The following is a 144,179-nucleotide window of genomic DNA, read 5'->3' on the forward strand; positions in this document are numbered from 1 at the left end:
CAGTCTTTTCTACTTTCATGCAAGATGCAACACAGTCGGTTTAATCGTGGATCCTTCCATGCACTTTCACTCTTGAGCCATACCTCGTCATTGCAATTCCATGCACGACTTTTGTTCATGATTTACATCACTGTTTATTGATTTAATCACACAGGTAACACTGGTTAATGAATTCTCGTTTTTGGTGCAAGACATAAATCATTTGTTTTATTTACACTGCTCCATATCATTCTACTTCCTTCTTCTTCTTCTTCACCTCTCCTCAAGCCACCTACTCGACCTCTATTCAGCTCGTTTACCTTCCAACTCATCCATTGCCATGTAGCTTCATCTTTTTGACCTTTCGTTGCTGCCATCCTTCTATCCACCAATCAACTCCGTGCACTCTCTCTCCATCTTATTCCTCTGCCCCTGAGCCATCACAAGTTCCATCTCCACCTTACCTATCCACCCAAGCCATTCCATCACATCACCATCACCCAAAACTTCCACTTACAACACATCCTGTAGAAGTTAGCAGACTTCCTGTAGAATTCCTTAGTTCCCTGTAGGATCCCCTGCAGACATCCTGTAGAAGCTTGCAAACTTGGTTGCCGAGCATCCGAACGTTGTAGACCTCTGTGGACTAATGCTAGGGACCCTCTGGGACCTCTCCCGACCATCCTGACCTTTCCCAAGCTTTCTCTCCCTTCGCACCACCTCTGCACAGCCAAACCCTAATAAGAAACAAATTCATAATCACTCCATCCACTTAAGCAAAAATACAAAAACAATGTTCTTTTTCATAGAAGTAGTTTGAGTTCATGCATTTCACATCATTAGAAGTAATGGCATCATTTGTAGACATTTGCACTCTCACTATTGCACCATAGAGGTTAAACTAGTTAGATTAGGGTTTACTAGGGTTTCCATGCTTTGGTTGGCTTTCAGTTCATTTTTGCAAAGTAGATCAATTTCCCTTGAGATAGCCTTCGTCCATCATTTAGAAAGCTTCTTCTGAGAGCATATAGAAGTTGGCTTGAGCCCTAGCAGACATGTGCCAGCTGCGACAAGAGCTAGTACTTGTGCATACAACACCGTCGCTTCCAAGTTTGTACGAACTACCGGGTTGATAAAATTAGAGATAGGAAGCCCCAGGAGTTGTAGCATTATTGCTACAATACTGGGGCCCACCATACTGCATGATATTTTAAAACATATCTCCACACACTTTTACTATTCCAAAATCATGGAAGTTCTTGTGTCATCCACACACTTCACATGTATCCACATATATGCAAGCAAGGCTCTCCATTCTATAGTGCTTGATCACCACAACTATAGTCGATATGTCAATGTTGGATTTGGTCAAAATTTATTTCAATAACTAACATAGAGTAACCAACATTCAATAGGTATGGCAATCGACTAAATTGACCAATTAACCAAGTCGAAGAGTTCTACTAATACAAGCACTTGCAAATCATAAACAACATGTCAACTAGATCAATTTGATGAAGTAGTCAACTTGTTCTTTGCAATGTTTACAATCACGATTAAAGTGAGCATGTCCAACCTAGTTATCCAAAAGACTAAACTAATATTAAGTCATCTTGCTCATTATCTTACCAGATCGCTACTTCTATAAAAGGTAAGGTACGTGCCACATCCTCATCCCTTTATCTTTGAATGAGATCTCATCCAAATATTATTTATTAACTCCACTTTACAAAAATTATCAGGAGCAACTTCCGAATTGATGTTGTTTGTCATGGTAAAAAATTTGTCGAGGTCATCCCAACTCCAAGTTGACTAGGTCAAAAGTTTAGCCTATACATTGGTAGAGTCTCAACATCGATAAAATTGATTCTTTATGCCATTGGTCAAATCGACTTCTCCAGTAAGTAAAAATAGAAAGTAAGATTCATGTCGACTTCCTCTTTGGTCGATCCACCAAATCGACTTGAGTTATTTCAATCCACAACACGAAATTCATCATAATTTATTGAGAACGTCAAGTTGTGCATGCACGAGATAGAAAGTGCCACATCGTCCATTGTGTGTTGAAGATATAAAATTAGTACAATAGAGAGGAAGTGGAAACCATTTTATATGTTTTTTTTTCTTAGGCATAACTTCTTTACATCCCGAGATTAACATTAATCCACTCTTTAAGTGCCATGACTAAAACAACCATTTTCAATACAATCTTGCCTTCAATGTCGATGAGAAATATTTTAAACTTATAGTTCTTCCATAAATATTTCTATCAAACTTAAAGCGTGATAAATCAAATTTTTACCATGCAGCAATAATATTCATCAATTCTTACAGGTCTACACACTCTTCATTTTAACAGTCTCAAACTCAATACCATTTTCCAAAAGCCTTAGCATGTTGGCATTAGGATACAAGTGTTATCCTTGCTGGCAACTCACTCACAGGTCAATTCAATTTTGGTAAAAGGAAACTCACAGTACAATAGGTATATTCAAAGGTAATAGGGCAGTGGTACAAAAGAACAGGAAGATGGAACTAAGGTCTACTAATCATAATAAAGAAGGTAAAAAAAAGGTTGATGAAAAGAAATTTAAGAAGTATACATAGGTCCACTTAGTCAAAACAGTGTATACACACTGGTCCACAGAACAAAAAGAGTGTATATGTATACACACACTCCCACCGGAAGAAAAGCACGTACATGTTGGAAAACCAATGTTTTCGTCCGAGGTATTTGGTTTGTGGTATTGACCCTAGGTATTTGGTCCATGGTATTGACCCTAGGTATTTGGTCCAAGGTATTGATCCTAAGTGGTTTTGGTCCAAGGTATTGAAAAAGGATCTAAGTATATAAGGAGGAGAAGATCAAGGGCTAAGTAGTGAAGTAATATCTTATGAAGTGTTATGTGCAAGTGCATGGGTTTCTAAGGAATACTTCTATCTGAAGTATATTTTATGTTGTAGGGGCCATGTTTGTGATTTGATCTGAAATGCTTTGTGCACCTTGAATTCAATATTGGATCAGGATCATGAGACCTGAAATGACCTGTTATTGAATGATATGATATTAGGCTAGATCTGATTATGTACTCCTGTTTTATTATTTAAATATCGTGATCTGGGTTTGTTTGAAGTCCGGAAGTGTAGTGAAGTTATGAAGTAAGTATTTGCATATCTGTACGCTGGTTCACTTTGGTGAAGGTGTGTATACATGCTGGTTCGACTCTTCCAAGTAGCGTATGCAAAAGAAAAGCTTGATGTTCAAGGATGGCTGATCTATTAGGTCAGTGCTGCTGTTTTACTGCTGTCTGTCAATGAAGTCTTCTTAGACCTGAATGTAAAAATGAATGAATAAGGAGTTTGATATTTGATTGATTGATTGTAGAAGTGATCTCTGTTGCTGCCTATGTAAATCTTTGTAAGTTGACAGTAGATGTTCAATATATTGCTGGTTGGTACAAACTTGATTAAAAGGTTTATGTTTGTAGTATTTTTGGAGGTATACGCAGGTTTGATTAATGGAAGTAGCGTATACAGTTTGATGCATGGTTTTTGAGGTTACAATTGGTTCTGAATGATGATGCAGGTTCTGGGTTCAACACAGTGTTCTAGTGTCAACGATATGATTGTTCAGATTAACTGAATGTTGGTTTATGCAGTTTAAGTTTAAAAATTGTTGATGGGTCCAGTATGAAAATGGGATGAAACATGGCCTTCAGATTGTGGTGTTGTGTTTGAGGAGTATCCAGTTTGAAAATTCATGAAATGTAGTCCCTAGAGGAAGAAAGAAGGTCGTAGCCTTCTGTATGTCAGTGCCTACGTACTAGTAAACAAATTGGCTAGTACAAGAGCTAGGGGGTTTCAGCTCCCTTCCAGTACAAGTTGGAAAACGAGAGAAGGTTGTAGCCTTTAATAGGTGGGTGTCTGCGTACTGGTATGAGTCTGCACTAGTAAAAGATTGTAAACATATTTTCTTACTATCAAAAGAAGACAGAGAGGACAACAACAGGTGGTTTTCACCCACATTGGGTTTCCACCTTAAATCTTGGTGTTCATGTGTGTTGCTTATGTGTGATGATTTATTCTATTTTTACTGCACTGTCTAATATGTTACTGATGCACTGGTTTAAGATCAACACATGATAAATTGTCTAAATCACAAGTTCTTTGGATATACGCTAGTTTCTCTAATCACAGTTGCATGTACACGCTAGTTCACTTCAATGAAGTAGCGCATATAAATCTATTTGGGAAATAAAATTATTGATTTGATAATACTGATTTGCCCCTCTCCCAGTATTATTTCCAACAATTGGTATCAGAGCATGTCCTTCAAAAGAAGCTTGATCACTTGAAGGTAGATATCTCAAGAGGAACAATCACAAAGGCATGAGATCCATCAGACCACCAATCTTCAATGGGAGCAACTTAGTATATTGGAAAATAAGAACCAAAGCCTATCTACAATCACTTGGAATCGATGTTTGGGAAATTGTGGAAGGAGGATATCAATTTCTAGCAACAATTCCTATAGATGCTGCAGGTAGGAAGTTATATGAAACTAATGCCAAAGATGTCAATACATTATTGGGAAGTCTGCTAGAATTAGAATTTGTCAAGGTCATGCAGCTCAAGACAACCAAAGAAATATGGGAAAAAATCATTCAGAGGTATGAAGGAGACTCTCAGGTAAAACGTGCTAAGATTCAAATTCTCAGAATTCAGTATGAAACTCTTAAAATTTTTAATGATGAGAGTGTAGCCAGCTACTTTTTACGTATAAATGAGATAGTTAATTGTATGAAGAATATGGGTGAGGAAATAAAGGAAGTTGCTTTAGTTGAGAAAATTTTGAGATCTTTGTCTTCTAGATTTGAGTCAAAGTTGTCTACCATAGAAGAAAAATAGGATCTTCAGACTATCACTGTGACTCAACTTCATGGAATCCTAACTGCCTTTGAAATGAGAAAAGGAGGTCCATCAAATATGAGAGAAGCCGCATTTAGAGCATCAACAAAGGGAAAAGAAAATCAAGAGAACAATGAATCAGGATATGTTTATGAAGAAGACAATGAGGTAAATTTTTTCAAGAAGCTTCAATGGGGTTCTGGAAGGTTCAGAGGTAAGTTACCTTTCAAATTCTTTGCTTGTGGTAGAGTCGGTCATTATGGTGCTAAATGTCCTCATAAAGATAAATATGAAAAAGGGAAGGAATATGCAAAAGGCAATAGGAAACATGTTTTGAATAGGAGTTACTATACGCATGAAGATAGTGATGGTTTATCTAATAGTGATGAAGATGAAATTGAACAAGATTATATACTTCTCATGGCTTATGAAAATGATGGTTTTTTGGATGAATTAGAAGAGGAAAACTTTCATGAAGAAATAACTAAACTCAAACTTTGTTTAGAAGAAAAGAATATGATCATAGATACTTTGACACACCAACTTGCTGAAAGAGAAAAACACAATGAAAGTCTTGAATGTAAAATTGTGGGTTTAAGAAAAGATCTTGAGAAGACAAAATCTCTCAATCTTAGATTTGCTAAAGTATTAGAAACTTTAAATGAAATTATCAAAGTTTGGCATTCTCCTCTGATAAAGATAGGTCTTGGATATACTGAAGAACCATCTCAATCACAGAAGCCGTCAACCTCCACTAGAAGCTATCTTGATGCAGCAAAGACCAGTGAATAGTATGTCAATCGTTAGAAAAGGCATAAAACTAATTATCAGGTAAATCATACTCAATTTACTCCAAGGATGAATATCAATAGAAGCCACAAATAACAGGTAAATAATGTCAAAAGATTCGATGGTCATAGAAACTTATTTAATGGGCAATGTTTTTCATGTCATAACTTTGGGCACAAGGCTACTCAATGCGTTGCTTATAAAACCATCATGGCTAGAGAAGAACGAAATCAAAGAAGTGTAACAAGAATCAAGAAAAGTTCCTATAATAACTTTTCTCCTCTTGAAAATGAAATAGAATGCTCGATTTATAACAACTTTGGTCATGAAGAATCTGAATGCAAGAGAAAATTTCGGCCAAAAGAGCAAATGCCATCAAGTCCCAAGCTATGGAGAAGGAAGGAATCTCAATCAGAAAGATGCGGTATAGCCTTCTATGCAGAAGGACAATAAAATCAGTGGTACATCGACAATGGATGCTCCAAACACATGATAGGTGATAAAGAGAAACTTCACTCATATAATGCTTTAGAAAAAGAAAAGAATGTCTCATTTGGAAATGACACTCCAGCTGTCATTAAAGGTAAAGGTTCTATTTTATTCAAATAAAAAGTTAAAGTTGGCAATGTTATGTATGTAGATGGTTTAAATCATAATCTGTTGAGTGTCATTCAAATGTGCGATCAAGGAAGTGAAGTGGTGTTTCGATCAAACAAATGTGTTGTTTATGATATTGATACAGGAAAGACCATGATCAAAGGTAAAAGAATTCCAAACAACTTATACATACTCAAAGGAGGACAACAACAATGTTATCTAAGCAAAACAGATGAAAAATGGACGTGGCATAGAAGATTGGGACATCTAATCTTTTCTCAAATAAGAAAAGCATGCAGGCTCAAGGCAGTTCGTGATCTTCCAGATATTAGCATCCTAGAAAATACCACATGAAACCATGTCAAATAGGTAAGAAAACTAGAGTTCACTTCATTGAAAAGGAAGGGTCATCAGGTACGCCTATTGAACTTATCCATACAGATTTATGTGGACCAACAAGGAAAAAGTCACCTCGTGGAGATTAATACTTTATTTTGTTTATTGCTGATTTTTCCAGAATGTGTTGGATAGGTCTTCTAAAGCATGAATATGAAGCATTTGAAAAGTTTAAAGCCTTCAAATCTTTGGTTGAAAATGAATCAGATCAAAAAATCAAATGTCTCAGATCTGATCGAGGGGGAGAATTCATATTGGATGAATTCTCTAACTTTTGTGAGAAACATGGAATAAAAAGGCAATTCTCCACCACAATAACTCCTTAGCAAAATGGTGTAGTATAATGGATGAACAAAATAGTTCAACAAATGGCTTGAGCTATGCTGGATGAATCTGAAACTCTTGCAACATTCTAGGGTGAAGCTGCATTTGCTTCCATGACTATTCTCAACAAAGCAAATGTTTGGGTAAATAACACTCAAACTCCACATGAACTTTGGTATGGTAAGCCTCCTAATGTAAAATACTTTAAAGTTTTTGGAAGCAAATGTTTTTATCAAAAGGACTGATGAAAAACTTGTTAAGTTTGAACCCAGAGCAGACGAAGGTATTCTTCTTGGTTATTCTTCCAGAAGTAAAGGATACAATTGTTATAATAAAAGGCTTAGGAAAATTATGAAAACATTGATGTTGTAGTTGATGAAGCATGCAGAAATCTAGAATAGATGAAATCAACAGAGGAATGTGACAATGAGGAAGATGGGGATTACTTTCCCACATCAAACCAAAATGATATTGAAAAAGAAACCAATGAAGCACCAGAAGAAGATACAACATATAGGGAAAAGGCTCCATCCAAGTATGTTCATAAAAATCATCCATAATCTCAAGTTTTAGGAGAAAAGGGGTTTGGAGTACACACAAGAAGAACTCTCATAGGAACCTCAAGTTATCTAGTATTACTATCCTCAACAGAACCTCAGAATGTAAATGAATCCTGCGAAGATGAATGTTGGGTCAAGGCCATGGATGAAGAATTATATCAAATTGAAAAGAATGATACTTGGGAGTTAGTTCCTAGACCTCATGATAAAAATATTATAGGAACAAAATGGATTTTTAAGAATAAGTTGAATGAAAATGGAGAAGTTATTAGAAACAAGGGTATGCCCAACAAGAAGGTATAGATTTTGAAGAAACTTTTGCACCTGTTGGTAGACTTGAAGCCATAAGGATGTTTCTTTCTCTTTATAGTTTTCAAAAATTCAAAGTATATCAAATAGATGTAAAATCAGCTTTCCTTAATGGAGATTTAGAAGAAGAAGTTTATATTGAACAACCAGAAGGATTCGTGCTTGGAAATGATGCAAAACTTGTATGTAGACTCAAAAAGGATCTCTATGGTCTGAAACAGGCTCCAAGGGCTTGGTATTACCACCTTGACAAATATCTACAACAACAAGGATTTACAAAAGGTTTTGCAGATAACATTTTATACACAAAGATTGAAAATGATAAATTGCTAATTATTGTTGTTTATGTTGATGATATCATTTTTGGTAGCAATGAAGAATCCATGAGTTATAATTTTGCTTTAGTAATGCAACAAGAATTTGAAATGTCCTTACTTGGTGAACTTAATTATTTTCTTGGTCTACAAGTTTAGCAAACAAAAGATGTTATCTTTATCTCACAAACCAAATATCTCAAGCAGATCATGAAAAAGTATGGAATGGAAGATTCTAAATGAGTATGTACTCCAATGGTAATAGGATGTAGTCTCAGCTCTAATGATGAATCACCATCAGTAAACCAACCAACTTACAGTTCTATGATTGGAAGTTTTCTTTATCTAACAGGTACCAGACCTGAAATCATGTATGAAGTAGGAATTTTTGGAAGGTTCCAAGCAAATCCAAAGGAATCACATCTCCAGGCAGTCAAAATAATTTTCAAATATCTTCAAGGAACTCAAGACTTTGGACTATGGTATCCTAAAGATACAGACCTTACTCTTCATGCATATACATATCCATATTAGGCATGAAGTGTCGATGATCAAAAGAGCACTAGTGGTGGTGCATTCTCTATAGGTTCCCGATTAGTATCTTGGTTCAAGAAGAAACAAAGTTCGATTTCTTTATCTACAGCTGAAGCAGAATATGTGGTTGCTGCATCTTGCTGCACAAAACTTCTTTGGATGATGCAAACTTTGCAAGACATTCAGATCACATATACTCCACCCATCTCCATTATATGTGATAATACAAGTGCCATAAGCATTTCAAAAAATCCAGTCATGCACTCCAAGACCAAGCACATACCCATCAAGTACCATTTTCTACGAGAACAAGTGCTTGAACAAAAGGTCAAATTGGAGTATGTTCCCTCCAAAGAACGTGTTGCTGATATATTCAATAAACCCCTACCTAGAGAAACATTTGAATATCTCAGAAAAAAGTTGGGATTATTTGTTGCATCATCCTGCTGTTAAATCCAGTTTTTCAGAGGAAGGTTACTATACATGGGTTTCATGAAGTATAGTCGCATATACACGTGGGTTTTTGTGGTTGAAGATGTGTACGTGTTTTTATGACAGGAAAAATAGTGGGTCAGACTCTGATATGGGTGTTCTATCTGATGTTGATGATTATAGTCTGACGATATGTTTTGTTCATTACTTTTTATCTAACTAACAAAGATGCCTTGATGAATGACTTGTTGATGGGGAGCATTAGCCTTCTCTTGCATTCTGCATTTTTGGAATTATGGTTGCTAAGTCCAACTATGGCTTCAGATATTTATACCATTTGTTGCTTAAGTCATGTACAAGTCTAGGGTGTGATATGATTTCTCATACATTTGAATGAGTCCTATTGGACAAGTGATGTAATTTATTGTATTTCTGTCATGTATAAACAATTGGTATATCCCCACTTGGTTGGGTGGATGAGTCAAATTTGGTATATCCCCATTTGATTGGGATATTGAAGTATGTATGAGTCATTGGTGACAAGAAGGTCAAAATAACATAGTTGAGTTATAGAGTCATGTTATTCTTTTGATTCATATCTTTGCAGACTCGTCATGTACTTAGGGGGAGCATGAACAACGTAATGTATATCAAAGCAGGAAAGTTACTTGGTTCGCCCTTTTCCCTTGATGTCAAAGGGGGAGAGTATTTTGGTGTTGAATGTTATATCTAATAGTTTCTATAGCTTGCAGTAATCAACACCATCATGGTTACCATCAAGTCCGAAGGGGGAGACTGTTGGCATTATGATACAGGTGTTGTCCTTGATGGAAACTCACTCACACATCAATTCAATTTTGGTAAAAGGAAACTCACAGTACAACAGGTATATTCAGAGGTAATAGGGAAGTGGTATAGAAGAACAGGAAGATGGAACTAAGGTCTACTGATCAGAATAAAGAAGGTAAAGGAAAAGGCTGATGAAAAGAAATTTAAGAAGTATACACAGGTCCATTTAGTCAAAACAACATATACATGCCAGTCCATAGAAAAAAAGAGCGTATACGTATACACGCACTCCCACGGGAAGAAAAGCACGTACATGTTGGAAAACCAAGGTTTTGGTCCAAGGTATTTGTTCCGTGGTATTGAACTTAGGTATTTGGTCATGGTATTGACTCTAGGTATTTGGTCTAAGGTATTAGTCCTAAGTGGTTTTGGTCCAAGGTATTGACAAAGGATCTAAGTATATAAGGAGGAGAAGATCAAGGGCTAAGTAGTGAAGTAATATCTTATGAAGTGTTATGTGCAAGTGTATGGGTTTCTAAGGAATACTTCTATCCGAAGTATATTTTATGTTGCAGGGGCCATGTTTGTGATTTGATCTAAAATACTTTGTGCACCTTGAATTCAATATTGGATCAGGATCATGAGACCAGAAATGACTTATTATTGAAATATCTGATATTAGGCTAGATCTTATTATGTACACCTATTTTATTCGTTAAATATCATGATCTGGGTTTGTCTAAAGTCCAGAAGTGTAGTGAAGTTATGAAGTAAGTATTTGCTGGTCTATACGTTGGTTCGCTTTGGTGAAGGTGCATATACACACTGGTTTGATCGATTGATTGTAGAAGTGATTTGTGTTGTTTCCTGTGTAATGCTCTGTAAGTTGATAGTATATGTTCAGTATATTGTTGGTTGGGACAAACTTGATTCAAAAGTTTATGTTTGCAGTAGTTTTGGAGGTATACTTAGGTTTGATTAACGAAAGTAGCATATATAGTCCGATGCATGGTTTTTGAGGTTATAGCTGGTTCTGAATGATGATGTAGGTTCTAGGTTCAACACAGTGTTCTGATGTCAGTGATATTATTGTTCAGATTAACTAAATGTTGGTTGATCCAGTTTAAGTTAAAAAGTTGTTGATGGGTCCAATATGAAAATTGGATGAAACGTGGCCTTCAAATTTTGGTGTTGTGTTCTAAGATTATCCAGTCTGAAAATTCATGAAACGTGGTCCCTAGAGGAAGAAAGAAGGTCGTAGCCTTCTGTAGGTCGGCATCTACATACTAGTAAACAAATTGGCTAGTACAAGAGCTAGGGGGTTGCAACTCCCTTCCAATAGAAGCTGAAAAACGAGAGAAGGTTGTAGCCTTTGCAGGTGGGTGCCTGCGTTATGGTATGAGTCTGCACCAGTACAAGATTGCAAACATATTTTCTTATTATTAAAAGAAGACATAGACGACATCAACAGGTGGTTTTCACCCACATTGGGTTTCCACCTTAAATCTTGGTGTTCATGTGTGTTGCTTATGTGTGATGCTTTATTTTGTTTTTACTACATTGTCTAATATGTTATTGATGCACTGGTTTAAGATCAACACATGATAAATTGTCTAAATCACAAGTTCTCTGGATATACACTAGTTTCTCTAATCACAGTTGCGTGTACATGCTAGTTCACTTCACTGAAGTAGCGTATATAAATATGTTTTGGAAATAAAATTATTGATCTAATAATACTGATTCACCCCCCTCTCAGTATTATTTCCAACATGTCATTCATGAGAAACTTTTTGAGAAAACTATTATCGAATAGGTCTTTAGTGCCAATGTAGCATCATCGACAAAAAATTCAACCATCAACTTGAATCTCTTAAAGAACTTGTCTTGTAGCTTTTTCATTTGATTCATTCTCTTCGCTTTTCTCGTATGCGGGTTTGAACCACCTCCATTCACTACTGTTTTCACCCAAGAAAATGGAGGAGGTCCGTGGATATGTTGAAGTAGTCTATTGACAATCTTGGAGTGAATGGAGGCCCGTGTTGCTTCCTTACTTGGTAAATGAACTTATTCTAGGTCATGAATCTTCGTCTACCATATTTGTACTTTCTATTTCCTCAATAGATACTAATTGCGGTAGGGGGGTACGATTATGAGATTGGAGAAGCATTTCTTCATTTTCTTTGATCTCGCTATTTGTTTCATTCTCAATAGGATTTTGATTTTTTGGCTGATTTTTTTGTTCATCCTCCTCGTTCCAAATAATAGGTATTCCTGAATAAATATGTGTCATTTGTTAAAGTAATTCTTTAATGATGGGACTCGATATTGATATAGTCGGTATTTGTGGTATTGCAGAACCATAGTCATCAATTTCAAATTTCCCTTTACTTGCCTTCTACGACTTATTTGTAGACCATTATTCTCTATCAGAATTGGCAGTGCTACACCTCTCAACTCATTTGAGTGCATCTTCTCTCTCATTCTCCCAAGTTTTCATTTTCTTCCTCTCATATTCTTCTCTTATTTCTTCACGTCATTTTTGTATTTTGTCTTGTGCTATATTTTGAATATCAATCAACTGCTTATATTAACAAATATTCTTCTATTGACCACTTTCTCCTTGTTGTTTCTTAGCAGTTGATCTCCTCCCTTCCATTTTTGTTATTTATAATTTTCTTTTATACTTCTCCAATTTTACTTATTTTTATTTTTATTTTCTTCCTTTATTTCTCACGAATTGTTACCCCTCTCGTGCCATCCCAACCTACTCTCGGTGGCAAGGGAATACCCAACAACAATGTCTATTTACTTAGGAAGTAGTCCCATGCTTCTTTCATATCCTTACATTGTGCGTTAAGGAACTTTTTTCGGTAGGTTTGACTTTGTTGGCAGTGGAAGTTTATCGGATTCTGCAACAGTGGTTAGTATTTGACGATGTGTCCATCACCTTTGTCAAGGAGGAACTTATGCAATAGGGTACGGACTGTATAGAAGAAAATATCTTCAAGGTCGTGAAAGAACCTAACTTTAATATGCTCAATGGCGGTTATTTCTTCTATTGCTCGTTCTTTGCAAAAGTCGTCTAGAATCATCTCAAGGCACTCATGAAAATTGGTTTGACAACCATTTGACAATTTCAGTAATAGTTGGGCATCAGTTTCTACTTTTCTCATGAGCAACTTGGTCAAGGAATTTTTTTATTTCCGTAATAACTCCAATAAAATGTTAGTGTGCTTCTAAAAAAAAGTTAGCCTTCACTTCTGATAATGACATTTTGTTTCTTCTCGCATAGTTCTTCATGTAGTTGTTAACTTTCGTCTCCCACCACTGTTGTATCTCTTCCAACTTTAACATTTATGCTTGCATATTATTTAAGACTGGAGTCCAAAACATCTGGCAACAGAACCCAATGTTATAAACATGCAATATGAAAGAATAAGCTAAATCTTGGGAACAACATGAGCACATATGAATATACGCAAAGAACAATAGATTTGGGAAGGAATTCCAGCTGTGTTTCTATTAGAGTTAGTGTATATTTATACATAAGAGATGTGGTTGGAGCAGTTGTCGCTGCTCTCAACCACCCATTTACTTTACCTTACACATTTACCGAGGATTACTAACATTTACATAATACATAATATATGATAACAAACATAGGTATAAGAGTACCCTCAACATCTGGAGATAGTTCTATGCTCAGGATGATGCCTCTAGGTGAATTGTTGAGTTCCTATGCACACAAATAAAATACCATGAGCATTTCCTCGATTATTTCCCCAAGGTTTTTGGTGGTTTATAGTTGACTTGAGTTGGACCACATTCTAGAAGGTGATCAAGTAAAAGAAAATGGTGATTAGTTCTTTGTATTGATTTCATCTTTCACCATTGATAAAATGTCAAAGTGTGCAATATAAGGGGTTACATAATGAGATAATGTGAGCTACAATATTGCAAATAGAGTGCAAAATAAAGATCAAATTTGAAGCAATATTGTAGACATGTTGAGAGTGCCTATGGAGAATAGATGATCATAATTTGTATGCAAATGCTAGTATTGAGTTGCTACTAATATGGAGAACAGAGTATTGCTATAGCTGTTGGAGTTGTAGATCAAAGATTAGATTACAAATAGTGTTTTGTAGGAATGATTAGTTAAGCATGTCATGTATTGTTGTAGAAATCATATGCTATATATTTGTGTTGACGTATTGTCATAGGGGGTTTTGATTTTATTGTTGTTGTTGGGTTGTATGAGTTTTTTGTTTTGTCAAGAGTATGAAGCCACTATTTGAGTTTGAGTTTGATGATAAAATTTGATTGTGTGAGCTGACATAATGTTTTGAGGTGTAGAGATGCCATGAAAAGGGTTTTTTTTTGTTATTTATGAGTATTGATTTGTAGTGGGACATAATTTGAAAATAGTTGAAATGAGGTCCATCAGATGAGCTTGAAGGTTAGGGCTTTCTGTGGGTGAGTGGTACCTTGTAAATTTAGGGTGTAGTCACATCCTTCAGGTAGAGGCTTGAGAACTTGGGAGTGGTGTCTTCCATCCAGTGGTGGCTAGATAGACTAATGGGTGTTAAGGAATCCAAAAGGTAGTGGTCTACAAAGTTGTGGGAGTGGTGAATTCCAAAAGGTGGTGTCCTACAAATTTTAGGAAGTGGTGGCTTTTGGTAGGTTATAACCTAAGGTGAGGGTTGCTCGCATGATGAGAAATTAGTGGCTTGCACATTGTCAGTGTCCATTGCATTGTAAAAGAAATATTTTGATAATAGAATAAGAGCGAAGGATAACATTGGATATTGGTTTTCTCCCTTTGGATTTCCACCTAACATTTGGTGTCTCTATGTGTGATGATATGCATGTTGTTTTGTTGATGTGTTGTTGCCCATGGTTACTTGAGGTTATGATGAACATTGCTTATGTTTATGATTATGTATGTGGTGTTTATATATTGTAGGTTTTAACCCCGTACAGAAATTACCTGCATACGAATTCTAAAACATAGAAAACAAACAATGCGAGAGCATAACACATAAAACACATATACACAGATATTTTCCCTTGGATCCCAAAACCAGGACTACCAGCTTGATTTTTCATTATATTCCTTTCAATGTTACAATACATATTTGTACATGCTGAAGCATCTAATACCATGGACCAAAAACCATCGTGTCCAATTTTTTTTCCCGAGGCAGGGCTACTCGCCCCCCTCAAACCCTCCAGACAAGGGGGGCTGCCGCCCCCCTTGTGACCACCTTGCTGCGCAATCGGTGTAATGAAGGGGCGGCTCCCCCCCCCCTCTAAGCCCCCGGTCCACTATGTAGGTTAGTCGTGGAAATAATATAACACAACCCAACATTCTCCCACTTGTTGTTTTCTTTCCACAGGGGGCCACATGAGAGCTTAGTTAGTTTTCCAGCCCTGAAACACCTATTTTTTCTCTACACCAGGAGAACTTCTCAAAGCTCACAGATTTTGTCAATGCATCTGCAGTATTCTTTAAAGTGTCCACCTTTACTAGCAACACCTTTTTGTCTTGTATCATATCCCTCACAAAGTGATACTAAACATCAATGTGCGTTGTCTTTGAATGATAAGCAGGGTTCTTTGCCAAGAAAATTTTACTTTGGCTGTCACAGTCTATCCTTATAGCTCCCTGTACTAACCCCATACTTGAACACAATTTTTGCAACCAAATTGCTTCCTTGCTTGCATGAGTGATTGCCATGTACTCTGCCTCTGTAGTTGATAGTTCCATTACAAATTGTTTCTTACTCATCCAACTGACTACACCACCAATTAGGTTAAACACATACCCACTTGTAGATCTTCTCTGATCCAAATCTCTGGCCCAGTCTGCATCAATAATGCCACAAATATCCAACACTTTGTCCAATCCTGGTCTTCCTTGGTAGCACAAACCATAATCACTAGTGCAATGCAAATACCTGAAAACCCGCTTCATTGTTGTCCAACGCTCCTTCCCTGGTTTTGACATAAATATACTAAATACTCCCACTACATGTGCAATGTCTAGTCTAGTACAGACCATCGCATACATCAGGCTACCGACTGCACTAGCATATGGAACATGAGACATGTCGTCTTCCTCTTCTTGTGTCTTGGGACACTGTTCAGAAGATAACTTTATACCTATAGGAATATGAACCTTCACTGTTTTACTATCCTGCATATTAAACCTCTGCAATATTGTCTCGACATACTTCCTCTGGTTTAACTAGAGTTTCCTCTTTGCCCAATCTCTTTTAATTTCCATGCCCAAAATATAGTTTGTAGCACCAAAATCTTTCATGTCGAATTTGGAGGACAAAGGGGTCTTCAAATTCTGGATAATTTCTTTGTCATTTCCAACCAACAATATATCATCCACATACAAGACCAGATAAATAACACGGTCACCAATTAATTTAAAATACACACAGTGATTTTTTTTCTTTTGGTGAAACCAAGTCCCCGTATAAATGTATCAAGTTTCTGATACCACCTCCTTGGTGACTCTTTTAACCCATACAAAGACTTCTTTAACTTGCATACTAGTTCTTTCTTACCCTTCACCGCAAAGCCTCAGGTTGCTTCATGTACATCTCCTCTTCCAGATCCCTGTGAAGAAATGTTGTCTTAACATCCATTTGTTCTACCTAAAAATAAAAAACAACAACAACAGATAAAAGTAATCTAATAGAAGTTACCTTGGTAATAGGAGAAAAATATCACCAAAATAAATTCTCGACACCTAGGAATAACCTTTTGCTACCAACTGAGCTTTGTATTTCTCCACCTTTCCTTCTGCATTTGTCTTCTTCTTGAACACCCATTTGCTGCCAATGGGTTTCCTTCCAGCTAACAACTCCACCAGATCCCAAGCCTCATTTTTGTGCAAAGATGCCATTTCATCAACCATGGCCTCTTTCCAGAGTTTTCCATCCTCTAAATCTACTGCTTCCTTCACAGTTTTGGGATCATCATCAATAATAGATAAAGAAAAATTTGAACAGAAAGCAGATGGACTATACCTTTCTGGCTGCTTTCTTTCTCAAACTGATCTTCTTACACCCAGAGTTTGTGGCTCTTCATCTTCTGATTCCTCCTCTGCTGTAGAGTCTGATTCTTCCTCCTTTAGCTCAAACTCTATCTTCTCAGGTTCCTTTGGTTGAAATTCATGTTTAATAACATCTTTTCGCTCTCTGAACACCACATCTTGACTGTACACAACCTTCCTTATTACTGGGTTTCAAAGCTTATAACCCTTTAAACCATCCTTATACCCAATAAAGATGCACTTTTCAGATTTACTATCCAACTTGGTTCGTTTCTCCTTTGGAACATGTACATATGCATCACATCCAAATACCTTCAGATGTGAAAGAGAGGGTTTCTTACCAGTCCATACCTCTTTTGGAGTCTTATCCTCCAATGCTGATGAAGGTGATCTGTTGACCAGGTAACATGATGTCTCCATCGCCTCTGCCAAAAATTCCTATCCTAACCTGACACCACTGAGCATGCTTTTTGCCCTTTCCATCAACATCTTGTTCATTCTTTCTGCAACTCCATTTTGCTGAGGTGTATATGGAGTAGTCTTCTGTCGTGCTATACCACACTTCTTATAGAATTCTTCAAATTCCTTACTGCAAAAATCTCCACCGTTATTTGTCCTCAACACCTTTATCTTCTTCTCTGTCTAGTTTCCCACAAAAGCCTTAAATTATTTAAACTTGTCAAAGACTTCATATTTCTTATTAAGGAAATATATCCATGTATTCCTTGAGAAGTCATCTATAAATGATACATAGTAGACAGACTTACCCAGTGATGGAACCTTCATAGGTCCAAACACATCGCTGTGCACAAGCTCTAATATATGCTTCGCCCTCTTACCACTAGAAGCGAAACTCACCCAATTCTGCTTCCCATATACACAATTTTCACAGAAATCAAAATCCAGAGAGCTACTCATACTTTCTACCATACCTTTACCATGAAGTATTCAAAGGCCCTTCTCTCCAATATGTCCAAGCCTTTGATGTCACAACATGGTCTTCTCTCCAGAGACCACTAGATTTTCTACTCCATTTTCAGGAACCACAGAACTGTTGCACCCATCAACAACAATGCTACCTTGTAGCTTGTACAGAGTTCCAGTCCGAACTCCCCGCATTAATACCAGTGTTCCCCAAACCATCTTGTAGGTATCCTTCTCGAACAATGTTTTTACACCTGTGTCATCCAAATTGCTTATAGAAATCAGATTTCTCGCTAATGCAGGAATATGAAAAACACCCGGAAGTGTTCTAACCCTTCCACCTTGCAACTTCAACTTTAGTTTTCCGCGACCAATGATTCTAGCCTTCCTATCATCCCCTAAGAAGACATCACCACCATCGTATTTCTCATACTCGCAGAACCACTCTCTATGGGGAGTGAAGTGAAAAGATACACCTGAGTCAATCAACCATGCCTCATGATCTACATGTGTACTTGAAGAAGCCAAGTACACATCCCCACGTTCATCTGAGGTGGTTTTTGCCTCTCCAGAAGGAGCATCATCAGATCCCTTTCCTTTGTCAGGAGCTTTAGATTTATAGTCCCTTTTGTAGTGCCCTTCCTTTCTGCATTTCCAGCACACCACCTTTACAGGTTTTCCTGGAGATTTAGATCTCCCTCTAGATTTAGATCTCCCACGCGATGATTTATTTTTGTTTCTGTCCTGGGACCGTCCTCATATAGACAAGGCATCACCATTCTAGCTCTCCATATTTTTCCGTCTCATCTCCTCCGTTAGCAAGGATGAGACTATTTCATTAAACTGCAAGGTAGTTGCATTTCTACCTATTACAATAACCAGACTATCCCTCGAAACTGGTAGAGAAAACAACAAACAAATGCACTTATCCTTATCTAAAATTTTGATATCAACAAACAATAACTAACTTACCACAGTATTAAATGCATTCAGATGCTCTATCACCGAGTCTCCATCTTTCATCTTCAGGTTATACAGCTTTTTCCACAGGAACAATTTATTCACCAGAGACTTATATTGGTACAGAGTCCCTAACTTGTCCCACAAATCCTTCGCCATAGCTTACCCTAATACATTCAGCAATACTGAATCTGAGACACACAATCGTATTATGCTCTTAGCCTTCCGATCCAACTTCTTCGATTCTTCATCGGATGCTCCCGTTGGTTTAGTATCTGGATCTACCACGATCCACTGATCTTTATCCACCAACAGATCCTCCATCTTGAGTTTCCACAACTCAAAATTCTAACCACTAAATTTCTTGGTCTCTATCTTTCCACTACTTGCCATCTTCTTTCACCACCAGAATTGATCCCGTAGATCTCTCACTGAACAGGGTCTACCACAAGCCCAAGCGAAACCCGTTAGCAACAAAGGCGTCCCCTTGAAGCCAAAACAACTTTGATACCAAATGTAGGTTTTAATCCCGTACATAAATTACCTGCATACGAATTCTAAAACACAGAAAATAAACAATGCGAGAGCATAACACATAAAACACATATACACAAAATTTTCCCTTGGATCCCAAAACTAGGACTACCAGCTTGATTTTTCATTATATTCCTTTCAATGTTACAATACATATTTATACATGCCGAAGTATCCAATACCATGGACTGAAAACCATTGTGTCCAAAACAAAAAAATTTCCCGGGGCGCTGCCCCGGACCTCGTAGAGGGGGGCTACCCACCCCCTCAAACCCCCCGGACAGCGGGGGCTACCACCACCCCTGTGACCCCCCAACTATGTAATCGGCGCAATGAAGGGACAACTCTACCCCCCCTCTAATCCCCAAGTTCACTACGTAGGTTAGTCGTGGAAAGAATATAACACAACCCAACATATATGTTGTTGGTTGACTAATGCATGATTTAGTAGTTGTGTAAATAAAATGGATTTTTTTTAATTAAGTGATTAATGACATAATATTGATTCATCCCCCACCCATTAAATGAAGAAAAAATGATAGGATAAGCAAATGGTAAGTAGAGAAAGGTTGCAAAAGTTTAATGGTTGATTGGACAAAATGTACATTTATCATGTTTCGATGTCTAGGAGGCAATTATAACAAGGCAAATAAATATCTACTCGATCAAGTAATTAACTTCCCATTCATCTCCATTCATTCATATATTTAATAATTTCTCCTTCATACATTCATAATCATTCATTTCTATAAAAAGCCCTTTTCCTATGGTAAAAACCCTTTTTACCTAGGAAAAGTAAAAACACCATGTAAAAACCCATAAAAATACCTTTACCCTAAGTATAAATGCTATACGAAAAGTCAAAACATTCATAAAAAGTATTATATTTAGTGTTATTCCTCTTTTCCGCTATATTTTATATTAACATTGACATAATGTATTAAATCCTTAATAAATTCCCTTTTCCCGTATAAATATTAACTCCTTTATAAATAGCCCGAAACCCTTAGTTTTATAATAAAACTATATATTTCATAAATATCGCATCAACGAGATCCACAACCCTTTAAACATCCATATACTATAGTTTTATTTTAAAACTAAGTATTTTATATAAATATCGCATCGCAACATCGGTGGGTTGAAAGTCCTTCATATAAATAACCCTCCCCACATACATCCTCTGCCTTTGCAATATCCGATCTCTGATCGCGACGAAAGCTTGGACCCGACCATAAATATATTCTAGTTAACCGTCATGTCATGTTCACCTATTGTTATATGTCTATGCGATGGGCCTACCCCCGCCTAACTTCGATTGCAATATCAAATTTAGACCCAAACTCGATGCCTTTATGTGCCCGATTCCATAAATTTTTAGATCCACTATATATTGTTTTATAAATAATTTCTTCGTTAAATCGTTTATATGATTTTAACGGAGAACCACTCCGATAGAGATATGCAATTAACCTCAGACTCGATTTTATTATCAGCTCGAGTTAATAAAATTTCAAATCCGATGTTATGAGTTTTGCAAGGTTTTCCGTGTTAAATCGATTTTCGATTTAAACACGGAAATCACCTGAAACCCCATTTAAAACTGCTAATCACTGTTTTAAACATGATTAAGCCATTCTTTCCTTTATTAATCCCTTCATACTATTTCCGCCACTGTTATTTTTTGCCCAATAGTTCAAAAGCAAGACTATTTTTCCCCATTTAAACAAAAAGCACCATTTGCTCTGTTTGCCTATTTTAACACAGCGCAGCCCCAATAATGCCTCTGTGGCAATTTAAGCCATCATTTAACCTCTGATATACCTCAGACTCCTTCTGATAGCCTCTCAATCTTAGCAGAGCCATTGAATACCTCCTCTTTCACCTCTGTTTTTCTTAACAAGTTCTATCTTTTGCAGGGAAGATTGCTATTTCAGGCTTACAAAGAAACAAGCCTATATAATAGTTTGAAGACAAAATGAGTGATTTACTGTGAAAAACACAGTAAAAACTGGAATGCGCATTCAAAATATACTCATCCAGAGTTACAAAGTTTAAAGAAGTCAAATAAAAAGGTTAAATGAAGCAAACAACCAATGTAGAGGATACAAACAACAAATCAACTAAAGGGGCAAAATATCAAACAAATAAAGCCAGAACAACTTGAATAAAGGGGGACAACAAGAATCATTTCAATAGCTGCCCCCATCTTCTTGCATGAAGATCTTCTCCTTTCCTATAATAAACCTTAAACAATTTTAGGATATTTCTTAGTTTTATTATTGTATAAATAACTCTTTTCTAGAGTTGTAAATGGTTCAGAGTTCAAGATTCATAGCTCACTGCTTGTAAAAGTCTTTGACTGTTTATACTGCTTTGAACCTGGAAGCCACCTTTGAAGGAAGCTTTTGCAAACACTTGATGTAATCGATCTTTCTAGAACCTTAATACAATGCAGAGGATTTTGAATACGGTTTTACACAATTTTGTGTTATCCTGTAAGTTTTTCCAGTTTTCAATCATTATGTGTTTTCTTCATATGCTTATGACTTGCAGAGATGTCTAGGTAGGAAAAATTAGAGTTTCAATTGATTCCTATAAGCTCCTGAAATGATCATCTATTAAGGGATTGGATTAATGCAACTGTTTTTGTAGCTAATCCCCTCTAATCAATAAATCATCAACATCCTATGTAAGCATTAAGTATACTGCCTTGAACCTTTAGAACATAGTTTAGAAGGTTTTCCAACCTATGATTGTTCTGTTTTACAGTATGGAAACTATGATAATCATATTTTTTCTGTTGTCTTCTACTCACCACTATTTTGATATATATCACTCTGTAAAGTCTTATAGTAGCCCTCTATTGAGATATTAATATACCCCAAAGGATTAATTACTTTAATTCTACATCTGTCTTCATTCATTGGTCTTCCAAAAACTTAAACCAAAAACCCCCAAAACAATTATTTTAGATGCTCTGACATTGGTCGCCTGACCTACTACTATCTCAAAGGTGCAACATTAGACTGGTGTTGTTGCTGGGGATTCGAATTTCATTCAGTTTCCCTTGGGAGAACGATATTCATTCACACTTTTCCTTTAAAGGTGATTAAAGGATTTAGAAAGGTTAAAATCATTCACCTAGGTGACTCCACACTCCCAAGCTGGCACCTTATAAACATACTAGATCTCGTTCAGAAGGTGACATAGTTAGTCCTTTGTTAGATCCTGAAAAGATCTTGAGAAAATCCAGATCTAAAAGGGGACACCAATCATCTTCTTCTTCCTCTTCAGTCCTACAATCTGAAGAATTAGAATCATTTGACCCCTATAGTAATATCCCATCTGATCCTAATTACTCCCATTTATCACCTAGGGTTGCTGAACTTCTAAATAAAGGAGTTGATTTCAAGTCAGCATACCTTATTCATTCATTAGAATCTCATCCAAGACCCACACTACCACCAGGATCACCTAAAACTAAATCTGATTTGGGTGTCAATCTACCTGAATATAAACCCATAGATTTCATATCCCCTACCACCTATCCATTTCCTTCCATTTTTGATCAACCTGAAGCTTCTTCTTCTAAACAACCTGAAGAGACCTTTTCTGTATATACCAGTCCTCTTTTTGAATCAAAATAAGGTATTCCTTTACATGTCCCAAAGTTAGTACTTAAGACTCCTTTGAAATCTTTTAGGAGATCTCCTCCTCCTTCACCTCTAACTAGTTCACCAACCCCTAAATCACCATCTTCTTCCTCTATTTCTTCTTCATCCTCTACATCCACATAAACACCTCATAGCCCACCCGGACAACCTCATACACCTCAAGCACCTCATATACCTCAAGCACCTCATACACCACATGCTGTCATGGCTTTCCGACCAATTGTACAGGCTAGATATGCTGCCTTAGTCTTACCTAATAACCTTGATGCATTCCCACCTGGATACTTAAAATACCTTCCCAAGTATAATGCAGTAACTAGTCCCTCAGCCGAGGACAATCTTCAAGCTTTCCTTGACTTTGTAGACAACATGAACATAGAAGCATAAAACATTTATATGAGATTGTTTGTATAGTCATTAGAAGGAAACATGAGGATTTGGTTTAGGCAGTTACAAGCAGCTTCCATTAGAAATTGGGAAGAGCTTACTACCATATTCAAAAATCAATGGGGTGTCAAAAAGGATCCTCTTTACTTCCTCACAAAATTTGAAGAGCTTAAAAGGAACTTCGGTGAACCAGTTGCAGATTTTATCAAAAGATTTAACAAACTCTATCACAAAATGCCTGTTGATTGTAAGCCCCCTGTAGCAGCAGCTAAGTCTAGGTTTTCTAAAGCTTTCGATGATGACTTTTCTGTTATGTTACATGAGAGAACTTCAAGAACTCTTGAAGACATGCAAACAAATGCCATAGAAGTAGAAGCAAATAGGGCAGCCTCAACTTCATTAAAACTTAAGGAAGAAAAGGCCCAAAGAAAACTTAAATCTGCTCAAGAAGCCTCTAGTTCCTCAAAGACTAAATCAGAAGACTCAAAAATAGATGAAATAACATCTCTTCTTAGAAACCTATCAAATAGGATTTCAAAGATTGAGACCCAACCTAGAACAATACAACAAACAATTACTAGACCTCAAAACCAAAACCAAGGTCAGTATAAAAGAAACCAACCACTACAAATTCTTCAGAGACCTAGAAATGATCAACAGGTTCCTACTCCTCTATTGATAGATGACCAACAACCTGATGATAATACTATGACAATTATTGAAGATATTAATAGTATGGATTCTTCTTCCAATCAAATAACCATCATTCCTCTCTCACAATAGAATCAGGCTCAAGAAGATCAGGAAGCTTCACAGGTATCTAAATATCATGCTTTTTCTAAATTTTTAATTGCAGAATTAAACAAAAGGTATGATCTTAGACCTAGACCTGGTCCTGGGAGACCTCCAAAGGAAACTCCAGTGATTGAACCATGTACCAAAACTGCTGAAGCTCAAACAACTCTTATTTAGCCATTAGATCAATCAAATGATACTAACCAAACTAGTAAAAATATTTTGACTACGTTTAATGTTGAAAAAGAATTAGAGAGGGTTAAGATCCCAATTCCATTGTCAGAACTTTCAAAAAACCCTAGTTACAAAAGCCAAGTTACAAAATGGATTCAAAATACTTTAGTTGATGCTGAAGGTGATGTAATAAGTTTGCAAGATGAAAAACCAACAGTAGTTTTTGGACCTAGTTCAGATATGATAGATGAGATAGTGCCTCCTTTCTATGTAACTCTTAAAACAAATGACTCCATGTTATACAATTGTATGCTTGATTTAGGAGCATCACACAACCTTATGCCGAAATCTATCATGGACCTTTTGAAATTAGATATCACTAAATCCTACCACGACCTGTACACCTTTGATTCTAAAAGGGTGCCCTGTTTGGGATTGATTAAGGATCTAGTGGTTACCCTAGCCCAAATTCCAGTGAAAAACGTAGTGCTTGATATTGTTGTCACAAATATCCCTCCCAAGTTTGGAATGCTCCTTTCTAGGTCTTCTTGTGCCAAACTAGGAGGAACTCTACAGATGGACATGTCATATGCTACTATTCCTGTTTATGGAGGAGAGCAGTTAAGATTATATAGAGAGGTAAGATTTTCACATACTGTTTGTAAGACTGACTAGCCAAGGAACCATCCAATTTATGCAATAGATCAAGACTTTAGTTGTTTTCAGCTCAGTTCAAGCCAACATAAAACTCAGGTTAAGATTGAAGAAGTGGTTGAAAGTTCTGAACCAAACCAAACTGATATTTGGAAACTGTTCTTTGATGGCTCATGCATGAAAGATGGGGCAGGAGCTGGTGTAGTTTTAATTTCCCCTGAAAAGGAAAATATAACACAATCATGTAAATTAGACTTCGAAGTCACTAATAATGTAGCTGAATACAAAGCTTTCCTTTTAGGATTGAATTTAGCCAAAAGTTTAAAAGTTTAGAACTTGAGTGTTTTTACTGATTCTGAGCTTATTGTTAAGCAAGTAAAGAATGTTTGCCAGACCAAGCACCCTAGACTTAGGTCCTATCGAAATGAAGTATGGGATTCAGTTGAAAACCTGTTTGATGCTTTTAATTTGACTCACATTCCCAGAGATCAAAACGTTCACACAGATGCCTTAGCTGTCTCTGCCAGCACTTTTAAAATCCCTGATCATACTGATGTACTCTATCAAATTCAAGTCAAATATAGGCCCTCTATCCTTGATAATCTGAAACATTGGCAAATATTCGAAGATGATGAACAATTGAAAATGTTTCTTCAGGTAATAGATGATTTTTCATTTCTACAAATTGATGATGATAGAACTGAAAATGCAGAAGGAAATAAAAACGCAGAAGGAAATAATACTACAGATTTTAAAGCCTAGATTGCTAATCACGATGTTATCCAACTATCTAATAATTTTATTCCAAAAGGACTTATTCCTTTAGAAAAATTATTCGATCAGAATGATGTTTTCCAAAACCCACAGTCCATTTCTTCAGAAGATGACATAGAGGAAATTAACGTTGGAACTGATAAAGATGTTAAAAACATCAAATTATGCGCATCTCTAGACCCAGAAATCAAAGCTCAGTATTTTAAGTTGCTGCAAAAGTATAAAGACGTGTTTGCCTGGACTTACGTTGATTTAAAGACATATGACACATCGTTAATACAACACAAAATTCCTTTGAAGCCAGAAGCAAAACCGTATCAGCAGAAGCTTAGAAGGATAAATCCAACCCTTTTACCAACTATAGAAAGGGAGATTAAGAAAATGTTAGATGCGCAGATCATCCTCCCTCTTAGATATTCTAATTGGGTTGCAAATCTGGTTCCTGTTAGAAAGAAAAATGGAGAAATAAGACTCTGCGTGGATTTTAGAAATCTGAATAAGGCATCATTAAAAGATAATTATCCTTTGCCCAAAATGGACCAGTTACTGCAAATGGTTTCAGGTGCACAAAGACTGTCTATGCTTGATGGTTTTTCAGGTTATAACCAGGTGAACGTTGATACAACAGACAGAGAGAAAACAACTTTTACTACACCCTGGGGTACATTCATGTACGCTAGGATGCCATTTGGCTTGACCAATGCTGGAGCAATGTTTCAGAGAGCTATGGACATCGCTTTCATGGGACAGGTAAATAAATTTGTAGTTATTTATCTTGATGACATAACTGTTTTTTCTAAATCTGATCAGAAACATTTAAAGCACTTGATGAAGGTTTTTGACAGGTGTAGAAAATTTGGAATATCACTGAACCCAAAGAAGTCCTTGTTTGCTGTTAAAGAAGGAAAATTGCTGGGCCATATTATTTCAAAGGAGGGCATAGTAATTGATCCCAAATGAGTATCTGCCATAGAATCATTGACCTTACCTAGAAATAGAAAGGAGATTCAAGCTTTTCTGGGCAAGATTAATTTTCTAAGGCGATTCATTCCCAATTATGCAGAGATAGTGAAAGATATAACAGACATGCTCCGAAAGGACCATGAAGTCAAATGGACTCCCTCTTCTAGGCATGCATTTGAATAAATAAAAAGGGCAATCTCTGAAGCTCCCACCTTAGCCAACCTCGATTATACCAAGCCATTTAGTATTTTCTCTTTTGCCTCTGAAACAACCCTTGCTACTGTTTTATTACAGAAAAATGAAGATTCCCATGACCAACCCATAGCCTTTTTCAACAAGGTTATGAGAGATGTTGAGCTAAAGTATGACATCATTGAGAAGCAAGCCTATGCCCTTATTCAAGCCCTGAAATAATTCAGGATGTATGTCTTACACTCACCTATTACTGCTTATGTCCCAAATAGTGTTGTAAAAATTGTCTTAACCCAACCAGACACTGATGGGAAAAGAGGTAGATGGATCACTCAAATTCTGGGATTTGATCTTACTATCAAGACCACCAAGCTAGTAAAAGGTCAAGGATTAGCTAAGCTTCTAGCTGAATCCAACTGCAAAGTTCTTGGAATCAATTCTATTTTAGAAATACAAGGGAAAAATCCACAAGAACCTTCCTTTCAGTCTCAAGAGAAGAATACACAAGAACCTTCTGTCCTTGTAGAAGGGGAGAATCCATGAGAACCTCCACTTTTAGAGTAGATCACTCATATACACATTGATGAAAAATATTTGTTGTCAAACTGGTATCAAGATATTGTTAATTTCTTGATAAATTTTGAGTGTCCAGCATCATTCTCCAAAACCCAGTGTAAAACTCTCAAGTTAAAATCAGTCAAGTACTGCATTATTAATGCAAATTTATACTAGAAAGATCCACTTAACATTTTGTTATTATGTTTAACAGAATTAGAAACTAAAGGCATCATTGATCAGTTTCATGTAGGATTTTGTGGGGGACACTATGCTTGGAGAGCTACAACATACAAGATTCTGAGGGGAGGATTTTATTGGCCCACATTGTTTTTACAAGTAGGGGCAAAGGTGAGAGGTTGTGTTCCTTGCCAAATGTTTGCTGGAAAACAGAAATTAGTTGCTCTTCCACTTGTTCCATCCATAGTTTCAACACCTTTTTCTCAATGGGGATTAGATTTTATTGGAGAGATTCATCCCACTTCAAGTAATCAACATAGATGGATCCTCACTGCAACATATTACTTTACTAAATGGGTGGAAGCAATTCCAGTCAGAAATGCTATTGATGCAGTAGTAATTAAGTTTATTGAGGAGAATATCTTAGCTAGATTTGGTTGCCCAACTCAAATTGTCACTGATAATGCAACATCTTTTTCTAGTGTTAAAATGATTGATTATTTCCAGAAATATCAGATTTTACTACATAATTCAACTCCATATTGGGATTCACATTTGATTTGTGTAGGATGGAAAAACAAGATCACTCCAAAGAGATCAACTGGAAAGTCTCCATTTCAATTAGTCTATGGTAAAGATGCAATCTTCCCTACCAATTTGGCTTTCCCTGTTTTAAAATTTTTGCAGGATGCAACAGATGAACCTGATGATTCTTCTAGAAGAATAAATCAGATTATTGAGCTTAATGTAGACATAGATGAAGTTCAATACAAATTGTAGAAATATCAGAATAAGATGAAGGTCTTGTTTGATAGAAGAGCCAGGGAAAGGGACTTTAAGGAAGGTGATCTAGTTCTAAGATGGGATGCCAAGAGAGAAGAGAAAGGAAAGCATGGCAAATTCGACAATCTATGGTTTGGAACTTTAGCAATTGCTGAAGTGAAGGGTAACAATGCTTTTGTGCTGCAGAATCTTGAGGGGCAATATTCCACATATCCTGTAAATGGAAGGTTTCTCAAACATTACATTTAGTACTAAGAAGTTGAAATAGTTTTCATTGTAAATACTTCGGTTTTCTTTCCCTTTCTAAGATGTCAGTGTGATTCTTTTATAGAAAGGACTCCATATCTCGAGGAGAAGGCACTTGGATCTACAGGTTCTCTACATTATACAGGAGAAAGCAGTCCCTAGATGGATCCATTGTTGTAGGATTTTTTGATTTTTATTAGATAGAATATTTCAAAAAATGTTAAGTTAGGATATGGACATAACAATAGTGAATAAAATGTTAGTTAAAAAAAAATATTTTGATGATGATGTCCATATCAAAGAAAATGTTAGGTTAGATGCTCTAAAAAATCAAGGCAAAAGAAAATGTTAGGTAGAAAGAAAACAAATAAACTCTGAAAGTGAGCAAGTCTAAATGCCACTACTCTGTTCCTGCAAAATAATGGTTGTGTGCAGCTTGTTTTTAAATGCCACAACCCATGACAATCAAACTATTTAATCTTGACTGATTCATGCTTTAAATTTGATGTTATAGTTAGAGAATAAAAATATGGCAATACTGTTTAACCTTGGCAGATCAGTAGTTAGGTAGAGAATAATAAGGTGCTCATTAGTTTAATCTAAGCCCTTGGAGGTTATAAGGCTAGATTTAGATAGTTTTTTTTTTGTTAAATAAGAAAAAAGTATGAGGGTTTGCTAGCTTAAATGCACCCATTAAATGAAGAAAAAATGATAGGATAAGCAAAGGGTAAGTAGATAAAGGGTATAGAAATTTAATGGTTGATTGGACAAAATGTACATTTATCATGTTTTGATATCCAGGAGGCAATTATAACAAGGCAAATAAAGGTCTACTCGATCAAGTAATTAACTTCCCATTCATCTCCATTCATTCATATATTTACTAATTTCCCCTTCATACATTCATAATCATTCATTTCTATAAAAAGCCCTTTTTCTATGGTAAAAACCCTTTTTACCTAGGAAAAGTAAAAACACCATGTAAAATCCCTTTTTACATGAAAAACCCATAAAAATACCTTTACCCTAAGTGTAAATGCCATACGAAAAGTCAAAACATTCATAAAAAGAATTATATTTAGTGTTATTCCTCTTTTCCACTATATTTTATATTAACATTGACATAATGTATTAAATCCTTAATAAATTCCCTTTTCTCGTATAAATATTAACTCCTTTATAAATAGCCCGAAACCCTTAGTTTTATAATAAAACTATATATTTCATAAATATCACATTAACGCGATCCACAACCCTTTAAACATCCATATACTATAGTTTTGTTTTAAAACTAAGTATTTCATATAAATATCGCATCGCAATATCGGCGGGTTGAAAGTCCATATAAATAACCCTCCCCGCATACATCCTCTGCCTTTGCAATATCCGATCTCCGATCGTGATGAAAGCCTAGACCCGACCCTACATATATTCCAGTTAACCATCATGTCGTGTTTGTTTATTGTTATATGTCTATGTGATGGGCCTACCCCACCTAACTCTGATTACGATATCCGCTTTAGACCCGGACCCGATGCCTTTATCTGCCCGATTCCATAAATGTTTAGATCCGCTATATATTATTTTATAAAGAATTTCTTCGTTAAATCATTTATATGATTTTAATGGAGAACCACTCCGATAGCGATATGCAATTAACCTCTGACCCGATGTTATTATCGGCCTGGGTTAATAAAATTTCAAATCTGATGTTATGTGTTTTGCAAGGTTTTCTGTGTTAAATTGATTTTTGATTTAAACATAGAAATCACCCGAAACTCCATTTAAAACTGCTAATCACTGTTTTAAACATGATTAAGCCATTCTCACCTTTATTAATCCCTTCGTACTCTTTTCGCCACTGTTGATTTTTCACCCAATAGTTCAAAATCAAGACTGTTTTTCTCCATTTAAACAAAAAGCACCATTTTCTCTATTTGCCTATTTTAACACAGCGCAACCCCAATAATGCCGCTGCGGCCATTTAAGCCATCATTTAGCCTCCAATATACCTCGGACGCCTTCTGATAGCCTCTCAAGCTTAGCAGATCCATTGAAGACCTCCTCTGTCACCTCTGTTCTTAACAAGTTCTGTTTTTTGCAGGGAAGATTGTTGTTTCAGGCTTACAAAGAAACAAGCCTGTATAATAGTTTGAAGACAAAATGAGCGATTTACTATGAAAAACACAGTAAAAACTGGAATGCGCAGTCAAAATCTACTCAGCCAGAGTTACAGAGTTTAAAGAAGTCAAATAAAAAGGTTAAATGAAGCAAACAACCAGCGTAGAGGATACAAACAACAAATCAGCTAAAGGGGAAAAATATCAAACAAATAAAGCCAGCACAGCCTGAATAAAGGGGGACAACAAGAAGCAGTTCAATAGCTACCCCTATCTTCTTGCATGAAGATTGTCTCCTTTCCTATAATAAATCTTAAAAAATTTTAGGATATTTCTTAGTTTTATTATTGTATAAATAACTCTTTTCTAGAGTTGTAAATGGTTCAGAGTTCAAGATTCATGGCTCACCGCTTGTAAAAGTCTTTGACTGTTTATACTACTTTGAACATGGAACCCACCTTTGAAGGAAGCTTTTGCAGACACTTGATGTAATTGATATTTCTGGAACCTTAATACAAAGCAGAGGATTTTGAATCTAGTTTTACACAATTTTGTGTTATCCTGTAAGTTTTTCCAGTTTTAATCATTATGTGTTTTCTTCATATGCTTATGACTTGCAAAGATATCTAGGTAGGAATAAATAGAGTTACAATTGATTCCTATAAGCTCCTGAAGTGACCATCTATTAAGAGATTGGATTAATCCATCTGTTTGTGTAGCTAATCCCCTCTAATCAATAAATCATGAGCATCTTGTGTAAGCATTAAGTATACTGCCTTGAACCTTTAGAACGTAGTTTAGAAGGTTTTCCAACCTATGATTGTTCTGTTTTACAGTCTGGAAACTGTGATAATGATATTTTTTTGTTGTTTTCTACTCACCACCATTTTGATCTATATCATTGTGTAAATTCTTATAGCAACCCTCTGTTGTGATATTAATATACCCCAAAGGATTAATTACTTTAATTCTACATCTGTCTTCATTCATTGGTCTTCCAAAAACTTAAACCAAAAACCCCCAAAACAATTACTTAAGATGCTTTGGCATTGGTAGCCTGACCTACTACTATCTCAGAGGTACAACAAAACCTGTTCTAGAAAATCCTCATCCCCCTAGTGCAAATGTTTCACATGACCATGAGAAGAAATAAAATAATCGAAAACTAGAGGTATTGCAACAGAATGGATCTAAAGTTATAAATGCAAATGATATATTTTTGAGTTATATATTAGATATATATGATGAAAATTATGTTAAGTTTCCTAGTGAAGATGAGAATGATGTTAGGCTTCTTAAAGTTGAATATGAGTCAGCCATGGATGTAATAGAAAAATTGTCTATTGAGTTAGCAAACTAACAATTGCATGTAGGGAGCATGATAAGTTTGTGTAGATTTTTGATGAAAAGGAAATGAGTTGAGAGAAGAGGTTCTTAGAGTGAAGATCCAACTTGAATAAGCCAAAAGGATTGAGGATGCTATGGCCAGTTAGTTGAGAGAAAAAGAGGATTGAATTGAAAATATTGAAGCTGAAGTTATCATGTTGTGGAAGCAACTAGAAGAGAAAGACAAGTAGTTGAATTTGGAGAAGAGCATTGTAGCCTTGGGAAACATGATAAAATTTCAAATATATCCATTGAATAGATATTATCGTCTTTATTTTCATAAGGGAGAATCTAGATTGCATGCAGGAAAGAACAACAATGAAAAACTCAAAAGGCATTTACCAAACGATAGTGGTAGCAAGGGCAGAAAACAAGGAAAGAAGTAATAGATCCAATAGTATCCTAGAAGAGACCCTCAAGGAGCATCTTCTATAAAATATATTTCACTCCTTCAGTTGATGTTGGAAAATTTAAGAGGGATCAAAATCCTCTTTCTCCATTGATGGATGGCATGGAGTGTTATGCATGCCACACTTTTTGACATGTGGCAGGTACTTGTAGGAGCATAATGTTCACATCTATGTAGCATTTTGGGGAACTAAGAAGAGGTACAACCATTAGGTATACTTGTGCTTTTAATGGTTATTGTTACTTATGCAACCTATTTAGCCACAAGGTAGTTTATTTCAGATCTAGCCCACAAAATAGAGGCAAATTTTATGTGAGGCATAGACCTAGCATGCGAAGCAAAAGATTTGACCCTCTAGACGTATCTGTTGTGGGGAAAAATGCCTATGCAGGACGATCATATTCACCTAAGGTGTGACAGTGCCTTAGCAACAAACGAGTACAGCTACACTGGTTTCTTCCTTTATGAAATGTGAAACAATAGAGATCAATAGACTTACCGGTGTCTTCCGTTTGTCCCTCGATCCAATCTCCCTTCTCTTTGGGTGTTAACAGCTACTTGCCTTCTTGCTTATCCAGCTACAACTTCCTGCAAGATCACAAGAGAACAGCTACTTGCGACAAGAGAAGAACACTACACAAAGACAGATGTTCACATTCATAACTAGTTTAGGATTAGAAATAAACCAAATACACTAATACATTTATACATCAAAATACATCAGCATATAGGAGAAACCAAGATAGCTTTATTGATGAATAACAAGGTTCAGGAAGAGATACAACCCAGAGGGCTCCAATCCAGCATCTCCTTCCCAGCAAATGGAATTCCTATCTTCAGCCCCTTCAAAGCATTAAGCACCCAATGATTCCAGTCTCAAACCAACAACAATTCTTTGCAATAATAAAATTCCCGCCTCTAGATCTCATGGAGGAGAGATCCATATATAGATGTTTGGAGAGAGGATGAGTTAGCTTGAGATCTGACTAGTGTCCTCTCCCTCTATCAGTTCTTGAGTCCACTTGGAGGTTCTTGCTTCCACTTGGAGATTTGGAACCTCTTACTCATCACCAGTCGAATTCCCTGAGGCAAGTGTCATTTTGGAAGCTTCCTAGGTTCTGACACCTTGAGGAATGAGTCTGTCACTTGTCCATTCTCGCTCAGCGCAGGTAGCCAGTGTTGGAGTTGACATTCAGTGCAAGTAGCCAGTGGAGCCATTGACATTCAGCGCAGATGGTCAGTGGAGCAATTGACATGATCCTGAATTGACTTGTTTTTGAGTAGTTTCAGGTGGAGAAATTTTGTGAATTGCTGTGGTTTGTTAGCCTTGTTCCTCTAGGGGTAGGAACAACATGTTTAGGGACTTTGGATCCCTTAGATTATGGACATTTCATGCTCAATGCGGTAAGGCACAAAAATGTCTATAACAGTTGCCCCCTAAAGTATGAGGCTGTTTATCGGGCGAAATGCTTTATCAGGGGGATCCGAAGTTCATCCAATGCTGGAGGGAGACCTGTAATACAATACAATACAATACATTATTTTCATACTACTTTCATGATCTAGCTGAGGCGTGCATTCCCATGCTCAGCTTTATAAATTCATTTTTCTATACATAGAACAGACAATCGTCTGATGATAGACTGATAATTTTGATGAAATTATCATCCTTTGAGTAGGATGATTATCTGCTGCAATGATGTACATGTCAATGTCTTTATCTTTCCTGAATATATATCGCAGCCCGGATGGATGAAATTAGATCCGGGGTCTTCAAACTCGTTCGATCTTCACTCTAAGTACAAGTCGATCCATGTGAGAATTGTTCTGAAGTCGAACATGGAAAGACATTGCTTGATTACCAGTCAATGATGTAAACCGTTAACAAGCGCGAGAGGAATCACCGATAATGATAATGACCCTCAAGGTACTGCAGTACAATTTACGTGGTGTGAATAAAGGACTTGACGTCGAACACCACGCAAAATCTTCTGGTCGAAGGTCATTGATGTATACCTGTCGCCAGAAGTGAGAAACTTGCCATTGTGGCATGCAAGCTTCAAAGTACTGAAGGGGTTGTTCCTAGATCAACTTCTTGGATAATGAGCTGACGTCGACAAGAAGTGATCCGTCACAGGAGGGCCATAATGAATCCCACATCAGTGACATGGAATGGAGCTAATGATTTTAATGGAGGTGAAAACTATCTGTGACATATGATTCAGGGTGGCGGTCATTGAATGGATGAAGGATAATGTATGGCAGTGGATGGGACACGGTTGACTTTTTCTGAATGACTTCTCTTGAACATATGGCGGCACTGATGCGATGGATCGGTAGCATTACCCCAAATATGGATGATATGGCAAGACCATGGATGTGACCGGTGAATGAAACAACCCAACCCGATTGTGGTACGGAGGAAAAGTTTCATGTTCAAGAGCGACTCGCTACCATCAAAGTTTTCTTTAGTTTCTCCCAATTTTTCCCCAGTCATTGCTGACCAGTACCTCTTTATTTTTGTCAAGCTTGAGGAGGATAACATATGCTTGTTCTATAACCTGCCCTTCGGGCAAGCCCATCGCTATGTTTTAACGAGCCTAGCGATAGTGAAACTCGTTCTCGTCTAAAGACAAGTTTGTCGCTATTTAATGATTTTAACGAGTCTAACAACAAGGATAACTCAGTCCTTTTCATTTTTAGAGAGTCTGAAAAGGTACATAAAGTTAACTCCAAAATTCCTTTTTCGTCATCTAATCCCTTAAGTCTGAAAAAGTATAAAACAATACAGAAGGGATGAGTTTTCGATAGTTTTAACGAGCCGAACAAAACAAGCGCTCGATCTTTTTGTGCAATAATCCCTCAGGTCCAAAAAGATTAAAATATAGAGGAGGGATAGCTCTTCCGGTCGCTTTAACAAGCTGGAAGGCCAAAACTCGGCAACCTTTTCATATTTTACGAGTCAGTTGAAAAGAGCTTAAAGAAGACTCGTCTTTTGAGGAACGAGTGATAAACATGGATAGCAGCTGATTCCAGGTACAGGTTGGAATTTTCCAATCATGGCAGTGTCACAAGGATGGCTAGGTGAAATCACTCTTCGCAACTGTTCCTCAAAATGGGTAAACAATCATATGGAGGTGAACGATCGGCCAAATGAAAAGTGGAGGTGACGGTGCAAACACGACCAAGGCTTTAATGGCTGATGATATTACATTCACTGTGGTTATTTACTGGGATAGTTCATTTTTTAACGAGCTTAAATGCGGGTGGAAACATTTGCTCGATCTTATGTTTATTTTTTAACGAGCATGAACTATGCGCTAAAACTGCTCAGATCTTGCGTTTATTTTTTAACGAGCATGAACTTTATGCTAAAACTGCTCGATGATAAGTTTGCATGCCCCCATCATAATAACGTAAATTGAGGTGCATGCCCCCCAAGCTTCATTGCATTCAACTCAGTGGTTGGAATGAAGGTTTACCTTTGAGATTTGAAAAGGGGATTCATTTCATTTTTTAATGAGGTTGACACAGTAAAAGAACTATCCTCATGACTCCTTGTTTCATTTTTTAACGAGGTTGACACGAGATAAGAACTGTCCTCGAAGTCCAAATCCATTAGATATAGAAGGTTTCATATTCCACTGTGGCCACTTCCGCCAGATTACTCGGAGGTGGTAGGGAAAAAGTACCCATTAAGGCGGGGTCTTTTAGGAGACCTACTCCGATATTTTGGAGCGAATGATTCCTTCCATGGAACATTGGAATACTTCCCGTAACTTGTGAACTGTCAGGGAGAAATGTTTGTTGGTCGACGATTGTAATTCCTCCTTGGAAGGGAAATGCAATATTCCTGAAGTAGGTCGACACAACTGCGGCCATGGCATATATCCAGGGTCTTCCCAATAGGATGTTGTAATCAAGGTTTCCGTCGATTACTTCAACATCAATTTCTACTGTTTTCCCTCCTAGTTCAACTTTCAAGTTATTTAGAATACCATATGGGGTATATGTCCATCCATCAAATGCTTTTAATGTCGTCGAAGATTGCAACAAGGTTGGAGATCCTAAAGTTTTCCAGCAACTCATCGACATAATGCATGTAGATTCCCCCTCATCAATAATTGTTCGATGAACAGTTTTGTTGAGGGCTTTCACTTGAATAAGGAAAGCTAGTTGAGCTGGTAACTGAGGGTCATATCCTCTATGATCAAAGGCCACAAGATTGGAATCCATTGGGCCAATCCCACCTATTGCTGATAATAAAGCTTGCTCTTGGGAGAAGCAATTTTGCGGTACCTCAAGTGTCGACATAGCGGACTGCGATTGGGCCAGGTCCTCTATCTGTGCTATTTTTGCACGAGGATTAAATGTCGACTTGTGTACTACTCCCTTTGGCGACTTCATCATTGGCTCAGGAACGATGGGTGGCACAACTTCGGTCAAAGTTGTTGTCGAACTACTAGGTTGTTCATTAGCCTTGTTGTTCGACAACTTTGGATTCCTGTAATCTTTATTCCTCGTCAAAGCATCATTTTGCTGCTTTGATACAGACAACATAAGCACTTGGGATCGGGAAGTATTTTGATTAGCAACCAGTTCGGTTCCCGGGCTTGGAAACGGATCAGTCAACACAGCTGAGGTTTTCGAACTCTTAAAGAATCTTCTAAGCTCAGCTTTGTATGGACAATCTGCTGTCCAATGATCCTCATCGCATATATGACACCCCGCAGGGGGTTTCCTTTTTCTCCCTTTCTTTTTCTTCTTGCCCCCTGGTTGCTTCAGTTGTTTGCCCTTGTCGTCCGACACGGCACTTACTCCCGAGGCAAGAAGTTCTTCATTTGCATTTTGATCGGAAATCTTACGGGCCTTTTTAGATATAGCCTTTGTCGATCTCATGTCTGTCACGCCAATCACGCCATCGCTGGCATGAGAGTCATTGTTTGATTTAGGAGGAGGAGGAATTGAGAATTTCGGTCTAGGGGCGTCAGGTATTTTGTCGTAGAGCGTGCCAGACTGAGTATAGACCAAGTCTAGATATTGTGCATGAGCGATGACTTGCTCTCCCATTATGACTCCCCCCTTTGCCACATCTTCCGTTATAGCAGGAAGTAACAACTTTATAAACCATTCAGCTAACAGCTAATCGGGAACGTATGTTTTCACCATCCTACGACGACGACGCCACTCATGTATATGATCAGATATGTGAGTGGCCATTGTCTGTTTGAAGTTGGTTAGGAGTTCCGTTCCCGTTTCATACCTTATCGGTAATTGAAAATGGGTTAAGAAAGTCGTGGCTAAGGTACTGAAATTGTTGAACGAAGCTCTAGGCAATTCAATATACCATTTTGCCGCTGGACCCGTTAACGTCCTCTGAAAAAGGCGAAGTCTTATCGAATCATCATTCAGGGTGTTTGATGAACACCACAGATGAAATGTCATCACATGATTCGACGGATCTTCACCCGGATTTCCATTAAATTTAGGAATATCTGACGGAAGTTTATGTGGAATTGCTGGCCACCAAGGGGCATAAGCAATTGGATCATTCGTCAGCCGGTTTAGATTTGGTAATTCTACAGTTTCTACAAAGGGCAACTGTTGATTCAGGTTAGGCGAAGCATACCCAGGATAAGATGGAATCGCCTGAGCAGTGGGTCTTTGCATACCAGCATAATGTATTTGATGCTGGCAACTTTGACAAGGTTGATGGGCATAACCATTATAATATGGTTGTTGATTACCGCTTTGGAAATGCGATTGCCCATTACTTACAAAGACTTGTTGCTCAGGTCCTTGATATGATTGCTGGAATGGGGGTTGTTGAGTTTGAACCAGCTCTGGTTGTTGAACCATTTGCTGTTGACCAATACTGGATGATTGACCAAGATGAGGAGTCATAGTACTTGTTTGAGCCTGAGTCGCTCCAGATAAGGAGTCACTAACCTGAGGTTGTGATTGAGTTGTCGAGACAAGAGGTTGTTGTATTGCAACCTGAGAAACTTGGGGTTGGCATACAACAGGTAGCGCTTGTACTTGCGACGCAATCACCATACCAGGTATAGTGGGAACATTCGACACAGGGTGGACTGGTTGCATTGAATATGCAACCCTTGGTTGCTGAGGCAGTATTGGTACCCAACCGCTGGATGTAATTCCAGTTTGACCTGAACTTTGTTGTAAACTCCCATATGGTTGTTCTCTGGGAGGGAACAATGAAAAGGCATACTGCCCTCCATATGGTGGCAATCTAGTACTTAAAGGGTAGATTGGCCTTTGAATACACACTGGATCAATTTTTTGAGTTTCAACATAAGAAATACCAGATGATAATCTGGATGAAGAAATAGGAACTAACCATGTCGTCGAAGCAGTCCTTGATGGGACTCCGGCTTGTTGTTGATAACTTGCCAGGACAGATGGTATACCATCGAACATCGTTGGGGTAGTAGTAGGAGGCTCTGCGCCGCCGTGTCGGATGACACAGTCCTGGATGTCGACGGTTGTTCAGTCATGTCTAGTCTATCCAAAAGATTTTCTAGCGATTCTACAAGAACTTACGATGAAAAGAGACTAACTTTGAAGATCAACGAGGGAATGGTGATGATTATTCCGTTTAAAATAAATTTTAACGACGCTTGGACACAACTTGCTTTTTCAATTTTAAAGAGTCGAGAAAAAGCTAAAGATGACTCTAGTCTCCTTCGATGTTTTAACGAGCCCGAAGTGACAAATGCTCAGATGGAATTTTCTGTTATAGAGTCTGAAAAAGGCCAAAAGAAACTGCTCTGGAGTTCTAGGCAGAGGGTGTGTCAAACTTTTCGCAAAACCGCAGAATACTTTTTAAGGTACGGGCGGTCGATCTTCGTGAATGTTGTGTTCACTGCATTGCGATCAGTAGGGCGGCCGACACGGCTTCCTAAGGATAAAGTATATATGCCTATAGGGGTCTCCCAATATATACGCGACGGTACGTGGGAGCACAATCCGTACTAGCGCTATTGCCCTCAGGAGGAATCACCCACCTTCCACGAGATCGACAGTCACTAGGCTTAACGACTCCGGAACACGTCTCTAGCCTAGACCTCTATGTTGTGCGTTATGTTACAAAGCGTTGTTAGGTTCATTCAGTTTATTTTAGGTTGATCTTTTTAAAGTTTGCCTTTCAAGGTTCACCACGAGATGTATGATACAAATTCCTAAATGCAGTCTAAAGATGATAAGCAAGCTTTATATCTTTTCAACTTTGAAAATCCTAGCTACTAAGGGAAAAGAAAGACACCATCTTTTCTCAAAGAGCAATCAGCACACTCTAATGCACTTTTCCTAAATCCAACATGCAAACTATCAAATGCAAAATGCACAATGCAGGTGTTTGTTTTCCGCTTTCTTAGTATTGATGCCTACAAAGAAAGCTTTTTGTACAACTTTGAATTTGATTTTAAATGATCAATACAAACAAGTTCACTTTTTCGAAATCAGAGAAGATAGAAGAGATTACAACACTTAACGATTTTCGAAATAAAGACTTGTTTTGACACTTAAAAGAGACAAATTCAAACCAATAAGCAAAAGTAAATGTATAATCAATCTGCAAACAACCAATGAACTCTCTTCTAAGATCACAATCAATCAGATCTGAATCAAAGGCTACAGGATGAATACTTTACTCATGCAAAGGAAAACTGTAAATGACGCCACAAACACATAAAAAACACTCACAATCTTTTTGTACACAAGGAGGCGGAATCTAAGCAAAGAAAAGGAGTTATCTGACTGGTACCCATGCTGGTTAAAGGCTGCAAAAAACAGAGATCAAAACAGGGCAACAGAGAGCAGAGAACCCCAGCTGCACAAGGCCAGACTGGTTCAGCGCAATCTCAACACTGAGGATTTGACATTCAGCATAGGTAGCCTTCATGGGACCTGCGTTGAAATGCAGACTGCCTTCACAGCAGTTGCGCTGAAGGAGAAACTCTCATTTCTCCTGGGTTCTGGGTCACAAATTGCTCAAAAATCAACAGTTTCAGGCCAAATCAGAAACACAAGCAAGGTATAATCAAAGGGATGCTTTGAGAGCTACTAAGATCTATCACAAGGATCATCAAATCATTTGTGAATCCGTTGTTCAGATCATAGACAAGTCCAGCAACTGGATCAAAGCAGCAACTTTCTACTTTGCATCCGGGAAAGATGCAGTTCGATTGTTGCTGTCAAGTCTATGAAGTAAACAAATGATAGAAACACAAATAAAATGACTAAACAAATTTTCCCCAGCGGAGTCGCCAATTTGTTGTGGGGAAAAATGCCTATGCAGGACGATCCTATCCACCTTAGGTGTGACAGTGCCTTAGCAACAAACGAGTACAACTACACTGGTTTCTTCCTTTATGAAATGTGAAAGAATAGAGATCAATAGACTTACCGGTGTCTTCTGTTTGTCCCTCGATCCAATCTCCCTTCTCTTTGGGTGTTCACAGCTACTTGCCTTCTTGCTTATCCAGCTACAACTTCCTGCAAGATCACAAGAGAACAGCTACTTGCGACAAGAGAAGAACACTACACAAAGACAGATGTTCACACTCATAACTAGTTTAGGATTAGAAATAAACCAAATACACTAATACATTTATACATCAAAATACATCAGCATATAGGAGAAACCAAGATAGCTTTATTGATGAATAACAAGGTTCAGGAAGAGATACAACCCAGAGGGCTCCAATCCAGCATCTCCTTCCCAGCAAATGGAATTCCTATCTGCAGCCCCTTCAAAGCATTAAGCACCCAATGATTCTAGTCTCAAACCAACAACAATTCTTTGCAATAATAAAATTCATGCCTCTAGATCTCATGGAGGAGAGATCCATATATAGATGTTTGGAGAGAGGATGAGTCAGCTTGAGATCTGACTAGTGTCCTCTCCCTCTGTCAGTTCTTGAGTCCACTTGGAGGTTCTTGCTTCCACTTGGAGATTTGGAACCTCTTACTCATCACCAGTCGAATTCCCTGAGGCAAGTGTCATTTTGGAAGCTTCCTGGGTTCTGACACCTTGAGGAATGAGTCTGCCACTTGTCCAATCTCGCTCAGCGCAGGTAGCCAGTGTTGGAGTTGACATTCAGCGCAGGTAGCCAGTGGAGCCATTAACATTCAGCGCAGATGGTCAGTGGAGCAGTTGACATGATCCTGAATTGACTTGTTTTTGAGTAGTTTCAGGTGGAGAACTTTTGTGAATTGCTGTGGTTTGTTAGCCTTGTTCCTCTAGGGGTAGGAACAACATGTTTAGGGACTTTGGATCCCTTAGATTATGGACATTTCATTCTCAATGCTGTAAGGCACAAAAATGTCTATAACAGTATCTTGGTCATGTGAGGTGTTATTCTTGTGACATATATGTTGACATGGTTAGATATTGCCATTTGTTCAGTTCCTCAAGGTAGACCTGGTAGAATGGGAAATTGAGGCAGAGTAGGTCATTAGAGAAATTTTGAGGTAAAAAATGGGCCTCAAAACAAAAATGTACAAAAAAAATCAACTTTATAAGAACCAATAGGATTCAATATGATTATGTCAACCATGGGGATGATTCACCATTTTTGGAGTAAAATGGTAAAATAAAATTAAAAAAAACTACTTTTTCAACTTGTATTTTCATCTTATCTCCCTACGATTTTACTCAAATTTTGAATGAGATAACTTATTGGATGTGAAATTTAAGTTTGCATCAAAGGAGTACTCATGTTTCATACTTTCGATGGACTACTACATGAAAAATGTGAAATACGTGAAAAAACATGATTGCAATAATGGTTTTTCATATATTTCACATTTTTCGTGTAGTATGGTCCATCAAAAGTATGCAACATGGGTACTCCTTGGATGAAAAAATAAATTTTACACACAACAAGTGCTCCCACTCGTTATTTAAGTAAAATCATAGGGAGATAAGTTGAAAATACGAGTTGAAAAGGTATTTTTTTCCTTTTTCCCTCCAAAACTTGATGAGTTAATCTAATCTTATTTTATTATTTCCACTATTATTTTATAATATTCCTTAGGAGGCCCATTTTAGACCCCAGAAATTATCTAATGCTACAAGGAAAAAAGAAGAGAATGCACATGTCGTGAAGTAGATTAGGACCTTGTGGAAGAAGGGGCAACAACTTATGAAGTAGAAATATCATCCCCCTGTGAACTCCATAGTTACTTGATGCTATTCATGATTGAATATAGAAGTACATGAGAGGTGCATAACCTTACGGGGAGCGCGTGGTAAAATGATGAATGAATGGAGATGAGTAACAGAAGCATGTTGTGTTCAAGGGCCTACATGCATGATTAGGTCCACAAGATTCATCAGGAGGTTGGACAACTAGAAGGTATAAGAAGCTAAGAGGGAGCTTTGCATGCATTAGGGTTTCAAGATTTATTTGTCATTTTCATCATATTTTTCTCTTTTATCTTGTATAAGCTCTTTATCTATTGTATACATGATAAAATAAGTATATGGGCCAACCACATGCATGTACTTAATTATCTTTGATATCATGGTTCTATAACTCTTGGTTCAAGACTGAGTCATGAGAATAACCTATTCATATTCATTTATCTTTCTTGATCCATTGGTTGATTTTACATGCATTGAAAGGAAGTCTTATATCAACCTTGTAAAGCACTCGTGTGTGATATGTAGCCCTGTATAGTCATTGATGTCATCATTGAGTCATGGCTGTGTAGTCATGGTCTTAGTCATGCATGAGGGTGAGGAGATTTATGAGAGTTGGTACAAACATATATGAATTGTTGGATGTCACTTGTTTAATTCATGAGTAGGTTTAAATATCACTAATATAGCCATGTACTTTGTTGTTTCATCTTTGGTCTTATTAGTTGAGATTCCATTGTATTAGTATTATGGTGGAGAGAGAATCATGAGTCTACCATGCATAGAAGAATATTTGAATCAACCATGTGTAAAATAGAGAGTCTTGTTTTGTGGAAGCCAATAATGGACTGTTAGAGTCATTGTCGCAACACTGAATATCATTGTTATAGCCATATATTGCAATTTTGGAGCCCTGTAATTATTGTCAAATGATTTGGCCATGTATGTGTTGAGTCCTTAGTCCATGAGGAGTAGCCCCTTGTATGTTACAAGGAGGCATTGACAATAATAGATGGCATGCAAAACAACATGAAGAATATGGTTGCAACCCCATTATATGTTTATGGGGAGCATGTTTAGCTTGGAGAAGGCATGGTGTTGGCATAAAAGCACGTGGATAGAAGAAGGTAACACTTTTTTTGGTTTTTTATGATTATTTGCAGGTGCTTGTAGCTAACCATATTTCATCAGCATATCACTTAGTACTAGTGGTGTTCAGATGGTGTTTTAGCTAGACTTTTCCACCCTTTTCCATTGATGTCAAATAAGGTGAATGATACAGCCACAAGAGGAGAATGAGATCAACTAGTTTTAGGATTCTATGGAGATAATCTTGGAGTTGTGGTTGTAGATCGACTTCAATGCCAAAGGGCAAGAATGTTGGCCGCATGGTGTTGGCATTAATTTCAACCTAGGATGTTTACCTAAGGAGTCAATTGTGGAGTCAATTGCGTCAACATTGATGTCAAAAAGCTTGGAGGATATGTCACGATGATCAGAGGTTTGATGATTATTACTGAGGTGTGCCTATTATTTGTAAAGGTTTTAGAGGTGTTGGAGAAGGAATGAAGGTAAATGGAAAAGTTATAGGCAAAGATATTGGTCTTTCATGAGTTAGGGAATCATCATTGGTATGATAAATAACACAGAGTGATGATTTCAGTAACCCTATTGGGATCCCACACTATCCACATGATGATCATCCTTGGTTGTTACTGGGTTTTATGAGTGTGTTTTTTTTGTCAAGAGTATGATGTCACTATTTGAGTTTGAGTTTGATGAGAATATTTGATTGTGTGAACTGATGTATTGTTTTGAAGTGAAAAGATGGCATGTAGAGGGTTTTTTTTATATATTATTGACGAGTATTGAGTTGTAGTGGGCCATAGTTTGAAAACAGATGAGATGAGGTCCAAGAGATGTGAGCTTGAATGTTGGGGCCTTCAGTGGGTGAGTGGTGACTTATGAATTTAGGGTGTAGTAGTATCCTTCAGGTAGAGGCTTGAGAACTTGCCAGTGGTGGCTAGATAGGCTATTAGGTGTTGGGGCATCCAACAGGTGTTGGTATGAAAAGTCATGGGAGTGGTGGCTACTAGTAGGTGGTGGCCTACAAATTTTAGGAAATTATAGCTTTCAACAGGTTGTAGCTTGAGTCGAGGGTTTTTATTGATTGGTTTTTTCTTATTAGTGCATGATTGCTCACTGCTAGGGTTTTGGTTTTAAGTAGGCTTTCTGCATGTCTCCTTTGGTTTTTTTTGCTATTTGTTTGAAACTATGATTTTTATCTGCATTGTGTGTCTAAGTGTTTAATGAGAGGGTGTGAGGATTATATTCATCATTTCATTTAAAGATCCTACCTCTCCTCAATTAGGTTCCATCGAAAGGAATAACTTGCATGAACATTCTATGCATTATTTTTCCTTGAAGCCAAGTCACAAACACCATGCATGTTTCATACCATGCACCTTTGAATTAATAAACAACGTTTAAAATTGATGCCTAATAAAATTAATTCAAAAATTTTCTTTTCTTTGGTAACACACCCATAGTAGCTTAGGCTAGGGCCTTGGAATAGGTTGTTGAGGTAAACTCTCTAAGGCCATGAAAGAAGACATATAATCTTGAGCTAGGGAGGGAAAATCCATTTGTGGTTTCAACAGTGCCTAGGAATCCCTTCTAACACAAGTTTCAATCATGAGGTCACATTGGGGCTTGCAAAGTGATCTACCCCAAATTGTTTCTCCATGGTCACATTGGTCTACATCTACTCAGGAGATATTCTTGGGGAGGCTTCGAGCTTGATACCTTGTATTTGTGTGTAGATTTAACCAATGATTGTTCCCGTAGGTCAAGTAGTTGTATGTGTTATCCTTAGTGGCCATAATATTATGGACCTTACACCAGTGATAACAAGGGGGAGGTCCTTGCTATACTTGGGGTAGACATTAGTCAGCACTCACTTGGTTCTCTTGGAGGGTGGCATGCATAATCAATGGTACTTTCACTAGGCATAATAGCCATTATGTAAGAGGATAATGTAAATATCCCAACCACATCTTCATAGTCCACCTAGGCATTGAATGATCAATCTCCAGCTGCAGAAAGATCCCTTTGATCACTAATTTTCTTGCTTTATCCTTAGATTAGATAGGTGCATGTTTTTTAGTCATGTCTAGTGGCCTTAGTATTTTTTTTACACATTGACGTACGTATTGTTTCACCATTTTGGAAGAGTTTCATTTGCATCATTCTCAACACCTCGAGGTCCTCTCTCCCTACAAAGAGGGTCTTCTTAATTGTAGATGTAGACTTAACCCTTCCAATACCATAGGCACACCTATGTCAAGGGCCACTTTGGGTGATACTTAAGGGGGCGAACCTTTGGTTCACCAAGTCGTTGAACATAGTCTTCCACCTCACCTTCATACCCCTATCACTCATACCTTGTCACCCACCTATTAATGTGGGGGTGTAGACTTGTCTAGATATTTACACAATCCTTCCCTAAATTATTTTTGACTAGTACCATATCCATGGTAGATCCTTGTATTTCAACAATTATTGTGACTAATGGTCTCCTAGAAGCTAGTTCCATACCTACCTCTATTCATATTTGGAAGAGGCTCTAGCTCAACTATGCGTAGCATACTTATGTCACAGGTCAAAGCTTCGAAATCCACATTCACATTTGGATCATGAGGGCCCATGATAGGTTTTGGTATATTAGTAGGGGGTATGTTCATACCCAATGGTGGGTTTCTGTATGGTTAGAATCCCTTTGTTCATTCCATGTAATTCCCTAGCTCAGTTAGGAGCACTTTCATTTTTGGTGGTTTCACATCTCCTTGGGGAAGTCAATCATTAGGGGGATCTATGCTTCAGGGGACCACACCTTCCCCATGGAATGTCTAAGGGGTGGGGAACACTTCCCATAAAATCATGTTTAATCCTTGGGGTGCCAATACTTTTGGTCAACCTTTTGACACACCCTTTGGCCCCAAATGTCAACAACCTTTTGGGAATGTTTTTGCCACTTCGGGCGTTCACTCTAGCGGCACTAACCTTCATTATTTTTACATGGGGATTGGGGTCAAAACCTATAGTTAAACCTATCTGTTGAGTCAAACCACCACTGACACCTAAGCTATGGTGGAGCACCTCCTCCACTTGGGTCATAGGGGGGACCTACCCACTAGGCATCATTCAAATCACTCTTCTTGATAACCCTTGCATTATAAGAGAATGTAGGATTTCACAACTATTCATATTGGGATAAGAAAAATATCCTAGAAAATTTTCTTTCAAAATCTTCTAATAACCCTTGCATTGCCTTATCTATCAAAGCTGATGAAAATTCTCATAAAGAACAATCCTGCATGGTCCCTGATCCCACATAAACTACCAGCACACATACCTTAGTTCAATGGTAAACTTGGAGAAGATCCTACAACCCACATTACTACTTACCCCTTATGGTGCTCTTCTAACTCTTTCATGGATGATAACATTAGGCTACATATTTTTTAGAGGACTCTTACCGGTGGTGATTCCAAATTGTACAATCATCTAGAGAGTGATGCTTATGTTATCGTCATGTCTTTAGCTTGAGCCTTTGTTAAGTATGAAACTAGAAATAACGTTATCACTAACTTCCATTAGGAAACCTCCAACCATATTTCTAATCATATCCATAAGTGGAGAAGAAGATGAAGTCTCTTAAGAATCAAGTTCCCTAATGATTTGTTGCATGAGTGATTTACCAAGTCCCTCTTATGATTACTAAAGATATGGCTAAGCTAGTAGAAAAAGCTTAGGAACAATCCATCATGCATTCTCATCAACTAAACATGATTTATTCTCAAGTGTCTACTCTATATGAGATCATTCCTAACACTCCTCAGTCATTGACCGATCCAATGAATCACAAGCCAGGAACCCATGCCGATGGTGTAGTGGGGTCTTATTGACTCATGAGCAGTGCATGAGTCACCTTTGGAAAAATGTGAAAACCATTGCATCACACCATGATGCCTCCTTTCAAAATATTAACAATAACACTATAAAACGAAATTTTTAATAAATCATTATAGGTTGGGTCCCCCCACTTTTGGAGCAATAAGAACATGAAATATAAAATCATTTCATAGCCTCATATTGTATTACGAGCATATGGAGTCACAAGGAGCATGAAACACTTATATGTGTTTGAATTTACATATGGATTGAAGATCTATTTACTCTTTAAGTAGTCTTTGATATGCACAATCATCATGTGAGAGTAAAAGATGAAGCTTGGCATATATCGTTACAAGAAAAATGTTGTCACATAATTGTTGAAAAGAAATATATTTCATGATCATTATTATGAATCCCATATAAACATGAGGTAAGAATAATGAGAAAAAAGAAAAAAATAAGTCTAAGTACTAAACCTTAGAGGGTATATTTGGTAACACCAAAGTTGAAGTGCACAAAGGTTTTGATAATTTTATGGGTGATCCATACACATCTTATTTAATGTTTGTATTAACATTTGTGATAAGAATCGCATTGTATATTCCAAAATATATTAAACGTTACTATGGTAGTCACATAACAAATGGGGTAGTAATATATCGTTTCCATAGTTATTAGCTTTTGGTCGTATTTTCTCCAAAGGATGATATTTGACAAACACTTGGATGTAACATAATATATGTGTTACATGATATGTGAAATATAATATCGTGTATAATTGTAAACATAAGGTGGTAGATTAGCATATTTATGAGATGTGACATCCACTGCATCTCGAGGCACTTCTTGAGGCTTCCAACTATTGAGGGTAGTTGGCAAGGACGTCGCCAACTGTCCTTAGTCTTGTTTCCAAATTTGGATCTATGTTGTGTGTTGTATCTTAGAATCGTTGTTGAAACCTTAACTTGACACATTAAGAGGATGGATAAACTATTTGTAATTGGAATCGAGTGTCTCCATAACCATTTAAGTTATTTGGGTTAGATTTATTTAGAAATTATGCATAATGTGTTTCTTTAGTGGAGGATCTCACTGAAACCAGAGAGGTTGTGGAAGAAAAAAAGAATGACCTAAAGGGAGGGAGAAAAAAAAATAAGAGGATCAAATTTTCGATACATTTTGATGCGAACTCCGAGGAGTTCAACCAACTTACAAAGACTAGCCTTCTCTATCTTGAAGGCCCTCTACCTCATCCTCCTACCTCACATGCCTCTCAAAGCATGCCCCTACCTCTTCCTAGCATTATAGAGATCCCAAAGGCTCAACTACCTCAACAACATCCTATGTAGCATGATGGTTGGGATCCCAATCCCTTCATAACAACATCTGGTTATGCCCAATGGCCTACTATATCTCATCATTCAATCCCTCTTCTGGTTTCTACTCATCTTGGACCTTCAACACTCTCGTAGGCTATGCCCTCTCTTCCCAATCAATCTATCTATTTACCTCTCCATTTCATAGTAGGAAAACTCTATTTGTCTGCGGTGCTTGCACACTCCCCATATATAGCCACATTTGCACATTTTCATCCCAGTGCATTAAAAATAGGTGGAAATGGGGAAACTCCTTCCAAGATATGCACCTGGAGGTATAAGGTGGAGAAAAGAGTGGTGGAAAATATTATGAGGTTGGTTCTAGTAGGCACCCTGAGTTGTCTTGATATTGCACTTTTATTTTTTGTTCAGTTTGACTACATGTAATCATTTTTTATTTAAAATATACATTATATTTTTGAGACAACTTATTTTTTTTGGTCATGCCATATATTTTGGATGATATTATGTTTTATGGGAGGCACAAGGTGATTTCATATGGAAATTTATGTGATTATGAATGATATGGTGTATTATATACATACTTTTATGATGATAAGGTTATATAATGATGCCATATTTACATATGTTTTATCCCATGGGAGTCACAAGGTTTGATGGCAATACTTTATGAAAACATAAAGGGGGGCCCCACCTACCAACATTAATTAAAATTAATTAAAGGAAAAAATCCTTCTTAAATTCCCTCTCCCTATTTCAAAAGAAGAGTTAACATAATGAGTAAACTAATCACAAGACAATTATATCCTCTAACTTATCAAGGATAATACAAATCTGATAGGGGGAATGGAAGGAGGGGATGGAAAAAATAGTGAGGAGATGTATGCATAAGATCTAAAAGTTGTCATTTCCCCTGATATATTTTACTCTTGAGTACAAGGGCTTACCTGTATTAGTGATAGCATAATCTTTCAAGGAATGATAAGGAGGAATCAAGCACATATTTTTCAAACTAATTTGATTGAGGATATCTTCATTTTCTTGCATCCTTTAATAATGTTAGAAGGTCTAATAGATCTTATATCAATGCTAACTAGTCCAATTTTTGCAAAAACTTTTGTTGATTCAATCATATAAGAGAGGTCCAAGTTAGCTTAGCCATATTGTTTTGCTTCGTTTTTGTCATTCAAATTTCTATGTATGAATAGGTGTCATCTTAGACATTTTAGAATATATTTCTAGTCTATATTCTCGCATGAATTAGCCAAGACAACCAACTATACTCTTTCATTTTTATAATAAAATCAACATTTGGTATCCTTATTATTTGGCATATTTCTCTAAAAATTTAATCATACCTTGGGAAATTTATGACTAGATTTGTTGGTGTTTATTGCTAAAATTTGTGTTAATTTATGCCAGTTTTATGGCATACTTGCATGATATTATGAATAATGGAGTATTATTATAAATATGTGGAAAAAATTATTTGTTGATTTATTTTCTTGTTCAATTTATAACCTATTATTGCTATATTTTTGTTATTTAATTATTTTTCATGCTATTTATAAATTCCTATTTTCTATTTACTTCCAGCATACTAGTTTACTGAACATAAATAGAGATAGTACCCTCAAGCTTTTAAACACTGGGTTATGTCCCATTATCTCACCTACCCTGTGAGATTCAAGGGAGTTGTCAGTGAAGCATAATTGTTTTTTCTCACCAATGTCTTTTGTGACTTCACTGGGGATCGATTCATCCTTCTCTTATTTTCTAATCTTTCCTTGCAGATGACCATACCATATTCTAATCATCCAAACCTAGGTAACTAGCTTAATGACCAGCTATATTTTTCTCATTCATTGTTCAAATTTATTCTTAGCAATTCTAATTCATTTTCTAAGCTCGAACGATACAAGGATGTTATAGTTTAGGATATTGATTTACAAGAACAGAGAGAATCCGTTAAAAGGCGTCTCCAAGATCATGCTGCTAGAAGGTAACTCGCTTATGACCAATGAACCTCGTTCATCTAGTAGAACCATGGTTTGCATCCCAAATTTAATTCGCTCAATCAAATCTAGAGACATAAGGCTTCCCTTCCTATCAAAGCTCATCTCCACTTCTATGAAGATCTTAATTTTACTTCTACAAAAGCTTCACCTTCACATCGAATCATGTCATGAACCTATTCCTCAACCCAATCTAATTCCTCTTCTACATCATCTTCATCAACTACATCATTATCCATTCAAATTGGAATACTATATTCATACTTTAATCTAGTGAAATCAACTATAAAAATTTCCAAGGTGATCAGGATGTACGATCTATTTCAATTTAAGGAGGATGAAAATGCCACTCATTAGCATGTACCCTCACCCTTGAACTTTACACTTGCTAATACTTTTTTATCTCAATTTAAGGATCATTTTCCAAAATTCTTGGTTGATGGTACTATTACTATGGATGAACACCTTATTGCCTTTTCAAAATCGTGCCATAATATTGGTGCTAAGGATAATGACACATGTATGTGCCTGTTAATTAACTCCTTAGAAGGAAAAGGAAACAACCAACTTTTTTGACCTACTACCCAAAGCTTTCTCTACCTGGGCTTAGCTTTGTTACTGGTTCAAATTGATTTATGGTTAACCTCAGAGCCCTGTTGATCTCCTTTGGGAATATAATAATGGTGCCTTTACGAAAGGTCAATCTCTCAAGTCATTCAATCTTTGGTTTACCAAATGTATAATCAGATTCATGATATCATCAAGCCACACAATCAAGAAGCTATGATGCATTATTACAATACCTTTCCTCTCACCTACTATCATAGGGTAGATGAAAAAATATGCATGCTTTACAAATATGTTTGGAATATGAAGAACAATTTGTTGAAGTAGTCTTCCTCTAGAAGACTCGACTAATCAATTTGATATATCTTTCGTCCTTCAACTCATGCAAGGCATGAGAAATTTAGTAATATCATTCAAAAATAAGGTGGCGGCACAACCCCACGTTGAGGCGTCTACTTTGTCCATTATTGGAAATCACTCATAAACATATTAACCGAATGGTCCCTTTTCTCGATGCAACTTCTATGAAGAGCACCATGATGAAAAAACCTGCGAAGTTAGAATGGTTACTCAAGAAATATATTTGGCATAAGTACTAAAATTAAAACCTTAGATTGGGTTAATGATGACAAAGTAATGATGGTTGAAACAAGGAGTGATTTTAGGGAAAGAAACACAAAAAAAAACCTTTTAAAGTGGATGATAATTGAAAATCCCCTGATTCTTCTTCCTCACATCAAAATGTAAATTAATCTTTATCTTCTTATTCCTTTTCAACAATGTCTTTATTTAACATCTTAAAACATATAGTTGACATAAAATATGATGCTACATTACTAGACCCCACCACCATCCCTGAACAACAACAAAATTTAAAGAACTTTCTAGATGGAAATACTCCCACCTCTGTTCATTTCATCAAGGTACATTCAAAAGAGGATTCCATCTAAAACTAAGTCTCCTTTGTAAATAATTTTTTAAATTATAGTAAAAACCCTCCCTTTTATGTTACCATGAAAATCTGTGACAAGATTACTCACTATCTGGTAGATGGCAAGTCAGAATCTCAGATCCTAATGTTATGCCTAAAATCATGATGGAGGAATTATGTTTATAATTTTTTGAAGAAAGACCCATGAAAATGACGGCCTATAATAATTCTCAACAAGAAACTATTGACGATATTAAGGATGCCACATTAAATCATACTCTTGAATTAACGACGATATTAAGGTTTTGGTTTTGTACCTTACTATGTTAGCAAATTAGGAATGCAAATATGTATTTTAACTAATGGTTTGAAGAATATAGGAGCAACAATACATGGAATCATGACCTAGGGTTTACTCCTTTTTGTTATTCTGACTCCTTGCACTAGAAAAATTCTAGGTATGATTTGGTTTTTTGTTACAATTTCCCACAAAATGACTTTCAAGCTAGATTTCCAATTCTCTTTTGACAAATTTTATAACATTTATAACCTAGGACCAGTGGCTAAGAGTTTGTTTCTTACAAAGGGCACATGAAACTCTTGAAAAAGAAACAAACAAGAGTATTTTTCTCAAAGGTGTTGTTGCTTATAACTCACATTATAACTTCCATTTTGATATCCAATGTTGTAATTTGGAGGACAATCATAAAGGTTTGGAATTTCCTTCCTTCCCTTCACTAAAGTTTGATAGACAATGGTATTTATTAATAGCTTGATGTTCAAGAGTCTAAAATGTCATTTTTTTGTTTCATATATCTAAAATGCAAACCTCAACAATCAAATATTCCATTAGAAACATTAAGACTGTTTGTTATATAATGATGTTAGACTCTCTTATTAAAAAAATGTAAACATTGAGAGATTATTTAGGTATTTATTGATACCTATGGGGCTTGGAATGATTTTCAAACTCCCTTGAAGTGGCAGTGAAGGAAGTGAAACCTCTTAAATCTTCTTTAAGGTGGTAGTGAAGCTTTTTTAGATTTTGAATTCCATCAAGGTAGTAGTCGTTAAAATATTTCTTCCTTCTTATCTTCTCATCAAGCTTGCTTCCCATATTTCATTAATAAAGAGAATACATATAGAGGTGATATAAAATTTCCCATCCCTCCCATATAAGGTCTATGCGTACTACTACTAGCATATTAACGATGGTGTTATCTGTTAGCATGCAGGAATAAGAAGAATCCATTAACATCCTAGCAATGTCAACAAACATCCCAAAAAGTAACAACATAGGAGCGATAGCCTAAGGAAATAATTCCATGTATGCATGAGAAAGGGTAAAAAAAATAGTTTAAGGGGGGAGTATGAACTGACAATGATACAAAAAGTCATGACACTAAAGAAGAAAGACTATAAAGGGATAGCTTTCCTTGTGTCATGAACACATTCCATGATTATGTTTTGTGTGTTCATGTAGAGATGCACTTAGATGTAAGTACATGTAAGAAAAAAAATATACAATAAACTTAAGCTAAATACTAGAAATGCATAGATTTGTCTTAACATGAAATTCTTATGAACTAATGCTAAGTCTGAGAGAGTATTAGTTCACTTTATTTTAATGTAAGATAAATAAATTATCCATTTCTTCAGTTTTTAATGAATGTTTTCTCCTTGTATCAATATAAGGTTAAACAAGACTTAAAAATTTATGATTAGCTAAAACAATGCACTGTAAGTGTTTAATATGCTACAAAAACAAATCTTTAATAAAATTTAAAATAGAACTTTAATTGAAAATCATCCAAAATAAAATTGATAACTATAATCCCTGCCCCTACCACCCTACGCCTACAACATTTAGGTAATGAATAATAAAATGAATTATGTATGTACAAATAATTAACTTAGTTTTAATATCTCACATTTATCAAAGAAACATTTCAAACACCTAAAGGGGTTGGATCCAGTGGTGAAAAGCAAGGAGTTTTTCACCATTGACAAAGGTTCAATTCCCATGAGGGCCTAACGTGTAGCCATGGGGACACCCTGAATTAGTGGTTGAACATGTTGCTGCACCTAGAGAGATTATATTAAATGCTCTCATGACTTGTGCACAATTAAGTTGATCAAATGCCACCCATACATTCTCCCTAATTTCATGAGGTAATGATATCAACGATATCATGGAATTTTAATACCATAGTATTTTGGTTTTATGTGCCCATTCTGGCCCTGTTAATTTTGGTGGGGTTGTATTATACATCATTCATATTTAGTTTTTAATTTTAGGTGTTGGTGTCATCTTCGTCTGACCTCCATTCCTAGATTCCTATTGTTCTAGTTTCATTCTTGTCTCACTCCATGGATTTGCATTTTCTTTTGAGGTATCCTTCTTGCGGTCTCCACTTAAACTCAGTGTCATTACCATCCCACTTAGAGTCACTCCTTCCCCTCTTTGTGTCACCCTACATCCTTCACTGTACGCCATTGTTTCCTACCTCAGGGTGGTATTTAGTTTTGGGTTTGTCTATATGGTTGCCTCTTTAAACCCCCCATTATGGAGGGAGGAGAGGTCACCTAGTTCCTTCCTTTGCCTCCAACTCCCCTCCCTCTATTGCGAATAAAACACGTGGACAGTTCGCTACCCATGCATGGTGGAGAGATATAGAATTATCATCCTAGAAGTAACACTAGAGCCATATCTGAAGTGGAGAACGAGTGAGACAAAGTAGAAGATTCATTCCCAACAGGCATGTGGAAAAAGAAACTAGAGTTTGGATTTCTGATGTGGGTAGCTTTACGAAATCTTGATCGTCATCCTATATGCAGACCATTAACTTATACATGCACATGAAAATATTGATGGTCAGAGTGCCCACTCATAGAGTTGACACAAAATAGGAGTTGATAATTTGTATGGCTTAAATAGTGGAAAAAGTAGGTAAGATGCACAAAAAAAATCAAAAGGATTGCAAAGGCAACAAGGAATTATGCTAGTCTCTCTTAAAACATGATTAAGAAAGCCTTTCATATGAAGAAAATAATAACTGAGAGAGTTGTTATGTTTAGATTTACTAATTTATATTTTTTGTTAGATTATAGTTTGAAGAATAATATGATTATCCACATCACTTTTAAGAGAAAAGTTTTGAACTTAGTCCAATTTAATAATACATACTTTACTTAATAATAATATAAAAAACCTTACTTTGCCCCCGAAAACAAACAAACAAACATTTCAAACCATACAAAATCACCCTACATTGTAATAATCCTAATATATACATTTCAAACGCTACACAATCACCCTACGTTGTAATAATCTTAATATATACCTAAAAAGTTTATACATAATACATTTAAAAAAAACATCTTCATAAAATCATCTTAATTTTTTTTGGTTATGCTTTTAAATAATGTTAATGAAGATATGAAGATGAAAAAAGCTCACTAAATAACTCGTTAATGTCACATTAAATACAAAACGTTGAATACATGGGCTCGAACGTCCAAATGGAGAAAGGTTTTAAAACTGTTTAAATAAGAATTGTGTAGGAAAAGGAGTATTGAAATGGATGCACATTCAAAAAAGCACCGCAGTTTTGGAAAACGTGCATCGAAGAAAGCACAACCGTTGCGTTCACGAGAAAAGCAATAAACATAGATGAAGGGAATTGCCATTGTTATCTTCGATTTTGAGGTCGGTATTTGATGGGGTGTGTAGAGTTCTTTGTGCTGAAAACAGAAGGGACGTGCAGCTCTCTGCATGGGGGAACAGAGTCGAAGTGGCAGGTGGCACTCAGCTTTTATGGATTTTTAACAGCTTGTATTTGGTTTCGTCTGGGAGATGAGATGATAGTTGGTTCGGCTGAGCCCTATAAGCATGGCTCTTATATGTGATGGGTGGATTTATGCACAACCACTTGTAGGGTTTATTTTGATTCCAGTTGTGTCTATGTGTTTATTTCAATTCAATCGTTAAATATATCGAGATATGTGCAGGTGTAGAAATATTGTGGTGGAGCGTTGGAATTTCTTGGTATTTCTTATCGAATCAACACTATCAAATAAACTTTGAAGGAATATCAAATAAACGGAAACCCTAAAATGCTTTCAAATTCAGAAGAATCTTCGCGAAACCCTAAAGTGCTTTCAAATTTTAAAGGACCTTACTGAAACCCTAAAGTGTTTCAAATTCTAAAGGAACTTCCCTAAGGTTTCCTGTTTTCTGCGCAGGTTGCTATTTGACCTGATTGTTGACTTGCGTCTGTGTGTTTTCGCAGGGTCTTTGCGCACAGCCCGATCCGAGTGTTGATGAAATCCTCTGTATGTGTTTATGCAGTGCCCCTATTTTCTTCAGTCTTCTGCAAACTCATACCAAAGAGAACGCGCTCCGAAACCAAAGAGAAAATCCATAAAAACCCAATCGCTTCTATCTCATTAAGAATAGCTTATATATCTTAGTAATTCAAGAGTTCAATACAAAAATGAACTTTCCTCCAGCTATAGGTTGACACTAACTTAGTTTTACGTCCTCTTGACAATCGCAACCCATGTCAAAGGTAACCAACGTTGAGTTGCGAATCATAATTTTTGATTTAGCGATGGTGACCTAAACATTAAAAATAAAACGAAATAATATGTACTATGCTGGTCATGTTCACTGTCGTAGACGAGTATATTGTCTATACGATTGCCTATTTTAATGTTCAAAATTCAACGGTAATTTATTTACGTATGGATTTTTTTATATTGCATGCATTTTTTCAAGTCCTCTATTTTCGGTTTGTGTGGATGACCAGAAAGTAGAGTGTTATTTGAGATAAAGATGATTTAGTAAGTTGGACGGTATAATTTTCAATTGGACGGTATAATTTTCAATTGATCTATATATATTTAATCTGCATTTTATTTTTAATTTGTTTTAAATTTTGATGGTTATATATATATTTTTCCTTTCGTGTACATTTATTTCCAATTTATCTTAATAAATTTTGATGGTTAATTTCATTAATGCTAAGGTGATTTAATGATATTTTTTCTTGAGGGAATAACATTTTCAAAGGATATACAAAAGATGTATAATTTTTTTTTGGAAATGACATTTCCAAAGGATAAAAAGATGTATATTTTTGAATGGGCATTTATAAAGATTTAATGATATTCTTTCTTGAGGAAATGGCATTTCCCAAGGATATAGAAATGACATTTCCAAAGTATATAGAAAAGATGTATATTTTTGCTCATATAAACCCTTAATATAGATGACTAAATATTTTTTGTTTTAAATTTTGATTGTCATATATTTTTCTCTTTAGTGTACATTTATTTCCACTTCGTCTTAATAAATTTTTACGGTTAATTTCATTAATGTTAAGGTCATTTAATGATATTCTTTCTTGAGGAAATGACATTTCCAAAGGATATACACAAGATGTATATTTTTGAATGGGCATTTCAGCTGATATACAACACTTTATATAGATTACTAAATATTTTTTTATTTCATATAGCATTCATTTTATAGTAGTTTTGAATATGTAAGTAAATATTTAATTTTGTAATTTAGTTTTTGTAATTATTGATTTTTTTTCCGAGGAAAAAAACGAACCTTTTTATAAGAAATAAAAAAGTTACAAGCACATGAATTAACATTCCAGCTGGGTCTGTGATCTTTAGACCACCATCAGTCCTCAAAGCGAAAGACATGCTCCCCTTTGAGTCACCATCCAAGCAAAAACCAAAAAACACATAAGCATTTCTCCGCCTACTTCCAGCACTGTACCGTTGCCTACTATGGGCAACTCTGTCAAGTGATTTTTCCAAGACAAAAAATAACGTGGGCCTCCTATTACCGCAGGAAAACAACCCACGGAGCTGTTTTTCATAAAAGAGTTTTTAAAGCAAATCCGATGAAACAAAGATAATAAAAAACCAGCACAGATTTTTGATCTGAAGCAGAAAAGAAGTGCTGTAGAAAGACTGTCAATACATCCTGTAGCAGCAAAAATTAAGTGTAAGGAGGTAGATCCGACACACGGATCTGATCGTTCATCTGTTCAGCTATCCTCCACGAGTCCACAGCGAGCTGCAAACCCTCTTTAGAAAGCCTATCTGCATCTTCGTTCCTGTCCCTGTAGATATGTTCAATGGAAAAAGTATTAAAATGAAGTTTTAAATTTTGAATCTCTTCCAGAAGTGGTCTCAACATATAATTTTGACACCTGTATTTTCCAATGACCCAGTTAATTACATTCAGGGAGTCACCAAAGATCTGAATAGTGAAAATGTTTCTGTTTATGAGCCAGCAGAGAAGGAGTTTTAGAGCCAGGAGTTCAGCAAAATTGTTGGTGCCTGGGCCCAACCCCACAGCAGCTTTGAGAGAGTGAGAGGGATTGATATGAATAACAATACCAGCACCCGCGGTATTGTTTTGAGCTGCCCCGTCAAAGTAGGCCCACGGAATACCTTCCTTGATCCGTTCTTCCTTTTTTTGGACTGAGATTTTTGGATCCTCGGGCTCCGGGATGCTAGTAAGGATGGCTGAACTTTGAATTGCAATCACCTCCGCTGGAGTAAGCTGCTCTCTGAAAATGCTTCTGTTTCTAGCAATCCAGATACCCCAACAGAGGATGGGGGGGAGATTCCTAAGGTTCCTTTCTGGGTAATGATTCCACCAATATTCCCAAGCAGAGAGAAAAGAATCCCCTTCCCAGCGAACATTTTTTCCCAAGAGCTTTTTCACTTCTTCCCAAACTTTCCTTGCAAACGGACAAGAGATGAACAAATGGCAGATGGATTCTGAATCTAAGAAACATAGGGGGCACCTACCTGGACCCTGTTTAAATCTGGATTGAAGAATGTCCCAGGTAGGGATTTTCTTTCTTAAGACACACCAGAAAAATAATCTCGCTTTCTTGGGACACTTCAATTTCAGGAGGGGCTTTGCCCACCATTCTGGGATTACCCACCCTTTCTTTTTCATCAAGAAAGCATACCCCGCCTTTGGGGAGTAGACTCCATTTTCTGCATGAGCCCACACCAATTGATCTGGCCTATCTTGAATTCTGACATTTGATCTCTTTAGCTCCTGAATGAAAACCCCCCACTCATTCCTCCACCTGGGATCAATTCCTAACTCATCTTCGGATTTCCATGCTTGACCCCAAATGGTTGACTGACCCATATTTGCGATCTGATTTAAACCAAAAATCCCCTTCGAATCCAGGTGACCAATCAGTTCAGGAGGAAGGGCGAAAGATTCATTGCATCCAACCCAAGGGTCTCTTCCAATTTTTACATTTTCACCATTTCCTACCTGCCAAGCCAGACCCTGTTCAATTACTTTGAAAGCATCTACTGTGGCTTTCCATATCACAGAGAAGTTCCTTCCTTTCTTGTTTGTGCTCCTTATCCAATCTTCTAGGGGCATGGGATCTATATATTTCCTTTTTACTACTTTGGTCCAAAGATTCTCAGCAGAGATTAGACGCCATCCAGACTTTGCTGCTAAGGAGGAGCTGAAGTCAATGAGATTTTTAATGCCCCAACCACCCCAGTCTTTTGGCCTTGCAATTTTATCCCATGACACCCAAGGAAGCACTGAGTCCTCCTTTGTCCCTGACCAAAGAAATCTGCTGCAAAGTTGTTTGATCTTGTGAAGTATACCTTTTGGGATCCATGTTAGAGCTGCCCAGAACACAGGCATGGCCTGGAGGACAGAATTCACCAGAGTCAACCTGCCTGCTCGGGACAGCCACTTGAAACTCCAATGGGATATTCTTTGTTCAATCTTAGCCACCAGCCAGCTCCAGTCCTGCTTTCTGTACAAAAGAGGTTTTAACCAAAAACCAAGATATTTGAAAGGATTCTCCAGTTTACAGGCCTCAAATGGAAGGTAAGATAAAACCAGAAGTTCCTCCTGTCTATTGAAACCCTCCAGAATAAGCTGGGATTTTCTAGAGTTTATTTGAAGGCCTGTCGCTTTCAAGAACAAGTCAAGAATGCTTTTAAGCTCTTTAATTTCATTTAAGCTTCCATTTGTAAATAATAAAATATCATCTACAAATAGGAGGTGGGTAATAAACAAATTTACAGCTACTTCCAAACCTTTTACCAAACCTGATCTTTTGGCAGATGATATCAATCTGCTGAGGCCTTCAGCAGCAAGAAGAAAAAGCAGAGGAGAAAGGGGACACCCTTGCCTCAATCCCCTTTGACTTCTGAAAAACTGGGATGCTGCCCCGTTTATTAATACTGCAAAACTTGCATTTGATATACATCCCATGATCCAGCTTATGAAATCCACCTTGAATCCCAGGTGAGTTAGCAGCATCCTTAAATAATTCCAGCTGATTCTGTCATATGCTTTGGACAGGTCAATTTTTAGCACAACCCCTTTTGCTTTTGAGACCCTGATGCTATGAATGGTCTCCTGAGCCACCCCTATAGCTTCATGTATTTGGCGACCGTCCAAAAAACCAAATTGTTCCGGAGAAATGCAGCTTGATAGGATCGGTTTCAGGCGAACTGCAATGGTTTTTGCAATGATTTTGTAAATGCAGTTGCACAGAGAGATCGGCCTGAAATCCTCAAAAGATTCCGGATCCTCCTTTTTAGGAATAAGGGCAATGAAAGTAGCATTGAAAGGGGCATAAATCTCACCTTTTCTCCTTGATTCCTCCACCACCTCCGTTAGTTCTTCCCCAATCAGATCGAAGAAATGAGTGAAGAGTTCAACAGTCCATCCATCCGGCCCCGGACTTTTGTCTTTTGCCATTGATTTTACAATACTTTCAACTTCCTCTTTTGTCACCTCTCTAAAAAGATCTTCTGCCTCTTCCCCCTCCACAAACCGAGGGAAAGCTTGAGCTGTTCTGATAATTTCAGCTAGAGAAACCCCTCCTGGATCTGAAAACAAGGATTTAAAGTGATTCTTCCCCAGGGTTGACAAGTCCTCAAAAGACGAGACCTCTCTGCCCTCATGGTCCTTTAGCTTCCAGATTGTATTTGCATTTCTCCGACCCTTTGCATAGTTGTGGAAAAATTTTGTATTCTCATCCCCTGCTTTTAACCAAATTGCCCTACTCTTTAGTCTCCATTCTTCCTCTTTGTCTAGTAAAATCTTAGCTCGCGCTTTCTCAAGAGCCACGATCCTATCCTTTGACTCCTGAGAAGCATAAGCGTCCGCCTCAGGATCTTCTAGAGTTCGGAGCTCTTCATCAATTTTAGTCAAGGCCTCATTTTGAGATTTCCTTCTTTCAGAAGCCCACTCTACAGTTGCTTTCTTAAGTCTTTTAAGATTTTCCATAAAGAGAGCCCCTTTGGATCCAGAAGAGTCCCTACCCGTGTGTCTCCAAGTATTCCTGAACAGCATATTAAAAGACTCTTCTTGCAGCCATGAAGCATTGAATTTAAAAGGAGCTGCAGGCTTTGGGGGAGGCTTGGAGAGTTCTAAGAGGATGGGGAAGTGATCAGAATTTCCCCCTTCACCCACCCATTGCCTGAACATCGGGACATTGGACGCCATCAAGTCATTTATAAGGAAACGATCAAGCCGTTTTGCTATCCTCTCTTCCCCAGTTCTCCTATTTCGCCAGGTGGGCTTTGCCTTAATAAAGTTTACATCTATCAGCTTGTGAGATAGGAGAAGTTGGGAAAAATAATCTGATAGAGGATCAGTTTTGGCCGAAGGTCCCCAAGCCTCCGCATTCCCCAAAGAGAAGTTTAAATCACCTCCAATTATCAGATTTTTTCCTTTTAGGAAATCTTTAGACATGAAAGCGTTCCAGAAAGCAACCCTTGCCTGGCAGGGCCCGTAGACATTTACTACCAGGAAAGAGAAATCGAAATCTGGGTAGATAACCTCCATACCCATCGCATTGTGCATACCCCAGAAGCTCAAAATTTTCAGTCTGCCATCCCTGCATCCCATGGCGAGACCCCCCGAATGACCTACTGCATCTAGGGCTACAAAGGTCCATCCCGGGAGGAGAGAATTGAGGACAGGTTCAATATCTACACCCCTTCCCAAAGTTTCTTGCAGAAAAACCAGATCCGGGTTGTAGCGAGAGATTAATTCCTTCAAAGCCAGTTTTTTGGGTTTACTGGTTAAACCCCTGCAGTTCCATGATAAACAGATCATTTTATAACTGCCTCAGGGGTTTTACCGCTCTAAGCGCCCCCGAAATCAATTTTTGTTTTCCGTCAGCCACATCCAGTTTTGCTTTAACTTGGGCTTTGGACAGATCAGACTTTCGCCCTCTACCCTTTTTCTGAGAGGGTTTAGACGAAGAAGGACCCAATCCACCCACAGGTGTTATAGACAATTTTGTGCCTTACAGCAACAAGCATGAATTGTCAATAATCCAAGGGATCCAAAGTTCCCTAAACATGATGTTCCTACCCCTAGAGGAACAAGGTCAGCAAACCAACAGCTCTCAGATCAGTTCTCCACCTGAAAACACTAAAAAACAAGCAATCCTGAAATCAAAGCAGGTGCTCCACTAGGTTTCTGCGCTGAAACTCAGTTGCTCCATGGTGTACCTGCGTTGCAAAGCAAGTGGGACAAAGGCCACCTGCGCTGAGCGAGATGGGACAAGTGGCACAATGAGTCATTGCTTTGGAATCTTCCAAAAATGACACTTGGATCAGGGATTTCGCCTTGTGATGAGTCAGAGGCTTTGTTTCTCCAAGTGGAAGCAAGGTTCACCAAGTGGACTCAAGAACTGAAGATCAACTAAAGATTAACTGAAGAGAGAGAGGACACAAGGCAGCTACACATCAGTTGCAAGCTGACTCATCCTTTCTCAATTCATCTATATATTGAGCTCTCTCCTATGAGCTCAGGAGGCTGGAATTTTGTGCAAAGTAATGATATGCTGTTCGTTTCACTATTGAGCTATTGGGTGATTGTTTGAGAGAGGTGAAGAAGAGCAATTCTTTCTGCTGGGAGGTGTTGCTGGGTTGGAGCCTTCAATGGTTGTAATACTCTCAGAACCTTTACTTATTCATTAATAAAAGCTATTGAGGTTCTTCTATGTGCTCTTGTTTCAATAATATATTGTGATGATTGCATGTTTGGTTTACACTAATCCATGAACCAGTTATGATTGCATGCCTCTTGTAGTTTCCTTCTTTGTTATTTTGCAGGATCTCATTGTAGCTGGGCAAGCAAAAGAATAAGGAGCTAGGAGAAAGCAGCCAAAGAGAAGAGTTTGGATTCGACATTAAGCGCAAGGCATCGGTTAGTGCATTTCTCCATTCTCTTTTGCTTTCATAAAGAAGTAAACCTTAAGTAGTTTGTTTTACAGTTGTTGCTAAGGAACTATCACCCTTAGAGTGGGATAGGGTCATCCGAGTCGGTTACTTTTCCCTACAACAAACTGGTGACTCAACTAGGGATCGTATCCATTTGATTGTGTTTGTAGTATTTTGCTATTCATTTCCTGAACAAAAGAGTACCAAATCGAAAAGCTTTTGACTATATCAAAAGCGAAGTAGAGGGCAGCTACTCTAGCTCATTTCTGAGCAAGTTCATGATTTGAACAGCTGATCTACAAAGATCCTTGTAAGCTCTTAGTGATAGCTTTTTACCTTCCTAATCATCCCTTTGAGTGTGCTTGACTGATTGCTTCTGATTTGAGCAAAAACCGTGCATTTTTGAGAAAATTATGACCCGGAAACTGTGAAAACGCAATTCTCGTTTTCCAAAGAAGGTAGTACACAGGCTACCTGCTTTGCAACGCAGGTCCCGAAGGGGCTACCTGCACTGAGAGCCAGTTTGTCTGTGCAGAGCCTGCGTTGGCCCAAATTTGCCTAGTGCATTTGGGGTTTCCTCCTTTCTCTTACCTGTTTTCACTTAGTTTTGCTGCTAGGTGTCAGTCTTGTGCCTGTTTTGAAACCAATATTACTTGCCATCATTCTTCCTCTGTTATATAACGAAATTGTACTTGTTCTTTGTATTTCTTACTCATTTACAATTTCCCATAACGAAGAGTAAACTAGTCTTGCTGTTGGCCTCTTAGATCTGAACCTGTGTTAGGCATTTTGCTGGTCTAAAGAGTTAGCTTGTTTGCTGTCCATAGCTGATTAGTCATTTTACTTTCGTTAGTATGGTTTGATTTCATGCATTTCCAGTGATTAAACAAGTAAATCTTAAGGTGTCTTTTGATTTTGGACAAACTTGTTTGTTTTCGCTCTAAATCGAAATCAAAGTTATATAACCACTTTCTTTTTGTAATCCATCCACATTAAGAAAGGGAAAAGAAAATACATGCATTGTGCATTTTGCATTTGACTGTGTGCTTGACGATTTAGGAAAAATTTGCATTTTAGTGTGTGCTCTATGATCTGTGTGAAAAGATTTGCCTTTCTTTTCCCTCAGTAGTTAAGGTTTTCAAAGTTGAAAGATTGAAAAGTTTGCTTCTCATCTTAGACTGCATTCAGGAATTTGTTATATACATCTCGTGGTGATCCTTAAAGGCAAACTGATAAGCAAGATCAACATTAAAATAAATCCAATTTACATAACAACGCTTTGTAACATAACGCAAACACATAGAGGTCTAGGTAGAGACGTGTTCCGGCGTCGTTAAACATAGTGACTGTCGATCTCTACGAAGGTGGGTGATTCCTCCTGAGAGTCGGTGGCACTAATACGGACTTGTGCTCCCACGTACCGTCGAGTATATATTGGGAGACCCCTATAGGCAATTATCCTTTATCCATAGGAAGCCGTGTCGGCCGCCCTACTGATCGCGATGCAGTGAACACAGCATTCACGAAGATCGACCACCCGTACCGTAAAACGTATTCTGTGGTTTCGCGAAAAGTTTGGCACACCCTCTGCCTAGAACTCTAGAGCAGTTTCTTTTGGCCTTTTTCAAACTCTATAACTGAAAAAGTCCATCCGAGCATTTGTCACTTCGGGCTCGTTAAAACATCGAAGGCGACTAGAGTCATCTTTAGCTTTTTCTCGACTCTTAAAACATGAAAAAGCAAGTTTGTGTCTAAAAGCGTCGTTAATAAAATTTATTTTAAGCGGAACATAATCACCTGTTATTCCCACGTTGATCTTTCAGTTGAAAAGTATGGAGCCCACCAACCAAGGAAATAACCTTGGTGGAAGTCCAAATCCCTTCTCCTCTTGGGGAGATGTTGGTGCGCCTCATATGGCAACATTGTCACTTCCAGGTTTGACAATTGGCCTACCTGTATGGCTCTTTTCAACTAATGTAGTCCAGATCGCCACTAATCCTGAGCAGTCGAATCAACAGTCAGACCAATCTAGAACTACCCACCAGCCTTCCACTTCTTACAATTCTTCCTCTGATCCTTCATCTTCACAAGGTAGAGCCGGCAAAAGTCAGCCTCCCATGGAGAAGAAGGAAAAGAAGAAGAGAGAAAAGAAGCAGAAGGGGCCTATGGCGAAGGCGACTGGGGGCAAGCAAAAGACAGCTGACAAAAACCCACACACTGCACCGACCGGGCCTAAATCGCCATGTGTCATTTGCAAAGGGGTCCACTTCCATCGTGATTGTCCTTGTATTCCTCGGATACTAAGGGACTGGTCCCCAAGGTTTTACAATCCGGTAGCATCAACCTCTGGTAGTCATGTTGATTGCAGTCCGTCAACTAGCGAGAGTGAAGGACGAAAAGGGAGACCAAGATCACCCTGTATATTGTGTGAAGGCGATCACGCCATCCACAAATGTCCATTCTTAGATGAGGCAAAGAGAGTTTTGGAAGATCGTCCGGTTTCACCGTTACGACTTCCTCCTGGATACCAAAAACTCGCGCCTAATCCCTCGATAGTTGAAAATCCAGCTGACCCGCTCAAGTGGTCAGCTGAAGTGTCGGTCATTGAGAATAAACCTACTGAATCCAGACCAGACGAAAGTCTAAAGGTCGAAACGGCAGTTGACCCGGTTCTTCCTTCAGAGGTTTCATCATCCAATGACTCCGTCATTGAAGACCCATCTTCAAATGACACCCTCACTGAAGAGGATAAAGATGACACCGTCCATATCCTTTTCATCAACACAGACTCTGATGAGCATCAGGGCAATGCGCCCATTCCTTTATCGCAGGAAGGAACATCATCAGGGTCGTATCCGGCCGTATATTCGGTCCCACCACCAAGCAACCTAGTTGTATCCATTGATTGGAATCAACTAGGCAGACCCCGGTTACCAGCTAGTATCCCATTCAGAATCATAGTCCAAATCTACAAAATGGTGATGGCTGGAACTATCATTGATGAAGGGGCATCTGTGAGTATCCTTTCCTCTGTTGCTTGGAAAGCACTGGGTTGCCCGGCGCTTTTACCTGAGATGAGAAATCTATCAGGTTTTGATAAAGGAACCAGTCACCCGTTAGGGATTCTCCCCAATGTTCCAATTACATTGAAAGGGAAAACAGTTCATATGAACATCATGGTCGTCCAGGGACCCTTGGTTTATAACTTACTCCTTGGACGAGACTATATATATTGCATGGAGGCGATAGTGTCCTCCCTCTTCAGAGTTATGTGTTTTCCACACGAAGGAAGAATGGTCAAGCTCGTAGACCAACTTTCATTTCCAGGATCACGCATTGCAAATAGTCAAATACCATCCCTTAACGGTTTATTCACTCAAGGAATGCCACCGCCCCCGGTTCTACTTCCCGATGAATGCGAGTAATTCGGAAAGAAAAGAACTGGGACCCAGGGGGCATGCACCCTGGCCTGCCTCGAGCAGAGAAAACCTTAGGTATAAAGGTAATTTCCGCAGAAGAATGGACTAGTCCGTACCCCGTCCGAAAAAGGAAGAGAGGGTTGTTCTAGAATAAAATTCTTTTGTTAAAGTTATGTTGAAGCGGAAGAATCGCTCCCTTTGTCTAAAGAAGTGGGCTCTCCTAAGGAGGGGATCTATTTGTGGCAGCAAGAAGGCACCATCTTTGAATGTCAAGCCTCACCCATTAAAACAATATGTTTTAAAAAGAGAAGTAGGGGCAGTCTTCAAAGAAAGAGAGGAAATTGCTGCAACAAGTAGTCACCATCCTTAGCAACCTAATGATAGACATCGCCGAAAAGAGAGTTTAGTTTGCGGCAGCAAACAAAAAACCATTTTTCGGATAATAAGTAAGAGGACAGAATCTCGAAATTATACTTTATACCTGGGGGCATGCAAACCTTTTGGAGTGCAAGCACGGGACGACTATTTATTTTTTAAATTTTTAGGTCCTCCCTTTAAACCTGTAGGTCTAACCCGTTAAACTCGTAGGATTAGCCGTTTCCAGCTTGCATAAAGAAAGGATGAAGGGCAAAAGTTAAAACCTGCCAATTGGAGTAATTAGTGAGGTATCGCTCCTTAAATAAGATTACCTCACCGAAGGCATTCCTTGTATTAAGACTGGTATAATCGAGCAGTTTTAGCAATGTTCATGCTCGTTAAAAAATAAACGCAAGAATCGAGCAGTTTTGTACAGAGTTCATGCTCGTTAAAAAATAAACACAAGTTGTGAGCAATCTTTCCCTACAGTTCAAGCTCATCCAGAAAAAATGAACCGGTAAATAACCTGGAGAAATGTAACCTTTGAAAGCCATATTAAAAGCCCTTGGTCGTGTTTATATGCCATCACCTCCATCCGTTCATTTGGCCAATCGTTCACCTCCATATGTGTGTTTACCCATTTTGAGGAACAGCTGCGAAGAGTGATTTCACTTAGCCATCCTTGTGACACTGCCGTGATTGGAGAATTCCAACCTGTACCTGGAATCTGCTGCTATCCCTGTTCATCACTCGTTCCTCAAAAGACGAGTCTTCTTTGAGCTCTTTTCACTGACTCGTAAAATATGAAAAGTTTGCCGAGTTTTGGCCTTCCAGCTCGTTAAAAGGACAAGAAGAGCTATCCCTCCTCTAGATTTTAATCTTTTTGGACCTGAGGGATTATTGCACAAAAAGATCGAGCGCTTGTTTTGTTCGGCTCGTTAAAGAAATCGAAAATTCATCCCTTCTGTATGGTTTTATACTTTTTTGGACTTAAGGGATTAGAAGACGAAAAAGGAATTTTGGAGTTAACTTTTCATACCTTTTCAGACTCTCTAAAAATGAAAAGAACCGAGTTTTCCTTGTCGTTAGACTCGTTAAAATGATTAAATAGCGACAAACTTGTCTTTAGACGAGAACGAGTTTCCCTATCGCTAGGCTCGTTAAAACATAGCGATGGGCTTGCCCGAAGGGCAGGTTATAGAACAAGAATATGTTATCCTCCTCAAGCTTGACAAAAATAAAGAGGTACTGGTCAGCAATGACTGGGGAAAAATTAGGAGAACCTCACAGCATTAATGGTAGCAAGTCGCTCTTGAACATGACACTTTGTCCTCCGTATCACATCGGGTTGGGTTGTTTCATTCACCGGTCTCATAACCATGGTCCTCACCACACCATCCACAATTGGGGTAATGCTACCAATCCATCACATCAGTGTCGTTATATGTTCAAGAGATGTGGTTCTGTAAAGAGTCAACCGTGTTCCATCCACTGCCATACATTATCCTTCATCCACTTCATGACCGCCACCCTGAATCATACATCACAGTTTGTTTTCACCTCATCACAATCACTAGCTCCGTTCCGTGTCACTGATGTGGGATTCATTAAGGCCCTCCTTTGACGGATCGCTCCTTGTCGACATCAGCTCATTATCCAAGGAGTTGATCTAGGAACACCCCCCTCAGTACTTTGAAGCTTGCATGCCTCAATGGCAAGTTTCTCACTTCCGGCGACAGGTATACATCAATGACCTTCGACCAGAAGATTTTGCATGGTGGTCGACGCCAAGTCCTTTATTCCCACCATGTGAATTGTACTGCCGTACCTTGAGGGTCATCATCCTTATCGGTGATTCCTCTCGCGCTTGTTAACGGTTTACATTATTGACCGGTAATCAAGCGATGTCTTTCCATGTTCGACTTCAAGAAATTCTCACATGGATCGACTTGTACATCGAGTGAAGATCGGAAGAGATTGAAGACCCCGGATCTAGTTTCATCCATCCGGGCTGCGATATATATTCAGGACATAAAGACATTTGATATGTACATCATTACAGCAGATGATCATCCTTCTCAAAGGATGATAATTTCAGCAGAGAATTATCAGTCTACAATCAGACGATCGTCTGTTCTATGTACCAAAATGTATTTATAAAGCTGAGCATGGGAATGCCCGCCTCAGCTAGATCATGAAAATGTATGAAAAATAATGTATTGTATTGTATCTTATTACAGGACACTTCTCAGCAGATTGAATGAACTTCGGATCCTCTCAATAAAGCATTTCACCCGATAAACGACCTCATACTTTAGGGGGCATCTGTTATAGACAATTTTGTGCCTTACAGCAACAAGCATGAATTGTCAATAATCCAAGGGATCCAAAGTTCCCTAAACATGATGTTCCTACCCCTAGAGGAATAAGGTCAGCAAACCAACAGCTCTCAGATCAGTTCTCCACCTGAAAACACTAAAAAACAAGCAATCCTGAAATCAAAGCAGGTGCTCCACTAGGTTTCTGCGCTGAAACTCAGTTGCTCCATGGTGTACCTGCGTTGCAAAGCAAGTGGGACAATGGCCACCTGCACTGAGCGAGATGGGACAAGTGGTACAATGAGTCATTGCTTTGGAATCTTCCAAAAATGACACTTGGATCAGGGATTTCGCCTTGTGATGAGTCAGAGGCTTTGTTTCTCCAAGTGGAAGCAAGGTTCACCAAGTGGACTCAAGAACTGAAGATCAACTAAAGATTAACTGAAGAGAGAGAGGACACAAGGCAGCTACACATCAGTTGCAAGCTGACTCATCCTTTCTCAATTCATCTATATATTGAGCTCTCTCCTATGAGCTCAGGAGGCTGGAATTTTGTGCAAAGTAATGATATGCTGTTGGTTTCACTATTGAGCTATTGGGTGATTGTTTGAGAGAGGTGAAGAAGAGCAATTCTTTCTGCTGGGAGGTGTTGCTGGGTTGGAGCCTTCAATGGTTGTAATACTCTCAGAACCTTTACTTATTCATTAATAAAAGCTATTGAGGTTCTTCTATGTGCTCTTGTTTCAATAATATATTGTGATGATTGCATGTTTGGTTTACACTAATCCATGAACCAGTTATGATTGCATGCCTCTTGTAGTTTCCTTCTTTGTTATTTTGCAGGATCTCATTGTAGCTGGGCAAGCAAAAGAATAAGGAGCTAGGAGCAAGCGGCCAAAGAGAAGAGTTTGGATTCGACATTAAGCGCAAGGCAACGGTTAGTGCATTTCTCCATTCTCTTTTGCTTTCATAAAGAAGTAAACCTTAAGTAGTTTGTTTTACAGTTGTTGCTAAGGAACTATCACCCTTAGAGTGGGATAGGGTCATCCGAGTCGGTTACTTTTCCCTACAACAACAGGATCCCCCAAATCAGGAAGAGGGTCAGACTTTTTGCTGAGAGATCTGAGATTATAAGTGCGGGCAGGTGTGGAAATTTCTATGGCCGGAATATTTAAAGATAACACTTCACTTTTCAGATCAATGGAAGGAATGTCTACGGTCAATTGATCAAAGTTTTTACAAATATCTTTGCAGTTTGAAATCAGAGGGGACTCCATAGAAGAGAGTACAGTATTTGACTCTGGAAAGCATACAGTGGATGGAGGGATTGATTGCTTACCGAGTAGATCATTTGCATCGGCCTCAGTTTCTCCGCCATGGGGCTCTTCAGCTCCGCTCAGAACCTCGGCCGCTGGAATCGGGGCTCCTTCTGTCTGAGCCTGAGTTTCATCCACCTGTAGATGCGCTCCTTCAGTGGGCTTGTCCTCTGAGTTAATCTTCCATGTCATATTTATATCGTCAACCTTGTTCCTCTCCCTCTGCTCGACGGGTTTTTGAACCCTCCTTCTGCGCCGCCCCATAGGACAATCCCTCGCCAGATGTCCGATCTCGTGACATCTGTGGCACCTAAACGGAAGTAATTCGTAGTCCAACATCTGTTCAAATACATACTCCCTGTATTGCAAATTTATCGAGTCTACAAGCCCTTCACTTGGATTCAGACGCACCAGTATCCTTGCCACCGCCCTTTCATGAGTGTCTAGAAAAGACATATCAGCTTCCAGAAACGTACCCAGCGAATTCCCAATAGAGGTGAAGATGGACTCCACCCAGAGGAACGGTGGAAGTCCAGGTGCCCTTACCCAGACGAGAAATTCCTCCACCTTTTCCTTGGACGCGTCGAAGAGTGGAGACCATCTTTTGAAGAAAACTGGGCGCTTCCCAAAAGCCCAATTCCTTCCTTCAGCCCACTCCATGGCTTCTTTGCTATCGAACCTGATCATGAACCAACCGTTTACCAGAGTGGCCGTTTTGAAGGACTTTGCCGGGGTTTCCATCCATAGACGCTCCGCCCATTGTTGTAGAGACTTGCCCGAGATCGGACGCCCCCTTACACGGCCCACAAGCGTGCATTCTGCCACCTCCAACGCGTCCTCTACTTGAACATCCATTCCAAGTAACAGGTTCCCGGCTAACCTTCTCGATTTTAGGGATTTAGCCTTCTTTCGCTTTTCCCCGACTCTGCCTCGTTCCAGATCCACCTCACTGACAGTGCCTGCAATGTCTGGTGCCCTTAGAACTCCATGCTCAATACCCGCGATAGGGTTTCCTTCCTGTCCTGGGGGGAAAAAGCTCGGACCTCCTGCAGCGCTTCCTTCCTTGCCATAATCCTTTTCCCCCTTCTCTTCCGACCTTCCTGAGACGGTGTTTTGGTCATTCTTCCCCGGAATAGAAAGTTCGGGAAAGATCCCCTTAGAAATCGGTGTTGGAAATAATACTGAGAGGGGGGGTGAATCAGTATTATCAGAGTAATCAAACTTTTTCTATGCCCATAAACATATACGCTACTTCAGTTAAGTGAACCAGCGTGTACACGCTACTGTGACGAAGTAAAACAGCGTATAAGAAGAAAACTCACAATTTAGTTAGCTTATTCTTCAATTAAGTGCATCAGGACATTATTCATCATATTAACAGTAAACATGTGCAGTATAACAGAACAGATAAAAGCCACACACATGAACACCAAGATATAAGGTGGAAACCCAATGTGGGTGAAAACCACCTGCTGCAAGTTGTCTCTATCTTTCTTTTATATGAAACTTCAGTTTACAATCTTTTGTACTGGTGCAGCCTTATACCAGTACGCAGGCTACAACCTGCAGAAGGCTTCAACCTTCTCTCGTTCTCCAAACTTCCTTGGAAGGGAGCTCCAACCCCCTTTGCTCTTGTACTAGCCAAGATACTAGTACGTAGGTGCTGACCTACAATCTTCCTTCTTCCAGGTATCACTTTTCATACATTTTCAGACTTGGATATTCCTGAAGCACAACATTACAATCTGAAGACCACAATTCATTCAATTTCCACAACAGATCATTGAAGCATAAGACAACCAAACTTTGAGTCACTGAACCACTGAACCCTGTCAAACACCAGTTACCAGAACACAGAGCAGACTACAGAACTCTGCAATAACAGTCAGACCCCACTGTAAACCCAAAATCAAGCTTCAAAAGATATACGCTACTTTAATGAGCAAAACCCGCGTGTACACGCTCTTTTACCGAAGCCAACCTGCGTACAGATCTAAAAATAAACTTTCTCAATTTGCAGCTGTACCAGATATTAGTTAGACCCAGAACGTAACATTGCGACAATATGCAGATCTAGAAATACGCATAATCAACCATATCATGATAGTGCATTTCAAACCATTAGATCCCGATCTATCCTTAGATCTAGTCTTCCATCAACCGATGTGATCTCTCCTTGACTTAGATCAAGCAACTCAGAACCTGCATATCAGATCTCTTTCTCTCTTAGATATTCAAGCCTTGTCGAAAGATGATCTTTGCCTAATGATCTTCTTCTCCTTATATAGCCTTAGGCCTTTCTCAATACCAAGAGCCAAAACCATAGTAACACAATACCATCAACTTTAAAACTAGGGATCGACACGCCCGTCGAGACATAATGGTCCGAAATCATAGGCACAACTTCCAAGGACTAACCACCATGAACCAAAGGAACCTTTCCACATACACGCGCTTTTTCTGAATCGAACTAGCGTGTACACGCGACTTGGGCTTAACGAAACGACGTGTATGAGCTTCCTTGGCATGCTGTACTGAGATCTGTCTTCTGATTGAGTTGCCATCACCTGTACCAACCTCATCCACTGAGTGAGTTGCCATCAAGGACAACACTTGAATCATAATGCCAACAATCTCCCCCTTTGGACTTGATGGCAACCACCACACCAAGTCACTCTCCCCCTTTGACATCAAGGGCAAAGGGCTATGCTCCCCCTGAGGACATGCTGATACCTCTGCTTGGCTGTGCTGACTCGTGCTCCCCCTGACAGTAGGCCAGATCTGCAAAAGATGTTCTTCAACAAGAACCAAGACTTATACACCATAAGGGACCTTTCTATCATCAAGGACTCAATACATACAACCATAACATATCAGAAACAACCACTTTATATTACAACATTCATCCCAGGCATAGTGGGGAAACCAACAAAGGCCGTTACATGACCTTGACACCATAAAAGAGACAAGAGAGATACATGACATAGAGACAACAGATCTAGACCAAGACTTAGGAAAGACACCAGCAGCATCTGATAAACATCTTGTTAGATCAGCAACTAGAATTTCTTTCTGAGCTCCTTCTCCTGAAACCAACAACCAAAACATCTGAATGCCAACAATGCTTTATGAGACTTTTGAGCTGCTCCCCCTGAACCTGTGCCTGTTGCACTCCCTGAAACTGTGCCTGAATAATTCTGACATTCCCATTGCTGTTCAGAACTTCAGAGTTTTCCCTTGCTGTTCAGAACTTCATATACGTGTTTTATCCTGTATAAAACAGCGTATGTACGCGGATATTCTTTCTGCAACAAGCGTCCAGAATACACGCGACTTACCCACCATGAATCCGCGTGTATACGCGCATATCCCTTCCGTAACCTGCGTATACCAACTTTTCTGTAGAACAAACAAATTTCAACAACAGGATGAAGCATCAACTACTCCCAGCTTTTGTCTGAGATATTCAAAAGTTTCCCTGGGCAGTGGTTTTGTGAGAATATCAGCAACTTGCTCCTTAGAAGGAACATACTCCAACTTGACCTTCTACTCAAGCACTTGTTCCCGAAGAAAATGGTACTTGATTGGTATGTGCTTGGTCTTTGAGTGCATGACTGGATTCTTTGAAATGCTGATTGCACTTGTATTATCACATAAGATAGAGACAGGTGGAGTGCAAGTGATTTGAAAGTCCTGCAAGGTCTGCATCATCCAAAGAAGTTGTGTGCAACAAGATGCTGCAGCCACATATTCTGCTTCAGCTGTAGATAAGGCAATCGAACTTTGTTTCTTGCTGAACCAAGATACTAATCTGGAACCCATGAAGAAAGCACCTCCACTTGTGCTTTTCCTATCATCCACACTTCCAGCCCAATCTGCATCTGTGTAAGCATGAAGAGTGAGATCTGTATTTCTAGGATACCATAAGCCATAGTTTTGGGTCCCTTGAAGATATTTGAAGATTCTTTTGACTGCCTGAAGATGAGTTTCCTTTGGGTTGGCTTGAAATCTTCCAACCATTCCTACTGCATGTGTAATATCTGGTCGAGTACCTGCCAAATAAAGCAAACTCCCAATCATGGATCTATAAGTGGGTTGGTGAACTGCTGCTGATTCATCATTTGCACTGAGGCTGCATCCTGTAACCATGGGTGTACATACTGGTTTTGACTCTTCCATGCCATACTTCTTCAAGATCTGCTTGAGGTATTTGGTTTGAGACAAGAAGATACCTCCTTCATTTTGTTGGATTTGCAATCCAAGAAAATATGTCAATTCTCCAAGAAGTGACATTTCGAATTCTTTCTGCATAACCAAGGCAAAGTTTTGACTCATAGTCTCTTCATTGCTGCCAAAAATAATATCATCTACATAAACAACAAGAATTAGCAATTTGTTATTTTCAACTTTTATATAGAGATTGCTATCTGCTGATCCTTTTGAAAAGCCTTGTTGGTGAAGATATTTGTCCAACCGATAGTACCAAGCCCTTGGAGCTTGTTTGAGCCCATAGAGAGCCTTTTTCAATCTGCATACAAGGTTTGGATCATTCCCAAGAATGAACCCATCTGGCTGCTCAATATATACTTCTTCTTCTAAGTCTCCATTCAGGAAGGCTGATTTCACGTCCATTTGAAATACCTTGAAGTTTTGAAAGCTTGAGAGAGCAAGGAACATTCGGATGGCTTCTAGTCTTGCCACAGGAGCAAAGGTCTCTTCAAAATCTATTCCTTCTTGCTGTGCATACCCTTTACAAACAAGTCTGGCCTTGTTTCTAATTACTTCTCCATTTTCATTTAACTTATTCTTGAAGACCCATTTTGTTCCTATTACATTCTTATCTTTTGGTCTAGGAACTAATTCCCAAGTGTTGTTCCTTTCGATTTGCTCAAGTTCTTCATCCATTGCTTTGACCCAACATTCATCTTTGCATGCTTCTTTCACATTTTGTGGTTCAATGGAGGAGAGTAGAGCCAAGTAGCTTGAAGCTTCTGCAAGTGTCCTTCTTGTTTGTACTCCTGCTTCTTTCTGCCCCACAATCTGAGATTCTGGATGATTCTTTTGGACATATCTGGATGGAGTCTTCTCTTCTATTCTTGTCTGCTCCTCTGGTTCTTCTTGAGATTCTTCTTCTTCTTGAGGTTCTTCTTCTTCATCATTTCGCCTTTGAGAGTAACCTTCATCTTCTTCATGATGAACTTGCCTAGGAATATATCCCTTCTCATCAACCACTATATCAATACTGTCAACAATTCTGCCAAGTCTTTTATTGTAGCACTTGTATGCTTTGCTATGTGGAGAATAACCAAGAAGAATGCCCTCATCTGCTCTAGGTTCAAGTTTGCCAAGTTGCTCATCAGTATTCTTAATATAACATTTGCTCCCAAAGATTTTGAAATGCTTCACGGAAGGAGTTTTACCACTCCAAAGCTCATGAGGTGTTTGAGTGCTGTTTACTCGGACATTTGTTTTGTTAAGAATGATAACAGCAGCATGTGCAGCTTCACCCCAGAAGGTTGCAGGAGTACCTGATTCATCGAGCATAGCACGAGCCATTTGTTGGATAGTTCTGTTCATTCTTTCCACAACCCCATTTTGCTGAGGAGTTCTAGCTGTAGAGAATTCTCTTCTTATCCCATGTTCATCGCAGAAATCGAAAAATTCATTTGATGTGAACTCCCCACCTCTGTCAGATCTGAGGCACTTGATTTTGTGTCCTGATTCATTTTCAGCCAATGCTTTGAAGGATTTGAATTTTTCGAATGCTTCATCTTTGTGCTTCATAAGCCCTAACCAAACAAACCTTGAGAAATCATCAATGAATAATATCAGATATTCTTCTCCTCGAGGTGTCCTTTTCCTAAATGGACCACATACATCTGTATGGACTAGCTCAAGAGGCAAGCTAGCTGATCCTTCCTTCTCTGGAAAGTTAGTTCTGGTTTGCTTTCCAAACTGACAAGATTTGCATATGGTGTTGTCTGGAATTTTGATATCTGGAAGATCGCGAACTGCCTGATATTTGCATGCTTTCCTTATTTGTGAGAAGCTTAGATGTCCCAACCTTCGATGCCATAACCAGTGCTCTTCATCCTTGCTAAGATAGCATTGTTGTTGTCCTTCTTCAAATATGTACAGATTATTTGGAGTTCTTTTGCCTTTGAGAACTGTTTTACCTGTATCAAGATCACGAACAAGACATCCATTCGATCTGAAAATAACCTCTGTTTTTTGATCACACATTGGCTGACACTTAGAAGATTATGCTTCAATCCATCAACATACAAAACATTTCCAGCCTTGACCTTTTCTTTCAAAGGAGCAATACCTTTTCCTTTTATAGTTGCAGGAGTATCATTTCCAAAAGAAACTTTCTTTCCTTTTTCTAAAGTAGAATAAGATTCAAGTTTTTCTTTATCACCTGTCATATGTTTCGAACATCCACTGTCAATGTACCATAGATTTTCCTGTCCTTCTGCATAAAATGCTATCCCACATCTTTCTGTTTGAGGTTCCTTTATTCTCCATGTTTTGGTGCTTGTGGCTTGTTCCTTTTTCTCCTGAAACCTGCTCCTGCATTCAGAGTCTTTATGACCAAAATTATTGCAAATAGAACATTCAACTTCATTTTCAAGCACCGAAAAGTTGTTATAGGTCCCTTTTGTAATCCCTGTCATACTTCTTTGTTTTTGAGCTTCCCTAGTCATGATTGTTTTATATGCAACACATTGAGCTGCTCTGTGACCAAAGTTGTGGCAAGAAAAGCATTGTCCATTGAAGAAGCTTTTGCGGTTATTGAATCTACCAGCCAACTGATTGTAATTTCTATTTTCATCTATTCTTGAGCCAAACTGAGAAGATTTTACCTGTGGTTGGTTGTAGCTTTTGTTCATCCTTAAGGAGGATTGTCCCTGATAGTTTCTGTTTGTAACTCGTCCCTGCTTTACCTGATTATCTTCATTGTTCTTCCGCTCATTTCCTCTTGCTGCATCAAGATAACTTTTTGAGGTGGATGCTTGAGAGGTTTCTCCATTATAGCCCAAACCTGTCTTGTTTAGAGGAGACCGCTGCACACTGATAATCTCATCCAAAGTTTCAGATCCTTTGACAAATTTAAGATTAATAGCTTTTGTTTTCTCAATTTCTTTTCTGAGACCAACAATTTCACCTTCTAGTTTTTCAAGATGTTTTTCCTTTTCATCAATCTGAAATTGCAAAGTATCAATGATCACATTCTTTTCTTCTATGCCTCTCTTGAGTCTAGTGATTTCATTATAGAGATTATCCACATCTATAGCATCCTCATAATCATCATCTTCAAATGCCATTAACAGCTTATATTTATTACCTTGTTCATCTTCATCACTGTTTGATAAGCCATCACTATCTTCATGGGTGTAGTAGCTTTTCTTATTTGCACTTTGTTTCTTGTTCCATCTAGCAGGTTCTTTTCCTTTATCCTTATAAGGACATTTTGCAGCATAATGACCTACTTTCCCACAAGCAAAGCATTTGAAAGGTAGCTTACCTCTGAACCTTCCAGAACCCCTTTGAAGATTTCTGACAAAATTTGATTCTTCTTCCTCTTCTTCTGGAACATGGCTTGCTTCATAGTATTCTTCTTTTCCTGATGCCTTAAAAGCAGCTTCCCTTCTGTCAGATGGACCTCCCTTTCTCATTTCATAAGCGGTTAGAATTCCATGTAGCTGAGACATAGTGAGAACACGGAGATTTTCTTTTTCTTCTATTGCAGATACTTTAGATTCAAACTTGGGGGATAATGATCTTAGAATCTTTTGAACTACTATAGTTTCTCTTATTTCTTCACCCAAATTTTTCATACAATTAACAATCTCATCTACCCGAAGAAAATAATTAGCCACACTTTCATCATTATACATCTTGAGAGTCTCATATTGAATCCTGAGTGTTTGAAGTTTAGCTTGCTTTACCTGTTCATCTCCTTCATAGCTAGTGATCATTTTGTCCCATATTTCTTTTGCTGATTTGAAGTGCATGACCTTCATGAATTCTGTTTGAGATATACTTCCTAATAGAGTACTGACTGCTTTTGCATTTGTTTCATATGCCTTTTTCTCAGCTGGATCTGTAGGAGTAGCTGAAGGAAAAGCATAGCCTGTTTCTACAATGTCCCAAACTTCTGTACCAAGAGATTGAAGATATGCAGTAACTCTTACCTTCCAATAATTGAAATTTGTTCCATCAAAAACCGGTGGCCTGATTGATGCTTCTTTCTCGTAGTTGCTCATGATGAATGATCTTCCTTCAAGCGATCAAGCTTCTCTGAAGGACCTGCTCTGATACCAATTGTTGGAAATAATACTGAGAGGGGGGGTGAATCAGTATTATCAGAGTAATCAAACTTTTTCTATGCCCATAAACATATACGCTACTTCAGTTAAGTGAACCAGCGTGTACACGCTACTGTGACGAAGTAAAACAGCGTATAAGAAGAAAACTCACAATTTAGTTAGCTTATTCTTCAATTAAGTGCATCAGGACATTATTCATCATATTAACAGTAAACATGTGCAGTATAACAGAACAGATAAAAGCCACACACATGAACACCAAGATATAAGGTGGAAACCCAATGTGGGTGAAAACCACCTGCTGCAAGTTGTCTCTATCTTTCTTTTATATGAAACTTCAGTTTACAATCTTTTGTACTGGTGCAGCCTTATACCAGTACGCAGGCTACAACCTGCAGAAGGCTTCAACCTTCTCTCGTTCTCCAAACTTCCTTGGAAGGGAGCTCCAACCCCCTTTGCTCTTGTACTAGCCAAGATACTAGTACGTAGGTGTTGACCTACAATCTTCCTTCTTCCAGGTATCACTTTTCATACATTTTCAGACTTGGATATTCCTGAAGCACAACATTACAATCTGAAGACCACAATTCATTCAATTTCCACAACAGATCATTGAAGCATAAGACAACCAAACTTTGAGTCACTGAACCACTGAACCCTGTCAAACACCAGTTACCAGAACACAGAGCAGACTACAGAACTCTGCAATAACAGTCAGACCCCACTGTAAACCCAAAATCAAGCTTCAAAAGATATACGCTACTTTAATGAGCAGAACCCGCGTGTACACGCTCTTTTACCGAAGCCAACCTGCGTACAGATCTAAAAATAAACTTTCTCAATTTGCAGCTGTACCAGATATTAGTTAGACCCAGAACGTAACATTGCGACAATATGCAGATCTAGAAATACGCATAATCAACCATATCATGATAGTGCATTTCAAACCATTAGATCCCGATCTATCCTTAGATCTAGTCTTCCATCAACCGATGTGATCTCTCCTTGACTTAGATCAAGCAACTCAGAACCTGCATATCAGATCTCTTTCTCTCTTAGATATTCAAGCCTTGTCGAAAGATGATCTTTGCCTAATGATCTTCTTCTCCTTATATAGCCTTAGGCCTTTCTCAATACCAAGAGCCAAAACCATAGTAACACAATACCATCAACTTTAAAACTAGGGATCGACACGCCCGTCGAGACATAATGGTCCGAAATCATAGGCACAACTTCCAAGGACTAACCACCATGAACCAAAGGAACCTTTCCACATACACGCGCTTTTTCTGAATCGAACTAGCGTGTACACGCGACTTGGGCTTAACGAAACGGCGTGTATGAGCTTCCTTGGCATGCTGTACTGAGATCTGTCTTTTGATTGAGTTGCCATCACCTGTACCAACCTCATCCACTGAGTGAGTTGCCATCAAGGACAACACTTGAATCATAATGCCAACAATCGGCCCGCCTGGAGCCCAACCTGCTGATGAAAGTGGTCGATTGACCGTCAAAGAGCCACATCTGTCCCGACCTTCTCTGTCAGATCCCTGAAAACCCCCTATAGTCCTCCATAACCCCTGTCTAGAATTAAAGTTTATAATATCTTCAAGACCTCTCGACGAACTGATAATCTTTGAGGGAGAGATAACCTTACCTTCAAGAAACCCTTTATCTTTCTGATTGCAGGCCTCCTGACGCGCACCAGAAACTTCTAAGCGATCACCAGTATTGCCAGGTTCCACGGCCGGTCCTAAATTCTCCTCCAAAGAAACCCTAGGCAGAGTGCTTCTCCACAGACCTCCTGCAGTAATTTTGTCAGGTGCGGTAAAACCCTCTTGTCCGAAAAACTTGTCCAGGTTTTGATCCGTGACCTCCTTACCCAGACCGAGAGGATATCTTCAGGAGCAGGTTCCAAATCCACCGCCTCGCTGTGGAAAACCATGTTTACTAAACCGCGTAAATAAATGACACCTCACTGAAACCCGTTACCACAAAGCACGCTCCTTGAAACGCCAGGGGACAAAAGCACCGGAATGATTTAGGTAAAACTGTTCAAAACCGTCACGGGCTAGGTTTAACAGAGGTAAAAACTCAGGGTACAGCGGTCAACACCTAAACCGGCAGCGCTAAACCTCCGAGGACCTAACCGTAGTCACCAAAAAGGGAAAACCGCCCATCTGTCAACAGCTAGTGTACCTCGAAACCGCGGATCCACGGAGGGTCTGCCATCAGCCCTGCCTGAGCCTGCTCGATGAAGAGTAGTCTGTCAGTGTCGCCTAGGCCCTCGGCCTAGGGTTTCAGGGTCGAACCCTGCGCCTTCCTCTGCATATCGTCTCTCCAGATATTATCATCAGCATATGCACCTATTTTTGCAATTATTGATATGAGATAATTGGAAAGTAAAATAAAGATATTGGTATTTTTTTGACATTGTCAATAATTTTTTATTTTATTTTTTAAATGAGGGACATAGTTTTTTCTCTAGGGCCTTTCTATTGGAAATTATATGTTATTAATTTTTTTCTCTTATTATTTTAGTTTTTTTTTCTATTTTATTTAATTGTTATACTTAAAATAGAATTAGAATTAATATTTCTAAAATTCACGGAGATAGTTTAAATGTGATGTTGTGTTATGAAGTATTATGTAAATTGGCTTATAACTTCTCTTGTGGCCTAGTTTTTTTGGTTTCTTTGTCTTTCCTTGAGACCACCCGGAAATCTTTTGTTTGTACAAAATCATGATTTTCTCTAAGTTGACTAATGTTTCACCATCCTCTTAGATCAATGGCTTATAATTTATCTCGTGGCTTGGATGAATCGCTTCTAATTTCTCTTGTGGCCTAGTTTTTTGGCTTCTTTGTCTTTCCTCGAGACCACCTTGAAATCCTTCATTTGTACAAAATCCTAGCATAATGATATGGTATGTCCATCATATCTCTTCCATGTCATTTTTCTGCAAGGGAAATCAGTCGTGGGTCATCCAAGTCCATATTTTCTAGTAGGGCTTCTGCTTCAACTTCTTCTGTAGAGGGGTTAACTATTTCCTATGGTGTTGTATTTTGTTGGTGCTCTTCAAGAGCCTTTTGCACTACCTCTGTAGGATTCAATAGAGGGTTATGGGATTTTCCTTTTGCTGATTTCATGCTTGATTAAATGTTGTCTTCTCTAAATTATCCTTCAAAGAGGAGAGAGACTCGTATTGATCACCAAATCTGAGGATTTGGTCAGGATTTGAGGTTCTTCAAGGAATCAAATATCTTATTCTTTGGAGGAATTTTCTCAAATTATCTTCTCTTTCTGAGAAGGATGTTCTTTAGGTGCTTTCCTAGTATTCATTGGACAATCCCTAATAAGGTGCCTATATTCATGACAACATCTACATTTACAGGGAACATGTTTATAATCTAGATATTGCTTCCAAACACTATTCTAATAATAAATATTTATGGAGGCTAGAAGAGGCTTAAAGATATTCATTTAAACATACATCTGAGGATATGATGTGTACATCCCTCTCTTTGTAACCTTTGATAAATTGACAAAGTTTCCAATGACATTGTCGATGCCTTTAAGGGTTTCCTCCTCCTAATATTGCTTGGGAAGAGAAAATAGAGTAACCCACATTGAGGAAGTAAGTAAATATTCCTTCTTCGAATTATACTGCTCCTTCTATAATCACATGAAGACCCATGCATTGTTGAAAAAATACAACTGTCCTTAAAAAATTATTCTTCTCTTGTCCAAGATGGAGAAAATAATGGTGAATAATCATTTTCCCCATAATTTCAATTCTATTTAACCTTAGTCTAGGTTCCATTTGTTTTGGATCCACCCAATCAACAACTTTTTAGAGGGTCATAATATAATGAATTTCTAGGTCTGAGCGTCATCCTACATATAATGGATATATTTTCTAGCCTTACTAGATTTAACCTTGTATTTTTTATTTTGGAAGGAAATGCCCTAGATTTATAGCTTACCATGATGCACTCAATGGAGTTTTTGATGCAAAACTATAAATCCCAATTCACCTAGTTTCTCTATGAAAATAATTTCGAAGATGAGGAAATTGAAGGGGAATAAAACTAGATAAAATCATTATGATCTGCTTAAATAATCCTTCTAAAGGAGGGGGAAGAACCTCATTTCATAGAGCAAAGCGTAGACTACTACACAGAAAATGCCATAGAATTCGTAAAGAAAAACCAAACCTTATTATAAACCATAAGAAAAGTAAAAAGTTTATTATTCCATTTCGACAAAATATACTTTTAAATTGTTTCATATAATTTATTTAACTTAAATATTATAATATCCATCCATCTTAAATTAGTTTTATCTTTCATCTTGTTCGAATAAAATTTTCAATTTTGTAATTAGTTTAAAGAGTTTAGATTTCATATTTTTAATTAATATATACGAAAAATATTTTTAAAATATAATAATTGTTTAGCTATTATTTTAGAGTATTTGTAATATTTTTTTTTATTTGCATATCTTTATTAATATTTATTAAATTTATTTAAAAAATATAAAAATTAGAAATTATTTATTAATAATATTTTAAAATTATATATATTTAATTCTTTATTAATAATATTAGTAATATTTAGTTGTATTTTTTTAACCCTTAAAGATGATTAAGACATTTTTACACGGAAGGTGTTCCCTCTGGGAAAAACTTCCCTCCCATGTCACTTTGGCATAATCTGCACTATAGGATCTATTGTTAGATGATTGAAATGTCTTCCACCCTTGGATCCATTGATTGAAATTTCAACTAACTCATTGGTTTAAGCAAATTAACAGTATATTCAACTGTTCATATGTGATGACCTGCCTCAGATGCGATTATTTTTTCATCTATAACAACCTGCCTCTCATGCGGTTACTTTTCCATCGTACTTGCTACAATGTTGCTCTGAACACTCTCTGCATGCACTCAAAACCGTCCAGTGGAAACATGGCGATATACCAATGGAGACTATATTAGCATGGCATTAGCTAGACATAAATTTCGATGAAGCCAATATTTTGAAGGATACTAGCAAATGTCACTGAGAGGCACTAGAATTGTTAGCCTTTCATCTTAGTGATAGGATTTAACAACTAGAAAAAAACATAAAGGTCCATCTCACATATGGTTGTGCTTGGAAAGTTGCTAACACAGCTTGGTAGTTTCTAGAGTTTGCGTGCTTAATCAATGAAATTATGATAATATTTCTAAGTCTGAATATATATAACTTTAGGGACATGGTTAGGGTTTAGACATTACTCTTTGCACGTAAAAGATTGGCATGAGAGAACACAACACATCCAAAAGCTCGTTCATATTCTTTCTCATGTTTCATTCCACATTTATATGTGTCATACGTTGTTGGCCATCTCCTTCCCCGTGATTGCTAGTTGCAGTTGCCAAGGCCTTGAGGCGCTTATGCTTTGGTTTGTCTAACCCCTGATCTGTTTCAGACTCTGAGAAATCTGATGGATGAATGCATGAATGCAATTGACAACTCTTAGATTTCTGCAAAATATATTTGCATGAGTCTGACTTAACCTGGTTTTTCACTGCATGATCTTCTACGCTTGTAAATTTACGCAAGTCTTTGATATCGGATGAAACTGAATCTAAATGGTTCAGTGAGGTTGAATTTATGCTTTGTTATATGTTCGTATACAAACAACCATGGTGACTAAGGTTTGATGAGAAAGAAAAATGTAGAATGTTGTGGTCAGTCTCCGGTTCTAGCTCGGATTCTTGCTCAAGTACAGGTAATTCATGAAGTTGTGACACTTTAGCAAAGTTATCGCCATTCTTGTTACATGTATTGGTTTATTCTTATATGAGAGTAATAAATTTGGATGCCTCTTGATGATTGTCAGTATCTAAGAAATCCAAAATGCCAAGCAAACCCTTTATTGGGGAATTAGAATCTAAACTCCCATGAGAGAACTCATGTGAATTGAATATATCACACGGTATATCTCCCATGGGGGTAGCTTCCCGATTCTCCCCAGATTATTCATGTTAATGTTTAGGGAAGGACTTAATAAGCTGGGATCAGATGCCACTGCTAGATCGCTACACCTCCCTTGCACTTGCATATTCAAATGCTTACTTTTTGAGAATTGTTAAACTATGTACTGATAATAATCGAAGCAGTAGCTTGAAGAAACTCAATCATAAATAAAATTGAATTGAATCTAACTAATGCACACAACTATTGTCTACAAGTCAGTTAAAGTCTTACAGAAATATTCAATGTTAAAGACTTACAAAAAGTGCTTCTGCCTCTCCAACCATCTTCCCTTTATTGTTTGACGAAATATTTTGGAAAAGTAATCACAAGGAATGCAAGAACAAGTGCACCTGCTTTTACATCGAAATAACCAGTTGTTATTGTAAGTTGCTAATGCCAAGAACAACTACACCTGCTTTTACATCAAAATAACTAGTTGTTATCATAAGTTGTTAATGAAAAATATCTCAGTTATCGAGAGGGAGTAATGAAGTTATTCGTGTACATATGATATTAGTGGAACGTATGAAAACAATCTACAAAGATTGTAAGAACTCAGCTTGAATTTGTTTATGCTGTCAGAAAACATGAAATCAAAACACACGGGACTGACCTTACACTACAAGAAAGTCAGTGCTAATTTCGATAATCATTTCTTTAAAACTTCTATTGTGTCTTTTAGAGTACAATTAGGGCACGAAAACCATGATTTCCTCCAATTTCAATGCAAGCTCATCCTTTCCTTCAAGTCCAATGGAGGATATGTATTTTGATACTAACTGTTTTGATAGAAAAATGCAACCTCAGGGAACCCAATAGGGATTCTGTGAATAGGGTATGCAAGGGAAAGTAGGTAAGGATAGTGCAAGGGCTTGAAGGTGTCCGTTGGAATTGCAGTGCAGAACTGAGGAGGAAGCAGAAGGGTGTCAGGAAAGAGTCGTGGAGGTAGAGGTGGAAGGGTGCTGAGCTGAGCTTCAGTCACAGGGAGTACAGAAAGGGGACAAAGGTAGCCTTTTCATTTTGCAAAGCATTGAAAATTTGATTTGTTTATGTCATATACATTGCGAGTGCTAGGGACCCCATATAGTTGGGAAATCCAAGGGAGAAGACAATGGTTGTACGTTTTCCTTGTGATTCACCAACATATTGGGCTCCGTGAATTTCCCATATGAAATTTATAGCATGTTGTTCCTGTTAGCCTTGGAGGAGTTTGGCCCAAAAATGGACCCAAAAGACTCCCAAAGTCTCCAAGGTTTGCTTAAAATCATGCTGAAGGATCCAAGTATGCCCCAAAAGTCTTCAAAATACTCTTAAGGATCATTCAAAGTCAAAACCATTCCAAGAGGAGAGCCCTTGGAAGGGCGGAAATACACTATTGGGAGGTAAAAAAATGCTTGAAAACCATGAAAAACCAAAATCACAGGATTAACAGTCCAAATGCACGAAAGTCGTCTGATCTGGCTAATCAACGGGCCAGATATAATCGGCGGATCACATCGGCTGATCTGATCGACACAGGCGGGCAGTGGAAATCGACGCAAGACACTGCCGATCAGCAATCGCTGATGATCAAATCGGGAGGTCACAATCAGCAGAGGCGAGTAGGCGATTATCAACACAGACTAGGGGGAATGAACGATTGCGATTGGCGATTAAATGTGGACCGTCGATCACGCAACCTACGTTACATCGTTGGATCATTATTAGAGAAACCTTAAGGGGCAGGACCTTTACATATATATGTGTGTGACTCGATCAGAAAACCTGACGACATTATAAGTATGACATACATAATATTTCAGGTCCGCGGAAAGCCAGTTTTCAATGCATTTGTCGCATATTTCGTTTTTTAATGGAATAAAGAGGGAAGATGGGTTTTGCGATATGTGATAAGACCCGAACCTAAAAGGGTTTGGGAAGAAAAATACATAATATTTGAGTTCCCCGCCAAAGCTATTTTCAATGCAATTTCAATATATTTTGTTATATAACGAAAATATAAAGGGAGCCTTGGGCAGCGCCAATGCGATAAAGCCCGGACCCGAAAGGGTTCGGGAATGAAATATATAATATTTGAAGTCCGGGAAAGCCATTTTCCATGTATTTTTAGTGTTTTACGTATTTCATAATACAAAGGAAATATGCAGGGAATGGGCCAAATGTGACTTGCGATAACCCTAAGGGCAGACCTGATAGGTGAATAAACCATTTTTTAGGACTTTTAAAGTCTAAAATACACTAAGAAGGTGGGATTTTTACAGTATTGCTGTAATTTCTGTTCATAACAGAAAGTAGTCACTGTTCGCATTTTAAATGGATTTCATAGGCCTGAAGAGCCATTCCACCACAGAGTAGAGGCTGAATCAACCCAAAGTAATCGTGGAGCCACAACACGCTGTAGCCCAAAACATAAAAATCATGGAGCGTAAACAGCGCAACTCATCCATAGTAATAGAATCAATTGTGGGGCATCTCTGGCATGAGAGAGCTCCCAGATAGTGCAACAAACCACACGAAAGCGGTTACTCTTCTGTCATAAGAAGAAACCTCTAAGCCCATGCTTTCCTAGAGGGCATCAAATTTGTTAAAAAGACAGAGGGATAGATTGAGACCTCTCGAGCCTCAGAAGGCTCGAGAGAATTGTAAAGAGCTATAAATAGCTGAAAGTAAGATGTAATACGGGTTCAACTTTTGGAGACTAATGAGACTTTGCTACTGAAGCTTCTCATCTTCATTCTTATGTAATACAAGCTTCTTTTGCTATTATATCTTCAATTTCCATTTTCTCTTTTTCTCTAAGCTTGCACTTGGATAGTTTATTCATGTTTCTTCTGTATCTAATGCCAGATAACTGTCATCTTATCTCTGCATTGATAAATTAGATTTGCAAGCTTTTATACTGCCTGTAGCTAGCCATTCATATATGGTCATATATGCATCTACCAGTACAGTTAGTATTCTTATTTGCTGCCTATAGCTAGCCATTCATTTATGTTTATGTATGCATCTGCCAGTATGGTCAGTATTCTCCATCCATTCATTGAATCTACAAATTATTGAGCATTAGTGGTCTAAAGCCTTGTAAGCTGAGGGTGTTCATGCATGTCTTGAGTAAAAACATATTTGAAATGGTTATCTAGCTTGATCAATCCATCATTTATTCCAATAGTTCAGAGAACAATATTGAAGATTATATGTTACTAGGCATCTCCAAGCTACAACCTTGGAGATTTTCTTGGAGTGATAACATAATTGGCGTCGTTGTCGGGGAGAGGAAATTGAAGCTCATTTTCCTTGGGAAATGACATAGATCTAGCTTTAATGATAGACAAAGTCTGGGCACTTTTTTTGGTTGTAATCATCTATCTGGCGACTCTACTGGAGTCCGAACCTCTTGGCATCTCCACTTCATAGTTCTGGCTCAGTTTGTGAGGCATACTCGGAGAAATCCTCAGAAGCTACAAGCTAATCCAGTACGTGACCCTGAAAAAATCATCAAAGAGAGAAAGGTATTGCAGAAAGGAGCATTAGGTTCAAGAAAACCTAAACAGTCTCCTATATCTCTCCAAGAAGGGCTTGTAATAGAACAAATACAAGTTGAGAGTATATCATCTAATACTAGCAGTGAAGAAAAAATTTCAGATATTCATAAAGCTCCTTATTCTTCAGGTTCTCCTTTTGTTGTAAGCCCAAAGGAAACCTCACCTCCTATCCATCATACTCCTTTAGTCTTATTAGTCACTCCTTAGCCCTCTATCATTCAGACTGCCAGTACTCTTTTAGCCACCACAGCTATGGCTGGTCCACAAGCACCTACCAAAATGGAAAGAATCATAGCTGCTAGGTATGGACCTCTAATTGGGTCTTGACATTACCAAGCCTTACCATGACCTCTTTTCTTTTGACTCTAGAAAAGTGGATTGCCTGGGATTAATCAAATATCTAGCCATCACTTTGTCTCAGCTACCCATGAAAATCATGATGATGGATATTGTGGTAGCAGATGTCCCCCCCCAAGTTTGGCATGTTAGTTTCCAGAGGCTAGATCAAGAGATTAGGTGGAACATTGCAAAATGATCTATCTTATGCTAATGTCCCAGTTTTTGGAGGTGAAAGTAGGAGGTTATACAGAGAAGCTCAGTTGGCTTATATAATCAGTGATGAAAGGAATCCCACCAATCTTCCCATATATGCTGTTGACACTAGTTTTGGAGCTTGTTTTCTTCAGATTGATGAATCTCAGTTGGCCTCCACGCAGTTTAAAAAACCAGTTTTCCAGATCACAGAGGAAGAAGGCCCACATATTTGGGACATGTTCTTTGAAGGAGCTTGCTCTAAAGAAGCTGCAGGGGCAGGTGTAGTCCTTGTGTCCCCCACACAAGAATGCATTGATTCATCTTTCATATTAACTTTTCAGGTCACAAATGACATAACAAAGTATAAAGCAGACCTTATTATTCAACAGGTGTACAAAACCTTCCAAGCAAAACATCCGAGATGAGGTGAAATATAGACCATCTCTGCCTGACAATGTCAAATGCTGGAAAGTTTTTGAAGTAGATGATAAAATTAATAGGCTTTTGTAAGTCTTTGATGATTTTGCTGATATGCACATTGACCAAGAGAAAGAAACCAGTTGAGAATGCAACAAGATGATGGCGCTTAGTGGAAAGGAGTCACCTTCACTAAGTGGGCCCGCAGACTATTTTTGGCGCAAAGTCTATTTTTAGACATATGGATCATGGTATATGAGTTGCAGGATGCTATTTGTGGATGATTGGTCATGTTGGTAAAAATATATGGACTTATATTTTTATACATATGGGCGGTTTATATTTTTAGACTACCAGGCTAAATATAAAACAGTCGAATATTATTAGCTCTTAATAATATTTGGACTATAAACATTACCTTATCCTCTTGGAGCACTTCAGTTTGAGCTACAGATGTGGCACATGCAACTGTCAGAAGGAAATACGCTTTTCTTATGAGTCAGTTGAGCTATTGCATGATGGAATTCAGTTAGAACTCAAGTGATTGAGTTTGGTGGAGTTGATTGAGGAGTTGATGGAGTTGTGTTCAGTTTGACTTGGTTGAACTAGTTGTATTTAGTTTAACTGCAAATACACTAGTGATGAGTGATGTGAATTAATTGTTAATTAATTCACTAATTATTAACTCATAAATCAACTAAAGAATACATTAGTTAACTCAGTGCATGGACAGTTTAGTGGAGACAAGTGTTAGAGCTGAGTGAAAGGGCAAGACAACTGTTAGTTGTGACTATAGTTGTGCATGAGATTTGCAAAATCAATGGATTGAGTATTACCAATGAGGATTGCGTGGTTTAGCCAAGGGAAATACGAGTTTGGATCAGCCATTCTCATCCATTCTCATGCAAGATTGGGCAGTGGAGGCAGGAAAGCAGCGAAGGAGATTTGAACCTGTGATTGATTTAGATATGAGCTAGTTTGTGTGTAACAGGTGGAGATAGTACTGAGTACTTGTGAGGAGCAATATTGTACTATGTATTGTTACATGTTCTCAATCAATATAATATATAGATAGTTGGGGGTTTTCAGCTGTATGCTTTCCCTGTGATATACTGTGTTGATATGTGTGATTGATGCTTCAATGTGCGCATGCGATTTTTTCTGAATACTGCAAATTGATGATCAATAGTAGAGGAGGTTATGTATTATGCATGCATTCCGCAAATAGTGTATAATCAGTATAATCTCTGTGAATAAGTGTTATATTAGTCAAAATTTCTACATGGTACAGAGCGAAGTTGATCATCAGATCTATTATTCAGAAAGTGATTACATTTTATTTCTTCAGGCAGAGTCTGTAATCGGGCCAGGTAGCCTCTGAATTCATCTTTCTTTTGGAAGGTGAGATATCTAGTAAAAGCCCATACAGTCAATCTCTGTATGAGAAATACTTTGTTCTCACGAATTTTAGATCAGAAGCGGTTGAGTTTTGAGTTGGTGGAATTCGAATTTGCAGCAGTGTTTTCTTGGTGTCAAAGTTGAAATGTCTTTCTACGGATTGCGATTGGAGTATGCTCTTGAAGGCAGCTCGAACTATATTGCATGGAAAGACAGGATGGAGGCGATGTTAGATGACAAGGGGTTGAAGGAGTTCATAGAGGCTGAGGTCCCAAAGCCTACTGATGCTGCTCACATTGAGGTTTGGCAAAAGAAGACAACAAAGTGTCGAAGGATTCTGTTGGAGGGCGTGAAAGATCACATTGTGTCTAGACTGCATGGAAAGGCTTCTCCATACTTGATGTGGAAAGCGTTGATAGATCTATTCCAAAGCAAGAGCGACCAGAGGAAGTTGGCGCTCAAGGATAAACTCAGAAACATTAAGTGTGAGAATGGAGATAGTATGCCCAAGTATCTCACGAAGTTCACCCAATGCCGGGATGAGCTGGGAAGTGTGGGGGTAGCTGTCGATGATGAGGACTTGGTGAGCTTGGCTCTCCTTGGTCTTCCGAAGAGTTTGCATTCCTATCAAGACTCTGTCAATGGTCGGGAGAAATTGCCAGGATGGGAGAGACTTCGGTCAGATCTTGTGCAAGAGGAGATCAAGAGGAATACCAGGGATGGATCTTCATCAAAGGCATCTAATGAAGAAAATTGTGCTTTGGGTGCCAAAGCAAAGAAGAGGAAGGAGAAGGGTTCTCTTTCCGAATCCAGTTCTTCCAATGATGGGAAGAAGGTTGACAAATCGAAAGTGCGATGCTTTCATTGTCATGAGGTGGGCCATTATGCTGCAAATTGTCCATGAGGAAATCCAAGAAGGGATCCGGGGAAGGATCTAGGTGAGGCACTTGATTCACAGTTTGAGTTGGATTTCACACTCTTCGCATGCATAGTTTCATCCATGGTGGGAAGTGGTTGGTTTCTTGATAGTGGAGCTTCTTTCCACATGATTGGTGACAAGAGTGTGTTCAATACTTTGGAGGAGAAAGATCTCTAGATACTCATAGCGATGGGTAATGATGAGAAGTATAGTGTCTCAGGTGTAGGCATGGTTTATTTTTCAGAGGGAGCATGGAGCTCGCCTTACCTTGACCGATGTCAAGTATGTACCAGGACCGAAGAGAAACTTGGTGTCGATCGCGATACTAGAAGACAAAGGCTATGATGTAGTCTTCAGTAAGGGAAAGGTTTTCCTTAGACACATCATCATTAGACAGGTGAAGCATATTGGTTCACGGGTCAAGAACCTGTATGCTCTTGAGGTTCAAGATGCATGCAAAGCGTTGAGCAGCGAGGCAACTGATGGAGACTTGGTGGTTGAGAGGGAGCATATATTACCTCTCAACATGCAGAGCCAGAAGAAGTCTCAGATGATTGTGGAGGAGCCACGATTGGTGTAGCATCTTCAGGAGGTTGTGGAGCAGCCACAACAAGGGAAGCTGAGAGGAGATTGAGTAGAGACATCTACTCATGCAGAGACCTCCAGTAGGGGGGAACTTCGAGCCAGGTGGGCTGAGGGATCACATGCAGCCATACCTCCAGGTAGGAGGTGGGGTGATTTGGATTGATCGTCCCAAGGAGGAGGGGCAGGATCCTTGAGGTACCCAACCTCTTGGATGAGACCTTGCTACGGGAGCCCCGATGTGGAGTAGTAGGAACTGTCTGATTGGGTAGAGATAGATGTGGATGGAGTGGCAAAGAGAGCGATAGTGCAGGGAATCCCAAGACAGTGCATAGCTAGCAGGCTGCAGCAATGTGAGAGGCACAAGTGTTTTGCACAATGTTAGGTGGCACAGAGAAGTGTGCAATGGTGCGAGATGCATGGAGATGTTGCAGTAGCACAGACGTCAGAGAGGGAGCACTTGTCAGCAGGAGGTAGAGCATCAGCATCAGAGTATGTTCCTAGCCCAACAGAGTGGTCAGTTGGGAGTATTTTTGTTCCAAGTGTTGTTGGAGCAAGTGGACTGGGAAAATGTGTTGCATGCAGAACATTCCAGAGTTGCAGGATAGGGTTTGCTGATAATCCATATCTTGTTGAGAGGGAGTGTTGATAATGCAACAAGATGATGGAGCTTAGTGGAAAGGAGTCGCCTTCACTAAGTGGGCCCGCAGGCTATTTTTGGCGCAAAGTCTATTTTTAGACATATGGATCATGGTATATGAGTTGCAAGATGCTATTTGTGGATGATTAGTCATGTTGGTAAAAATAGATGGACTTCTATTTTTAGACATATAGGCGGTTTCTATTTTTACACTGCCAGGCTAAAAATAGAACAGTCGAATAGTATTGGCTCTTAATAATATTTGGACTATAAACATTATCTTATCCTCTTGGAGCACTTCAGTTTGAGCTACAGATGTGGCACATGCAGCTGTCAGAAGGAAATACACTTTTCTTATGAGTCAGTTGAGCTATTGCATGATGGACTTTAGTTAGAACTCAAGTGATTGAGTTTGGGGGAGTTGATTGAGGAGTTGATGGAGTTGTGTTCAGTTTGACTTGGTTGAACTAGTTGTATTTAGTTTAACTGCAAATACACTAGTGATGAGTGATGTGAATTAATTTTTAATTAATTCACTAATTATTAACTCATAAATCAACTAAAGAATACATCAGTTAACTCAGTGCATGGACAGTTCAGTGGAGACAAGTGTTAGAGGTGAGTGAAATGGCAAGACAGCTATCAGTTGTGACTATAGTTGTGCATGAGATTTGCAAAATCAATGGATTAAGTATTGCCAATGAGGATTGCGTGGTTTAGCCAAGGGAAATACGAGTTTGGATCAGTCATTCTCATCCATTCTCATGCAGGATTGTGCAGTGGAGGTAGGCAAGCAACAGAGGAGATTTGAACCTGTGATTGATTTAGATCTGAGCTAGTTTGTGTGTAACAGGTGGAGATAGTACTGAGTACTTGTGAGGAGTATTGTACTATGTATTGTTACATGTTCTCAATCAATATAATATACAGATAGTTGGGGGTTTTCAGCTGTATGCTTTCCCCGTGATATACTGTGTTGATATGTGTGATTGATGCTTCAATGTGCGCATGCGATTGTTTTTGAATACTGCAAATTGATGATCAATAGTAGAGGAGGTTATGTATTATGCATGCATTCCACAAATAGTGTATAATCTGGATAATCTCTGTGAATAAGTGTTATATTATTCAAAATTTCTACAAAACCTTTGATAGAAAGGTAAAAAGGGTCAATTTTCAGTTTGGTGACTGTTTTCTCAAAAGGGATGCATCAAAGGAAGGAGGAGATGTTTTGGATGGCTCAGTTAATGGGTTTTTCTTCAAACTTTATTTTAGTTAAGGCTTTTAAGCCTTGGTATTGTAAATATGTTGTTTTCAAGTTTTTATTTCATGCTAAATAGATTCTATGCCCAATGCAACACTAGCAGGAAGATTTGATCTTGTTTTCTTACAGGAAAGGTATTGTTCTGTAGTTCTTGAAACCTTACAGGGAGGATTTCATCCTTAGAAGGAGCCAATGTTAGCCTTGGAGGAGTTTGGCCCAAAAATGGACCCAAAACACTCCCAAAGTCTCTAAGGTTTCCTTAAAATCATGCCAAAGGATCCAAGTATGCTCCAAAAGTCTTCAAAATCCTCTTAAGGATCATTCAAAGTCAAAACCATCGCAAGAGGAGAGCCCTTGGAAGGGCATAAATACATTATCGAGAGGCAAAAAATGCTTGAAAACCATGAAAAACCAAAATCGCAGGCTTAACAGTGCAAATTCACAACAGCTGTTCGATCTGGCCGATCAATGGTCCAGATCTGATCGGCGGATCACATCGGCAGATCTGATCGGCACAAGCGGGCAGTGGCAATTGGTGCAAGACGCCGCTGATCAGCGATCGCCGATAATCGGATCGGCGTGTCACAATCGACGGAGGCGAGTAAGTGGTTATCGGCACAGACCAGGGGGAATGAGCTATTGCGATCAACGATTAAACATGGATTGCTATTGGAGAAACCTTAAGGGGTGGGGCCTTTACATATATATATATATGTGTTCAACCCGATCAGCAGGCCTGATGACATTATCAATATGAAATACATAATATTTCAGGTCCGCGAAAAGCCACTTTTCAATGCATTTGTCGCAAATTTCGTTATTTAATGGAATACAAAGGGAAGCTAGGTTTTGCAATATGCGATAAGACCCAAACCCGAAAGGGTCTGGGAAGAAAAATACATAATATTTGAGTTCCATGCCAAAGCTATTTTCATTGCATTTTCAATATATTTCGTTATATAACAAAAATATAAAGGGAGCCTTGGGCAGCGCTGATGCAATAAAGCCCAGACTTTAAAGGGTTCGAGAATGAAATATATAATATTTGAAGTCCGGGGAAAGCCATTTTCCATGTATTTTCAGTGTTTTACGTATTTCATAGTAGAAAGGAAATATGCAGGGAACAGGCCGAATGCAACTTGCGATAAGCCTAAGGGCGGACCTGATAAGTGAATAAACCATTTTTTAGGACCTTTGAAGTCCAAAATACACTGAGAAGGCAAGATTTTTACAGTATTGCTGTGATTTCTGTTTATAACAGAAAGTAGTCACTTTCCGTATTTTTAAGGGATTTCATAGGCTCGAAGAGCCATTCCACCATAGAGCAGAGGTTGAATCAACCCAAAGCAATCGTGGAGCCACAACACGCTACAACTCGAAATAGAAACATCATGGAGCGTAGACAGCACAGCTCATCCATAACAACAGAATCAATTGTGGGGCATCTCTGGCATGAGAGAGCTCCCAGATAATGCAGAAAACCACCCGAAAGCAGTTAATTTTCTGTCAGAAGAGGAAACCTCCGATCCCATGCTTTCCTAGAGGGCATCAAAGTTGTTAAAAAGACAGAGGGATAGATTGAGACCTCTCGAGCCTCAGAAGGCTCGAGAGAATTGTAAAGAGCTATAAATAGCTGAAAGTAAGATGTAATATGAGTTCAACTTCTGGAGACTAATGAGACTTTGCTACTTAAGCTTCTCATTTTCATTCTTTAGTAACACAAGCTTCTTTTGCTGTTATATGTTCGATGTCCATTTTCTCTTATGCTCTAAGCTTGAACTTAGATAGTTTATTCATGTTTCTTTTGTATCTAATGCCAGATAACTATCATCTTATCTCTGCATTGATAAATTATATTTGCAAGCTTCTTTACTGCCTGTAGCTAGCCATTCATATGTGGTCATATATGCATCTTCCTGTACAATCAGTATTCTCATTTGCTGCCTGTAGCTAGTCATTCATTTATGTTTATGTATGCACCTGCCGGTATGGTTAGTATTCTACATCCATTCATTGCATCCACAAATTATTGAGCATTAGTGGTCTAAAGCCTTGTAAGTTGAGGGTGTTCATGCATGTCTTGAGTAAAAACATAGTTGAAATGGTTATCTGGCTTGATCCAAACCATCATTTATTCCAATAGTTCAGAGAACAATATTGAAGATTATATGTTACTAGGCATCTCTGAGCTGCAACCTAGGAGAGTTTCTTGGAGTGATAACAATTCCCATGCTAAAGGATTCATAAAATGTCAATGGGGTAAAATGGGAGGCGATGTAGGCAATTTGCAGTTGCATTGTTTCAACAGTATGAGGAATTGATTACCTCTCATTCAAGTGACCACATTTACTTTTCCATTAATGTTGTCATCTTGGTAATAACTTTACCAACTATCTCTTTCTGCTACCTGCACACAAAAATCCAATGGCTATCCCCTCATGAATAAGCTTAGAGAAGGTCGTTACAGGAGGCAATGGCCTCATAATTTAGCATAACATACATAGGTATTCATCTCGCCATTTATTTTAATTAATGTTGAGATTCAAATGTATGCGAAATGTTAATTTGGTCACAAAAATTGGAATGTTGGCATTTTTTTTGTTGCTTCAAAGAAACAAAAAAAAAACTATATGTGCCTCTGAAAATGATGTCAACCAAGCATTCTACTTATTGTGCACATAATGTTATAAGTTGTCATTCACTACAAAGAAAATATGATTTTGGAGAAAAGAAATACCATACATTCATTCTACATGAAAAGTATTACTATTTATCTTGACATACAAGTGTCGTGTTTAAGCATTTTTGCACGTCATATAAGAAGGTTGAATCGGAAATAAAATATGAAAGCGACAAATCCTAAATTGTGTATAACCAAAATTTAATATAGTGAAAGATAAAAAAAAAAATTCATTTCAATTAAATGAAAGAAGTATATGAAGAAAATACTTATACGTAATATTAATTACGTTGTGGGAAGAAATCCCCTTCCATGTCATTTTGGCATAATCTACACATGTTAGACGATTGAAACGTCTTTCGCCCTTGGATCCACCGATTGAAATTTCAACTGACTCCTTGGTTTACGCAGGTTAACAATATGTTCAACTGTTCATCTCTAACGACCTGCCTTGAATGCGATTATTTGTTTATCTATAACGACATACCTCACATGCAGTTACTCGTCCATCGTACCTGCTATAACGCCTACTCTAGACACTGTTCGCCTACGCTTTACACCCTCCAGTGGAAACATGGCGATCTTTACACGGAAACTCATTACTTGTTTACACCGCTTGCCAATATTTTTAACCGTTGATCTCTAACCACCTGCCTCGCATGCGCTTACTTGTCCATGGTACATGCTACAAAGACTGCTCTCGACGCTTTCTAGTCGAAACTTTGTGATATTTACAAGTAATATCATTACTTTGATTATAGGTATGCCAATTCCAGCTATAGGTTTTATGAGGAAGATCTGATACTGTTCCACTCTCCACAAAATATGTGATGCGAATGGAAAGACGGGCGCTGGTGATCAAATCGTATGTTGTGGCCGTGTCGGAGGGGAATAGCATGGAAGATACATGTTTGTTTTCCAATACCATTGTTAATTGCAATATCCAGTCACTAGCTCATACCTCTGAGCACTTGCTTAGGCATTGTGGGATTCAAACCATTAGCAATTGATCGAATAAGAGAAGTACATCCTGCCCTGCCCCTCCAGGCCTCAGGATTGGGGTCTGGACCATGGATAGGGTTTTAATAATATGCATTGATTACGAGACCCCATACCCATCAAGTAATTGGAACATGGAGAGTCAGTGAATGAATTGTATATCCGAGTTGATCGATTGAATCGAATGCCACCGAGATTCAGATTGTGTGTATTCGTAAACTTTTGATTGAAATTTTCAGAGTCGAGGAGTTTGATCTTATTGAGGATGAGATTTTCGTGGGAAGGAAAAAAAATTTAGCATTGGATTTTGTAAAGCATGCTGATCCAATTTTGATCTTCATTGCAATAGTTTTTAAATATTGAAATTGGATTTCTAATGCTATATACAATCACTCCGATTAAGTGTTGTTAAGGTTCATGTCTATGATGGTGTATATGGATGGCCAAGGTACCTTTATTATATCGGTTGATGTATATATTGTCTTTAATTTTTTGAGGCATTCTAATTGGCCCATGATTGACATGAGGTTAAATTTCACACACTGTTTTCTCTACACTACTACATCAAGGGCACTTTTAAGAACTTTTTTTAAGATAAAAGAAATATTTTGTCTTAAGAAGCCATTTTTTTTAGTTATTTTACATTAAAATTTAATATCAATTGAATTGTCTTAAATATAAAATTTAAGACAAAAACACTTTGAGACAAATATATTTTAAGACAAAACTTTATACTTAAGACAAAAACAATTTAAGACAAAAATATTTTAAGGTGAAAATTTAAATTTAAGACAAAAATAGTTTGATACAAAAATATTTGAAGAAAAAACTTTATATTTAAGACAAAAACAGTTTAAGACAAAAATATTTTAAGACAATCTTTATATTTAAGACAAAAATATTTTAAGACAAAAACAATTTAAGACAAAACTTTATATTTAAGAGAAAAATAGTTTGAGACAAAAATACTTTAAGACAAAACTTTATATTTAAGACAATGGCCACTTAAGACGAAATTCATTTAAGACAATTAACAATTAAGACAAAAACATATCAATTTAAGACAATATAAACTAACAACTGCAAAATTGACTCTGACAGTGCGCCCTAAGTCCACCAACTTGCATGCTATTATTGTCTTGCACTTATACCAAGGTTGCTATTTCACTAACCATTCATGTTATCTTATATAAAGATAACGATTTGTTGGGATCTTCGTTTTGTGGGGGTAGTCGACTCTAAAGAATCCAACAATTTTTCCTGGCAAGATTTCCTCGACATCCATTCATCTTATGTCCCTTCGATCTCTGTTGATACGATTAGAGACAACTTGTCTTTTGTTGCATTTGACATTGATGAGCTTCATCATTGGGTAATTATATGGGCCTTAATTCACCTCCTAGCTTAGTCAAACCAACTCTTTTCACAACTATTACATGTTTTGATTATATTTTGTTTAATGAGATGAGTTAAAGTGAGACATTATGCCTAGTGGACTAATATGCATTGAATGTATATTTGGAAGAGAAAATCAAGGAATTCTGGCAAGATTAAGGTTTGAAACTCGAATGGGACAAGGGAGAAAGATTGTAGGAGGTAAATCGTCCTCATTTACTCCTCCCCCACTCGAATATTCCTCCATTAATAACACCAGCTCAGAGTGCAAGCAACCAAGTCATGAAGATCAAAAGGCAACCGAGTAAGTGATAGACAAAGAGTTAGTTCATCTCGAGTTTGGGAGCCGAGCCTCCTTAAATTTAAGGAAGTCGTTGGGGAATTCAGTTGTATAAGTAGAGAGGCCTATAGTCTCAATAGGTTTTGAATTTTTGTGGTAAAAGTTCTAGTTATTTTCGAGCTCCAGACTTGTGGAAGACTTTGATATAATTTTTTGTTTTGGTAATAAGAATGAGCTTTTCCTTGATTCAGTACTGAGTTAACTCAGAGGACTGAAGCTCTTGGGTTAGGGCCCAACCCTAGCAGCAAAGGCTCCTCTTCTTATATTTGTATTCTTAGCTTAGTTTCATAGATTCATGGTTAAACTCTCTTTAGAATTATTTCATTGCAAATAGTGTATATTTGATTAATTGTTTATTAGTTTTCTTCCATTTGTGCCTTACTTCAATAACAGGATAGAAGGGCTAAAAGAATCACCAAAAAGATTTTAGTAGTTGTCCTGGCCTCACTTCTTCCTTTTGGGATCACGATTTGAGTAAAAGATCTTTATGTAGCCCCAAAAAGACATATTTCCATTTCTTTCATAATATTTAGAGTTTACTGTACTTGAACCAACATTCGATCAGTTTTGCAAGTGTAGGATTTCATTTCCATCTCTTCTATCCTCATTCTTGCAGTAAATCTCATCCATGATTCCATTTTATTTAGCAATTTCCTCATGCATAAGGTAGACAGTTAGTTCATTAAATTCTACTTTTCTAGCTTATGAGAATTCTTCTTGTTTACATGAATTTTTGGAAATTACACATGTTTGATGCAGAGAAGGTGCTTCAGAAGTAGAAAGAGATCTCATAGCAAGAAACCACCTTCCAATTTCATCCACCCATGGGCATTCCTTGTTTTCATCAAGACCTTCATCAATTTCATCATTTTACATAGAAATTCCCCTAAGCATGTTGAGCGAATCCAACCAACTCCTAAACTTGGTTTTGGGTTCTGAGTGATCTTAGGATTTTTCTCATTTCATTCCACCCATGAACCACCTTCCCTAAGCCTTCCATCACCTCCAACACCCATTGTTTTTCTCTCGGCTGTATCTTGTAGAAATACATGGAATCCTATAGGTTTCTAGTACATCCTGTAGGTTTTCCTATAGTGGGATGTTTTGAGGCCAAATTGAAGGAAAACCTTTAAGAAGCCGCCTAAGGTCACCCAAGGGTCTTCCAAACCTTCCAACCATCCACCAGCATCCCTAAACCACCTTCCACATCACCAAAAGAGATTAGCTTGTACAGTTGATTTTTCATGAAAAACACAAAAAGACAAAATAGATTTATTATAGTCCTTTACATGCATAACAATGATGTTTGATGTTTTTAACTTCCATTCTTAGGACAATAGCATTTTGTTCATGTTAATTTAGCATTATTGCAATTTGCAAAGCATAGCTCTTAGCAGTGAATTAGGAAATGGTGTACCTTAGCATTGAATTTCGGTCTTTTTCATTGTTACAACAGATAATCTCTCTCTTAGAGTAGATTTCTATTTATTTCATCACTGAACCAAGCTTCTTCTGAATCCATAGAAGTCTGGCTTGAAAACCCTAGTGGTCTCTCGCCAGCTGAACAATGATAAAAGGCAGAACCATCACTTTTACTTGTGTATACAACACTGTCACCTCCCAATTTCACAAACCCCGGGTTGATAAAGCAAAGATGGTAGCCCAAGAGTTGTAACATTCTTGTTACAATATTGGTTCTCATCACTTTTTGGTGCTGTTATTGGGGAGGTGTCTAAGTAATATGTGATTACTGCTTTCTTTCTTCTATTTCTTGTTTCTAATATTCCATCATTAGTGTTATTTTTGTAAAATTAATTTAGTTGCTTACTTTTTCATTCTACATTCTCTAATTTCCTTTCCATTTTGCAAGTAAGATTTCAATTCAACAATTATTTTTTCATTCAGTCAGTAGTTTTCATTCAGTCTGCAATTTCAATTCTGCAATCACTTTCAAAGTTTGAAAAATATCACAAAACCAAACCAAAAACATTTCCTTTCATGCCTCGTAGGAATAGGGATAACTTAGGGAAATTTTTGCCAAATACCCCCACTACATCAAACATCCAACCTTCCCTCTTCTTCGGTGGCTGTGAACTGGAGAAACCCTTAGGTGTGCAACCAGACATATTTGAAGAACCTACAGGGGAAGAAGAAGAAGAACCCATTCCTACCGAGCCAATGGCTGAAAACAAAAATGACACAGGGAATAGAGAGAGAGTTGAGGGTGCCTTCCCCATCAGGGAAACCAATGGGGACACTAAGATGAAAAATATAGGCCCCTATACCCTTCCTCATTTCCATGGGTTGACCACAGAAGATCCTGACACTTTCTTATTTGAGTTTGTTGTTATATGCCAAACCTATGAATACACAAATGATGAGAAAAAGTTGAAACTATTTCCATCTACCCTCAAGGATGTAGCTTTGTGTTGGTTCATGGGTTTACCTAGGGATAGCATCACAACTTGGGCTTAGATGCAGCAAGCCTTCAGCAACAAGTATCGAGACTACTATAGGGCTAAAGATATTAAAGAGGGAATTTTTAAGATGATCTTAGGTAATGATGAATCCCTAGAGGATTATGAAGAAAAATTTCATCTTAGTTACAAAAGGGTCAGGTGCACACTTGACCCTGAGTCACTGAAGCTGGTCCTACTTAGAGGAGTAATGGAAGACCTTTTGGATACTCTACACTTGTTAGCAGGAGGAGATATATACCAGTTACACTATGAGGATATCAAGACTGTCTTTAGAAAACATTCTAGGGCAACTAGGAAAAAGGGTAGGGGAAGTCAACTTATGGTCAGTACATCATCTTCCAATTCATCCATCAAGGGTGAAATTGGAAACATGCTGGAAGATTTCAAGAGTGAGATGCTATAAAGCATTTCCTTACAGATGGACACTATGCACATTAGGAGAAAGCATGAGGAAGAAGAGAGAGCCTTGGCCATTTTATGTCCTAGATGCACCAGGAGGCACCCTAGGAGCAAATGTCCATTGAATTCTATTAAAATTTGCCCAGTCTGTGAAGAAAACTACTCCTCAGACAAGTGCCCTTCTTTGCCTAGACTCAAAGTTGTATATCAAGGAGATGAAGGGGTCACTGAGCAGCTTTGTTACATAAACCAAAAGGAGTCCTCATGGGCCTAGGCCATACCAGCATGGCATGTAAGGGTCATCCCATGCATATTACAATCCCAACCAAACCACATCCATACCTTCTTGGGGACCCCTGCTCATCCTTCCTGGTCTACACCTCCTCCTTGGTCCTTTTCATCTCAATATCATCCCTAGCTAGTCAATCACTCATTTCAACCATATGCTCTGCCACAACCTCAGTGGAATGCATTGCCCCAAGGGTGGAGGCCTTAGTACAATAATGTTCCTACTTTATTACCTTCACCACCTTCCCAACCACAACTATTACACTCTACTCCACCTAAACAATCCCATATGCCTACCCAGCCAAATCTGAACCTGAACAATCGACATGCACAAAAATTATATAGTGGAGAGACATCATATCCAGATTATGCTAGGGAGATCCAGGAAATTAACCTAAGATTTGGGAGAGTTCTCTTGGATAACCGACCTCCACCTCCACCTAGGGAGGTTGAATAAGAAAGAGAGGAAATCATTCTTAAAGTAAATCCACCCTTTCCTGATAGATTAACTCAACCACTCCAGCCTACCCCAGAAGAGACTGAACTTCTAGGAGAATTGAAAAACCTATGTGTCAAGATTACACTTCTCCAAGCCATCAAGGATGTACCTATTTACAACAAGTTGATTAAGGAGAAGTGTTTCAAGCATCCAGGGAGGCAAAAAAGAGATGGCCCTACCATTAATGTCATTGGAAAATTGTCTGACTTAATGCTGGTGCAGGTAATCTGTCCAAAGTATTTGGACCTTGGAAGCCCTGTAGTAGATGTGCACATCAATGGCACCATTTTCCCACACACTTTGATTGATCTTGGGGCTACCATTAATGTGATGACCAAGGACACCATGCTCAAGCTCAACCTCCAAGGTTCATTGAGAAAGACCACAACAGTCCTTCAACTTACAGACCGCTCCACAGTGACCCTTGAGGGGATTGTGGAGGATGTGATGGTCTCCATTGACTCTTGGGAGTACCCTGCAGGTTTCCCAATTCTCCAGCCTAAGGCTAAGCTTACTGGTTACCCTGTCATCCTTGGGAGGCCCTGGTTAGCCACTTCCGATGCTTACATCAGTTGCAGAGCTGGGAATATGACCATCAAGAATGGGTATATGTCCAAGCATTAGTCCTATACTCTCCTGCTCAGCCATCTCTAGAACATGATTTACCTTTATGGATGGAAGAGGAGGAAGAATATGAAGTTTATTCTACCCAACTGTATACCTTAGCAACAACCATGGGAGGAAGAAAACAGGATGAAGATGATTTGATCGAACACCTACTCCAAAGTCCAACTTCTAGTACATTGTCCATAGAAGAAGTAGTAAAGGAAACCTAGAACACCCATCCAATTTATCTATACTTGGCTGATTCCAACCCTCTCCATGTCAAAACCATAGAATTCGTCCCTAAGAGAACTTTGAAAATCAATCCATCTCTTTTTGTTCTCCAAGAGGAGAAGTTTTGCAACATGCTAAAGGAACATCTGGATGCCTTTGCTTGGAGTTAAAAATAAATGAAGGGAGTACACCCCTCAGTGTGTACTCACCGCATTTACATCAAAGAATGTTGTAAGCCAGTCTGGAAACCCCAAAGGAGGATGAATCCAACTCTTAAAGATATAGTGAAAGAAGAACTGCAAAAATTGCTAGATGCAGGATTCATTTATCCTATCTCCGATAGTGAGTGGGTCTCTCCTTTGGTGTTAGTTCCCAAGAAAAATGGTAAGTGGAGGATTTGTGTCAATTATAGGGAATTGAATAAAGCCACAAAGAAGGACCATTTCCCTCTACCTTTCATCAACTAGGTGCTAGATGGCCTGGTAGGGAATTTTTTCTCTCTTTCCTAGATGAATTCAGTGGGTACAATCAAATCCAGATTAGCACGAAAGACAAGGATAAAACCACCTTCACTTGTTATTGGGGTACTTTCACCTATAGGGTCCTTCCTTTTGGCATATGCAATGCTCCTGCCACTTTTCAGAGAGCAGTCCTGAGTATCTTTGCTGAGTTAGTCCATGATGTGGTAGAAATTTATATGGATGTTTTCACACCTTATGGATGTGATTTCCAGAAGGATTTGTCCAACCTAGGTAAAGTACTACACAAATGCATTGAAATGAACATGTCTCTCAGTCCCAAAAAATGTTAATTCTTGATGATTGCAAGGATTGTGCTGGGTCATTCAATATCTCAGCAAGGACTGCAGGTGGACCCAAACAAAATAGGCATCATCCAAAGGGTCCCACCTCCTCAAAAGCAGAGAGATGTTAGAAGTTTCCTAGGGTAAAGCTAGATACTACTGAAGGTTCATAAAGGACTTCAGCAAGTTTGCCTCTCCTTTATTTGGGTTGTTGGTCAAAGACTATGAGTTTATATGGTCAAAAAGCTGTCAAGATGCCTTGGAAATCTTGAAGAACAAGTTAACCACTGCGTCGATTCTCCGAGGCCCAAATTGGGCCCTTCCCTTTCATATTCATGTTGATGTATCACACAAAGACATAGGAGCAACCCTAGGTCAGATAGATGAAAAATTTCCTTATGCCATTTACTTTATCAGTAAGAATTTTTCAAAGGCCGAACTTAACTACATAGTGACCGAAAAGGAGCTCCTCGTTGTTATTCAATCATTGAAAAAATTTAGGCATTATATTACAGGCTATCAAAAATTTGTCCATACTAACCATGCTGCAATCAAATATTTAATGACTAAACCCGATGTGAATTCTCATATTATAAGATGGTTACTTTTATTACAACAGTTTGATCTAACTATTGTTGATAAGCCTGGCAAGGAAAATGTTGTTGCAGACTTTTTGTCCAGATTAACTCTGCCTATAGGTGAGGAGGGAATGGTTGATGACCAATTACTAGATGAACACTTGTTCGCCATTTCAGTTCTCTCTCCATGGTTTGCTGACATAGAAAACTATTTGGTATCTGCATAGTTCCCACCGAAATTTTCCTCCAAAGAGAAAAGAAAGATTATAAGGAAGAGTGCTCCCTTCACTTAGATTTGGGGAAATCTCTTCAAACTTGGACTAGATCAAATCTTGAGAAGGTGTGTCAGGGAGGAGGAAGTCTTTGACATCCTTTTGACCTGTCATGATGGGCCTTGTGGAGGTCACTTTGCAGCAAAGAGGACAACATTCAAAGTGTTACAAGCAGGCTATTATTGGCCCACTCTTCATCAGGATGTGAAAATATATACTAGTCAGTGTGATCAGTGCCAAAGGATGGGAAAGCCTACTCCAAGGGATGAAATGCCTCTGCAGCCTCAAGTGACTTTCAAGCCATTTGACAAGTGGGGCATGGAATTCATTTGACCTATTAACCCTCCTTCCAAGCAAAAAAAAATAGATCATTGTGTGCACTGAATATATGACGAAGTGGGCTGAAACCAAGGTAATTAAGGCAACAACAGAGGAGAAGGTGGCTGAGTTCTTAAGGGAGAATGTATTTTACAAATTTGGGTACCCTAGAGAGTTGACCACTGATCAAGGTAGCAAATTTACCTCCAACATGATTGAAGACTTTCTCATCCAGCACAAGATCAAGCATGGAACCTCCACTCCCTATCACCCACAAGCTAATGGGAAAGTGGAGGTGACCAACAGAGCATTGAAGGGTATCTTGACCAAAATGGTTAACAATAGCGGGAAAGAGATTGGGCAGATAGACTAGTTGAGCCAACTTGGGCATATAATACCACCTGGAGGACCACCATTGGATTCACACCCTATGAGCTGGTCTATGGGAAAAAGGCCTTGCTGTCCATTGAGTTTGAGTATAACACATTAAGGATGGCAACCCAACTAGATCTAGATCTCAGCAGTGCACAAAAAGAGAGATTGCTCCAATTCATTGGTTTAGATGAGTTTAGAATGTAGGCCCTCTTACACACAGAGGTAACCCAACATCAGAGGAAGATATGGCATGATAAGAACATCAAGGATAAGCAATTTCAAGAAGGTGATTAGGATTTGTTATATGATTCCAGATATAAAGAATTTAAGGGCAAGTTAAGGACAAGATGGCTAGGGCCTTATGTTATAGAAAGATGTCATGATAATGGTTCAGTGCAGATCAGGAGCATAGATGCAGAGGCCATTGCCAAAGCAAGAGTTCATTGATGGTATCAATAAAACAATGATGGTGGTGGAGCAAGTTTCAACTCCTGCCTCATCAAATCATTGAGAGTAAAAAAAGGAAAATAAGGACTCAGGTGAAAACCTACCATACCCCTAGAATGAGGTAAGCTACCACCTTATTAAATACATATCATGTGAAGGTAGGTATCGTGTGGGTTACGGGTATCACTTTAGGCTTCTTGAAGAATTGAGGTTTGGAGCAGAAACGCCTCCTCACCATAGGCTCAACTTACCATACTTCCTGCTGCAATCACTGATAGATATAAGGATAAAGGTGCAGGAGGGAAACCACCAACAGTTAGCCCACCATGGGTTAATTAGAATCATCATAGAAGATGACCTCCACAACCTCATAATTGCTATCCAATGGTCAATTTTCAGAGACATGCAGACAAAGGAGGATATCAAAGCCCTCACATATGATGTTAGTCCTACTGTTAGTGAGAAGGATGAAGATGAGATAGATGATGAGATAGATGAGGAGAGAGATGAGGAAGAAGAAGAGGAGGAAGAGAAAGAGGATGATGAAGAAAAAAAAGAAGATGACAAAGAGGATACTGGTAAACAAGATGAGGATCTAGAAGGAGGAGAAGAGGGGAAAAACATAGAGGAAAAGGGCAATGGAAAAGAGGGGGAAGAAGACAAGGAGGAGTCACCTAGGGTGTCTCCAGAACCCACTGAGGAAGAAGCGACAACTTCCCTCATTGCTCTTAGCACCCCTATCAAACAAAAAGGCCAAAGATAGAGGCAGACCCCCTTATATTTCAGAACAAAGAAAAGCACAAGGATAAGGCAGGGGAAACCCCAAACTCCAACCAAAATTCCCATTATAATTGAGGAGTCACCTAAACAGCAGGAGAAAATGGCTCCTCCTATGAAAACTCAAGAAAGAGGATCCTTAGCACAAACCTCCTCTAAGTATCCTATCACTTATGTGAGAAGGCCTGTAACTAGATCCACCTCATCCAGAGGAAAAGAAATCCTACAAGATACACAACAGGACCTACAAGAAGCAGAAGCAATCCTACAAGTGACTCTTCTAAACCTATAGAAGACTCAAAAATTGGATAAGGAGGGAAGCCTACAGGAATAAACTAAAGAAGAGGACCCAAAGCTAAGGTAACCTAGACCCCAACCTAAACTTGACTCCTACTACAGATTTATTGAAGGGGGTAGGGTCATTCCACAAAAATTTTCTATTCCATTATTCTTTGAGCTTGAGAAGGAGAGAGCTAGAATTCATAGATGGATGCAAATTTCCAAGTCCAAGGGGCTGGAGGACATTGGTCACATGGAAGAGAAGCTCGAGGAGATGGGCAGAGAACTAAGTAGCTTGAGAGATAGAGAGGCCATAATGAGAAATCAGTTAGAGACATAAAATGCATGGTTGAAAGGACAACTACAAGAAAGAGAGAATCAATTGGCATCCATGGCCAATCTCTCTTTGGAAGAAATCTAGTGAAAGATGCGAGCTAAATCCTATGCCCTATCCCTTAAGGAACAATGGTTGCAGGTCGAAATCAAGACCCCAGCACAGAGAGGCACTATGCCATTTCAGGATTTTAGACAGTTCATTGATCCTTGTGATCAAAGTACATTGGAAGATATGGCCAAGATGTCTGAGTTTTATTTGCATAACATGGCCTTAACAGACATGAATGTATGGGAACCTAATGCCAAGCTAGGAGATTTACAGTTGATGGATTTGGCATCATGGATGAACCATGAGGAAGCAAGGGATGCAAAAATGAAGAAGATATTGGCAAGAGAACAAACAAAGCCTCTTATGATCAGATCTGTGCAGTCCAATCCAATGGCCCTCATCAGTACACATAATTTAATTACAAATGATCCTTAGCTTGTACCCAGGTATCTTGCTTCCCAAGAGCAAGCAATTACACATTTTGAGGATATGTTTAGGTTGTTAGGGGATGGCAACGTGCAAGCTTGCCTGAGGAGATGGAACACATTGCCATACAGTTTAAAGATAAGAGAGTACCACTCTCCTCAAAGAATGAGAGAAGCACTGAACATGACACCCATGTATAAGAAATCTATTCAAAGGCTCAAAGTCAATTGGATTGGCTTGAGATTCAGTCCACCACTTCACTTAGGGATGATAGAAGGAAGGAAGGAAGAAGAAGAAACGAGGTAGTGGGAGGAGGTAGAAAAGAAGGCAGGTTTCTATGCACAAGAAGAGGAAACCACAACAGAGGCATGGGATGTTATGGAGGCCACTAGAGCTATGAAATACATGGATAGTGATTGAGTTTATCAGAGGATGAGCAACACTTTCAGTAGGGGGTGATGATGAGCCCTATCATTGGATAATTATATGGGCCTTAATTCACCTCCTAGCTTAGTCAAACCAACTCTTCTCACAACTTATTACATGTTTTGATTATATTTTGTTTACTGACATGAGTTAAAGTGAGATATTATGCCTAGTGGACTAATATGCATTGAATGTATGTTTGGAAGAGAAAATCAAGGAATTCTGGCAAGATTAAGGTTTGAAACTCGAATGGGACAAGGGAGAAAGATTGTAGGAGGTAGTTCCTCCTCATTTACTCATCCCCCACTCAAATATTACTCCATTAATCACACCAGCTCGAAGTGCAAGTAGCCAAGTCATGAAGATCAAAATGAAGCTAAGCAAGTGGTAGATAAAGAGATAGATCATCTCAAGTTTGGGAGCCAAGCCTCCCTAAATTTAAGGAAGTCGTTGGGGACTTCAGTTGTATAAGTAGAGAGGCCTAGAGCCTCATTAGGATTCGAATTTTTGTGGTAAAAATTGTAGTTATTTTTGAGCTCCAGACTTGTGGAAGACTTTGATGTAATTTTCTATTTTGGTAATAAGAATGAGCTTTTTCTTGATCTAGTACTGAGTTAACTCAAAGGGCTAAAGCTCTTGGGTTAGGGCTCAACCCTAGTAGCAAAGGCTCCTCTTCTTGTATCTGTATACTTAGCTTAGTTTCATAGATTCATGGTTAAACTGTCTTTAGAAGTATTTCATTGCAAGTAGTGTAGATTTGATTAATTGTTTATTAGTTTGCTTCCATTTGTGCCTTACATTAATAGCAGGTTAGAAGGGAAAAATAAGCACCACAAAGCTATCAGTAGGGGGTCCTAGCCTCACTTCTTCCTTCTAGGATCATGATTTGAGGAAAATACCCTTACGCAGCCCCAAGAAGACAGTTTTCCCTTTCTTTCATAAGATTTAGAGTTTACTGTACTTGAACCAGCGTTCAATCAGTTTTACAAGTGTAGGATTTCATTGCCATCTCTTCTATAGTCATTCTTGTAGTAGATCTCATCCATGATTCCATTTTATTCAGTAATTTCCTCATGCATAAGGTAGACAGTTAGTTCATTAAATTCTGCTTTTCTCACTCATGAGAATTCTTCTTGTTTACATGATTTTTTGGAAATTACACATGTTTGATGTAGATTGGGTGCTTCAAAAGTAGAAATAGATCTCATAGTAAGCAACCACCTTCTAATTTCATCCACCCATAGGTATTCCTTGTTTTCATCAAGACCTTCACCAATTTCATCATTTTACATGGAAATTCCCCTAAGCATGTTGAACGAATCCAATCATCTCCTAAACTTGGTTTTGGGTTTTGAGTGATCCTAGGTCTTTTCTCACTCCATTCCACCCATCAACCACCTTCCCTAAGTCTTCCATCACTTGCAACACCCATCATTTTTCTCTTGGCTGTATCTTGTAGAAATACAGGGAATCCTGTAGGTTTCTAGTACATCCTGTAGGTTTTCCTGTAGCGGTTTGTTTTGAGACTGAATTGAGGGAAAACCTCTAGGAAGCCACTCAAGGTCACCCAAGGGTCTCCCAAACCTTCCAACCATCTCTTGAACCTTCCAGCCATCCACCATCATCCATAAACCACCTGCCACATCACCAAAAGAGATTAGCTTGCACACTTGATTTTTCATGAAAAGCACAAAAAGACAAAACAGATTTATTAATCGAGGTGGATGTTGGTGACCACCCACCTATCCCACTTGGACCCCCAAAATTGTCTCTTTTCATTTTTTCAGTTTCCTTTTTTGTAGCACAATTTACTATTTTTAGCAGTTTTTCAGGTCCTGAACTTACGGAGCCGTTTTGAGGCCCTAAACGACATTTTTTGGGAAACCTGGTAGCAACATGGGTCCATTGATTGATGTTGTTCTTCCCAAAGTTGTAGCTCTTGGATAGATATTTCTAACGAGGTATTGTGCATGTCAAACGAGGATCGTATGCGAATGTTACGAGCCCAGGAAGTTGATGTACCAATTTACCCAAAACAGGGCCCATAGTTTGGCGTTTCATCTCCTAGGGTTAGGTTTTTTGGTTGTTTGGGGTTTTCTATTGTTTCTCAACAATAAATAGGCCTTCGAGCCTCATTGTAAGATAGTTCAGAGGCATGCAACTGCCACATATCTTCTCAAAGATAAGCTACCATCGCCCTAGCTAGTTTATTTCCATTTCTGTTTGTAAGCATATTTCAATATTTTACAGTAATGAAATGAAGTATTATTTCTATTGCATCTCTGTATGTATGGTTATATCTGTAATTTGTTGCGTTCCTGTTTAAATTTGGATCAGTGGTATCAGAGCAGTCAGCTCTTCCTCTGTTTTTCTTTGCATGTCCCCAACAAGGTCGGGTTATAAGGAGTTAGGGCTAGAACTTGTCGAACCTTTGCAAGACCAGTCTCGTAAATCCCAATGGCCTCCCATGGCGGATGAAAAGAAAGACGAGGGGGCATGAGATCATATCAAAATCTTACTCAAAGAAGCCCTCGAGAGACAAAGGAATGTGATGATGGAAAACTTTTCCCAGATCCTTTAGTGGCTACCCAAAGGCGACGCATTGGCTTCCAACAGCTACTCTGGAAACACCACACCCTTTAAGGTACAAGTTAATTTTGAAATCCCCATATTCGAGGATTAGATAGATGTAGATGCCATAGATAAATGGTTAAATTTGATAGAAGGGTATTTTTTTGTTCATGATTTTTCCAGCCAGCAAATGATCACTTTCGCTGTTCTCAAAGTTGCCCCCCACATCAAGGACTGGTGGGAAACCTACTGCAAGCAGAAGGATGAAAGTACGAACTCACTTTTTTCAGCCACTCCTACTTGGAATTCATTCTGGGATGCCATCCAGGAGTAGCATTACCCTGTCAAAAGCTGTGAGGACAAATACATAAAGTGGATCACGCTGCGGTAGGAAAGGGACGAAGATGTGCTAGAGTTCACAAATATTTTTCATACCCTTCGCACAAAGTTGGGTATCAAGGATTTTGAGCTTCATTTGGTACTCAAATACTACGACTGCCTACATAGGTACATCTAAGATGAGATAAAGTTCTTGAACATCTCCTCGCTTGGCACAACGTACTGATACGCTGTCAAGATCGAGCATAAGTTTAAACAAAAGAAGTGAGACTTTGGGTCTGCGAATCCGAAGAACAAAGGACAAAGCCAAGGTGGGGTGACCCAAGACAACCCACTGAAGCCACAGAAAAAGAACAAAACCACAAAGTCAAAGAAGGACACAGGAAAGTGGTGTGAGTTCCATAAGAGCCCCACTCACAACACAAGTGAGTGTAGGACCAAGCAGTCACTGGTGGCTGAGTTGAAGGCTTCAGAATTAGATGCATGTTCTGACCCTGAGTCAGAATCTGACAAGGGGAATGGCAAAGGGAAGCAGATCATTGATGCAGAACCCAGTTCCACTATTACCACTGCCAAGATCTAGAAGAATGAGCCCGAAGATCCAGAGGAGGGGGAGCGTCTTTTCCACTCACAAATGTGGGTGAAGGGTTCGCTGCTGCAATTCATTGTCGACAGTGGAAGCCAAAAGAACCTCATTTCAACATAGGTCGTGAAGAAATTAGGCCTACCGATTACACCACACTCACAACCATACAGTATCAGGTGGCTTCACGAAGGACGAGATCTCCGAGTTCGCCAGCAGTGTGTTGGGTTGTGTTATATTCTTTCCACGACTAACCTATGTAGTGAACGGGGGGGTTAGAGGGGGGGCGGAGTCCCCCCTTCGTTGTGCCGATTGTGCAACGGGGGGTCACAGGGGGTTTGAGGGGGGCGGGTAGCCCCCCTCTATGGGGTTTGGGGCAGCGCCCCGGGAAATTTTTTTTTTGGACCCTATATTAGGTTGGGCTAACCTACCTATCGTTTTCGATCCTTGGTTTTGGACGCGATGGTTTTCGGTCAATGGTATTGGATGCTTCGGCATGTATAAATATGTATTGTAACATTGAAAGGAATATAATGAAAAATCAAGCTGGTAGTCCCGGTTTTGGGATCCAGGGGAAAATCTTTGTGTATATGTGTTTTATGTGTTATGCTCTCGCATTGTTTATTTTTCTATGATTTAGAATTCGTATGCAGGTAATTTCTGTACGGGGTTAAAACCTACATTTGGTATCAGAGCTGTTTTGGCTTCAAGGGGACGCCTTTGTTGCTGAGGGGTTTCGCTCGGGCCTGTGGTAGACCCTGTTCATTGGGAGATCTGCGAGATCAATTCTGGTGGTGAAAGAAGATGGCGAGCAGCGGAAAGATAGAGATCGAGAAGTTCAATGGTCAGAGTTTTGAGTTGTGGAAACTCAAGATGGAGGATCTGTTGGTGGATAAAGACCAGTGGATCACGGTAGATCCAGGTACTAAACCAACGGGAGTGACCGATGAAGAATGGAAGAAGTTGTATCGGAAGGCAAAGAGCACAATACGATTGCGTGTCTCAGATTCAGTATTGCTGAATGTATCAGGGGAAGCTACGGCGAAGGCTTTATGGGACAAGTTAGGGACTTTGTACCAATCCAAGTCTCTGGTGAATAAACTGTTCCTGCGGAAAAAGCTGTATAACCTGAGGATGAAAGATGGAGACTCGGTGACAGAGCATCTAAACGCATTTAATACTGTGGTAAGTCAGTTAGCATTTGCTGATATTAAAATTTCAGATGAAGATAAGTGCATCAGTTTGTTGTGTTCTCTACCAGATTCGTGGGATAGTCTGGTTATTGCAATAGGTAGCAATGAAAATGCTTTGCAGTTTGATGAAATAGTCTCAGCCTTGCTGACGGAGGAGATGAGATGGAAAAATATGGAGAGCCAGAATGGTGATGCCTTGTCTATACGAGGACGGTCCCAGAATAGAAACAAAAATAAGTCATCAAGTGGGAGATCTAAATCTAGAGGGAGATCTAAATCTCCAGGAAAACCTGTAAAGGTGGTGTGCTGGAAATGTGGAAAGGAAGGGCATTTCAAAAGGGACTGTAAATCTAAAGCTCCTGATAAAAGAAAGGGATCTGATGATGCTCCTTCTACAGAGGCGAAAACCACCTCAGATGAAGGTGGGGATGTGTACTTGGCTTCTTCAAGTACACATGTAGATCATGAGGCATGGTTGATTGACTCAGGTGCATCCTTTCACTTCACTCCCCATAGAGAGTGGTTCTGCGAGTATGAGAAATACGATGGTGGTGATGTCTTCTTAGGAGATGATAGGAAGGCTAGAATCATTGGTCGCGGAAAAGTAAAGTTGAAGTTGCAAGGTGGAAGGGTTAGAACACTTCCGGGTGTTTTGCATATTCTTGCATTGGCCAGAAATCTGATTTCTGTAAGCAAGTTGGATGATGCAGGTGTAAAAACAGTGTTCGAGAAGGATACCTGCAAGATGGTTCGGGGAGCACTGGTATTGATGCGGGGAGTTCAAACTGGAACTCTGTACAAGTTGCAAGGTAGCACTGTTGTTGATGGATGCAACAGTTCTGTGGTTCCTGAAAGTGGAGCTGAAAATCTAGTGGTCTCTGGAGAGAAGACCATGTTGTGGCATCAAAGGCTTGGACATATTGGAGAGAAGGGCCTTCGAATACTTCATGGTAAAGGTATGGTAGAAGGTATGAGTAATAGCTCTCTGGATTTTGATTTCTGTGAAAATTGTGTATATGGGAAGCAGAATCGGGTGAGTTTCCCCTTTGGTGGTAAAAGGGCGAAACAGATATTAGAGCTTGTGCACATTGATGTGTTTGGACCTGTGAAGGTTCCATCACTGGGTAAGTCTGTGTACTATGTATCATTTATAGATGACTTCTCAAGGAATACATGGATATATTTCCTTAAGAATAAATCTGAAGTCTTTGACAGGTTTAAAGAATTTAAGGCTCTGGTGGAAAATCAGACAGAGAATAAGATAAAGGTGTTGAGGACAGATAATGGTGGAGAGTTTTGCAGCAAGGAATTTGAAGAATTCTGTAAGAAGTGTGGTATAGCACGACAGAAGACTACTCCATATACACCTCAGCAAAATCGAGTCGAAGAAAGGATGAACAAGAGGTTGATGGAAAGGGCAAGAAGCATGCTCAGTGGTGCCGGGTTAGGACAGGAATTCTGGGCTGAGGCAGTGGATACTACATGTTACTTGGTCAACAGGTCACCTTCATCAGCGTTGGAGGATAAGACTCCACAAGAAGTATGGACTGGTAAGAAACCCTCTCTTTCACATCTGAGGGTATTTGGATGTGATGCATATGTACATGTTCCAAAGGAGAAACGAACCAAGTTGGATAGTAAATCTGAAAAGTGCATCTTTATTGGGTATAAGGATGGTTTAAAGGGTTATAAGCTTTGGAACCCAGTCACACGGAAGGTTGTGTACAGCCGAGATGTGGTGTTCAGAGAGGTAAAAGATGTTATTAAACATGAAGTCTAACCAAAGGAACCGGAGAAGATAGAGTTTGAGCTAAAGGAGGAAGAATCAGACTCTGCAGCAGAGGAGGAATCAGAAGATGAAGAGCCACAAACTCCGGCTGTGAGAAGATCAGTTCGAGAAAGAAGGCAGCCAGAAAGGTATAGTCCTTCTACTTTCTGTTCAAATTTTGCTTTGTCTGTTACTGATGATGATCCCAGAACTGTGAAGGAAGCAGTAGATTCAGAGGATGGAAAACTCTGGAAAGAGGCCATGGTTGATGAAATGGCATCTTTGCACAAAAATGAGGCTTGGGATCTGGTGGAGTTGCCGGCTGGAAGGAAACCCATTGGCAGCAAATGGGTGTTTAAAAAGAAGACAAATGCAGAAGGGAAGGTGGAGAAATACAAAGCTCGGTTGGTAGCAAAAGGTTATTCCCAGGTGCCGGGAATTGATTTTGGTGATATTTTTTCTCCTGTTGCCAAGGTAACTTCTATTAGGTTACTTTTATCTGTTGCTGCTGCTTTTGATTTTGAGGTGGAACAGATGGATGTGAAGACAACATTCTTCATGGGGATTTGGAAGAGGAAATCTACATGAAGCAACCTGAAGGCTTTGTGGTGAAGGGTAAGAAAGAACTGGTATGCAAGTTAAAGAAGTCTCTGTATGGGTTAAAACAGTCACCAAGGATGTGGTATCAGAAATTTGATACATTTATACGGGGTCTTGGCTTCACCAGAAGCAAAGCAGATCACTGTGTGTATTTTAAATTGATTGGTGACCGTGTTATTTATCTGGTCTTGTATGTGGAAGATATGTTGCTGGTTGGAAATGACAAAGAAATTATCCAGGACTTGAAGACCCAATTGTCCTCCAAATTCGACATGAAAGATCTTGGTGCTGCAAACTATATTTTGGGCATGGAAATTAAAAGAGATCGGGCAAAGAGGAAGCTTTGGTTAAACCAGAGGAAGTATGTCGAGACAATACTGCAGAGGTTTAATATGCAGGATAGTAAATCGGTGAAGGTTCCTATTCCTGTAGGCGTGAGGTTATCTGCTGAACAGTGTCCCAAGACACAAGAAGAGGAAGAGGACATGTCTCGTGTTCCATATGTGAGTGCACTCGGTAGCCTGATGTATGCAATGGTCTGTACTAGACCAGACATTGCACATGCAGTGGGAGTATTGAGCAGGTTTATGTCAAAACCAGGGAAGGAGCACTGGATGACAGTGAAGCGGGTTTTCAGGTATTTGCATGGCACTAGTGATTATGGTTTGTGCTACCAAGGAAGACCAGGATTGGACAGAGTGTTGGATATTTGTGGCTTTGTTGATGCAGACTGGGCTGGAGATCTGGATCAGAGAAGATCTACAAGTGGGTATGTGTTTAACCTATTTGGAGGTGCAGTCAGTTGGATGAGTAAGAAACAATCTGTAGTGGCACTATCAACTACAGAGGCAGAATACATGGCAGCCACTCATGCAAGCAAGGAAGCAGTTTGGTTGCAGAGATTGTGTTCAAGTATGGGGTTAGTACAGGGAGCTATAAGAATAGACTGTGACAGCCAAAGTGCAATTTTCTTGGCAAAGAACCCTGCTTATCATTCAAAGACAAAGCACATTGATTTTCAGTATCACTTTGTGAGGGATATGATAGAAGACAAAAAGGTGTTGCTGGTAAAGGTGGACACTTTGAAGAATACTGCAGATGCATTGACAAAATCTGTGAACTTTGAGAAGTTCTCTTGGTGTAGAGAAACACTGGGCATTTCAAGGCTGGAAAAATGACTAAGCTCTCCTGTGGCCCCTTGTGGAAAGAAAACAACAAGTGGGAGATGGTTGGGTTGTGTTATATTCTTTCCACGACTAACCCACGTAGTGAACCGAGGGGTTAGAAGGGGGGCGGAGCCCCCCGTTCGTTGCGCCGATTGCGCAGCGGGGGGGGGGTAGCCCCCCTTGTCCGGGGGGTTTGAGGGGGGTGGGTAGCCCCCCTCTACGGGGAAATTTTTTTTTGGACCCTATATTAGGTTGGGCGAACCTACCTATGGTTTTCGGTCCTTGGTTTTGGACGCGATGGTTTTCGGTCCATGGTATTGGATGCTTCAACATGAATAAATATGTATTGTAACATTGAAAGGAATATAATGAAAAATCAAGCTGGTAGTCCCGATTTTGGGATCCAGGGGAAAATCTCTGTGTATATGTGTTTTATGTGTTATGCTCTCGCATTGTTTATTTTTCTGTGATTTAGAATTCGTATGCAGGTAATTTCTGTATGGGTTTAAAACCTACACAGTGTTGCCTTCCCTACAACATCAAGCCCTTCATAGATAAGGTATTGTGTGATGTTGCACCTCTTGATGTTTGTGATGTAATTTTAGGCTAGCCATACTTATGGAGGCGACATGCTATGTATGATTCAAGGCCTCGCACTGTTATTATTTATTTTGGTAATTCATTATATAGGATATCGGAGGTAGCCCCACCTAAAGCCACTTCTTTGATCTCTGCTAAGAAATGCAACAAGATCATCTCCCAGACTAGGAAATTCATTTTCTGTCAGGTTCACTCCCAAATTAAGGGGAAGATCATCGCCACATCCATGACCCCTATGAAGGGTTCCTCCATGCAGTAGCAACAACAGATGGATACGGTCATGAAAGAACACGGGAACATCTTCTCCTCACCCACAGGGGTATCGTTGCATTGTTAGGTCAAACATTCATTCGATCTAACTCCCAGAGAACCTCTACCCAATAGGCCAATATATTGCCGCTCCATTCTAGAAAATGCCAAGTACAAGCAGCGACATGATCAACATCAGGTACCACACAAGTTTCAATTGGGCGATAAAGTCTGGTTGCATTTGCAGAAAGAATGCCTTACAAGAGCCCATCAGAAGCTCAGATCACTCTGATATGGTCCTTGCACCATTTCCAAGGCTACGGGAAACAATTATTTGGAGCAAAACATTCCCCATTCCTTCGCTTGCACCAAGCTTTCAATGTGGACTGCCCTCGACCATGCTTCCCACCATTATTAGACACATCAGAGATTGTAGAACAACTCACCAGGGACCAAGTTCAGCAAATGGAGGAACTCAACGCAATGGGGACCATTGATTCCTAAGGGGGGAGGAATGATCCAGGTGGATTTTGGTGGCCAACTACGTATCCCACTTGGACCCCCACAACTATCTTTTTTAGTTTTTCATTTTCCTTATTTATAGCACAATTTACTATTTTTAGCAGTTTTTCAGGTCTCGAACTTCTAGAGCCATTTTGAGGCGCTAAACGACTTTATTTGGGAAAATTGGGAGCAACATGGGTCCTTGGACCAATGTTCCTCTTCCCAAAGTTGTAGTCCTTAGATAGATCTTTCTAACGAGGTATTGCACGCGTCAAACAAAGATCATATGCCAAAGTTATGACCCTGGGAAGTTGATGTACCAATTTACCCAAAATGGGGCCCACAGTTTGGTGTTTCATCTCCTAGGGTTAGGTTTTTTGGAAGTTTAGGGTTTTCCATTATTTCTCAAAAATAAATAGGCCTTCTAGCCTCATTGTAAGACAGTTCAGAGGCTTGTAGCTGCCACATCTCTTCTCAGAGATAAGCTACCATTGCCCTAGCTAGTTTATTTCCATTTTTGTTTGTAACAATATTTCAGTAATTTTATAGTAATGAAATGAAGTATTATTTTTGTTGCATCTCTATATGTATGGTTATATCTATAATTTGTTGCATTCCTGTTTAAATCTGGATCATTTATTACAGTGCTTTACATGCATAACAGTGATGTTTGATGTTTTTAACTTCCATGCTTAAGACAGTAGCATTTTTTTCATGTTAATTTAGTATTATTGCAAAGCATAGCTCTTAGCAGTTAATTAGGAAATGGTGTGCCTTAGCATTGAATTTCAGTATTTTTCACCGTTACAGTAGATCAACTCTCTCTTAGAGTAGATTTCTATTTCTTTCATCAAGGAACCAAGCTTCTTCTGAATCCATAGAAGTCTGGCTTGAAAACCCTAGTGGTCTCTCGCCAGCTGAACAGTGACAAAAGGCAGAACCATCACTTTTACTTGTTTATACAACACTTTCACCTCCAAGTTTGTATGAACCCCGGGTTGATAAAGTAAAGATGGCAGCCCAAGAGTTGCAGCATTCTTGCTGCAATATTAGTGGTCATCAGACACCACTACATGGAGGGGGCTTTTAAGACAATTTTTTAAGGAAAAAGAAAGATTTTGTCTTAAAATTTTCAATACGAGGCATTAGTAAAAAAGGTAAAGGTAAACGATTAGCAGTCCATGTTTACATTGTTAATGGGTTCTTCAGGAAGTGGAGCAATGGAGGTTGACAACAACTGATGGGATTTAGGGCGATGGAGGCCGACAACAAAGGTGTGCTTCATGAGAGGAGCAATGGAGGCACTTTCGCTGAATGTGGATAGGCAGTAACATAGTTGGAGTACTTTTCGGGGTCTCCATCGATTGTGTTTTAATACGTGTTTTTTACTGTTTCATTTATTTTGAACTCTACTTCTTCTTTTTTTTCAGAAAGAAAAAAAACACTATCTTTGTATTAAAATATAAGGATAATACATAATTTAGATTTTGTTCATTATATTATCCTTTCATGCTTCTCCTGTCATTCCTATGCCCATACATTTCTATTTTCCTTTTCTACAAAATGTGTCTTTCTTAAGATCAAACTTTAGCTTATAACCATTACATTTTCATAAATGAACACTTTCATTATCTAAGTATACAAAAATTCCATCAAAATCGGGTTTGTGTTAAAATATCTCCTAAGAGTAGTTGATGCTAATTTCATTTACCATGATACTCTGCTTGAGGGCTCAATTTTTTTTTACCTATTTCCTTCGAAATACCTCTTTTAGATAGGAGGTCCATTGTCCAATTATGTTCTCTATATATATTTTGGAAATGTATATGATTAAAATTCCTTACCAAGTTATGAATCCTCATCATCCAATTTTCAAGTATGGGGGGATTGGAATTAGTATGCTTTTTTACCCAGTCAATGGTTGCTTTTGCATCTCCATATACCTTAACTTTTCTAACCTTAGCCATTTTGCTGCGATAAGGATTCCCCATAATGTTGTAATCTCCAATTTGTTGTTTGATCCCATTCCACCCTCCCATCAAAAGTGGAAGAAATTACTAGGCTCAGTAACTATGACTGCACCACATCTGCATTTCCTTCTATTGTTGGCTCCGTCAAAAAACCCAATCGGATATTATTTCCAAATATCAATGAATTTTCATTTCTTGTTTCTGTTAGACTTGATCACCGACTCAATCTCGTTGAAAAAATAAATTGTCTTGATAATGGCTTCTCTAACAATCACAATTTTCTGATAAAAATTGCTAGCATTCCTACTTCGCCATATAATACATATGATATATAATGGGAGGGACCTGTACTTTCTGTGTGAAGTGAAAATGAAGCTTCATTTCCTCCATAACCCCATCCCAAATCAGCCTCGCATATGAGCATTTAATCAACAAATGCTCTGTATCCCCCTGCCCACCTCACCCCCCCCTCCCCCACCACCCTCACTCATGCATAGAGGGCATATTCCAAGACCAATGAACCCATTATTTTCTATGTTTTTCATGTTAATATATGATCATGTGCTGCTAGCCAGCAAAAAAAAATTTAATTTGTTTGAGAGATTCCATCTCCATATATCATTGATCCTCATGGGCCTTGTCAACTTCAAGTAGATGTCTTGGACCATCGAATTGTTCTTTTTCATTTTACCACCCCCAATATCATACAATCTTGGTTATCACCAAGAATGATTCCAGAAGATCAAATTTGCACTACGTATGACCCCCATTCCTCATGATATGTCTCTAGTATGCCAATATCTTCGGCCCTTCTCCAACTCCACTGATCAATGTTTTGATTCCCTGACAAATATATTTGTTGCAAGCGAATAATTTCCTTTCTATGAAGTATTTGAAACATTTGAAAGGATAATGAATGATTTCCAACCTTCCCCATGATGGCGTCTAATCCAATTTTGATCATGGATCCATCTCCAACCCATCAACGGAAAAAAGCCCAACATCTATTGTAGAGTGTGTTAAAAAGTGTAACTAGGTTCAGTCTTCATAATGACATGTGTAAATATAATTTTATGTAATTTATATAAAGAATAAAACAAAATTATTTTGTAATTCTTGAATGATGGGTTTCATGATCAAGGAATTTTATTTTAGTTAAGGTTCCCATTATGAGCCTTTAGGTTTGTCATCAAGTCATAATAGTCTCTTGAGTCAATGTTATGTGTGTATGACCCTTCTTGGGCATGTTACAAATATATGTGAGTCATTAAAAGAGTCAAAGAGACCCTCCAAGATCAAGCTCAAGCATCTCATTCAAGTTGGCCTTAATTGAAATTATGAAGCTTCACCAAAGGACTTGTTGACTCATACACAACTCAAGTAGGCTAATTTACATGGGAAAACCACTATAAATATGTTAGCTCAACTTCATTTCAAGGACATAATTTTTGTGAAGGAGAAGTTTGCAATAAGGAGTGTGAGAATCAATAGGAAAGGAGCATCATAACCAACTAAGAGTGATGTCCTTAGCTTTGTTACTGGGTCTGTTTTGGGCTGAAACAATCCATAGGTGTGAAGTATAGACGTTATCTATTGTGGAAGAAGCTGAAGTACTTAGTCACTTTTGAAGGTCAAGTCAAGGAGAAAAATAAGGAGTATCTCAAGCCGAGTTGTCAAGGAGTTAGCCTCCACCTAAAGAGAAGGAAAGCAAGGTACAAGAAAAGATTTCCTACATGTACTATGGTTTCTAAATTAGGGCCAAGAAGTTGCAGGTTTGAAGTAGAGAAAAGAAAGATGAGATCTGAAAGGTACTAGAGGTAGAAAGAAGAAAAAGGTAGTTGACTATCATTGACTCTATTAAGAAATAGAGGTCAAAATAAGAAGCTTGGTGTCTTGGTATTGGAGAGGTCAAATAGGTCAATTGTCTTGGTCTTGGTATTCGTCAATTCAAGTCTCTATAAGAAGAAGAATTTGTTTGGGTTTTCCTCTCAAGTGGGAGAGGTTTTGGGCTTGGTTGATCGCCTGTAATTTGTGTCTCTTGTCTCTTTATTATTTATGTTTTGGTAGTTTTTTGATGAAGAACAATATAATAATCTAACTAAAGAGAAGATCATAATCTAAAGGAGTAGAAAGCATTCACAAGAATTTATCATTACAAGAGAAATAACCTAATTTCTATGCCCTAGATTTCTCAACAGAGTGTGCATCATACTTCTCCATATGTGTGATATAACATATTTCTTCTTGGAACCACTGCTAATCCACGAGGAGAAAGTTTTACGAAACATATATTTTTCCTTAATGATATGATACACACACCATTTCCAGACACTGCCCTCCACATGTTTTTTATAATCAAATCCTTGATAAAAGTGGGTATATCTATGAAATGCCAACTCCTTCGTCTACTGGACATGCAAGTGTTGACCATTGTACCATATGAATTTTTTCTTGTAACTATGTTCCAACCCATAAGAATCAGATCATGATAGCTTCTACCTTATGGATGATCTCCCTTGGAATTAAATACAAGTGCATCCAATATACTGAAATGTTTTGTAGCACTGATTTCATCATTGCCATCCTTCCTCCCATCATCAACCATATGTACTTCCAGCTATCCATTTTTTTGTGAAATCTTTTGATTAACCATGCCCAATCCTGGTTATATTACCCTTTCGGTTTCATCTTAAAGCAAATGTAGGTGAAACCATCATCCAAGATTGACGATGCTACCCCAAACAGATCACATATGTCCTTTGTTACATTCTCCTCATTAACATCATGTAACAAGATTGATTTGCCTTCATTCATACAAAACCAGATGCAAATCCAAATGATTTAATGAGGTCTCTAATGGTTCTCCACTTCCCCACTGTGGATTCCCCACTGAGTAACATATCATCTACGAATATTAAATGGGAGATGAAATATTCCTAGTTACTCTGATCCCTTTAATAATTCCATTATCCTTTGACACACTCATTTTTCCACTGAAACAATCAATAACTAAGAGAAAATGCAATGGAGACATGGCACATCCCTGTATAATTCCTCTTTATGCATTGAAAAACTATGAAGGCAAGCCATTAATATTGACAACAAAATTTGTAGTTTTGCAACATGCCAAAATCCATTTAATGTTAAATAGAGATATACCAGATTTTAATAGGACCAAGAAAGGGAATTCCGAGTGAATGCAATCATATTCCTTGCTCAAGTCTACCTTTAGAAGTCAAGCTCTTTTTTTTCATGATTTAATGGAGTGCATCATCTCTTGGGAAATACCAATTACATCTTATATTTGTCTACCTTCTAAGAAACCAAATTGTTCCTCTGTAACATGCTTTGACAATACCGGCTTCAACCTACTTGCAATCAATTTTGATATCATTTTGTACATCAAGTTGCAGAGAGATATGGGATGATAATATGCAAAGGTTCTTGGTTCCACCCTTTTGGGGAATAATACTATGAAAGTCACATTTATGGCCTCTGAGATGAACCCAAGAATCCTAGATTCTTCAGTTACTGCCAACAAATCTAGGATCATCAAATCAATGCAGTGAATAAAAAGTTCAAAACCCCACCTATCTAGGACTAGACGTTTCCCCTTTGCACATTCCTTCAATATCTTAGTCAATTCCTCCCTTGTGATTGGTTTTCCCAATCTTTTATTATCTTTCAATGTGAACATGTTTGGAACTTCTTCAATGAAATTCATTTGCGACCAAAAAGATGTTTCCTATGCCGAGAGTTGGCCTTTCAAATGTGTGACTGTCGTCTATTCAATAGATATTTGTGAACTGAATGTGTTTATGGCCTCATCTCTTATCCTTCTTATGGAATTGATACGTTTCCTGAAATTGAAATGTGCATGGAAATATCTAGTATTTTTATCTCCAACTTTTATCCATGTCACCTTGCTCTTCATGTAGATGTCTTCTTCCATGAACAAAGAATGTCCCTTCTCTTACACTCCAATTGTGTCGATATTCCTCTGAGAAGAATAATGGGTCCTAAGGATCATTGAAATAACATAGGCAAATGTCAATCTCCCTAAGAGATTTAGTTTCACCCTCCTTCATCCCCCTAATCCATTCCTGAGCGACCCTTTTCAGCTCTCTAAGATTTCAACATATGGATGTCATGTTATTCTGTGGAGGAGGAAGCAATGAACGAGACCAAAAATTTCAGACCAAATCCCCAAATTTGTCCATTTAAGACATTTCAAGTTTATTTTGAAGGGTTATGATATCTTTTGTTCCCCTTTGTCCCATGTCAGCATAATGGGCAAGTGATCAAAAATAAATGTTGGAATAATATAAGATCTTATATATGTCAGATGATTAAACATAGTTTTATTAACCATAAACCTATCCATTCTTTTTGAGATAGCCTTCTCACTAGTTCTCCCATTCCTCCAAGTGGGGCCAAGTGGGTTTGGCATCACATCCAATATGAAAAAATCCTCCATCAAACCTCTGAAATAAGTAGCCATACTATCAATTCTAGACTTTTGTCCCCAAATATCTTCCCTCCCCATCGAAAAATTAAGATCCCCTGTGACGATTGTCGAGCTATAAAAAGGGTCTATTTCACCTCTAATTACCTCAGATTAGTTTGTCAATCCAGGAACATTTTGTTATTTCAAAGAGTGTCTCAGTCTGAGGCTATCATTTTCCAGAGTAATTCTAGGAGTATAGTGCTCAAAAATACAAGAGTAAATGGATGCTTGTTTACAACAAACTACTTTTAAAGACTAAACCATACATTCAGAAAACTAAGCAATTCATCAGTCAGGGGTTCAGTAGCTGTAACTCATCCTTTTGTAAACTAATGGAACCAAAGGAAATCAGGGAACAGGGCCTTGATCTGGGAGCCGGACAATAAATGTCGTTGCCCACTACAGTCTCAGAGTGTTCTTCACACCAAAACAATAATAATGAAAATAACGGAAAATGGAACAACAAATAAGAAATGGAACAACAACCAGGAAACTATAACAGCAATTAAGTTTAATAAGCAACAATACCTTACTCTACAGGATCAAATGCAATAATCGTGTCCTACAGAAATCAAATGGAAATCCTCTATTTTTAAGGATGAGTCGGACAACACAAAGAAATAGAACAACACTAATTAATAATAGACTATAGAACAACACTTGAAAGCCATACATACATGTACATGGCACACCTTAATAGTAATATGATCTTGGTAATCTAGCTATCAATCTTAGTTATGAATAATACGACTGTATTTCAGAATGGAACAATAACGTCCATAGATTCAACAATCGCAAGGAAATATAATTTATAAGATGGATTTAGTGATACCAACAGTCGAGTGTTACAACACAGACATTCTATAATTGAACAACAACGATATCCTGTAAAAGCCAGTTATATCAGTACTTAAGGAAACAACAATGCGTTGCAGAGTTATAATGTGTCTGTCTCAGAAAACAATATCACTTAACAGATAAGGTATAACAGGGCTGTGATGTAAAATAACAGAACATATTATATTACTGAATAAAAATGATGAGCACACCACGCATAAACCAAAAGTACAAGTACAGGAGCAAGTGTTCCTCCAGGGCTGGGCCCTTAGCCTCCAAGGGTACACCGCTTGAAGTTATTCCAAGATCAACGATGAAATAGCAACCAAGTTTGTATTAATGCATAAGACAGAATTACAGTAGATCACTGCTTAACGAGAGTCGATGATCAAAGTCTCAACTTTAAGAGAAATTACATAAAAACATAATAGACTCCCCAGGCTAACAGTGCTGCCCCTTTTTATAATGGTGAAGGCGGAGTTGTCTAGGTGCAAAAATAGTTAAAGCAGCGAGATTCGCCGAACCGTTGGCCCTTAGTTATCTCTTTACTTTCTTGCACCGAGCCGATATCTCTACTTTCTTTCCTTGGCTGATACGCTTTGATTTGGTTTGCCTTGTTTGCATGTGGTGCCCCGTCAAAGGAACAACGGTTAGCCTGGCCTTGTCCTTTCCTTTGGAACGACAATCTTTCGTTTTTGCTTCTTCCTGCATAAGAAAATGACAATTGTCAGTATTTTCATTTTTCACATTAATCTTACAGATGTTATTTAAATTTCTTATCATCTACCTAGTTCATGATGTAATAGGTTTGTAAGTTTGAATGAAAAGATGCCAAAATAATCACCAAAAACATACCTTCTTTAGTACTCCACACACCCCCCTGCTTACCCTTTTTCATGCCCTCATGAAAACATTATAGTTGACATGTAAGGAAGTGAGAGAGTAGGCTGGAGATGGAATCTCATGTGGAGGTCTACAACTATGATGCATAACTAGGTGTTCAAAAAAATGGCCTGTCTGACCCTCAGGCATCTCATACAGGGCTTAGTATCTAGGTGCAGGGTGCCAAATAATTGGACTCCGGAACCTATATCCTAACCAGGATGGCCCTGCCCTCAAAATGATTTCGCCATAAAGGTGCAAGCAGTTGGCGGCTAACTTAAAATTTTCATAATTAAATGGTTCCCTGAGTTGGATATTCGGATTAGAGATCTAGTATCGAAATTTAGCCACATCAATGGCAAGGTCTTTAATAGTGAAAATGTATTCTATTCCCTGCCGATTGATTGTTGTTTGAATGGTTCCTAATGCTTCAATTATGCTTGGAGTCCCCATGAGGTTCCTATGTTCCCTCCACAATTGTACTGGATCCCTAGGCTCAGCTCTTACCCACAAGTCTAATCCGTTTTCTTGTCTTTGGAAAGCATTATAGGCTTTAAGCCATTTAATTTGATTAACCCCAAATGAAATAAATGCCTGTAATTGGATATCCCCAACAAAAGGGCCAGGGTTTTGCTCAGTCTCCTGGTCTAACAAAAGGTTATGCAAATAAAATTCACACAGTAATATTTGAACCTTTACCCCGTAGTGCTTACAGCAGTTTATAAAATCATCGATGGTATTAATTTGTATAGGGGCACCTGCTTTAACAGCCTTTATTTTCAATTGCAAATATCGTTCCATTAAAAACAAGGCATAATTCTTAGCAGGGGCTCTACATGCTAGGACGTCATTGTACAAGGAACATAAGGTATCCATCTGCTTGATAACTATATATAACCTACGAGTTATCTTCGCGACTTTTTCTTCTTCCCTTCGCCACCCTTCAAAGGCCTAGCTTTCGAATAAATTGATGTTCCTTAGCTGTTGTTGTAGTTCTTCATACCTTTCTTAAGGAATCGTTTGTTCTATGAGTTTTTTTGCTACTTGCTGAGCTTGCGTCAAACCCTCTCGTAGGGTTACCGTCCTCGGATCACTATCCCACATGGTAGTGGAGGCCGGGAGGTTTACTTGAATCTTCCTATTGCGTTTTTTCGTGGCTCGCATTCCTTCATGGGACTGTGCCTTTGTCTGTACTTCTTTGTCACTGGCCAATACATTATGGGTAACAGTAAAATGCTGTTCCTTTTGATTTTGAATAGCATACTGCTCCTCAACAACATTTGGAATAGCAGACCGCTTTTAGACAGGGTTTTGAACAACAGGATGGACTCTGGTCCTCCAAACCTTTTTCTTGAGGGGTTTTGCTATAATGGTTGCATTTCTCCCCCCCGAAGTCCTTTTTACCCTTTTTCTTGTTTTCAAAATCCTAATCTGCTGTCGAAGTTGAACTATTACATTCAGTAGTCTTTGCTGTTCTTTTCGTAATCTCTTAATTTCCTCAATTTCCTTAGAAGGAATAGCAGACTGTTTACTGTGGCCTGGACTATTATTTGGATAAATTCCATGATTTTCTCCTTGGGGTGCTTCTTCATTGCTCTGCTGTGGTTGCTCAGGGGCAAGAACCCTAGCTAGTTCTATTATTTCTTGGGTGACTTCTTTTTCTGCCTCCCCTTCTTCTAGAATTTCTTTTGGTGTAGTCTGGCTAGGAACTGATTGTTCCTGTTCTTCATCACTTCTCTCTCCTGTCATATTTTCATCATGAACAGGCTGACTCTCCTTTTCTACCTCCTCGGCATGTAATTCTTCAGGTGCATTTCTATCCGGAGCAGAGTGTTGTTTTGGTTCTTCTTCAGCATGAAGATCTGGTGGGCTGGGAGGTTGGCCATATTCACCCATATTGGCCAAAATTTTAGACAATTCATCTTCTCTCAATGGATTTTGCAATGTGCTGCTTTCATGCTCTTCTGTTTCCTCCTCCTGCTCAGGTTTCTTAGTTTCTTCCTCCATTTCTCCTTCCTCATTTCCATGCATTCCTTTCTCATTTTCTTCTCCTTCTAATTGTGGGGGTTGTTCATCCCCTGTATCGTCTATCTCTACTAGTTGGCTGGTATCTCCTTGGGAATTTCCCAGCCTCCCTTTAATCCGTGCTAATCAGACCGATTTCCTTCGTTTTTCTAGCCACTCTGGTGTACTGGTGGCATGTTTACGTTTTGGGGATGGTGTGGTCAATCCCCCATCTATCATGGCAATTAGCTCTTCCCAGCTGCTCTGTTGCTGGGTAAGGATATGGCTAACTATTAACCGTATCAACCCATGGTGACTGATGACTGATTCTACATGCTGTGCCTTTTTCATGCTCTGTGCAACATCATGAAGTAATGAATTTAAAAATGCAGGTAAGTTTACAGAGAATTTTTGCTTTAATACGGCTAAAAGTTTAAGGTGTCGTGGTCTTACCACATCTTTCTTGCCTTCATAGGTGATGTAGCTCTGAATAGTCTTCACCAATTCCGCCCACGGCTCTCCTAATGTTGCTGGTAGAACCCCCTTTCCTCTAATTGTCAGGCTCTGCCCTTCCTCCTCAAAGGTTTCTATGATCTTCTGCAATCTCTCCTTCTTTAACGTCCATACAGGTCCAGCGGCTGACAGTCACGAGACCTCTACGATTATGTCATCGGTGACTGCTATATGTCTCCCCCTTACTGTGGAGTGATCTTCTTGCAATTTCTACAAGAATTCTATTGCTACAGTCTCATTGGATTCCTGTAAGCCATTGAGATAAGTTAACAAGCCTGCTCTTGCCAGGATTTCCCGTGTAGCATCAGAGACTGTCAACACCTGTGGTTCTCTCCGAATCGATCTTCCTCCCATGTTTTTGGTTTCCCTGTAAAATCTTAGAAATGGCAATGGAACAGCAAGCTGTTCACACTGTTAAAACACAGAGAAACTAACAGACGCAGGACTCGCTCAAAATCTAAAGGACTTTATTAATGTTGCAGAGCATACTATGGAAATGGCTTAGGAACAGCGAGCCATGCAAAAATAAAAAAAATAGTATACCGTTGAGCTGTGCTATTCCCAAGTATGCAATTTCCCGAATAGTGGTCTGACACGTAATCTAGGGAATGATGAGGTTAACCTCCCCCCCCACAATGTGATAGGTCGTCCCGGACGTCAAATGAAGGAGCGGCGTGCCGATTTGTCCTAGAACAGAGCCATAAAGGAACAACGTATGGAAATATGCCATGTTTACAAAAGTAGCAGGTTACCGAAATCGAGGTGCAAGGTCAGATCGCTTAATAAGTGAGATACTGCTGTGATATGATGTGAGGCTGGGAAGATAGGACAGCTACCGTGCATACAAAGTCTCATGCGGTCATTGTCAACTTTTTTGTCATGATTGGTGATAATAGATTTACATGCGTTTTATGGTTCGAGAAATAATATACATTCTTCTTATGTGATTTATTACTAAGGTATAAGAAACAGAAGGGTGCTGATAATTACCTATTGGTGCAAGTAATGTGACTTCACTACAATTAACAGAGCTCTACTGCCGACAGGTGTCCATAACCTTGGCAGAGTTGTTTATTTCACTAATGGAACCATGATCCTTTGTGTATGCTTAGGAAATGTTGTGCGATGTTAAAATGTAGGCCATTATGCTGGCTTGGTGACCAGTTAGCCATAATGCCATTCACGACGAAGGAGCGAAAGGTGGGCATGTCGGCTCGTGATGAGACCTCCTGTTCCAAGGGTTCTTAATTTGATATACCTTTTGGACCATATCCCTGGTGTGGTGGCCATAGTGGGAATGCCACTTCACTTTCTTCCTCATGATCATGGTAGGCTGGCTCTTAATGAGACCCCCTATCCTGCATTTGAAAACTTATATAAACAAGTCATTAAAACATCATTTTTCGCTCCTTTTTTTTTCATAAATTACTTTCCCATTTATACACAAAGGGTGGTTCAACACTCCTTAAGAGAAGGAATGGTGGAAGAAGTCTTAACATCTCAATAGGAACATGTAAACCCTTTGCTCTTATTCATGAATAATAATCAAAGAGAATTGTGAAAATTTAAAAGGAACCAACATGATAAAGGTAACCAATCAGAGCAAAATTAGTGGAGCAATGACAACTAAAGATAATGGGTAAGTGTGTCCTTCCCTTTGTCCTCTTACCAATTCAGAGCAATTTCTTATAAAAATAGCAATTTTATAATTCACTGATTTTATTATGTTGTCATTTTGTATCCATTGCATAAGTGCATAGCTGTGTTCCAAAAGACTTGAAAGAACAGGAACAATAGGCATCCTTAATTTAGAACAGCAAGGGGAGCAAGCATAAGTAAAATGAATAAGAGGATGTTGTTTTTTCAAAAAAGAAGAGAAACAGAATACAAGTGGTGTTCCTTTTGGAAAAAGGAACAACAAAGATCAAAAATGCTGTTCCTTTGAAAAAGGAATAGTAGAAAACACAAATGCCGTTCTTTTGGAAAAGGAATAGCAAAAATAAAAAACGTTGTTCCTTTGGAAAATGAACAGTAGAAAACACAAATTCCGTTCCTTTGGAAAAGGAACAACAAAAATAAAAAATGATGTTCCTTTGGAAAAGGAATAGCAGAAAACACAAATGTTGTTCCTTTGGAAAAGGAACAACAAAAATCGAAAATGTTGTTCCTTTGGAAAAGGAACAGCAGAAAACACAAATGCCGTTCCTTTGGAAAAGAAACAACAAAAATAAAAAATGTTGTTCCTTTGGAAAAGGAACAACAGAAAACACAAATGTTGTTCCTTTGGAAAAGGAACAACAAAAATCGAAAATGTTGTTCCTTTGGAAAAGGAACAACAGAAAACGCAAATTCCGTTCCTTTGGAAAAGGAACAACAGAAAGCACAAATGCCGTTCCTTTGGAAAAGGAACAACAAAAAACACCAAAGTGCTGTTCCTTTGGAAAAGGAACAGCAGAAAGCACAAATGCCATTCCTTTGGAAAAGGAACAACAAAAATTGAAAACGCTGTTCCTTTGGGAAAGGAACAACAGAAATCACAAGTGTTGTTCCTTCGGAAAAGGAACGACAGAAATCAAAGTGTTGTTCCTTTGGAAAAGGAATAGCAAAAGCACAAGGTGAAAATTGAGAACAACAAGGTTAAATAAAAATGAACGGTGGATCCAAAAGGTGTTGTTCCTTTGAAAAAGGAACAACAGAATGAAAATGCTGTCCCTTTGAAAAAGGAACAGCAAAAAAATAATAAAATTGCTATTGCTCCGAAAAGTATCAGCAAAGTGTTGATACCAAAAATATGTACAAAAATGATTCAACAAAACAAAGAAATTATGTACAAAGTGTAAAAAGAGATAAATCACTTAATGAATCACAGGTGAGGAAGACTTCTCTCCCTCCCCCAAAATTTCCATATCAGAGTCTTCGCGTAGCTGCTGGTAGAAGGACTCCCGAGTGAGTGGTTTGCAATAAAGTCGAACTCGGTGGCCATTTGCCTTGAAGGCATATCCAGAACCATCAATAGTGATTAAAGTAAGAGTACCATTGTCATGTACCTTTTGGATTTCGTATGGTCCCAACCAAAAAGTCTGAAGTTTCCCGGGAAAGTCCTGAAACCTGGAATCTTACAAAAGTGCCCAATCTCCTTCATGGAAGACTTTATTTTTAATGAGAGCATCATGCCATTTAGCTCGCTGCTGTTGGATCAGTGCAGTGTTTTGAAGTGCAGAGAGCCTGATTTCATCCAGCTCATTGATCTGCTGTAATCGATTAATCTGTGCCTCGGTTAGATCTAAGCCAACTTCTTGTGTTGTTCGCAATGTTTGGATTTTGAATTTTATGGGAAAGATGGGTTGCTTTCCAAAACTAATTGATAAGGTGAGCAGCTGGTGGTGCTTCTCCATGTTGTTCTATAAGCCCACAAGGCTTCTGGTAGTCTTGCAGCCCAATCTCGTCTATGTGACGCAATGGTTTTTTTTAGGATTGCTTCTATTATTTTATTGCTGCTTTCCACCTAACCATTTGCCTGTGGGTGGTATGGAGTAGTGATTTTATGCTGGACATGATAATTTTTGAGTGTTGCAGCTATTTTGATCCCAACAAACTGTGGTCCACCATCCATAATTATATCTCTTGGAAGGTCATAGCGCACAAATATATGGAACAAGAACTGTATGACAGAATCCTCTGTAGCTCTCGGTAATGCCTCTGCTTCAACCCATTTGGTGACATATTCTGTTGCCACCAAAATATATGTTTTCTGGTTCGAAGGTGGGTTAATTGGTCCAATGAATCAAGGGCCCATCGCTCGAATGGTTTAATGACTAGCTATGGGTTCAGGGGTATCTCATGGGACTAACCAGGGCGTCCTGCTCTCTGGCAACTATCACAAGCTTGGACGAATTTCTTTGCATCTTTGAAAATTGTAGGCCAATAATACCCTGTTTGCAGTACCTTATGTCCAGTTCTGCGATCAGCAAAATGTTCGCCACATGGTCCGTCATGGCAGGCTTTTAAAATGTCAAAGATTTCATCCTCTCGAACGAATCTCTTGATATGCATATCTGCCCCTGTGTGGAACAGGTAGCCTCCAATCTAAGAAAATTGAGCACTCCGCTGAACAATCTGTTTCCGCTCATTGGGGGTTAGATGTTTCGGTAGTTTACCTACTGCTAGGTAATTGGCAACATTAGCATACCAAGGAGTTTTAACAGCAACAACAAACAAATGCTCATCTGGAAATTGATCTTCAACTGCGGCTGCATCAATTGGCTTTGGCATTCGCGAGAGAAAATCAGCAATAGGATTTTCTTTCCCAGGTCAATCCTTGATTGTAATATCAAATTCCTGCAATAAAGTCAGCCATCTAGTTATTCTGCCATTTGTGATAGGCTTGTTTGCTAAATACTTTATGGCAGAATGATCTGTATACAAGATAGCAGGATATTCAGTAATGTAATGTCTGAACTTATTGACAGCATGTATTACAGCTAGAAATTCTTTTTCAGTAATAGTGTAATTCAATTCAACAGGGGATAAATTTTTGTTAATATAATAAATTGCATATGGTTTTTTATCCTCTTCCTGCCCAAGGACTGCTCCAATGGCTGTATCTGAGGCATCTGATGATATTTGAAATGGCAAATCCCAATTTGGTCCTCGAAGGACTGGGGCTGTGGACACAAGCTTCTTCAGATCCTGGAAAGCACGTTCACATTTTTCTGTCCAAATAAAATCAACATTACCTGTTAGTGCATACAGAGGTGCAACAATATGCGAAAAATGTTCTATAAACCTTCTATAATAACCAGAAAATCCAAGAAAACTGTGTACCTCTGTTTGAGTGGTAGGAGTGGGAATTAGCAAAATTATTTGGATTTTGGCTGGGTCTACCTGAATGCTAGCTGCTGAGATATAGTGTCCTAGAATAAGTCCTTCAGTAATCATCATATAGCATTTTTCATGGCTTAAACAAAGCCTGGTAGCAATACAGCATTGTAAGACTTTTTCCAATGTGTCCAATGCTAGATCGAAATCGTCTCCGTATGGTGTAAAGTCATCTATGTATACTTGAAGTCCTTCATTTATTAAGTCTGCAAAAATGCTGAGGATAGCCCTTTGGAATGTGGTAGGAGCATTACATAAGCCAAAAGGTAGAACTCTATAGGCAAATGTTCCCCAAGGACAAGTAAAAGTGGTTTTGTCTTAGTCTTCAGGGGCAATCTGGATCTGATTATATCCACTGAAGTCATCTAGGAAGGAAAATAATTTTTTTCCTGCCAAAGTGTCTAATACTTGATCGATGAATGGGAGAGGGAAGTGGTCTTTTTGTGTTGCTTTATTTAGCTCTCTGTAGTCCACACAAATTCTCCATTTCCCATTCTTTTTTGCCACCACAAGTGGAGAGACCCATTTACTATCGGATATAGGATAGATGAAATTGACATCTAAAAGTTTTTGAAGTTCAGATTTTACCACATCTTTTAGATGAGGATTAAGTCTCCTTTGGGGCTGGCGAACAGGTCTCGCATCTTGTTCTATGTAAATGTGGTGTGTACATGGTTGGGGATGAATTCCTTTCATATCAGGGTAGTCCCATGCAAATGCTTCTTTATATCTCTTCAATAATTGGATGAACTTTCTTTCTTGTTCGGAGGTGAGGTTGGCATTAATGTTTAAGGTCTTTCCCGGTTCAATTTCCACAATTTTACTATTTGCAACAGAGGTAATAGGTATTGTTTGGTCATGTGTTTCTTTAAGAGGATCTTCTTCTAATTCGTTATCGAATTCTACCTCTAACATGTGACATTGCATGCGGGATCTGAGTTCAGTTTGAATAATAAAATTATTAATGGTGTTATCACTTTGGTTGTTCCCCAAAAGTTGTGAGAAAAGGGAATACGGCCGAGGTAACCACAGACCAATCTTTTAGATGTAGGTTCTAGCCAATTTGCATCCAGAGAGGGCTCTCTCTTTATGATTTAGCTTTATTTTGTAGTATGTTAGGCTAGTTATGAAGTACAAGGGTTTGTTTGATTTTTGGATGGTGACATTCAATAGAATAGGGGTGTAAATATGAGAAGTTCAGTCCATTGCACTAATGGAGTCTATGAAGATGAATTGCTGGATATGGTTTCTCTGACAGAGAGAGGTACTACAGAGCAAGGTAATCAACCATGAAACAAATTCTAAGCTGGAATCAAGTGAGATGGGGTCAGGGGTTGAAGGGCAATTAAGAATCCTTCATCATGCTAATAGAAGGAAAGTGGATGAATACTACCAGGGAGTAGTTAAGCATTCCTTAGCTATATTCAAGGTGTAAGAATCAGGGGAAGCAGGAGTAGTTAAGAATTCTTGCTTATGCTAATTCTGAAGAAAACATAAAAAATAACAGAGATTGAACACAGAGTATAGTTAAGCAAGTTCTGGGTTATTCTTTTTCCCTGTTATTCAGATCATGAACATAGATGATATATAAAAACACAGAAACTGTAAAATATGAGTTAAAAAGACTTATTGATCCATGAAATAATTCGAGAATTCTGCAACATAGTCTTCTGCCATTAATTCCACAACCAGAGACTTCAGCAACAACGCATTCTAGCAACCTTTTATTCAGAAGAGTTTTCAGAGTTACAGTGCAGTTCCAGAAATTTATCACCAAGCCATAATACTTTTCTTGGGGAGGTATTTGTACAAAAATGTTTACAAAATATCTCAATGAGATAATATCTAGCAATAACTCCTTCTACCTACTCTATAGGAGAAGTAAATGATCTTGGGAATAGGAAGAAATAAATGCAGAGGTGAATGCCACTGTGCTGGCCGCTGAATTGATAAGGGGTATTGACTGTTTGCTCAGTGAGTCAGCTGGTGGCAGCTTCTTTTGATATTCCGCGCTGCTGGCTTAGCTTTCTTGGGTGCTTTTAATTTCGCTTTAATAGACAACTTCCCAACGCGATTTTTATCCACTCCTTGTCTCCACTTTATGATATCTGTCGTGTTCTGGGGAAAAACAAAAGTTTGAAATCAGCCTACAAAATTTCCAGCATACTTTGCCACCATGGCTCTTTTGGCAACTGATGTCTTTGCAGTTTTATCAATGTCTCATCAGCATCTGTGTACTTGTAGAAGTTAGGCTGGGATGTAAACAAATGCTATACTTGATGCTCAATATAAAACAGACTTTCCAAGTTTCTGTAAAGAGATTGGCCGGATGGAAGGGTCTTCTCTACTGGAGTACTTGATGATGATGCATTTTGTTGATCAGCAACATATTTATTCAATCTGATCTGGTACTCAGCTTGTCTCAGCAGGCGTTGATTACTTCCCACCAGGCTGGGCAAGCCCCTTTCCTGCAAAACTAAAAATTTTTCTACAAAAGAATTTACCTCTACTTGCATGTCTTGGCTCTTTCTCTCCAAATTCTGCATCAGGGTTCTCATGGTCAGGACTCTTTTGATTGTTAGGATGGTGCCTGTCCTATCTCTGATGTCCAATGCTGCTAGTTCTTCCTTGGTTTTAGTGTTGAAAAACTGGATTAACCTGTTGGCCTGTTCGGGCTTATGTCCCAATAAATTTCTGGCCCTTTGAATTTCCACTTGGGCTGCAGCTATCAAATCGATCTGCTCATATATAATTTAGATCTCCAGATATTACTGATTGATTCACTGATATTAGCTCACAAAATCCCCTTGATTTCTCCTAGAGGTTTATCTACAGAGAGATCTTTTTCCAATGTTTTGACTTTATTCTCTAATGCCTTTACCTCTCTTGTCTTTTCTGCCACGGTCATTTTAGATTTGTCATAACTTACTTCCAACTTGGCCAATTTCTCTTTAGCCTCTTTTAATTCTGATACTTGGAGTTTTAAATCCTCCATAGCCTTTATCAATTCCTCAGTGGTCATGGTAGTGCTGCTGCCTGCTGCTGTCGTTGCTAAAGTACCTGCTGCTGATGCTGGTCCAGTGGGAGGGACTGCTGTTGTGGCTGTAGGAGGAGCAGTTGTAACTGTTGGAGCTGTTTGAGATGGCTGGGAGGTCGACACTCCCTGCTTTTCCTGCAATGCCTTCTCCAATTCCTGCTCGGTCTCATTTAACCTTTGATTCATTTTCATTATCAAATCCATCATGTCATATGCAGACATTAATCTTTGCTTTTTGGAGGGGGTCATCTTGAGAAACTGATCATAAAGTTGCAGTCTTATTGGCTCATTTTGTGCCTTGATGTCTGTGAATGTTCTTTTAATATCTGAACCTTGCTTGCTTTGTGGCCTTGAGGAGGAAATTTCCACACTATGTTGTTTCTCCAACTACTGCCTATGAGAACTGGTGGATGTTTCTACCACTGGAGATGTCTGTGGATTGGTTTCCCTCTCACTTCTTGGACTTTCTATGATCTCCTCTATAATTTCCTCTTCAGATAGAGGATCTATTCTTTGTCTTTTCGCCCCTGGTTGCTTTGCTGGCCCACTCACAGTTGTGGTCTCTTCTCGGTCCATTTTTCTGCCCTTTTCCTCATTTAGAGGAGTCTGCAATGTTGGTACCTCTGGTGCTTTGGTCTGGGCAGGAGGAATTTTCCCTTGGCCTTGCTGCTTTGATGATGTTGGATGATCGGTCATTTTATGTTGCTTTGTATGCAACACTTCTTTGCCTTTAGATGTTCCTGTAGCTGGTGTAGTGCTTTCTTGGGCTGGTTGCTGTGAAGTTGCAGCAGTTGATGTGCCCACTCCGGTTTGCTGAGGCAATTTGAAAGAGACCTGTCCAAAAGAGTCCAGGTCAAGAGTCTTTTCAAGATTTTTCATTTATTGTTCCATCTTTTCTTCCTCAGTAATCTGTTCTATCAATGTGCCCTCTACCCACTCATCTTGATTAGCATACTGCTCTGCTTCAGGGATCCTACAATGATCATAGGCTAATAGCCTATTTTTTACCTTTCTATCACAGATGAATCCATTTGGGTCATAGGATACCCACCAAAAGCTCCTTTTTAATTTGAGTTGTTCACCCAATATCTTTTCAGCATCTTTCCATCCTTCCTTTTTGTTAATGATGAAAGGGCCTAACTGGTTTCTTAATTTCAGCTGAGATTTTTTCTTGGCAGCATAAAAGTGAGTCAAATCTGAGCTGATAAATTGCCTGAAGTATTCCAGGGCAAACATTCTCATGGGCACATATTTTGGTAGTTTATAGGGGCACAGCCCACAGCCATATATCCTGATCTCAGTGTGATTCTGGTAAAAGTACCAGTCACCTACTTTGTAGTTTTTAGAGAGCTGTAAAATTTTCTACATGTCACCAGAGAGTCTGGGAGGAGGATTTCTCATCAGCAGAGAGGAGACTGGATGTATAAATAAATCAATGAATTCACAGTAAGTGTAAGGAGAGCTATGTACTTGATGGGAGACTAAGGTCCAAAATATCACAGACCTCCTTTCTCCTTTAGTATCCAACTTTCTGATAGGAAATTGAAAGCTGTCTGTTTGATAGTACAAGAACAGATGATATATGTAAGAGGTATACTTGAAGACTCCTTCTCTGTCTATACTCATGAATTGTTCATGGATTTTGTTGGTAATGAAAGTAACAAAGTCGAATTTGACAGCAGGAGGATGTCCTGGAATAAATATGGACATCAAAGCTAAAATTGTCTCATCCACATATTCACTTGTTTTAAACCCTAGGACATAGGATATCATGTCAATAACGAATCTCCTAGCTTCATTGAACCAGACATGGTGAAAAGGAGGTGGCTCTCTGGGCTCATGAATAACTTGGCAATTCGGCCTATTTCTGCAGCGGATAGTTTAGAGCCGTCATCCACCAAATGTCCCATGGTAAGAGGAGTCAGAGGCTGGGTAGGCTGGAAGTGTAGCATTTCATTGATTGACTCAGGAGTTATATGGAAAAGGACAGTCCCAGTTGGAGACATAACTGATCTTTGAGTAGGCTCATAATTGGCACAGCACAGGCGAATGACATCTGGAAACACATTTACTGAGGGGAGATAGTATCTTGGCAGATTGGATTCCCATATCCCATAGAGATCAGTTTTTTTTAGGTGACTATTACTGATTTCACAGAATGCTTGGAGGTGGTCTTTGTCACCAATTAAGTCTTGTATTTGAAAATCCCTATCAGCTAAGGGCAACCACTCCAAGTTCTTATGAGGTGCATTAAGGGGAGCAATGTTCAGGGCCACTGGAGCTTCCATTGCTCAATTTCTTGTGATTTTCAACTTGGAATTTGGGTTTTTGCAACAAAGTAAGTAATATAACAGTTTCTGGGGGTTTTTTCAGAGAATTGCGGGCCGAATCCGACTTATATTTAGCTCACTGGGTGAATTTGTAGCGGAAAATGAAGTTTGCGGGATTTCTTGGTAAAATGGGCAAAAACGATGGTTATGGTGCACCCTTTTGCAGGTAATTTTGATGAATTTAACTCAAATTTGGGCGTTTTTGGAGACTTTGCAGAGGAAACTAAAAGAACAGGGTTCGGGAACAAAATGTAGCTAAATACCTGTTTTAACCAGTGGACTGTGCGATTTGTAGGTGGTGGACCGAGCTGGAAGACTGGACTGTGGAGTATTTTGGCTTGGAAGCGGACTGTGTGGTCGAATGACTGCTCTTGGACGTAAATTGGCATGCATAGGTCGCACAAAGAAAACAGACACAAATGAACGAAAATGACGTTTTCACACCTTTTTGACAAAACATTTGATTTTGGCGGGTTTTGGCACGTTTCGGTCGGGTGACGTCAGCATGACGCAATATTTTGTCATGTAGCGAGGTGACTTGGTGCTGACGTAGTGCTGATGTGGTTGTGACATCAGTGGATGACGCGAGGGTGATGTCAGTGGGGAGGGGGCATGGGCGGTAAGATGTTTGGCCCCCACACTACTTTTGGGCAATGGTGGTATCGGAGGGGGGGGCAGCGAGCACTGCGGGAGACTGCCACCTGTCCCAGGGTACGACGGAAAAACCACCATTCCCCAGGCACTAATCATCAGACAGAGGAGGGCTCTTGATATTCATGTGGGTCGTTGGATGGCGAGGGCCAGATCCAATGGTTGGCGGCGAACGGGAAACGACGGAGGCTACGACGCGGGGACCCACCATAATATTCAATGCTTTTAACTATATCGGGCGGGTATTTAAACTTAAGTTAATTAACCGGGTGTTAATTAACAGTTGATTTTTGAGCACGGGGAGGGTATTTTACACAGTTTGCAATGTTGTTGGCCAATCAAATAACTTGGGGTTATTTGACTTTAAAAGTTTGCACGGGGATGGCTATTACATGGTTCTGGGTGAACCATTAATTCCCAAAACATAATGATATATTGCCATAGTTAGCAGGGGTAGGATATATAAAAATTTTGGGGTTTTTCATATATAAATATAGTACGGTGGGCGGGGGGGGGGGGGGGGGGGAATTTTATATAGGAACTATATAATAGAGTTAATATGTTAAAATGAGAAATATATTCAAACAAAAGCACGAAGTCAAAAAGTGAAACTTAGGCTTAGGGGAATGAAAGGTATCCAAGCTATAAATTTGGAAAACCTAGCAAAATGGAAGAAAAGCATTTTTACACAAGAAATGTGGCTTTATTGTCCTAATAAAAACAGAGTTTCACTTAATCTTTTTCATGAAATGAAGTGAACTAGGGGCACTAAGCAGATCTCAATGTCCTTGTGGGGAGGTTAGTAAATGTTCTTGGAGAAATAAGGAGGGAAGTTAGTCATGCTTCATCTGCTTTATAGCCACCTTGCCATGGCACTTATGATATCTATGAGATGAATCACCTCTAAAAGAGACAATTGCTGATAAGCCTGCTTCTGCAACATCAAAACTGCCTACCCAACCTATTACACATAACATTTTTTCTTCCTTTTTATTGGGTGCATTTGAACTAGCAAACCCTTACTTTCTTCTTTTCTTTTAGCAGCCATCCTATCTAAGTCTGCCCTTATTTCTTCCAGGGGCTCAGATTTAACTGTTGAGCACCCTTGCTTCTCTACCTAACTACTTATTTGCCAAGCTTGAACTGTTTGGACAGATCTTAGTCTCTATCTCTAAAACAAGAAATTTAAACATGAAATTGCCAAGATTAAGCTGTTTGGCCATCCATCAGCTGTGACAGAAGTCACTGATTGCACATATTGAACTTCTTTGCAAAAATAGGATAGTAGTGGCAATTTGGACTAGAAGAATTTCCTGGTCCTTTCTTTGGGGTTTATTTTCTTTCTTTTTTGACCATTTATTGTTATTTCCCTTTGATTGTTCTTTTAGGGCATACCCTCTTTTCATTTTTTAAATTTTTTGATTTTTTGAAAATATGGAACCTTTGTAGCATGGAAAGGATGAACATATTTGGCATTTTAACAGTCAATCATGAAATATGACACCTATTGGTATAGGAGCATAACAAATGGCATTGTCTTCTGTTTGGTCTTTGAAATCAAGTGCCTCTTGTATAGTTAATGGAGATCTAATGTTATCAGTAAGGTATGATACAGGGTGCCTATTAGTTTTCATTATTGTGACACTTGGCTGTGCTGGAGGATATAAAGCTAAGTTCTTGATATTTTCTCCTCTGGTTAGGGTCATATTGCCTTGTCGGCAGCCAATATAAGCATCGGCAGTTGCAAGCCAAGGTCTACCTAAAATCAATGGATATCCATCAAGTCAGTTTTTGGTATTTATTATTAGAAAATCGGTCGGATATTCCCAGGAGTCAACAGATACCATGACATCATGTAGTGTGCCTTCTGGCCTAACCACAGATGGGTCAACCAGTTCTAGTAAAGTAGAGGTGGGTTCTACAGATGTAATGCCTAGCTTTTGGCAAGTAGTAGTTGTTAAGATATTGATTGCAGCTCCTAGATCAACTAAGGCATTGGGGAAGGTTTGACCATAAATTTGTATGGTTACTATTGGATTTCTTGGGTCTTCGTATTTAATGGGTGTTTCTTTTCCTGATAATAAGTTAGATAAAGTGCCAACTAATTGGACTCTTGGATTGTTTGTTATATTCCTCCTTGGTTTCTTTACACATAATTATTTGATAGTCTTTGCATATATCAGGATGTCTTGAAGGGCTTGGAGGAATGGAATTTTTATGTACAAATTTTTTAATTCTCCCAGAATGTCAAAATCAGGATATTGTGTAGGTTGAGGTATGATTAATCGTTCTGGGAACGAGGGAGAGGATGTGGTTTCTTGATTATGAGTTTGTTGTTTGTTCACATCCTCTTCTTGTGATGGTTGTTCTCTAGGTAACTGATTTTCAACATGGGCTATCTTATCTCCCTCGGTTTCAATAATATGCCCAGATCTTAGCTGAAGATCATTACACTCCCTCAGATCGGTTCCTATTTCTGGTGTTTCTACTATTTGGACAGATTGGACCGGTCTGTTATTTGGTTAGGGTTGGGTTGGGCTGGGAGTTGCGGTCTCAGGTTAGACTGGGGGTTTTGTTATAAGGCTGGCAGTGTAGGTTGAGGGAGCGGAATGGTTCCTCCTGGCTGATGGATCGATCTTTGCCAGTTTGTCTGCCAGGCTAGACATTTTGAAGTAGGAGGGGTCCATTGAGCTAGGTATGTGTTACTTTGCCAGTATGGTGGGGCATAGGGAAAATTCGGCCAATTGGGTTGGCTTGCTTGATTCGGCCACGGGGTTGATGAAGGAAATGACTGTGGTGACCAATTCGGAAAGGGGGGTTGAGGTTGATTTTGCCACATATTATATGGTTGAGCATTGTACTGTGGAGACTGAAAAGAAGAAGTTGGGTCCGAAAACATACCAAACTGTCGCGGCTGCCATTGACGGCGCTGATTGAGTAGATACACCGATTCTGGCTCTTCTTCTGCTT

This window comes from Pinus tabuliformis, chromosome 2_2, assembly GCF_031772625.1.
Source record: "Pinus tabuliformis cultivar Carrire ecotype Pingquan chromosome 2_2, CPIR1, whole genome shotgun sequence".
NCBI classification, from domain to species: domain Eukaryota; kingdom Viridiplantae; phylum Streptophyta; class Pinopsida; order Pinales; family Pinaceae; genus Pinus; species Pinus tabuliformis.